We start from the raw sequence: 105,831 nt of genomic DNA on the forward strand, positions 1-105,831 counted from the left end.
TGTTTTGCCCAGGAGATTTAGATCCTTTGGGTATGCAACCATTTTCCAATGTGTGTCTGGAAGGCCACTTGTTTTTCTGATTTTAAATGGATGGGGAGCAGAGAGCAGAGAAAGAGGGAAAGAGGGAAAGGGTGTGAGTGGGAAGGACAGAGGGACATCACCATATGCTCTCAACGGGTTTATTTCTGTTTAAATGTGTCACTGAGTCTGACCCTCCTCACCACTAGAATAATATGAGAGGATTAAAAAGCGATTCCTGCCATGACAAGAGGCTTCTCCTGCTTATTATAATAATGACAGGTTACTCTTCTGCTGTGTCCTAAATGATGCACTACACACTACAAAGTACACTACTTCTGACCAAATGGAAACCCAGCAGATATGTGGAATCTGCATTGTGGGATTGTTGACGTGCTGTACCCTGCCTGCTGTTACCTACCTGGCTACCTGCCAAACTTTTTCGAATTTACTCGATATAAACTAATTGGTCAAAATTCTATTTTAGAGTTTTACCAACGCAATATTTATCTGTTGACCTCTTACCCAACTTTTCTACACCGGGACTCTTTTTGGACATAATTAACAGAACTACTCACCCCTGAAAACCCGAGGCTAAGTATCATTACAATGCCTTTTCACTGTAATTGTTGTAGCAACAACACGGAGGAGAATGTTCGTCTTAAGTTAAAGATAGCAGAGTTAGAGGCTCGGCTTCTGACGCAAATGCCAGGCAAGGATTATGCTAGTGTAGAAATAGAAAAATCTGCGTCAGTGCCACCAGGTAGAAACGATAGTTTTGTTAGCCCCCCGGCACAGCTCCTGCAGCCGGGCAATAACTTTCTCTTGGTCACTGGGAAGAAATGCCGTCGTCCAGTTAAACCTGAATCGTTGCTAAAACCAACTGAGACTTTGAACAGGTTTTCCCCACTGGAGTCGGAGTCAAGACCCGAGCCGTCTTCGGAGGGGAATGGTCGGCAGGCATGTTCTACCGGTGGACTTGAAAAACTGAAAACTTTAGTCATTGGCGATTCCATCACACGCAGTATTAGACTAAAGAATCAGCCGGCGATCGTACATTGTTTACCGGGGGGCAGAGCCACCGACGTAGCCGCAAATCTGGGGTTGGTGCTAGCGAAGTCTAAAACTGGCAAGTATAGAGAGTACAGAGATATTGTTATCCACGTTGGCACCAACGATGTTAGGATGAAACAGTCAGAGGTTACGAAGCAGAACATAGCATCAGCGTGTAAATTAGCTAGAAAGATGTGTCGGCATCGAGTAATTGTCTCTGGCCCCCTCCCAGCTAGGGGTGGTGACGAGCTCTACAGCAGACTTGCGCAACTCAATCGCTGGCTGAAAACGGAGTTCTGCCCGTCGCAGGAGGTAGAGTTTGTAGATAACTGGCCTTCTTTTTGGGACTCTCCCAGAAATAGGGCCAGGCCTGATCTGCTGAGGAGCGACGGACTCCATCCTAGCTGGAGTGGTGCTCTTCTTTTGTCTAGGAACATTGACAGGAGTCTCACTCCTATAGCTTTAACATGAGATAGGGTGCAGGTCAGGCTGCAGGCTGTTAGCCAGCCTGCTAGCATAGTGGAGTCTGTCAATAGCATAGCCAGAGTAGTTAGTACAGCTTTACCTATTGCCACTGTGACTCGTTCCAGGCTGAGAAAAGTTAAACAAGGTAGTGCTAACAAAAACAACCTTATTAAGATAAAGCCTTCCTCCACCTCGGTCAAAAATAAAAATAATTGTATCACTTCGCATCTCAAAATGGGACTCCTAAATATTAGATCTCTTGCTCCAAAGGCAGTTGCGGTAAATGAATTAATCTCTGATCATAAACTAGATGCTATTGGTTTATGTGAAACGTGGCTAAAGCCTAAAGAATTCACTGCCTTAAATGAGGCCTCTCCTCCTGGCTATACTAGTGATCATATCCCTCGTGCATCCCGAAAAGGAGGGGGTGTCGCAAATATTTATGACAGTAAATATAAACTTACTCTCAAACATATCACAGAGTTTCATTCTTTCGAAGTTTTACTCATGAAAGTTAACCAGGCCGATAAATCATTTTACATAGCTACTATTTATAGGCCCCCCGGGCCATACACATTGTTCCTCAATGAGTTTCCAGAATTCTTGTCTAACCTTGTAGTCATGGCAGATAGTATTCTAATTTTGGGCGATTTCAATATCCATATGGAAAACCCCCATGATCCTCTTCAAAAAGCCTTTCAAGCCATAATCGACTCAATGGGTTTCATCCAACATGTCTCAGGTCCAACACATTGCCACAATCATACCTTAGATTTAGTCCTGTCACGAGAAATAGATATTGTAGATCTAATAATTTACCCCCAAAATCCTGGATTATCGGATCACTGTCTTATTACATTTACCGTTAAAACAAGAAATTCACTTGCCCCCCAAACAATGAGTTTCAAAAGCCGTACTATAAATTCTCGGATTACAAATAAATTCCTTGATATTCTTACTAGTTCGCTCTTAAATGACAGAGTAAATAAATCTGTAAACGATCAAATCGAGGATCTAAACTCAATACTGCGAAATACATTAGACATAGTTGCACCACTAAAAACTAAAGAAATACGCAACAAGAAACTTGCTCCTTGGTACACCGACAATACTAGAGCACTTAAGCAAGCCTCCAGAAAATTGGAGCGAAAGTGGCGCTCCACCAAGTTGGAAGTATTTAGACTAGCCTGGATAGACAGTACAGTACAATACCGAAAATCACTCACGTCTGCTCGATCAGCTTATTTCTCCAACCTGATTGAGGCGAACAAAAACAATCCAAAATTTCTCTTTGATACAGTTGCAAAGTTAACAAAAAAGCAAAGCTTAGCATGTGAAGTGGGTCTTCACTTTAGTTGTAATGAATACATGAACTACTTTGATGAAAAGATCGTCACCATTAGAAAACAAATAACTGAATCCCTAAATAGTTATGGTCCTAAAAATCTCGGTTGTCCGGAAAATTTCCGGAGCCTCCCTGATCAGGTGTCAATGGGGACACTTGAGTTTTTTGATACCGTATCGCTCGACACATTTACAAAATTTGTAATGAGTTCTAAACCCACAAACTCTCAGCTAGACCCGATTCCTACAAAATTACTTAAGGAGTTATTTCCTGTGCTAGGTCAGCCAATGCTGAACATAATAAATTGCTCCCTTTCCTCCGGATGCGTACCAAACTCACTAAAAATTGCGGAAATTAAGCCTCTTCTAAAAAAATCTAATCTAGATCCCGACATATTAAACAATTATAGGCCAATATCGAACCTCCCGTTCCTCTCAAAAATCTTAGAAAAATGTGTTTCCCAACAACTGAATGCCTTCCTAAAGACAAAAAACATTTATGAAATATTCCAGTCTGGTTTTAGATCCCATCATAGTACTGAGACTGCACTCGTGAAGGTAACAAATGACCTTCTAATGGCCTCAGACAAAGGTTCCGCATCCGTCCTGTTGCTTCTTGATCTTAGTGCTGCTTTTGACACTATTGATCACTCCCTTCTCTTAGAGAGACTGGAAACCAATATTGGGCTACGTGGACATGTTCTAGCCTGGTTTAAATCTTATTTATCTGAAAGATATCAGTTCGTTAGTGTGGATGGCATATCCTCTGACAAGTCAAAGGTATGCTTTGGAGTTCCTCAAGGCTCGGTTCTGGGCCCATTACTTTTCTCACTATACATGCTCCCTCTGGGCGATGTAATCCGAAATCACAATATTAACTTTCACTGTTATGCTGATGACACACAGTTATATATTTCAATGAAGCATGGAGAAGCCCCTAAATTAGCTATTTTGGAAGCATGCGTTTCAGATATTAGGAAGTGGATGACAGAGAATTTCTTGCTCTTAAACTCAAATAAAACAGAAATGCTCCTTTTAGGACCCAAAAAACAAATAGCGTTGTTAGCAGATCTCACTGTGAACCTCGACGGCTGCATGGTCGTATCCCAAAAAACTGTAAAAAACCTTGGCGTTACCCTTGACCCTGACCTCTCCTTTGAAGAACATATAAAATATGTCTCAAGAGTTGCTTATTTTCATCTTCGAAACATCGCAAAAATTAGAAACTTCCTATCAAAAACTGATGCAGAAAAATTAATCCATGCTTTCGTTACTTCTAGATTAGATTACTGCAATGCTCTTATCTCTGGTTATCCAGACAAATTAATAAATAAACTTCAATTAGTGCTGCACACAGCTGCTAGAATCCTAACTAGAACAAAAAAATTTGAACACATTACTCCTGTCCTGGCATGCTTACATTGGCTGCCTGTTAGGGTTAGGGCTGATTTTAAGGTTTTACTCTTAACCTATAAATCAATACATGGACTTGCTCCTACTTACCTTGCTGAAATGATCCAGCCATATATACCTACACGTAACCTTAGATCGCAAGACGCAGGCCTTTTAATTGTACCTAGAATTTCTAAACAAACAATTGGCGGCAGGGCCTTTTCTCATAGAGCTCCACTCCTGTGGAATGATCTGCCAATTAAGGTTAGAAATGCAAACTCAGTGCAAACTTTCAAGTGTCTACTAAAAACTCATCTCTACAGCACGGTTTATAATTAGGTGTAGCCTGGCCCGGGGGCGTGAAGGTGACCAGTAGGCTTGATACTGTCCACCCTTGCTGTCTTGCCAGGTGGGCTCTCGTCGCCACTGGGATGCCCTCCCTCCAATGCCCTTCGGGGGAAGAGTCACTGGCTTGTTGTTGATTCTCTATTGCGCACTTGTGCAGTTGGGCTGTACGCTACTAGCAATACTCGGCCCTCATTCAGGGGGGTTGCGGTTGGTGGGTGTCCCTTTGGTTGATGCCTGGCAATGTGGTTGGATTGATTTCCTGCCTGTTGGGCCCTGTCCGGGGCCTCCCCCGGGTAGGGCCACAGTGTCACCGGACCCCCCCGTCTCAGTTTCCAAGGTGTTACGCTGCTATATTATTGTGCTGGGGGACATGAGGGATGTACTACTAACTTTTCTCAGTTTCCTCCAATTTTAAATTTTAGAAGGAGATGAGGTCCTGGTCCACACCTGCGGATTACCTGGTTTGGGGGGACCGTTGCTGTTCCTGTCCTTGTCCACCTGGTCATACTTCTGACCTAGTCTAAAATCAAATATACTCTGGATTTAGCCAAGAGAAATTTATTTATTATTCCAATTGGACTCTTAATATCTCACCCGGCACAGCCAGAAGAGGACTGGTCACCCCTCTGAGCCTGGGTCCTCTCTAGGTTTCTTCCTAAAATTCGACCTTCTTAGGGAGTTTTTCCTAGCCACTGAAATTCAACACTACTGTTGTTTGCTCCTTGGGGTTTAAGGCCGGGTGTCTCTGTAAAGCACTTTGTGACAACTGCTGTTGTAAAAAGCGCTTTATAAATAAATTTTGATTGATTGATTGATTGAATCCTCTGTATCTGCTTGAAGAGAGCTGTGATCAAGTCAACTAGATAAGCAAACTATAAGATGCTGAATGGGTGTGATGTAACAAGGACCTGGACCCGTCTCTAGGCCCCTCCGTCTCCAGGCCCCTCCGTCACCAGGCCCCTCCGTCTCCAGGCCCCTCCGTCTCCAGGCCCCTCCGTCTCTATGCCCCTCCCTCTCCAGGCCCCTCCGTCTCCAGGCCCCTCCGTCTCCAGGCCCCTCTGTCTCTATGCCCCACCATCTCCAGGCCCCTCCGTCTCCAGGCCCCTCCGTCTCCAGGCCCCTCTTTCTCTATGCCCCTCCGTCTCCAGGCCCCTCCATCTCCAGGTACCTCCGTCTCCAGGCCCCTCCTTCTCCAGGCCCCTCCGTCTCCAGGCCCCTCCGTCTCTATGTCCCTCCGACTCTAAGCCCCTCTGTCTCCAGGCCCCTTCGTCTCTATGTCCCTCCGACTCTAAGCCCCTCCGTCTCCCGGCCCCTCCGTCTCTAGGTCCCTCCATTTCTAGGCCCCTCCGTCTCCAGGCCCCTCCTTCTCTATGCCCCTCCGTCTCCAGGCCCCTCCATCTCCAGGCTCCTCCGTCTCCAGGCCCCTCCGTCTCTACGCCCCTCCGTCTCTATGTCCCTCCGACTCTAAGCCCCTCCGTCTCCAGGCCCATCCGTCTCTAGATCCCTCCATTTCTAGGCCCCTCCGTCTCCAGGCCCCTCCGTCTCCAGGCCCCTCCGTCTCTAGGTCTCTCCGTCTCCAGGCCCCTCCGTCTCTATGTCCCTCCGTCTCCAGGCCCCTCCGTCTCCAGGCCCCTCCGTCTCTATGTCTCTCCGTCTCCAGGCCCCTCCGTCTCTATGTCCCTCCGTCTCCAGGCCCCTCCGTCTCCAGGCCCCTCCGTCTCCAGGCCCCTCCGTCTCAATGTCCCACCGTCTCCAGGCCCCTCCGTCTCTATGTCCCTCCGTCTCCAGGCCCCTCCGTCTCTAGGTCCCTCCATTTCTAGGCCCCTCCAATTCTAGGTCCTGTTACTGTATCCTCCCTTCAGATGCGGCTCAAGCTGCAAGACAAGAAAACGGGGGGGACAAAATGGCGGTTAAGCTAAAATAAATTAGCTCACCCCATTGTCTGAACAAAATTATGAACCAAAGGCCCTAGAAAGCAGTAAAGCCTGTGGGCCAGAACAAAAACTGCTGACGAAATGTTGAAACTAGGTAGCCCTGAACAGAGAGAGGCCATTCTCTGGCTGTTTATAATCTAGAAGTGAGCGTGGGCTACTGACCTGGACCCCGATGCTTTAAAACCAGAGCTGGGCACCAAACCGTTAATCAGTTAATTGTTAATTAACAAAGTTAACATTTTCATTAATGATTTAAGAAGAAACTATATACAGCTCCAGAAAAAATTAAGAGACGACTGCACCTTCTTCTTTCCTTTCCAAAAAAGCGTTCAATTTGCAGTGGTCTCTTAATTTTAACCCTTCTTTTCCTCTCTCAAAACCTTCCCTTTTCAACTTTTTTGGAAAGGAAAGAAAAAGGTGCAGTGGTCTCATAATTTTTTCCGGAGCTGTATAAACAAGATCCTGAACTGGTATACAGGATTTGACAAAGGAGACCCTGAACTGTTGAGCAGCTGAAATCCTATATCAAGCAAGAATGGGAAAACATTTCATTTCACTTTCAAAAAAGTGATTGGCCTCTTCATTTGCCAAATGCTTACAAAATGTTGTTAAAAGAAATGGTGATGCAACACAGTGGCAAACATGGCCCTGAATCATCTTTTTTGAAACATGTTGCTGGCATCAAATTCAAAATGGGCAATTAAAAAAAAACATTTCTCAGTTTCAACATTTGATATGTTGTCTTTGTACTATTGTCAATTAAATACAAGGATACATTTTTTTTATAATTTATGCAGCATCCCAACTTTTTGGAAATGATGTTTTAATAAAAATGTACGTTAACGTTTATCACTAACTTCCATTACATATTAGATGATTTGACTGAACGGTTTGGTGATCAGATTAACGGTTAACAAAGTTAACTTTTTGATTGACAGTGCCCATGTTTGTTTATTGCACATTATATTCAGTAAATGGTGAATATAAATGGTTTAACCCAAATAACTATAGAGCCATCACTGTTAGTAATAATTTGGGAAAGGTTTTCTGTAGCATAATTATTTATGGAATCCAGGTCCTTTTAAGTGAAAACAGAAGATAAAAAAGAAATTGGATTCCTCACCCGAAAACCTTACAATTCCACAAAACAAAGAGATTAGAATCAGGAATCATTTATTTTAATACATTTTTGAACAAGACTCTATTGTAACAAAATGTATAGAAAGCGAAGGGGTCTGAATACTATTTTCAAATACACTGTACACACCCATCCTCAAACCAATTTTGGGGGGCGTAACACTCTCAGTGTCTGTTGAAGACATGACCAAATTTGTCATTACCAGAAACAGTTCCTGCTTCATCTAGTCAGATTCAATTAACTTTGATTCTACCAAGGACCCTTGATTTCTAGGAAGCCATGCTGGTATTTGTCACTCTGGAGGACCTGGCAAAAACAGAATGTGAAAAAGGCTTTTACCTAAACCATAAACAATGTTTGGATGAAGATGAATGTGGTACTAGAGATGATTTGGGTGAGCAAAGCTGGGGGTTTTTTGCATCTTGTGTGCAAAATCCCAGGCCAGTTCATTTTGAACCGGTTGATAATAGTCTGAGCTTGATAATTTATTTATATCTCTTAAAGTAGGACTACATCTGCTACACAATCAGAGCCTTTATTGACTGTATTTTTGCCAGTGCACCTCTCCAGAGTCAGTTCATTATTTCATCCCTTGCTGCTGCTAGATTCTGAATTGGACATGTTAGAAATGCTTCCGTTACAGTTGAGTAAGTTGAACATGTATTTGACATTGATCATTTAGCTATGAAATCATAGCCTGCATTTGATGTATTTTTTTGTCATTCAGTAAAATATTCATCCTTTGCTGCTTAAACAGACTTCCATTCTCTTATTTCTTTATCTGCTCTTGAATTGCTTTCTGCAGTAAAGGGAATAGAGGGTTCTGGACCATCGGGAAGTTGAGTCGTTGTTTACAGTTTCTGTATTTTGCTCATTATGTCAAAACTCTACACACAAGCAAATCAGACATAGCACTTGGAGATTAACAACTCATATCTATGCCAAAATGAAACACTGCTATCAAAACTTAACACTCCCTTTCTTGCAACAAAACCATATACGCAAGCACCATTTGAATTAGTCTTTCACATCACCAGCAACACACTGATGGGCTTTATATAAAACACTGCAGTCTTTGTGTTTAATTTTCTCAGACTCAGTCTTCTGTTAAACTCTGTAAAACTCAAACATTCTTACAGAAATAAAGAAAAATACAATCACAAATCATCAAATTTAGCAACAAAACAAAAGTAAAAAACCCCAAACAATTACTGGATAAATTGCTATTGAAAAAAAACAATATCAATTGTGTGGGTGTGTGGTGGGGGGCTGGGTGGGGGGCTGGGTGTGGGGCTGGATGGGGGGCTGGATGGGGGGCTGGGTGGGGGGCTGGGTGGGGGGCTGGATGGGGGGCTGGGTGGGGGGCTGGATGGGGGGCTGGGTGGGGGGTTGGATGGGGGGCTTATGGATCCCGCCTTCTGTTCAGATCTGGCCAGAAGACCTTGTCAACATCACAGGCGATGTCCTCGCGGGCCAGGCATCGGGGAAAACATCGCCTTGTGTGCTGCATCCCCCCTTGGATTGATCCCACCTCAGAGTCTCCACATGCCTCTTCCATTGCTTGCAGAACCGTCATGGCGGCGCGTGGTTGCCGATCATTTACTTTCCAACGCCACGCTGAAAATAATTCCATGGTTGCATTTAGAATGGGGCTGTAAGGGGGCAGGTATAAAAGTGTGTAGTTTCCACCAGCAGCCTGGTGGAAACTAACATTATCCAAGATGACAACAAACGTGGCCTGCTCTGGTCTGTCCTGCACCACTGCATGTAGTGCATCTAGAAATGCAATGATCTGTCCTGTATTGTAGGGACCTAGAGTGGCATGATGATGCAGGACTCCTTGGACACTAATTGCAGCATACAAGGTGATGTTTCCCCCACGCTGCCCAGGGACATTCACAACAGCCCTTTGTCCAACTATGTTACGGCCCTGACGCCTGGTTTTGGCCAAACTGAAACCTGTCTCATCCACGTAGATGAACTCATCTGGCAGTTCAGCTGAATCAAAATCCAGAACTGTCTGTAACAGATTAAAATATTGAATATTGAAAACACATACAGTAACTACAATATCTATATTTTCACACAGGTAGGGGCTGGGTTGGGTTAGTATAGATAAAAACTACAAGCTACAGGCAGGGCAGATGGCAGCATAAACCTTCATTCCCACATCACAATATATAGTATGTAAAGTAAAGTGACACATCCCAATATATAGTATGTAAAGTAAAGTGACACATCCCAATATATAGTATGTAAAGTAAAGTGACACATCCCAATATATAGTATGTAAAGTAAAGTGACACATCCCTCCACATAATCATGGCCCAGATCCTTGACCCTGACACTGTTCCTCTCAAATGACACCCGGTACAGCTGCTTCAGATGTTTCTGTAGGACGCGACTTAGAAATGCTGACCCTGTTGATATTGTTGAGTACATTTCTGTTTGAAATTATGCGTTGTTGCAACTCACAAAGTCGGACTGCATTATTTTCTCGCAGCATTTCAGTGATGGCAAGCTCTTGTTGTTGAGTGAAGAGCCATTCCCTTCCACCTTGAGGAGGTTGTCCAACCATTCTGTAGAAAATGCCACCACAAGATGTCATTGGTTAGGTTCTTTTTCACATACGGTATTTCAAACAGTTCACCGTACTGTAACATCAAAATTGTATTCACAGCACTACCCATGTTTGTATAGTACAGTTAGTACAGTAATACTGTAATATGATACAGAATCATGTGACACATTCAGTAGGTACAGTCTGAAGTAGAAACTTGGAGATATACCTGTTCTCCAGTTGGAATGTCCTTATTATCGATGCTACTGTGTAGCAAATGAGGTTAGGGTGGACTCTTTGCCCCGCCTCCCTCATGGACAGGCCATGATTTATCACATGGTCCAACAGAGTAGCCCTGATGTCACCTGATACACGTCTCCACACTTGTCCTCGTCTTTGTCCTCGTCCTCTTCCTCATCCGACTCTTCTCTCTCTTTGTCCTCCTCTTACTCTGACTCTCATTGCCTCCATGCTTGCAAAGTTCTCAAAATGACTTACCTGAGGCCTGTTTGTAGTGCTAAGGCTCAGACCGATTGGTGTTCTGTTTTCTGTGCAAGTGTTTTCAGGTGTGTATGTAAGTGCCTACAATTGCCAGATGAGTTTTGCATTTTGAACAGTTTTCCCAGTGATAACAGGTGATTTTGTTTTGTGAACAAATTGTCTAATGTCTAACGTGTGTAGTGTTTTGCAATAACTGTGTTGCAGAATTGCAAACAAAGTGCAAAGTTGACAAAGTGTTTAAACTATGGTTACACTGTGTTTAAGCTATGGTTACACTGTGTTTAAGCTATGGTTACACTGTGTTTAAGCTATGGTTACACTGTGTTTAAGATATGGTTACACTGTGTTTAAGCTATGGTTACACTGTGTTTAAGCTATGGTTACACTGTGTTTAAGCTATGATTACACTGTGTTTAAGATATGGTTACACTGTGTTTAAGCTATGGTTACACTGTGTTTAAGCTATGGTTACACTGTGTTTAAGATATGGTTACACTATGTTTAAGGTATGGTTACACTGTGTTTAAGCTATGGTTACACTGTGTTTAAGATATGGTTACACTATGTTTAAGGTATGGTTACACTGTGTTTAAGGTATGGTTACACTGTGTTTAAGGTATGCTACATGAAGTTTAGGTATTGAGGCTTTGGTCTAAGCATTCGGTTTTAGTGTGTAAGCAATGGGCAAAAACTGTAATATTTAGCAACAAGAAAAATATGAATGTTTACCTAAAAAGACATCTGTATACCTAAGTCAGGCATCCGTAGTGTATAAAACATGTTTCATGCCACCACCATTTCCTTTAAGTCAAACAAATAGAGGAACTGCCTGATCTTGTCTCTTGGGGCAACTAAATACTATTTGCATAGATCCGTGTTATTTATGTAATGGTTTATTTATATACACAGGGCTTGATCATAGCTGCCCTGTGACAAGGCAGTATTCTGTGAAGGGTTTACTTAATACAACAAGTGCCTCAACAAACGTTTGGTCTAGTACCTTGGTTTCCTTGAAGGAGGGGACAAGGTATGACACGAGATTGTACCTCTTCTAAACACCTGCACAGCCTTAAACCTAACTGCCTAATCACAAGCCCACCTGACTGCCCAGGAGATCAGGCGTTGCACGTGAGTTGTATGGAAGGCCTGAATGAATGAGGAGATCAGGCAGTGCACATGGGTTGTATAGATGGCCTGAATGAATGAGGAGATCAGGCAGTGCACGTGGGTTGTATAGATGGCCTGAATGAATGAGGAGATCAGGCAGTGCACGTGGGTTGTATAGATGGCCTGAATGAATGAGGAGATCAGGCAGTACATGTGGGTTGTATGGAAGGCCTGAATGAATGAGGAGGTCAGGTGGTGCACGTGGGTTGTATGGAAGGCCTGAATGAATGAGGAGACCAGGTGGTGCACGTGGGTTGTATAGATGGCCTGAATGAATGAGGAGATCAGGTGGTGCACGTGGGTTGTATGGAAGGCCTGAATGAATGAGGAGGTCAGGTGGTGCACGTGGTTTGTATGGAAGGCCTGAATGAATGAGGAGATCAGGCGGTGCACGTGGGTTGTATGGAAGGCCTGAATGAATGAGGAGGTCAGGCGGTGCACGTGGGTTGTATGGAAGGCCTGAATGAATGAGGAGGTCAGGCGGTGCATGTGGGTTGTATGGAAGGCCTGAATGAATGAGGAGGTCAGGCGGTGCACGTGGGTTGTATGGAAGGCCTGAATGAATGAGGAGATTCGGGGTTGACTGGTCAATCTGCGGGGAGAATTCGGCATGTGTCAACACCGTTGGCAGCTACTACTGTCAGTGGTCGCCCGGATTCACAACTTCAGTCAAGGCCTCTGTGTGGAGATACAGTGTCATATGAATTAACTTGACCAACTCAGATCTGGACAGTCTCTTGCTTCTGGCCAGACAAAACTGTTTGCTACTGGCCAACTCTGGAGGCGTCAGGAGGAACAGTACTGGAGAGGAGCTGTTGCAGGTAGGAGCCTCATCAGAGAGCAAGCACGCACAGACACACACACGCACACACACAAACACACACAGACGCACACAGATGCACGAACACACACAGCAACTATTGATTACCATTACAAAATCCCAAAAGCCTAACCATAATCTTAACCCGAACCTAAAAGCCCTAAACCTAATCCTAAATCCAAACTTAACCTTAACTGCTAACCCTAAGGCCTGACCCTAATCCTAACCTTGTCTGCATTCACACACTTCACTAAGTCCGTCTTGCCTCTGTCCCGCGTGGAGACCCTGGTCCACACCACGGATACAGTCCTGTCCAGTGGCCCCCACGGTACCACTGGAGAGTCCACTGGGTTCCTGACCGGGTTCTTGAGCACAGTGGAGAACGTCGTCAGACTGATTGGACCCCAGCTAAGTGACTACTCTACCAGGTTGGTATGGTTTAGTACACATGTCCAGTCAGCTTGAGATTATTATGCAATGTTTTTGGATTAAATGTTCTAAACAAGTGTGCTTAGATATTTGGATAGTGTTCAATTGATGTTAGTTATGGAACGTAGAATAGTGATTTGTTATTATTTAATAGTGATTTGTTATCATTTAATAGTGATGTATTTTTCATGATTTCAGAAGTTATATATTGTTTACTTTATAAAAAATGCAATACATAATCAAATGCAATCGCAGGTACTGTGATATAACTGGTACTGTGATACTGACTTTTGATACATTGGAAAGTGATAGGGGAAATAAAGCATATTGCGTTATAAATTTAGACTCAGAGGAGTTAGCTGACATCACAACAAGAGCAACAAGTCTTAAAAAGGTTTAAAGTAAAAAGGAAATAACTGTGTCTGCGAGAGACGGAAAGAACAGTACAGGAAATATTTCTGAGAAACAGTGAACTGAGAGTGTGTCCACCCACTCAATCAAACAGACTCCAACCTCTCCACAATGGCCAAGACCAGAGAGCTGTGGAAGGACATGTGGAATCTGAGCGTTAACAATTACAACATGAATGTACGTTTCATTGGAAGTGAAAACCCCAAGATTTCTCTCTCTTTCTCTCCCTCCCTCCCTATCTCTCTCTCTCCCACACGCACAAATACACACACACATACACACAACTACACACCCAAATGCTAGAATTGAGTCCAGGCACACCGACGCCAAGTTCCTGGTGCACAGGGAGATGACTCCACCCAGAGGACCAGTCAGCCTGACCACTGACAACGCACGACTGGATGCTAACTGGGAGACGGTGACTGGACATCATATCAGCCCAGCCTATCCAGGTGCCTTTTGCGTGTTTACTCACCAGTGAATGGTAATTGATAGTAGTTCGCAGGCCTTTCGCCGATCTATCTGGCAGATTGGTTATCCCAGTGGTTAGAACATCTGACCCGGAACCAAGAGGTTGCTAGGTTGAATACTTGAGGCAACAAACTGAAAGAGCGAGCCAGTTAACCCTAATGGCTTCCAGGGTGTTGCTTAAACTAAGAATGTTTGGTCAGGCATACTTAACTGGTGAAATATGGGGAGTTTTGGTATGGCTGTAGTGAGAGTCCATCAATTATTGAGACCAATAATGAAGGACCATTCCACCAAATTTCATCTGCATGTTCTTTATCTACAGCACTGTCTACTGGCATCTACACATTCACATCTGTGTGCTTACTGTTTTAAAGAAATGTCTTAAAATATCCAGTCTTGTGACATTACATAATGCCGACTCTGGTACGGTAATTAGCTTTCTGTCCTTTGCAGGGTTTGCATTTCTTGCGATAATCAGCTACAAGAATCTAACACTTTCAAGCACTGACAAGCACGTCCTTTCTAACGTGGTGACGGTAGCCGTTAGCAACCCCAACACAAATCACCTCATGTAGGCTGTCAACATCACCTTGACACACCTGGGGCACGGTGACTCCCACCACAAACACGCCTGTGTCTATTGGACAGAGGAGGATGGAGTGGCCTGGTCAAAACATGGTGGCAACACAGTCAGGTTAAACTCCTCCCACACACTGTGCACCTGTCAGCACCTCAGCAGCTCTGCTCTCATCAGGCAGATTCACCACAAGAAGGTAAATCTACTTACTGAAATTTCCAGTAAAAGTGGAAAAAAGGTGGAACCGCCTCCATATTTCGCCATTTTGGTTCCATGGGTCACATAACCCATTCCTTTTTTACCATAAATGTTTCAAAAAAGCACTGGTTATGGACGTTTGCAGTGATCAACCAGTTTTTCACCAGAAAAAAAGGACTTGTGAGTCCAGAGTCAATAAAAAGATTTGTTCAAAACAAACGAATAATTTAGCGAACTGCACATCACTATTGGTAACTAGCAACGATTAATTTGAGCCGGATCCAGCACCTCTCAGATCTTCCTTAGTTTTGTTGCGGCATCAACTTTTCACAGGTCCGGTCTGCTGCGCATGACTTGTCTTTTTCCATCACTGTGATCGCTTTGCACTGTAAACATTATACTAAAAGCAATCAAACTCCATGAAGTTGCCAATTCCTGCAGCTTCAGCACTGCCTGACTACTGATGGGCCTTATTCGTGTCAGTTTGCCAATCCATGTCTTTCGCGTGCCCCAGTGTGTTCCGGGACCTCCTGATTTACAAATAAAGCACTGGTGGTAACTAGCTATATATTTACACATATACAGCCATGGTTCAGTGTCCAGGCTATAATCATTGCAAATGAGTGAGTAATGGCAAATCATTTTACCGGTTTCCCAACTACAAAGCTAAGACACGCCAATGGATCAGACATAAGGTAAAAATCTAGGTACCTAGCTAAATGTACAGTAACATTATACAATCAGTACTAGCTACGAGAATGTAGCTACATACCTATCGTTAGCTACCAGGCTACTTACTGCTTGTGGCTGGCCATCCTCAAAACCACCGGACGAAATTAGCTGAATTAGCTACCACTTTGGTTAGCTCTGAAGCTAATAATAGCTAAGGCTTGTGGTTAGTGCAGTTTTTGAGCTCTTAGAAAAACTAAACTGAAGGTAAAACACAAATTACTCCATACAGAGGATGAAACATATCCAACTGATTGCCACTACTGACTGTGATGACTATAATGTCTCTGATGACTATGATGACGGTGATAACTATGATGACTGTGATGACTATAATGTCTCTGATGACTATGATGACGGTGATAACTATGATGACTGTGATGACTATAATGTCTCTGATGACTATGATGATTGTGATAACTATGATGACTGTGATGACTATAATGTCTCTGATGACTATGATGATTGTGATAACTATGATGACTGTGATGACTATAATGTCTCTGATGACTATGATGACGGTGATAACTATGATGACTGTGATGACTATAATGTCTCTGATGACTATGATGACGGTGATGACTATAATGTCTCTGATGACGGTGATAACTATGATGACTGTGATGATGGTGATAACTATGATGACTGTGATGATGGTGATAACTATGATGACTGTGATGACTATAATGTCTCTGATGACTATGATGACGGTGATGACTATAATGTCTCTGATGACGGTGATAACTATGATGACTGTGATGATGGTGATAACTATGATGACTGTGATGATGGTGATAACTATGATGACTGTGATGACTATAATGTCTCTGATGACGGTGATAACTATGATGACTGTGATGATGGTGATAACTATGATGACTGTGATGATGGTGATAACTATGATGACTGTGATGACTATAATGTCTCTGATGACTATGATGACAGTGATAACTATGATGATTGTGATGACTATAATGTCTCTGATGACAGTGATAACTATGATGACTGTGAAGATGGTGATAAATATGATGACTGTGATAAATATGATGACTCTGATGACTATGATGTTCTTGTTATTTTTTTGACAGAGTGAAGGACATCTGGGGATGGTGGTGTCGGTGTGTGTTTTGACGATAATGTGTGTTGCTGTATCACTCCTCAGCACCATGTGGTGCCGCTACATTAGCAACAAGCAAAATGAAAGACGCTTTTCAGTTCACTGACACATGGAATTGGTGTCTAGGTTTAAACAAACACATTTTGCAAAAAAAATGCATTTGGAAAAAGGCCAGGATAGATGAACTAATGTGTTCTTGTCAAAACTTGTTCATAGACAGCCTACAGGTGGAGGACACCAGTATTATTTCATAATTTGGAGGAGTGATCCCTTTTATGTGGAAACCTTTGTGTTTAGTTGTTGATATTTCATGCACACAGTGAAGCTGCCGAAAAATTTCTCTTGGCGCTGTACTACAGCACAGATACAGATACCACCTCAAATGCAGGGCCAGTATGGCTAACACTGGACCTAGCTCACTTGTCTTCATTGATACCATAACTGCTGACAACACTGCAGGGTGAATTCTAAATTGTTCATCCCCAATCTGAATCCATTTAAGTGTGCCTTTCACATGCTGAAGACTGAAGGGAAAACGGCCCCAAAACAACCAGGAAGTGAAGATGGCTGCAGTGCAGGCCTGGCAGAGATTGACTATGAGTCACAGACTCAGTCACTTATAAACATGACTGAACTTCATTTTACATAATTATAATCTTTCCATATTAAAAAGTGCATTGATTTCTAAATTGTTCTCTGATATTGCATGACAATACCTTGAAATGAAAGCTGACAGTTTGTCACTTTAACTCTGCTTGGTCTGCAGAAAAAGACAGTATTTCCTGAAGCATAAATATAAGAGCAAGGTTAATTTCTTGAAATGTCCATACATTAGCATATTATTTCTGTTCACTTTAGGTCTTCTTTATTATGAAAAATGCTAACATGCTAATAGCAAGGCCAACCCATTAAAATGATAACCCAAGTCTATAACATCACATAACAATCACATATCCCAAAACAAAGCATGCAATATACAGTGTACAGTAGCATCCATTTACTTTCACAGTCTTGTATGTCACATGTTTATTGATGGTAAAAGCAGTAGTAATAGGGGCAATGTGGGCTGGAAATGTTGGTCTGACTGTAGCATTCTGCCTAAAAGCGGTCATGAGGGCAGAAAGAGGTGAAGAACTTCTGGGGAACAGAATCTCCAGCCTTGCTGGAAATGGTGCATATCAGTCCTAGAAAAAATGCAGACTTTCTTACTCTCTCTCCCTCTCATTTTCTCTCTTATCAATATTTAGTCTTTTGCAATACTACATTACTCTTTTAGATGTTGTCCAAACCAAATCTTCTGTAATCCCCTTCTGTATATGACACATCAAAGCAAACTGTGTGTCATATATCTCCATGCTCTACTCTTTTCTTATGACAACCGTAATAAACAAGAAATCATGTTGGTGAATTCTCTCTATGAAACACAAATCACTAACAAAATGATCTCATCTGACCTTGATGATGCTTATGGGGTGCTTGAATATTGGCAGCTTTGTGCTTCTACATATATACAATATGCTGAAGCGATTCAGACTGTGACAGTTCCCACTCAGAATAACATGTTTGCCAAGGTTCCCAGTTCATTTGAATGTTTGGGGGGATTAGAAGGAGCTGGATTCTATAATCATCTTTTTAACTATGAAAATAAGTGGATAGGAATCATCCTGATTCATGTGTCGCTATCAGGATTACAGTATGTTAATTTTTTTAATCTCTATGTCGCCTATATCTACTGGGAAAATTATATTATGGTACTGAACCCAGTTCCAGACATTGGGTGCAATTGTTCATGACTATATGTTTGGGGGCTAGGGAAGTGTCTTGAGTGCTGCAGGGAATCATATGATGTTGTGCCAGATGTAGGAGGAGGTGGAGAAGGAGGAACAGCACTACCATCTGGCTGTTGTCCTCCTTAGCAAGGGGCCTCCCCATCACATAGTGTAGTGGCAGTGTTCAACCACTAGCAGGCCTAAAACTAGGAACAATCCTCGGAACTGAGCCTAAAACATTGACATTTGGTTTCTCCTAAAGATAGTTACAACCAGTTTTCTAGGCTACAATTTGCATTACAATTTGTTTATATTGTATAATACTTTTTATATTCAATCATTAGAAGTGTCCTGCTATCTCAGGGATGCTGTGGGCAGATAAGAGACATTCTGTGTAGAAACAAAATTTCTCGATCATATAGTGATGGGACCTTTATGACTGAATGACAACAACAACTTGTTAATGAAAGATGTAACCATGGCATTACTCTAGTTAGAAATCTCTTCTAGTCTATTGTTGTAATGTACAGGATACTACCGAAACACAATGTTTCCTTGAATGCTGAAAGAAAACAACATTATTTATCAGAAGGCTAACAAACATGTGGAGTCCAGTTCCTGTACATAGCATAGATTCTGTGGAATACTCATGTATATTGAAAGGAGTATGTTTTCAGTTAAATGTTAATAAGTAGTAAATGTAGGGTATTTACTGTGTTACTTTGGTGATTTATGATCCGGGTGGGCAGGGCTTCCAGATTGATTTGGCAGGTGGGGGGGTCATCCGTTTTGCTGGGTGGGACTTCCTGTATGACGTGTGTTAGGGCGGAACTTCTGGAATGACGTTTGCATGTCAGGTGACTGTAATTTATGAATACATTGTTGTGTCCATGTTTGATGTTTTACAACGACTGATGAGCAACCCAGTGTTATAACAGGTGCGATATGTTTGATGTTTTACAACGACTGATGAGCAACCCAGTGTTATAACAGGTGCGATATGTTTGATGTTTTACAATGACTGATGAGCAACCCAGTGTTATAACAGGTGCGATATGTTTGATGTTTAACAATGGGGTCTTACAATGGGGTTGTAGAATGTTAGATTCCCAGGCAATAAATAAGTGTTATAACAAGGGCAAGATGTTTGGTGTTTAACAAAAGGGCACCAGGGTTCAGCAATGCTATAACCCCCGCCGCATTTTATGTTCTGACAAGTGGTACAACAGATGTCCTACAACAAGTGGGTGTTAACCTTCCATGTTTAACAATGTGCGTGGAGCATGGTGTTTTTCCACAGGCACAGAATTACGCGTGAGAAATATGCTTTTTTGTGTAAGATATAGAGAAGGAGGCAGGACTAACGATTTTGGAGAGTTTCAGCCCATTTTTCATTTTAACAAGAGATGGGCCTTGAGATCAGCTCTGCCCATAGTAATGGTCCTTAAATAACCACTAGTACAAACTGCAGTACTACATGTCCCGCCCACCTGTCAAATCAATCTGGAAACCACGCCCACCAGTGTCATAAAGCACCAAAGTGACACAATATACCTTACATGTACTACTTTAATATGTTTAGTATGGGAATCATGGGTTTAGTATGGGGTATACCATGTGTCAGTTATTATTAATAAGAATTTGAGAAGTGTTGTTCCTGTTAAGAATTATTATAGAGAATGTCAAGTGAGGTTCCGGTCAACAGATTTAACACTAAGTCAAGTGTGGTTCCTGTCAATAGATTTAACAGTAAGTCGAGTGTGGTTCTTGTCAACAGATTTAACAGTAAGTTGAGTGTGGTTCCTGTTAAAAGATTTAACAGTAAGTCGAATATGGTTCCTGTTAATAGATTTAACAGTAAGTAGAGTGTGGTTCCTGTCAACAGATTTAACAGTAAGTTGAGTGTGGTTCCTGTAAACAGATTTAACAGTATGTTGAGTGTGGTTCCTGTCAACAGATTCAACAGTAATTCGAGTGTGGTTCCTGTCAACAAATTTAACAGTAATTCGAGTGTGGATCCTGTCAACAGATTTAACAATAATTCGAGTGTGGTTCCTGTCAACAGATTTAACAGTAATTCGAGTGTGGATCCTGTCAACAGATTTAACAGTAATTCGAGTGTGGTTCCTGTCAACAGATTTAACAGTAATTCGAGTGTGGATCCTGTCAACAGATTTAACAATAATTCGAGTGTGGTTCCTGTCAACAGATTTAACAGTAATTCGAGTGTGGATCCTGTCAACAGATTTAACAGTAATTCGAGTGTGGTTCCTGTCAACAGATTTAACAGTAATTCGAGTGTGGATCCTGTCAACAGATTTAACAGTAATTCGAGTGTGGATCCTGTCAACAGATTTAACAGTAATTCGAGTGTGGATCCTGTCAACAGATTTAACAGTAATTCGAGTGTGGTTCCTGTCAACAGATTTAACAGTAATTCGAGTGTGGATCCTGTCAACAGATTTAACAGTAATTCGAGTGTGGATCCTGTCAACAGATTTAACAGTAATTCGAGTGTGGATCCTGTCAACAGATTTAACAGTAATTCGAGTGTGGATCCTGTCAACAGATTTAACAGTAATTCGAGTGTGGATCCTGTCAACAGATTTAACAGTAATTCGAGTGTGGTTCCTGTCAATTTGTTTTAACAGTGAACCAGAGGAACTAGAGCCTGGCTGCCCAGTGCTGTAGGCTTCACAGGCCAGCCTGACACACACACTAAGTATACCGGTGACGAGTAACAAATGTACATGAATATACCCACACAGACACACACACACACACACACACACACACACACACAGGTGGCGGCTAACAAGTGCACATGTGCAAGGAAGAACAACCTACATCGAGGTTTTTTTCAGGTGCTTTGGTACAATTTACACAAGTATGTGATAATGTTTCACCACTCTTAGTACAAAAAACACAACAGAATATTTTCAAAACCCTAAGTACATTCAACATTGACTGAGTACAAAAAAACACCTGTTTCATATTGGTATGCGTTATGTTCATACACAGTACATGCATCACTTTTGATAAGATTTTCTTCTTGGTTGTTAAAATACCATTTACTATCACCATGCTCATTGTTCCCAGTTGATCATCACTCAAACATTTGGCGAATATACTGTATGTATTTTACACTGGTTTGCCTAATATGTTCAGATTGCAAAGTACAGAATCACCACCTTAAGGTCATAGATTTGTATGTGACCTTAGTGGGATTCAAACCCACAACCTTGGTGTTGGTAGTGTGAGCCACAAACGACCACTGCATTGCCTATGTACAATACAATACTGTCATAAACAGGATGTGATTGTCATCCATAAAAAGTAACAACTAGTAACTATATAACCAAATAAGCCGTGTGAACATTGGCAATGTCTTTCAACATGGAGCAGCATGGACAGCAAGGCAGGTGAATGAATCAGAGAGCCCCTGAACAGGATGAAAACTACAAACTGATAAGCTGGGAACCATCACAAGTACATCTTTGTTGATAAAGCAGGCTTTCTACCAGTCCAAAACATGACAGTGTTGGCGAAATATCTATGAGCAAATGTCCATGAGCCTGAACAAGGTGGGGGAAACATTCATGTGTGTTGCCATATCTGAAGATGGGGTGGTGGGACATAATACACTTCTTGGGCTTTACAATGCTGTGACTGCACACCTCAATGAGTTCCTCAGTTAAATGATGTGTTATTGTTAGGTTCCACCATTCAGAGGTGATTCGGGAATGGTTTTGTGCCTATCCCAGACCTGCCACATAATCTCCTTTTCATTATGGAGGTGGAATGTCTAGGAAAACCATTACACTCCTGCAGCTCATGGATGAGACATCACTGGTGACCAATGTCACAGAATTTATCCAAATTAGTGTACAGTGTGCTGAACATTGATATTTACTTTTATTTATTTATGATAGTATTTTTTACAATTGATTAGACAAAATAAACATAAGTAACTTTTTACAAGATGTCTACATTGATCACACATTTGATTATGAGATAGAAATGATGGAATGTATTTTCGGTGATGTACTGTTAGAGTTTTACCTAAGTGTCTTACTAACAGATTGTTACTTTACTGAAATAATTGCACTATGTTATGTTTTGATGACTTAATGAATGCACGTATTTAGTTTTATTTCACCCAAATCATGGTTGAATCACTAATCTTCTGGTGAAAGATGTTTACAAACCAAATGAAAGCAAAATCATTTGAAACATTGCACCAGACTATTGATAACGGTACCAAAGTGACTGGAATTTTTTTTAATATAGCCTGAGCCCAGATCTATCTGTGTTGTTTTGAATAGTGCCATGGTAAGTGAGGATCACCTATCTGCCCCACTCTGTGATCTACTACTAATCCTGCTCTGTGATCTACTACTAATCCTGCTCTGTGATCTATTAATAATTCTGTCAGTTCTGCTCAGTGTTTGCTTGGAAAGTCTGTTGTTTGAACAATGGAGCTGTCTTCTTGTCAGCTAATTTAGGAACGACATTTGCCTGCCTGACTGCTTGTGTAGTTAACACACTTTCTAACAGGAAGTACTATTAATAGGACAATTAAGCAGTGTGTGTGTGTGTGTGTTCACTGTATGTTAATTAAGCATAACGGTAATGAGTTGGATTAGTGCTAATTATGACAAGATTTGTTTTGGCATTTGGCTGAGAGGCAGTGGGGTGTTAAAGTGTACAGAACCAGTAGAGAGAAGCAGAGAGACTGGAAGGAGAGGATAGAGGGAGGAGGGTGGGAGGAGAGGATAGAGGGAGGAGGGTGGGAGGAGAGGGTGGAGGGAGGAGGGTGGGAGGAGAGGATAGAGGGAGGAGGGTGGGAGGAGAGGGTGGAGGGAGGAGGGTGGGAGGAGAGGATAGAGGGAGGAGGGTGGGAGGAGAGGATAGAGGGAGGAGGGTGGGAGGAGAGGGTGGAGGGAGGAGGGTGGGAGGAGAGGATAGAGGGAGGAGGGTGGGAGGAGAGGGTGGAGGGAGAAGGGTGGGAGGAGAGGATAGAGGGAGGAGGGTGGGAGGAGAGGATAGAGGGAGGAGGGTGGGAGGAGAGGGTGGAGGGAGAAGGGTGGGAGGAGAGGATAGAGGGAGGAGGGTGGGAGGAGAGGATAGAGGGAGGAGGGTGGGAGGAGAGGGTGGAGGGAGGAGGGTGGGAGGAGAGGGTGGAGGGAGGAGGGTGGGAGGAGAGGGTGGAGGGAGGAGGGTGGGAGGAGAGAGTGGAGGGAGGAGGGTGGAAGGAGAGGATAGAGGGAGGAGGGTGGGAGGAGAGGGTGGAGGGAGGAGGGTGGGAGGAGAGGATAGAGGGAGGAGGGAGGGAGGAGAGAGTGGAGGGAGGAGGGTGGGAGGAGAGAGTGGAAGGAGGAGGGTGGAAGGAGGAGGGTGGAGGGAGGAGGGTGGGAGGAGAGGGTGGAGGGTGGGAGGAGAGAGTGGAGGGAGGAGGGTGGAAGGAGAGGATAGAGGGAGGAGGGTGGGAGGAGAGGATAGAGGGAGGAGGGTGGAAGGAGAGGATAGAGGGAGGAGGGTGGGAGGAGAGGATAGAGGGAGGAGGGTGGAAGGAGAGGATAGAGGGAGGAGGGTGGGAGGAGAGGATAGAGGGAGGAGGGAGGGAGGAGAGGGTGGAGGGGAGAGATAGATGAAGGGAAAAAGACAGAGAGGAAGAGAGGGATAAGAGGAGTATATTAAAGCACCTGATAATCAGACAGACTAGAAGTCACTAGGGGGAGAGAATGAGGGAATGCTACAGTGGAATGTCATGGTCTGGAATGTCATGGTTAGGAATGTCAGTCACGGTTAGGAATGTCACGGTTTGGAATGTCACGGTCTGGAATGTCATGGTCAGGAATATCATGGTCTATAATGGCATGGTTAGGAATGTCGCGGTTTGGAATGTCACGGTTAGGAATGTCATGGTTTGGAATGTCACGGTTAGGAATGTCATGGTCTGGAATGTCATGGTTAGGAATGTCAGTCACGGTTAGGAATGTCACGGTTTGGAATGTCACGGTCTGGAATGTCACGGTCAGGAATGTCACGGTCTGGAATATCATGATTTGGAATATCATGGTTAGGAATGTCGTAGTTAGCTGATGTGTTATAGTCGTTCTACATAAGCCACATCCAGCAGGCAAGTTTGAAGCATTTTTTGCATCTTTAACCAGTGATATCCGTCTCTCAAGATTTCCTTTCAGCTCACCCTCCTTTTTGGTCTCACCCTCCCTCGCTCCCCTCAGAGGTAAGACCTTACAGAAAATCCTTAACCATAATTTATGTTATCCCCTAAAGCTTCTACCATGAACTCTTTCTCACACACACACACACAGAGAGATTGAGAGAGCGAAGAATATGACTGTTTATTTTCTGTTCAGCAAGGCTGAGACACAGTGTTGTTGAGGGCCTCCCTGTCAGGGATAACTGGCACTAAACCCTGGGTCCCGGGTTAAGAGGATCATCTAATCCAGCCTAATCCCAATCCAAAGACATACCATGTGAATTACATCCCAGAACGGTTTCGCTTACACAGATTAGGAAAACTGAGCTCGCTGGAATAAGAAGACACCTCTGTGTCTGAAAATGTTACTAGCGGCCAAATCCTTGCTTCCTCTGTCCTTGTTTTCTCAAGGACTCTCATAGTTTGAAGGGAGGGACTTCTAATCAGGAACCAGGGACAAAGCCAGAGATGCAGGAGAAACAAACAGAAACCTAAGATTTGGTTAGATTCTACTTTGAACACACCCTCTTCTTCATGTCCTTCAATATTACCTTGTGAGCTTTTCCAGTGATCACATGTCTGTTAAGCCTCTGGGGTCTGTTAGCAGGCAGAATCAGCCATTATTCACACCACCAGCATTCTGAGAAAGTGCTTACACTGAGGGTTCGGAATAACCCACTTCCATGAGGGCTGACGCCTGGACTAAGCTGTAGTGTATGCAATGTGCATGCACACACACACACACACACACACACACACACACACACACACACGCACACACACTCTGAAGCTAATCATAGCCTCTATTTCAGGTGTCCCCAATCAGTTTCTGATGTGGGCCAATAATTCCTGTGTGTAGAACTGACCAAAACAATCCTGTCAAACCTGTAATGCATTTGTCAATGATCGCAAGGGAATACCTCCCAACAGATTTCCCCAGCAGACGCATTTCTTCTGCAGCATTGCCTATTGGTAACCCTGATCTACATACCCTGATCATCGCTATGTAAATAATCAACAAAACGTATTTTATTATTACTGTCTGATTGCCAGCAAGGATGCACTTTTTCAGCATTTATATACAATCGGTGTACTGTGTGTGTGTGTGTGTGTGGGGGGGGGGGGTGTATATGTGTGTGTGTGTGTGTGGGGGGGGGGGTGTATATGTGTGTGTGTGTGTGGGGGGGGGTGTTTGGTTGTTGGGGTGTGAAAAATATGTTAAATATACTACTGGGTAGTGGGGCTAATGGATGTGATTTAAAAATTGAATAGGACATTTTCTAAGAGAGCACTGGTGCTCTGAATAAGAAAACCCCATGAAGCAGAAACGCTATGGGGTATAATAGCAGTGTACACACACACACACACACACACGTCTCGGTGGAATAGAGGGTCTTTAGTGCACTATTTTACCATTGAACCCTGGTATAAAGTAGTGCACTTTGAAAAATGCCATTTGGGACTTCACTCTAGTCCATTAAAGTGCCAGCAGAGATACTCTGTGAAGTGACGGTTCCAAAAGTGTTATTATGCTCTGAAAAGAAAGGTTCTAAAATGGTTATTGTGTTCTGAGAAAAAAGGGTCCCAAAGGGTTATGGCAAAAGAGTGATTACACCGATAAGGGTTCCAAACAGGTAATTACACTCTAAGAAGGTCCCAAAAGGATTAATATACTGTCAGAAAGGTTCCAAAAGGGCTATTACACTCACAGAAGAAAGGTTCCAAAAGGGTTATTACACTCACAGAAGAAAGGTTCCAAAAGGGTTATTACACTCACAGAAGAAAGGTTCCAAAAGGGTTATTACACTGTCAATCAATCAATCAATCAAATTTATTTATAAAGCCCTTTTTACAACAGCAGTTGTCACAAAGTGCTTTACAGAGATACCCAGCCTTAAACCCCAAGGAGCAAACAACAGTAGTGTTGAATTTCAGTGGCTAGGAAAAACTCCCTAAGAAGGTCAAATTTTAGGAAGAAACCTAGAGAGGACCCAGGCTCAGAGGGGTGACCAGTCCTCTTCTGGCTGTGGGTGAGATATTAAGAGTCCAATTGGAATAATAAATAAATTCTGTCAGAGAGTTCTTCTTCGAAACCTAATCTTATAACCCTAAATTTAGCAAGAAGTTGCTTCATGACAGCTTGCTGAAAGTTTGATGAAAGATAGGCTTACTATATATGGAACATTGATAGATGGAAATTGGGGCTCCAACACAAAGTGTTACACAAATGATTGTTAAAATCTTAGCAAAATTGGTTCCAAAGTGGTTATTGAGCGAAGCAGGTCCACGCAATATTTAAAAATGTTAGTTAAGGGTTAGGTTTAGGGTAACAGTTACAATAGGTATTAGTGTTAGAATTACTGTAAAGGGTTGGATGTTAGGTTTAATCAAATTTTTTGGGTCAGCCTGCCTCTCTCATTGTGTGTGTGTGTGTGTGTTTGGTTGTGTAACAGCCAGGGGAAAAAGCAGAAAAAGAGCAAGCAGAGATGTCAATGTCAAGATTCTGCTAACAACAGAAGAGTAGTCCTTGGAGTGATACATTGGGCTGAGCAACTTATTAACTGCGTGTGTTCTGAGCAGCATTTTTTGCAGTTTTTCCTGTCAGCAGTTTTGCCTGTCAGGGCAGCATGGCTCTCATGTGCCCTCTGGCCCTGGCGTGGGCCTTCATGTGCCCCCAGGCCCTGATGTGCGGCTTCATGTGCCCCCCCGGCCCTGACATGGCAGACACTCCTTTATGTGTCAGAGTGGGATGGGGAGCTAGCTACGGTTCACAGAGCAGAATGAGTGGATTAGCGATTAGCCTAGCTAGTTAGTGCACTGTGGAAACAGCAGCCATGCGTGGAAGACAGTTCTGATTAGAGGCTAATCGGAAGGAACAGGTCGTTACATTGGAGTGTGCTCTCTAGACAGAAAAGGAATCTGACAATGAGACACGACTTTCTTCCCCTTTCTATTTTTCTCAATCTCCCTCCCCTTCTCTCTCCTGTCTACAACGTTCTCACACGTTAGCTTGAGTATTCCCAGAAAAATATACCGTTCCCTCCAGAATGTTTGGCATCCTAGGTAAGGATATACACAAAAGGCCATTGAGAAAATGTCGCTGTAGTTAGTGTTAAATGGTGCCCTGTTTCCAGTTAAAGCTGCCATTCACTACAAGATCAAGGCGCATGTCTAACCAAGAAGGGGGAAATGAACCCCCCCACATATAATGAAAAAATGGGCCTAAATAAAATGTTCTGCATGACCTCCCGTCCTTCATTAAACTGCTCCTTATCTTCACCCCAATAAACAACACCCTCCAACCCCCTTCCCTGTGGCTTCCCCATTGCCTCCCCCCTCCCTGACCCAGTAGACTTGGGTTTGTTTGATCAGTGCAGCAAATTAAAGAGTTCCTCCATGATACAGTAAATACACAAACAAATGGAAAGGGGGGTGAGCTGGGTATCGACTAAACCCAGGGGACTGGGAGGCAAGGGGACCAGGACACCAGAAGGCAAGGGGACCATGGGACTAGAAGGCAAGGGGACCATGGGACCAGGAGGCAAGGGGACTATGGGACAAGGAGGCAAGGGGACTATGGGACAAGGAGGCAAGGGGACTATGGGACAAGGAGGCAAGGGGACTATGGGACAAGGAGGCAAGGGGACCATGGGACTAGAAGGCAAGGGGACGATGGGACCAGGCGGCAAGGGGACTATGGGACCAGGAGGCAAGGGGGCCATGGGACTAGAAGGCAAAGGGGCCATGGGACCAGGAGGCAAGGGGACATTGGGACCAGGAGGCAAGGAACAAGTAGGGCAAGAAATCCTGCAGAGGGAGGAGTGGAGCAGGACTGGGTCCTTAAGATTAATATAATGTACAACCACTCTTACCATAACATTCACACAGCCAAAGGAGAATGACTAATCTGACAGGATCATCTCTGAGCTCCACAGCAAAGACAGCATCAAATTTGATTTCCATGATTAAATGAAGGATACCTAACACATATTATCAAGAAAAGATGAGCCAAGAGATGAACCAAAAATTTGTGGGAGGGAATCTATGTTGTCATTGTACTGGATTTTAAATAGCACAGTTTTTAGGACAACATGGTTATTAACAGATGTATGGAAGATGAAACCAGAAAGGTCTAAAGGAATGTGAATACATTCTTTACTCTGTGATGAAATAGAAGACCATGCCGTTAGTGAATTATACAAAGAGTTTTTGTGGTGTCTAGGTTTCACTTTCCTAAAAATGGTTACATTGACTAATAGTGAAATGTGTTCTGGCCCATTTCCCAAAAATGCTAATTTAATGAAAAAGGTACTAACCCCTTCTCAGTAGCAATAACAAGAAATATACCCGATAATATGGTTCACGGTAGGGGGAAAGGGTGCCATTTATGAGTCAAGCCTGAATAATGACTCACTTCCTGGTAAATAAGGGACATAATAAAGACACTACAGCTTTCTGTCCTCTTTGGGCCAACTTGTTCCCTCCTTCCCATCTAGTTTATTCTGGCAATGGCCATACATTTAACGCATTTATCACATGATCGAACAGAGTTCTGGGAGAAATGGGGTGGAGGTGGAGAGAGGGAGAGGAAAAGAGGACAAGGGGAGTAAGAGACAGAAAAGAGAAGGGCAGAGAGGGAGAGGAAAAGAGGACAAGGGGAGTAAGAGACAGAAAAGAGAAGGGCAGAGAGGGAGAGGAAAAGAGGACAAGGGGAGTAAGAGACAGAAAAGAGAAGGGCAGAGAGGGAGAGGGAAAGAGTCTGGGGTTTAGTCGGATAAAGAGGGAGAAAATGCAAACGCTCTTCACAGGGAATAGAGACAGACTAAATTAAAGAGGGGGAACAAATGAGGTCTGCCATCCTGTCCTTTCCTCCTCTCTCCTCACCCCCTTCCCCAATCATCCTGTCCTTTCCTCCTCTCTCCTCACCCCCTTCCCCAATCATCTTGTCCTCTCCTCCTCTCTCCTCACCCCCTTCCCCAATCATCCTGTCCTCTCCTCCTCCCTCCTCACCCCCTTCCCCAATCATCCTGTCCTCTCCTCCTACCTCCTCACCCCCTTCCCCAATCATCCTGTCCTCTCCTCCTCCCTCCTCACCCCCTTCCCCAATCATCCTGTCCTCTCCTCCTCCCTCCTCACCCCCTTCCCCAATCATCCTGTCCTCTCCTCCTACCTCCTCACCCCCTTCCCCAATCATCCTGTCCTCTCCTCCTCTCTCCTCACCCCCTTCCCCAATCATCCTGTCCTCTCCTCCTACCTCCTCACCCCCTTCCCCAATCATCCTGTCCTCTCCTCCTCTCTCCTCACCCCCTTCCCCAATCATCCTGTTCTCTGTTTTCAGGACGACATACAACCCAGTCTTTGTTGCTTTCTGAATAGAGGTTAAATAACCCTTGAAATCAGACGCATTTGGCTTTCTGGGCGCGTGGTCAGACTACAAGGCTCTCCTCTAAATAACATCCTATTCCCTACTTAGAACACTCCGTTTGACCAAAGCCCTTGTAGCCATGGTCACTAGGGAAGAGGGTGGGCTGGAGCCCTGGGGTCGCAGTGTCTTTCACATGGTAATGTCAGTGTTTTGTAACCATGGTAACGTGAGTGTTTTGAAGTTGAGGATGAGTACCGAGGCAGGGTTAGACTAGCTCCAGAGGGATGAGTAAAGGGACAGGGTTAGACCAGCTCCAGAGGGATGAGTAAAGGGACAGGGTTAGACCAGCTCCAGAGGGATGAGTAAAGGGACAGGGTTAGACCAGCTCCAGAGGGATGAGTAAAGGGACAGGGTTAGACCAGCTCCAGAGGGATGAGTAAAGGGACAGAGTTAGACTAGCTCCAGAGGAATGAGTAAAGGGACAGGGTTAGACCAGCTCCAGAGGGATGAGTAAAGGGACAGAGTTAGACTAGCTCCAGAGGAATGAGTAAAGGGACAGGGTTAGACCAGCTCCAGAGGGATGAGTAAAGGGACAGGGTTAGACCAGCTCAAGAAGAATGAGTAAAGGGACAGGGTTAGACCAGCTCCAGAGGGATGAGTAAAGGGACAGGGTTAGACCAGCTCCAGAGGGATGAGTACAGGGACAGGGTTAGACCAGCTCCAGAAGGATGAGTAAAGGGACAGGGTTAGACCAGCTCCAGAGGGATGAGTAAAGGGACAGGGTTAGACCAGCTCCAGAGGGATGAGTAAAGGGACAGGGTTAGACCAGCTCTGGTGGGATGAGTATAGGGACAACTGATGAAACTGACAGAAAGATACTACATTCAGCCACACACACTCACACACAGAAGTGTCTAGACTCTTGTATATTCTCCTGACTGAGATAAGGAAAAAATAGACAAAGACCAAGAGATTGGAATGGAAGGACAGAGTGAGAGACAAACAGAGTGAAAGAGACTGTGTGAGATACAAAGAGTGAGGAGAGAAAAGAATGGAGGGAAATGCCTCAGGGTCATCACCACACAGGGGAGAGAGATCTAGCTACTAATGTCAGACAACCAAGGACAGTGTGTGTCAATGGAAACACCTCAGGGTCATCACCACACAGGGGAGAGAGATCTAGCTACTAATGTCAGACAACCAAGGACAGTGTGTGTCAATGGAAACACCTCAGGGTCATCACCACACAGGGGAGAGAGATCTAGCTACTAATGTCAGACAACCAAGGACAGTGTGTGTAAATGTAAACACCTCAGGGTCATCACCACACAGGGGAGAGAAATCTAGCTACTAATGTCAGACAACCAAGGACAGTGTGTGTAAATGTAAACACCTCAGGGTCATCACCACACAGGGGAGAGAGATCTAGCTACAAATGTCATACAACCAAGGACAGTGTGTGTAAATGGAAACGCCTCAGGGTCATCAAAACACAGGGGAGAGAGATCTAGCTACTAATGTCAGACAACCAAGGACAGTGTGTATCAATTTGTCAGTATGTTTGCCTGTTTTAGATCTGAAAACTTGTTAATAGTTAAAACAACCAGTGTTTCATTGTATAATGCAAATTGCAGCTTTCACACCCCCAGCTGTGTCTAAATCAAAGACTGTGTGAAAATATAATTATCATGTAAGCATAATGACCGTGATAAAATAATAAAACACTGCTTGTACTCTTCTTGATCTTCACATCAAAGAAACAGGACTCTTGTTAGCTGGTACCTTCTCAGCCTCATAGCTAAGTATCAGACAAACCTAATTAAAATAATCGTATTTAAAGTAACAAGTAATAATATTGAATTACCGTCGTGGAATTCATTATGTAGATGCTTGGAATGAACACAAAACTGTCCAACATACCAGAGTGTCCTGTGACCCTCCCCAAAGCGAAACACAGCAAACGAATCCTAAGTGTCACTGAGGGGACAGGCTTCCACTGCCAGACATCACACTTCAGGAGAATCAGATGTGTATAGTGTGTGTGTGTAGTGTGTGTGTCTGTGTGTATAGTGTGTGTGTGTAGTGTGTCCTGTTGATGACTGCTCTGCTCTGTTGATGTTTATCCTCAGTCAGTCAGTGGACTCCGGGAACTGCTGTCTGGTCCTGTTATCAGGGCTAAGCCTGGTTGGCTGCCTGGCTGGTTAGGGGTTTGGAGAGCAGAGGGCTTGTAGGAAGCAAACATAGAAACCTGGCCTTTGATTTCTGATTGCTAAACCTCCCATGGGAGAGGGAGACTGACGGAGAGAGACAGAGAGACGGAGACTGATTGATGGAGAGAGGGAGAGAACGAGAGATTGATGGAGAGAGGGAGAGAAAGAGAGGAGCGAAATATAGAGGACCACCCTCTAACCGTTTCCATGACAACATTTCACCCTCCTCCCCCATCCCTCCACAGGAACAGAAAACCTGGTGGTCTGTCTGTCTGTCTGTCTGTCTGTCTGTGATTTCACTAGAATGCACTCCAATTGTGGATTATAGCAGCACAGCCTCCAGCCAACAGTAAAGACATTACATGTGCCCCAGATACCATGATATTCTCTATTTAATACACTTTGTCTCACTAGGGCCCAGTCATATGCTATCCAAGTGCTGTTACCGCTTCACTCTAAAAAGAAAAGACATCCCCTGCAGTTTTGAGGTATGTCATATGAGTGGGGGAAGCCCTATGAGTTCCTTAAAGCAAAATGTCAAAAGGTATTGTGAAGAAGTATATATACTTGCTACGCAAAGAATTATATGAACAACCTACCCGCTATAAAATCTACAACAACAGGGCCTCCAAATTGTAAATCGAAGAACACTTTTAGACGGTTCTTGGAAAAACTTATAAGGATTCCCCCAGTTTCAGTGTGAAGAACCCCTCAAGGACCCTCCAAGAACACTTTCTTTTTTGAGCACAGGGCCTTGGGTAGATACATTCTGCATAGGGCCATTCCTAGGAATTACAAGGCAAAATGGATTTTAATGGATGTCACTGCTTTGCATTTAGCTGTGTCATTGTGAGACCAGAGTTCAAATCCTGTTCAAAGATTAGCCAAGAGGTCCACAATGAGGTACCACATCATTCAGAGACAGGGCCAGACTGAGGTATCTCACTATTCAGACAGGGCCAGACTGTTACCTCACCAAACAGGGTCAGACTGAGGTACCTCTCCATTCAGGGCCAGACTGAAGTACCTCACCATTCAGACAGGGCCAGACTGAAGTACCTCTCCATTCAGACAGGGCCAGACTGAAGTACCTCACCATTCAGACAGGGCCAAACTGAGGTTACACGGTACTTACAGCATATCAGCAAAATTGCAACAGACGATAATTCTGGCAAACACAGACACTTGTTCATTGGGGCAAACAGTAGCAAAACAATTTGCAACAGGCAATGAAAATGAGACTTATTGGGGGTGAGAGAAACGGGTGGAAGGAGTGGAGCAGAGTGTGTGTGTGTGTGTGGGGGGGGGGGGGGGTGTTAGTGACCTGGTATACCAAGTAACACTAAAAGCATCTGGTCCTTCATGCGCTTATTAACCTAAAATGGCAATATAAGGAGTATGCTGCCTCACACAATTGAACCTACTTTCTCTATCACACACACAATAGCGTGGGCAGCAGCTCATCTCAGGAAGAGAGAGACATCCTAACCACTTAAAGACAGAGGGTAGAAAGAACATGGGTTCCAAACAGAACCCTAGTAGTTATAGAAAGCACTGTTCAATAGTGTATTATATAGGGAATAGGGTGTAGCACCTCAGTTCATCTGAGATCTACATCTCAAAGCCCACTCGGAGCGGAGGGAGGAACTAGCAGGTTCTGTTATCCTTTAAGTGTGTGTTCCTGTTGAGTGGCCTTGGAGTAGCTCCTCTGTAGATGCTCCTGGCAATAATGGAGTTACTTCAGTGGAACGAAGTACGATGAGTTTAACCTGTTACTGTAGTGGGCGGAACAGTGGTTTTCCATACTCAAGTGAGACTATTGAAAAATGCTCAATGGTGGCTCAATAGTCCAGGTCGCTGGCCAACATCTTGTCAACATATAGCCAAATAATGTTTTTTGAAACAAGAAAAAATTAAATATTTATAACAAACCCACCCATTAATTTGTAGGCATCTAATGTAATTTCATTAATATATTACTAGGTATTTTAACAGACAACAAGGCAGTACTTCCTCTTGTTAACTAGGACATAAAGCAGAAAGAACTGCTGAAAAACGATATGCCTCATTAAAGAGAAAATAACCCCCCCACTGTACATAGGAAGGCCTGTTTGGTCAAACAATTATACAGATACATGATGTATGACCTAAAGTAAACCAAATTCACTTTTATGAAAAAAACCTTTATTGAAATATTGACAACTGTACAAACATGGTCAGTGCTGATGACAGAAAGCTTGCTACATATTGGTGGTGTGTTTGAACCCATCCAGTCCATGGGAAGTGACACGGACACCACTGATGACAGTGGAGACCTGCACAAAGAAGAGCAAACGAGTACCTTGCCAAACATGACAAGCCCCTTTACGGTGTTGTTTCATTGTAGAACAGCGGCCTACCCTCCATTAGGGAACTGACAGTGGTACACTAAGGGACCATCTCACAGACAAAAATAAAAGTCCAGGACCAAAAAATCTATTTCAGTGGAAAACAAGTGTGCTTGATTTTTTCCTCCAGAACTGTCCATAATCTGTGTCTGCGAAATTGGCTCAAACAGTCCGGAGAGAGAGAGAAAATAAATCCCTCTTAAGTTGATGATGTGAAGACAGCAGAACTAGCTGTGGTTCTTCAGACTGCAGAGCCGCGGTAACTGCGGCTGTGTTCAACCCCTTAATGGACATCTGTGACCCAGGTACTTTAAAAGCCCTTCCTTCCAAAGACGGATCTGATGAGGTGCTCTCCATGTACAGACACACCTCGGTCATCACATCTAGAATGATCTCTATCCACCCAGAAGCCCGATTTCTAATTAGCTATGGCCAGAGTTTTACAAAGATACACTACACTGAAATGTTACACTGAAATGTTAGTCACACAGGAGGTACTCTTTCCCAGATCGACTTACACAAGCCATTTGGGAGATGCGCCTTCCTGAAGCACATCAATAGATTTTTCACCTTGCTGGTATGGGGATCGGAAACCAGTGATCTTTTGGTTACTGGCCAAACTCTAGCTAGACTTCCCGTCTGTGTGACGAGACCTCCTCCACTTCTCCTCTGCCTGGCCAGACAGGACTCTCATACTGCTTCAATCCAAACAACATATTCAAGTTCTCATGTTCTTCTGTCCAGCAACAAAAATACTTGTTTTTCACCAGGTAGAAAAAGGTCCATGTTTGACTTCTGAAGTAACGCAGGCTGAAAATGAACACCAACAAAAAAAATGTGAAACATGAGAGAAATGATGACCCCCCCCAAAAAAGGAAAACAGAAGTAGAAAATCCTATTATAAAGAACTAACCTAATAACCATCGCCCAAGGGAGCAGAGATCCAAAAAGAGGAGACAGAGATAGCATTCACACTACCTCCCTAATGGCACCCCATTCCACCACAGGGCTCTGGTCAAAGTAGGGCCCTACATAAGGAATAGGGTGCCATTCCACCACAGGGCTCTGGTCAAAGTAGGGCCCTACATAAGGAATAGGGTGCCATTCCAAACACAGCCAGAAAGAGCAGAATTGGACGCAGTACCGAACATAAACCCATAAAATACATTTTATTTATTCCTCTTTAATGCACTCAGCCAGGCAGGTCCTCCCTCTGAACCGGACCGCAGTAATGTTTCACAGAACCGTGACTGGTTCTCCTCAAGTTCTCCGTTCCGCCGCAGTACAAAAGAACAAATAGAGAAAGAATAAATCCAGCTAACTGAAGAGAAATAAGCAATACACTATTCTCTCGTGGTCTTCGTGCCTGTGCAGAAACAGCCTCGGCTCAGTAAAATGTACAAGTCATTAATCATTACTGCAAGAGGGGGCGGAGCCAAAAGGTTCCAGTCTTGTTGTGCATCACAGCAACGTCCAGCTCCTCCCAGAACAGACCCCGCCCCTATCCTCCCAGTCCATGTTCTGCCCCAAGGCTGCCTACAAGCTGTCTGGGGGTCAGGCAGGGCAGCCAGGCAGTTGAGAAGGTCCTCCGGTGCCCCAGTGAGGACCTCCTGTCCTCCCCACTCCTGTACGTCCCGTCCATCTGTCTAGTAGATGACTTCGTAGACGGTGGCCTTCTTGTCTCCAGAGCCTGTCACGATGTACTTGTCATCTGCGGAGATGTCACAGCTCAGGACCGATGAGGACTCCTTTGACTGGTGTGGAAGACATATTCACTCGGTTAAGTTTGCAAGACATGTCATCCCCTACTGCCAGGACTCTAACTACGGCCCAACAACATCCAACCCACTGTCCCCCTAAACCTAACATCACCCCAAACCACTGTCACCCTAAACCACCATCACCCTAAACCTAACATCACCCCAAACCACTGTCACCCTAAACCTAACATCACCCCAAACCACTGTCACCCTAAACCACCATCACCCTAAACCTAACATCACCCCAAACCACTGTCACCCTAAACCACCATCACCCTAAACCTAACATCACCCCAAACCACTGTCCCACAAAACCACCTTCACCCTAAACCTAACATCACCCCAAACCACTGTCCCCCTAAACCACCATCACCCTAAACCTAACATCACCCCAAACCACTGTCCCCCTAAACCACCATCACCCTAAACCTAACATCACCCCAAACCACTGTCCCACAAAACCACCTTCACCCTAAACCTAACATTACCCCAAACCACTGTCCCACAAAACCACCTTCACCCTAAACCTAACATTACCCCAAACCACTGTCCCACAAAACCACCTTCACCCTAAACCTAACATCACCCCAAACCACTGTCCCCCTAAACCACCATCACCCTAAACCTAACATCACCCCAAACCACTGTCCCACAAAACCACCTTCACCCTAAACCTAACATTACCCCAAACCACTGTCCCCTTAAACCACCTTCACCCTAAACCTAACATCACCCCAAACCACTGTCCCACAAAACCACCTTCACCCTAAACCTAACATCACCCCAAACCACTGTCACCTTAAACCACCTTCACCCTAAACCTAACATCACCCCAAACCACTGTCACCCTAAACCACCATCACCCTAAACCTAACAGTACCCCAAACCACTGTCACCCTAAACCACCATCACCCTAAACCACCATCACCCTAAACCACCATCACCCCAAACCACTGTCACCCTAAACCACCATCACCCTAAACCTAACATCACCCCAAACCACTGTCCCACAAAACCACCTTCACCCTAAACCTAACATCACCCCAAACCACTGTCCCCCTAAACCACCTTCACCCTAAACCTAACATCACCCCAAACCACTGTCACCCTAAACCACCTTCACCCTGAACCTAACATCACCCCAAACCACTGTCACCCTAAACCACCTTCACCCTAAACCTAACATTACCCCAAACCACTGTCCCACAAAACCACCTTCACCCTAAACCTAACATCACCCCAAACCACTGTCCCCCTAAACCACCATCACCCTAAACCTAACATCACCCCAAACCACTGTCCCACAAAACCACCTTCACCCTAAACCTAACATTACCCCAAACCACTGTCCCCTTAAACCACCTTCACCCTAAACCTAACATCACCCCAAACCACTGTCCCACAAAACCACCTTCACCCTAAACCTAACATTACCCCAAACCACTGTCACCCTAAACCACCTTCACCCTAAACCTAACATCACCCCAAACCACTGTCACCCTAAACCACTTTCACCCTGAACCTAACATCACCCCAAACCACTGTCCCCTTAAACCACCTTCACCCTAAACCTAACATTACCCCAAACCACTGTCCCACAAAACTACCTTCACCGTAAACCTAACATTACCCCAAACCACTGTCCCCTTAAACCACCTTCACCCTAAACCTAACATTACCCCAAACCACTGTCCCACAAAACTACCTTCACCCTAAACCTAACATCACCCCAAACCACTGTCCCACAAAACCACCTTCACCCTAAACCTAACATTACCCCAAACCACTGTCCCCCTAAACCACCATCACCCTAAACCTAACATCACGCCAAACCACTGTCCCCCTAAACCACCGTCCCCCAAAACCTAACATAACCCCAAACCACTGTCCCCCTAAACCACCTTCACCCCAAACCTAACATCACCCCAAACCATAACATCTCCCCAAACCACTGTCCGCCTAAACCACTGTCATCCCAAACCTAACGTTGCCCCAAACCATAACATCACCCCTAAACCACCATCCAACTAAACCACCGTCTGCCTAAACCTAACATTACTCAAAACCACCTTCACCTCCCCAAACCTAACGCCGCCCCAAACCTAACGTCACCCCAACCCCCAAGACTGCAATGAATATTCAACACTAAACCCCCTGAGACTGCAGTCACTACTCAACAACACAAAACCCCCTGAGACTGCAGTCACTACTCAACAACACTAAACCACCTGAGACTGCAGTCACTACTCAACAACACAAAACCCCCTGAGACTGCAGTCACTACTCAACAACACAAAACCCCCTGAGACTGCAGTCACTACTCAACAACACTAAACCACCTGAGACTGCAGTCACTACTCAACAACACAAAACCCCCTGAGACTGCAGTCACTACTCAACAACACAAAACCCCCTGAGACTGCAGTCACTACTCAACAACACAAAACCCCCTGAGACTGCAGTCACTATTTAACAACACTAAACCACCTAAGACTGCAGTCACTACTCAACAACACTAAACCAACTGAGACTGCAGTCACTACTCAACAACACAAAACCCCCTGAGACTGCAGTCACTACTCAACAACACTAAACCCCCTGAGACTGCAGTCACTATTTAACAACACTAAACCACCTGAGACTGCAGTCACTACTCAACAACACTAAACCACCTGAGACTGCAGTCACTACTCAACAACACTAAACCACCTGAGACTGCAGTCACTACTCAACAACACTAAACCACCTGAGACTGCAGTCACTACTCAACAACACAAAACCCCCTGAGACTGCAGTCACTATTTAACAACACTAAACCCCCTGAGACTGCAGTCACTACTCAACAACACAAAACCCACTGAGACTGCAGTCACTACTCAACAACACTAAACCACCTGAGACTGCAGTCACTACTCAACAACACAAAACCCACTGAGACTGCAGTCACTACTCAACAACACTAAACCCCCTGAGACTGCAGTCACTATTTAATAACACTAAACCCCTGAGAGTGCAGTCACTATTTAACAACACTAAACCCCTGAGAGTGCAGTCACTACTCAACAACACAAAACCCACTGAGACTGCAGTCACTACTCAACAACACTAAACCACCTGAGACTGCAGTCACTACTCAACAACACAAAACCCACTGAGACTGCAGTCACTACTCAACAACACTAAACCCCCTGAGACTGCAGTCACTATTTAATAACACTAAACCCCTGAGAGTGCAGTCACTATTTAACAACACTAAACCCCTGAGAGTGCAGTCACTATACCTTTCCCCCCCTCTATCTAAACACACAGGAACCAGAGCGTGTATTGATCAGCTGTTGTACCTGGAATATACTGGCCCCATAAGGAGTCCTCCAAGCATTCAGCAGGTTATCCTTCCCCGTGGACACAAACCATTTACCTGGAAACCAGAGAGAGAGCGCGGTGGGGGTGGGGTTAGAGGAGGGGGATGAGGGAGAGAGAGAGAGAGAAGTGAGGGATAGATGGAAAGTGGATAGAGTCATGTCACCTGTTAAAGTAGGAAACAGACCCCATAAAAAACCTCAACCCTCACATCCAGAAGTTATGAAGGATCTGCCTGTGTGGGAACTACAGGTTGAAAGGTTCTCAATCCCTGGTGGTAGAAGCACTGGGCTAACCTTAGTCAGGGTGATTACGGTAGTGTGGTAGGAACACTGGGCTAACCTTAGTAAGGGTGATTACGGTAGTGTGGTAGAAGCACTGGGCTAACCTTAGTCAGGGTGATTACGGTAGTGTGGTAGGAACACTGGGCTAACCTTAGTCAGGGTGATTACGGTAGTGTGGTAGGAACACTGGGCTAACCTTAGTCAGGGTGATTACGGTAGTGTGGTAGGAACACTGGGCTAACCTTAGTCAGGGTGATTACGGTAGTGTGGTAGGAACACTGGGCTAACCTTAGTCAGGGTGATTACGGTAGTGTGGTAGGAACACTGGGCTAACCTTAGTCAGGGTGATTACGGTAGTGTGGTAGGAACACTGGGCTAACCTTAGTCAGGGTGATTACGGTAGTGTGGTAGAAGCACTGGGCTAACCTTAGTCAGGGTGATTACGATAGTGTGGTAGGAACACTGGGCTAACCTTAGTCAGGGTGATTACGGTAGTGTGGTAGGAACACTGGGCTAACCTTAGTCAGGGTGATTACGGTAGTGTGGTAGGAACACTGGGCTAACCTTAGTCAGGGTGATTACGATAGTGTGGTAGGAACACTGGGCTAACCTTAGTCAGGGTGATTACGGTAGTGTGGTAGGAACACTGGGCTAACCTTAGTCAGGGTGATTACGATAGTGTGGTAGGAACACTGGGCTAACCTTAGTCAGGGTGATTACGGTAGTGTGGTAGGAACACTGGGCTAACCTTAGTCAGGGTGATTACGGTAGTGTGCTAGGGTGTTCTTACCGCAGTTGGCAAACTTGAGAGAGAGCACACAGCTCTCGTGGAGGTGCAGCTGGTACTTGTCAGGTTTGGTGTGGTGGAGGACCTCTACATTACTACTCTCCATGCCAACGGCCAGCCACTCCCCTGTGGGACAGTAGCCTAGAGAGAAGATCTGGACACACATACAACATGTTTGAACCAGTTTGGCAATGCAGGACTGAGAAGTGCGCATGTACATGTGAAGGAGGAGGACTGTGTACCTGTGAGGTGAAGTCGTGTTGCTGTAGCTGCCGTCCCTCCCTCAGGTCCCAGGAGCGGACAGTGTTGTCCAGGCCTCCTGTCCACAACTTGGTCCCGTCATGGGAGATGTCTATGCAGCTGGCCCCATCAGTGTGACCCTGGAACTGCCTGAAGAAACAGATGAAAACAACATACAAATACGTCCTTAGAAACCACACTCCTACAACCCACCAGACACCAGAAAACCCACCAACATTACAGCCCTTCCCTTCTCCTCCTCCACCCGTATGTCCCTCTTCTGTTTTCCCTTCTCCTCCTCCACCCATATGTCCCTCTTCTGTTTTCCCTTCTCCTCCTCCACCCATATGTCCCTCTTCTGTTTTCCCTTCTCCTCCTCCACCCATATGTCCCTCTTCTGTTTTCCCTTCTCCTCCTCCACCCATATGTCCCTCTTCTGTTTTCCCTTCTCCTCCTCCACCCTTATGTCCCTCTTCTGTTTTCCCTTCACCTCCTCCACCCATATGTCCCTCTTCTGTTTTCCCTTCTCCTCCTCCACCCATATGTCCCTCTTGTTTTCCCTTCTCCTCCTCCACCCATATGTCCCTCTTCTGTTTTCCCTTCTCCTCCTCCACCCTTATGTCCCTCTTCTGTTTTCCCTTCTCCTCCTCCACCCGTATGCTCCGTTTCCGTTATCCTTTCTTCCCCTCTCCGGTCTCCCTTCTCACCTGACGAGGGTCTGGTTGTGGAGGTCCCAGACGGCGATGTTCCCGTCACTGCAGCAGGAGAAGCAGACCTTGGCGTCGGGGGAGATGGCCAAGGCATAGCAGGCCGGGGCGGAGGAGGTGAGCTCCGCCTTGATCCGAGGAGTCTGGGAGGCCAGGTCCCAGATAGTCAGCGTGCTGGCCTCCCCTCCTACTATCAGGGTACGGCCATCAGGAAGCAGTTTACAGGATCGGATGTAGTTATCCCTGTTCTGGTGGAAGGAGATCAAACCAAATCAAGCGTTATTTAAAGTGATGCTCATAAGTTTTAATACCCTGGCAGAAATGGGGAAATTCTGGCATTGATTTTTAAAATATTTTTTAAAAAATGTTTAAATGTATTTAAAGAAAGTGATCACATGAAGCCATTTATTATCACATAGTTGTTTGGCTCCTTTTTAAATCATAATGATAACAGAAATCACCCAAATGGCTCTGATGGAATGTTTACATAACCTAGAATGTTTGGCCTGGTTACAGACACACAAGGTGACACACACAGGTTAAAATGGCAATTAAAGGTAATGGAACTTTATAAAGATGGAAAAGGATATAAAAAGATATCCAAAGCCTTGCAAATGCCAATCAGTACTGTTCAATCACTCAAGAATTGTTTGGGATACAAAGAAAAACCCACAGATAACCTCAGGAGAAATACAGGCTGCTCTGGAAAATGATGGTGTGGTTGTTTCAAGGAGCACAATACGATGATACTTGAACAAAAAAGAGCCCTAAAGACAAGGGGGAATCTTGTGAATAATGATGACAAGATGAATGCAGCAGGTTATCAGAAAATACTGGCAGACATGGGACGCTCTTGGACTTTCCAGGACAACAATGATCCTAAGCAAAATGCCAAGTTGACCCTCCAGTGGTTACAGTAGAAAAAGGTGAAGGTTATGGAGTGGTCATCACAGTCTCCTGACCTTAATATCATTGAGCCACTCTGGGGAGAACTCAAACGTGCGGTTCATGCAAGATGACCAAAGACTTTGCATAACCTGGAGGCATTTTGCCAAGACGAATGGGCAGCTATACCACTTGCAAGAATTCAGGGCCTCATGGACAACTTTTACAAAACACTGCACGCTGTCATTGATGCTAAAGGGGGCAATACACTGTATTAAGAACTAAGGGTATGCAGACTTTTGAACGGGGGTCAGTTAATTTTTTTCTTTGTTGCCCTGTTTTGTTTTATGATTGTGACATTCTGTTATGACCTATGGTTGAATGTGAATCTCATAAGAAATAAAAGGCCTGTGTTTTGCCTGCTCACTCATGTTTTCTTTACAGATTGTACAGATATTTCTCCAAGGGTATGCACACTTCTGAGCACAACTGTTTAGACAGGGAGCAACGCAATGCTCTTTACAATAAGATGTATGAGGTAATCTACACTGGCTCAGGACGGTCACACAAAGGAGCTGGGAACACTGTTCTAGCCACACACACACACACACACACACACACACACATACATACACACACACACACACACACACACAGAGTTATAATTAAACATGAGTTAGTCGGAGTGGTGGCATTTCACTCTTTAACTGGTCAAACAGACAGACAGTAAGACAGACATGCAGTAAGACAAACAGGCAGACAGGCCCAAAAGCAGACAGACAGATAGAAGGGCTGACAAACAGGCACACAGACTGGCAGACAGACACAGACAGTCAGGCAGACAGGAGATTTTCAGTTAGAGGAGAGACAGCATCAGTACTGGGGGTCTGGCTGGTGTCCCTGTCAGAAGGCTGTTTTTCTTCCAGTGCTTAAGACAGAGAGCCGTGCCACTGGGCCAGGGGACTACCTTCACTAAGGGGACAGAGTCAATACAGGTTCTGGCCAGCTCATATCGTTCTACTGTTGATAGACATGGAGTCGATAAGGGTTCTGGCAGGCTCATATCTTTTTATTGTTGATTGGGACATAGTCAATATGGATTCTGGCCAGCCCATTTCTTTTTACTGCTGACAGGGAGAGTCAATACAGGTCCTGGCCAGCCCATATCTTTCTATTGTTGACAGGGACCACTTACAGTCGATGCAACTAAATCATGTTCCCAAACAAATCTGTATTACTGAATAGTCAATCAGTAACTACATTGGAAAGTAATACTATGGGCTTGCTTTAACTTTCAGTTATGTTGTAAATATTTGTTGTGGTTTTAGATTAAGTTTTCAGATGTATTATCATCATTAGGGATGCACCTATAAGAAAATTATAGGCTATTCTGAGCTAAGAAAAATCACAGATTGAAAAGGTTCAGCTGTGCCTGAAAGGAGGTTACCAAGGTAACAAAGACAACAGCACTTGTGGCAGTGTTGCCAAACTGGCCTATTATTAATGACAATGTGCCAAAAATAGGCTTGGGCAGGTTGATTTTCAGATAGGGTTGTATAGAAAAAATAGCCTTTGGGCGGGTTTGTTGTGGAGTCCACGGGTGATTTGCGGTATGATGTCTTACAGGCGTCTGTTTGCCACCACTCGCAAGCTGACTAGAATCAGACTATCCTGAGGTAATTTGACTAGAATCAGACTATCCTGAGGTAATTTGACTAGAATCAGACTATCCTGAGGTAATTTGACTAGATTCAGACTATCCTGAGGTAATTTGACTAGAATCAGACTATCCTGAGGTAATTTGACTAGAATCAGACTATCCTGAGGTAATTTGACTAGAATCAGACTATCCTGAGGTAATTTGACTAGAATCAGACTATCCTGAGGTAATTTGACTAGAATCAGACTATCCTGAGGTAATTTGACTAGAATCAGACTATCCTGAGGTAATTTGACTAGAATCAGACTATCCTGAGGTAATTTGACTAGAATCAGACTATCCTGAGGTAATTTGACTAGAATCAGACTATCCTGAGGTAATTTGACTAGAATCAGACTATCCTGAGGTAATTTGACTAGAATCAGACTATCCTGAGGTAATTTGACTAGAATCAGACTATCCTGAGGTAATTTGACTAGAATCAGACTATCCTGAGGTAATTTGACTAGAATCAGACTATCCTGAGGTAATTTGACTAGAATCAGACTGTCCTGAGGTAATTTGACCTTGCTAGCAGTTGCACTTCAAACTAACATTGAAAACCACCACGGGCGTGAACAAAACAATGGAAGAAAACAGAAACAATGGCTCTCGGTGAATTTGGGGGTAAAGTATCTTGCGGTAGAATCTTTCAACGATCCACTCCAGTAAGCTACGGTACTGCACATGTTGTTACTGTGTCTATCACTCTCCCCTAATGAAGACAGCACACACACTGAAGTTTCTCATGGTTCCAGTCTGTCATGGTTCCACTCTCCCCTAATGAAGACAGCACACACACTGAAGTTTCTCATGGTTCCAGTCTGTCATGGTTCCACTCTCCCCTAATGAAGACAGCACACACACTGAAGTTTCTCATGGTTCCAGTCTGTCATGGTTCCACTCTCCCCTAATGAAGACAGCACACACACTGAAGTTTCTCATGGTTCCAGTCTGTCATGGTTCCACTCTCCACTAATGAAGACAGCACACACACTGAAGTTTCTCATGGTTCCAGTCTGTCATGGTTCCACTCTCCCCTAATGAAGACAGCACACACACTGAAGTTTCTCATGGTTCCAGTCTGTCATGGTTCCACTCTCCCCTAATGAAGACAGCACACACACTGAAGTTTCTCATGGTTCCAGTCTGTCATGGTTCCACTCTCCCCTAATGAAGACAGCACACACACTGAAGTTTCTCATGGTTCCAGTCTGTCATGGTTCCACTCTCCCCTAATGAAGACAGCACACACACTGAGGTTTCTCATGGTTCCAGTCCACAGAGAGTGTGCTGGATTCCCTGTCTGGCTTGACTATGGTTTGAAAATAACAGCACCAGGAGTTCAATAACCTTAAGAACACTGTTATAACTAAACAGATTATCTGTATACAAAGAAAATGCTATTCAAGTGTCTAACAAAAAGTTAATGTCAAGATTCCTTTTTCTTGCTGTGTCAGCTATGGTTTTGCTATGACAGAGCACAACAGTATAAATGAATGAAGGAATGCAGTGGAAACGTTAGAAAAGCACAATCATTCTGAAATATCTGGCAGATTTATAGCAATCGGCCAAAAGAATATAATTTATTTTGGCTACAGTATGCTGATCTGATACCAACTGCTGGCAGATACAGTGGTGCATGCCTAATTATCAGTAATACTATTGGTTATACCAGACAGTCTAGTTGAGAGACAGGGTTCTTGCTGCCTGGCTGGCTGATGTCCCAGATCTTGACACAGCCCTTCCCTCCAGTGTAGACGTGTCTGGTGGGGTTGGAGATGGTGACGGCACACACCACCTCCCCGTGGCTCAGCGTGTTGATTTGGCGGGCATGTCGTGGGATCCCTGGACCAATCAGAGCATCTGGAGGGAATGGCACAGGCTGCATTTGGCCATCAGCACTGACGTGGAATGAGTAGGCCCTGAGAGAGACGGACAATTCAGTAATTCTGACCATGTAATTGACTGGTTGAAAACTGGAGAGCTTCATTCAGAACAGTACTATGTTGAGTGCTAGTGTCATTATGGTGACAACATGGTTATGGTGGTGAGTACTGGGATCGTTCTGGTAACAACTTGGCAATGGTGGTGAGTACTAATGTCATTATGGTGACAACATGGTTATGGTGGTGAGTAATGGGATCGTTCTGGTAACAACTTGGTAATGGTGGTGAGTACTAATGTCATTATGGTGACAACATGGTTATGGTGGTGAGTACTGGGATCGTTCTGGTAACAACTTGGTAATGGTGGTGAGTACTAATGTCATTATGGTGACAACATGGTTATGGTGGTGAGTACTGGGATCGTTCTGGTAACAACTTGGCAATGGTGGTGAGTACTAATGTCATTATGGTGACAACATGGTTATGGTGGTGAGTACTGGGATCGTTCTGGTAACAACTTGGTAATGGTGGTGAGTACTAATGTCATTATGGTGACAACATGGTTATGGTGGTGAGTACTAATGTCATTATGGTGACAACATGGTTATGGTGGTGAGTACTAATGTCATTATGGTGACAACATGGTTATGGTGGTGAGTACTTACGGCTTGCCTCCAGATATGGAGGAGAGACTTGCTGGTAGCCCTGGTCTCATGTGGGGGTGAGGATCAAAACCCTGCAAGACATTTACCCAGCGTTAACTCCCATGGACACAACACATTAACACAATGGGGATCTTCCATGGACCCAACACATTTACCCAGCGTTAACTCCCTCTGACACAACACATTTACCCAACTCACACAGACAACACATAAACACAACTTTAACTTCCACGGACATAATACATACACACAGTATTAGCAACACATTTAGACAGAGTTTACTTTCATAGACAACACATTAGTGTTAACCCCCACAGACAACACATTAATGTAGTGTTAACTCCCACAGACAACACAATCTAGTGTCAACCCCCACAGACAACACATTAATGTAGTGTTAACTCCCACAGACAACACATTAATGTAGTGTTAACTCCCACAGACAACACATTAATGTAGTGTTAACTCCCACAGACAACACATTAGTGTAGTGTTAACTCCCACAGACAACACATTAGTGTTAACCCCCACAGACAACACATTAATGTAGTGTCAACTCCCACAGACAACACAATCTAGTGTCAACCCCCACAGACAACACATTAATGTAGTGTTAACTCCCACAGACAACACAATCTAGTGTCAACCCCCACAGACAACACATTAATGTAGTGTTAACTCCCACAGACAACACAATCTAGTGTCAACCCCCACAGACAACACATTAGTGTAGTGTTAACTCCCACAGACAACACATTAGTGTAGTGTTAACTCCCACAGACAACACATTAGTGTTAACCCCCACAGACAACACATTAATGTAGTGTCAACTCCCACAGACAACACAATCTAGTGTCAACCCCCACAGACAACACATTAATGTAGTGTTAACTCCCACAGACAACACAATCTAGTGTCAACCCCCACAGACAACACATTAATGTAGTGTTAACCCCCACAGACAACACATTAATGTAGTGTCAACTCCCACAGACAACACATTAATGTAGTGTTAACTCTCACAGACAACACATTAATCTAGTGTCAACTCCCACAGACAACACAATCTAGTGTCAACCCCCACAGACAACACATTAATGTAGTGTTAACCCCCACAGACAACACATTAATGTAGTGTTAACTCCCACAGACAACACATTAATGTAGTGTTAACTCCCACAGACAACACATTAGTGTAGTGTTAACTCTCACAGACAACACATTAGTGTAGTGTTAACTCTCACAGACAACACATTAATGTAGTGTTAACTCCCAAAGACAACACATTAATGTAGTGTTAACTCCCACAGACAACACATTAGTGTAGTGTTAACTCTCACAGACAACACATTAGTGTAGTGTTAACTCTCACAGACAACACATTAGTGTAGTGTTAACTCTCACAGACAACACATTAGTGTAGTGTTAACTCTCACAGACAACACATTTACACAGAGTAAATCCCCATGGAAACAACACATTTACAGTTACCTCCCACAGACAACACATTTAGGTTGTGTTAACTCCCATGGTCCAGATAGCTATGACAAATAACCCTACCTACGTGAACATAATATACACACTGGTACAGACTCTTCAACAGTACACACAACGTTGTCTACCCAGCGGGGGTTAGCGGCAGGGTCTCACCATAATATACACACTGGTACAGACTCTTAGTACACACAACGTTGTCTACCCAGCGGGGGTTAGCGGCAGGGGCTCACCATAATATACACACTGGTACAGACTCTTAGTACACACAACGTTGTCTACCCAGCGGGGGTTAGCGGCAGGGTCTCACCATAATATACACACTGGTACAGACTCTTAGTACACACAACGTTGTCTACCCCGCGGGGGTTAGCGGCAGGGGCTCACCATAGCGGAGCGACCGTAGGCAGCGGCACTCATCTGAGGGGAGATATGTAACCCAGCGTAGACTCCAGGACTGGTCAGACCTCCGTTCATCTCATGGTGATGACCCATCATAGCAAAGGGAGGGTAGGAGCCAGCGATGGACAGGGGGGTCCGCAGGGCGGGGGCTGCTGGGGGGGGGCATTTCACATTTAATTGACAAATGAGAGAAGGAGAGAAAATAAAGGAGATGGAGCGAAAGAGAAAGGAGAAGTAGGGAGAGAAAACAAGCCAGAGAAACAGTAAGACTGGTAGAGAGAGAGGAATTACATTACAGATGAATGCAACTGGGCCAAGTCAGAGCAGAGAGAGAGCAGGCCATAGAAACATGCAGATTGGTGCCAGCCAAAGGCCTCGGTATCCAGAGAGGCCTGGTTCCGGTTCGACAAGCATGCACTTCCCCCAGGCCAATAAAGTATTTCAAATGTAAAAAACACAACGAATCAAGGAGAGAAAGAGAGACGTACAGAAATAAAGCCAGAGAGAGAGATGGAGAGAGACTAAGACAGAGAGAGAGATGGAGACTAAGACAGAGAGAGAGATGGAGAGAGACTAAGACAGAGAGAGCGATGGAGACTAAGACAGAGAGAGAGATGGAGAGAGACTAAGACAGAGAGAGAGACTAAGACAGAGAGAGAGATGGAGAGAGACTAAGACAGAGAGAGAGATGGAGAGAGACTAAGACAGAGAGAGAGATGGAGAGAGACTAAGACAGAGAGAGAGATGGAGAGAGACTAAGACAGAGAGAGAGATAGAGAGAGACTAAGACAGACTTATAGCCACATTCTGTCAGAACAGATGCCAGATATGCCCCGGGGGGGTCTACCTGTCTTGCCAGTCAAATGGATGAGAGGAGAACCACACTACGGAGGAGAACACGGAGCCTCATGAATACACCAGGACAGTGTCAATGAGGCCACAGAGGTAGAACGAGGGCTCTTGATTAGCATGGTGACACTGCTGTCAGAGAAGCCATTATTCCACAGACGAGCCTTCTTTCCACCTCTATGGGCCTAGCAACCGGGCGGCGGTACTGACCCAGTCCCTCCATTACGGGGGTCTTCCCCAGGATGGGCCTCAGCCCGGGAGTGCTGCTGGTTCCTGGGGTCGGGGCGTCACTACGGGGGGTGGGCGTGGTCGACTTCAGGCCTGGTGTGGACGACTTGTCATTCTGTACAGGTGAGAAACAGGCAGAGTGAGTTTGGAAAGAGAAGACAGAGATGTTGGGTGACAAGAACTCAGGAGTCTCTTTTCGGTGACTTCAGGAATGATTGTTTGTTAGATCCCTTTTCAATAAAAATTGCTATTAAAAGTTAGATCCCTTTTCAATAAAAATTGCAACAAAAGGGATCCTGCTAACCGCATCAGGCCCAGGATAAATATCATCCCCAATAGCTAGCTACCGACTGTTGATAAGATGCCCAATAATGACCTGCTGTCACCCATCTTGGCTAAGTCACTGTTGAAAAGAGATGGTCAATCTGGATGAGCCTTTCCTGGTTAAATAAAGATTAAATCAAATATAAAATTAAAGTTATATGTGCCAGCAAATATTGTGAGTTATTACAAAGCCAGCTGCCTTGTTCCTGTTGCTTCAATGTCTGCAGAATTGACTGTAGACTCGCGTGCAAGATGCTGTTTGGATAGCATCCCAGAGAAAACACTCGAATTTACAGACTGACGACGGTGAGTCTTCAATTTAGAGGCAGCTTCTTTGCGAAGATGAGCTTAACGGAACAAACAGGAACCAGTTAAGGAACTTGTTTTAGCTAGTTTTGTCGGCAATGCTAGCAATGCAATGTCCTTTGGAAGCAAGCGTGCCAACTCTTCGTTCTACAGATGCTGTCCCTACAGCTGACAACAGAAGAGTTCAGTTTTTACTTTTACCAATCCGGTAACATAAACAACCTAGACAGCCGTGTTTCATCTTAGTGAAACCGGATCCCTGACCCAGGTGAGCACTGTGCCACCTTATAGCCTGTGGAGCGAGGAAAAGATACCTCGGCATAAAGGTAACATTAAACCTCACCAGAATCACCACTACGTCTCTACTGAAAAAAACTAATCGGCTTTGTTGACGCGACATGCCTCTCGTATACCATCCAGGAAATAAAAGACAGCAAATGATTCAATGCACAGTCAAATTGGCAGGTTTTAGGCTTAGTATGAAAGGGGTATTACAGAGAGAGGGGAGACAGCTCTGGGGATAAAATGATAATATTGTGGATGGTCTCCTGTCTGGGGGGGCAGACGGATCAGCCAGCCTCTTTGGGTCTCCAACAGCAGCTCACCGTTTTCCAAAAAAAATCACTGTTTTATAGTTAAATATTTCTGCTCTGAAAGCAGATTAAGGTTGTGTCTCAAATGGCAGCCTATCCCCTATAAGCCTAAACTAGTGCCCTATATACTAGACTAGGGGGGCATTTGGGACAAAGATTATATCCGGGCAGAGAACGAGGGATTAATCTCTATTGTAGCTGTAAGAGGTTTTTCTGATTTTATAAATAGTAGTTTATAAGCTCTGAAGGGACAACGGGGCTTGTCACAACTAGATTGGATTACATTCAGTTTCTACTCAAATTGTCCGACTGGATCGTCTCTTCACTGGGATTCTCCTTGTCCTCCTCCCCGAGAATTCCTCTTCCTTCCCTTTTAGGTTTTAGAACGATCTCACACACACACACACACACACACACACACACACACACACACAGCGTTCTTACATGGAGTTCCTTGTTCTTGGACGAGGGCGTGCTGCCAGACGACGCTACTGAGGCAGGGCTGGCGGGTGTGTCCTTCTTTGGGGGGCGGGGCTTGTCGACGCCGTTCTCTGAGGGTGAGTGGGCGGGACTAGCCCGAGGGGTAGTCGGATCCTGGACAGAACCAGGAAAAGTAAACTAAGTAATTAAAGGTAACAGCAAATTAAGTGTAGAGAAAAGAGCAAATATCTCATACCTCATTGGACACGTCCACCACGAGATCATCGCTCTTGTCCCCATCACTGTCATAGCGACTCAGGCTGTCCTTCTCCACCTTGCGTTTCTTTGAGTCCAGACTGAAGTCTGAAGAGCTGCGGTGTTTCTCACTGGCTGTCCTCAAGCTGTCCGATGGGGAGACGGAGTTGTTCTGGAATAGAGAAATCAATAAACATGAGTTATATTTCAGAGATGAGGAATGAGGAAGCCTGGCAGTGGAAAGAGAAGAATGAAGAAAGGACCTATGAAAGTCAATTATGAAGTGGGAGAATAGCAACTGTGCGCATCAGTAAACAGGACATTGACAACCACTAAAACCTAAAGACCTTAGGTTAAATAATTGTATTTATTGTCAGCACTTTGTGATTGGACTGCATTATAACCGTCTAGCACAAATTTTTCCAATTCTTAAGGAGCATTGGCTCATTCTAAAATCCGATACATCTTACATTAATACCATATTTGTATAAATAAATAATTTTGTCCAAAATGTCAGAGAAAATTGTATAGTCCTAAGGTCTCAATATCTCAGCCAATCACAGACTTATCAGAAACCTTCCCACATTTCCTCGCAGAGATACACAGTTTAGTACATTTGGCTAAGAGGGATGGAAAGATCTAAAGCACAAAACCAATAAAAACAGGGATGAAGGACAGGGACAGATAGACAGTCAGACAGAGAGAAAGGGTAAATGAGGCAAAGACAGGGAGAGGAAAGGAGGGATGAGACAGTGGAAGAATAGAGGGGATCAAACAAATCCTTTAAGAAGGAAAAGTCCAAGTCTATTCTCTATGATGAGAACAGAGCCGGCGTAGTGTTAATCTGTGCAGCAGCAGCTTGATACCAACATCCCTAACCCCTCTGGATTAAACCCCGCCTCGGGGATTAGAGAACAAACCTCATCTCTCATTAATCATTTTATAGAAAGCAGATTAACATGCCAAAGCGTGAACAACAAGGGATTAACATGTTTCAAAAGACGGAAGAATTCTCACTTGGCTCCGCCTGGTCGGGAACATGCGTGCTCATGTCAAACTGCAGAGGAAGGGGAAGGAATTTGGCAGAACTCACCGTGCTCTCTGCTCATAGCACGTGGCGATGACAAGAAGACGATCAGCGACGATGAGCCATGAAAAGAAAAGCACCATTCAGTTAATGTATCAAAACAGAAGGACGGATTAGTCTGCAGGTCAATGAGAGGGCAGAACCCTTATTGGTTTGTGATTCATCGGTCCCACCAGACATCCAGCCAGTCAGGTCCTGACAATGTACCCGCTTCATTTACCCAGACTGCATTTCAGCATACAGTGGAATAATAAAGAAGAACTCATGCAGGAAAGATTGTGATGGAGGAAAAATACAGGTCCATATAAGGATATTCATTTTGATGTATAATATCAAAATGATCACATCATGTTCGATGTACAGGACCAGTCAAGTTTGGACACACCTACTCATTCAAGGGTATTTATTTGTTTACTATTTTCCAAATCGTAGAATAATAGTTAAGACATCAAAACTATGAACGGACACATATGGAATCCTGTTGTAACAAAAAAAAAAGTGTTAAAAACACCCAAATACATTTAGAATTGTAGATTCTTGAAAGTGGCCACGCTTTGTCTAAATGACAGCTGTGGACACGCTTTGCATTCCCTCAACCAGCTTTATGAGCATCACATCACGTTTGAGGTCATTTGCTGTATCTGCACCTAAACTCCAGTATTCTTCCTTCATACCCTTTTCTCCATTTTGTTTCAAAATGTAAGACAAAGTTCTAAATAGAAAGCCTCAGTTAGCTGGGGTTAGCTAGCAAGCTCAAGCTTCTCCACTATCACCCCATGAAACAATTGCTTTGCAAAGTTTGCAACTAGTAGTTGTGTAAAGTAATTCCAGACTGCAGATATTGTGGTTGTTGCTGAGGTCACTAGGCATAGCCCACACCTTGTTAGGACTGTTTGTTTTCTGGCATCGCCTCATTACATAGGCTCAGTGTCGCCAATACCAAATCCTCACAACACAAGAATCACAACACATAGTGCTTTGGCACCTAAATCTGGCAACAACATAATGGGAGGTCCGTGGTCATTCACAGCCATTACTGGGATAATTTTAGTACTACCTGGAGGCTAATTACATTTCTCAGATACTTTTTTTTTGCTTCTTCTAATATTTGATGTACACATTTATATTAAGGCTCATTGACTTCAGGCAGTTTAATAACTCCAGACCAAAACAATCCAGAGTAGGACCTCCTCCGGCTGCATCCCTCGGTAACCCTTGGTAACCCCCGGCTCACCTCTGGGCTCCAGGTCATGGTGGTTCTTCTCATCCTTAACGGGTAGATGAGCCTGGCTCCCCAGAGCCCCCAGGGCCAGCAGCCCAGACCCCGCCCCAGGGATGGGGGGCATGCCAGGGGGCTGGAGCCCTGAGGGGTGTGGCGGCATGAGGGGGGGCCCGCCGTGGGCCACGTGGGACAGATGCTGGGTCTGGAGCTGCTGCTGCAAAGGGGGACAGAGGGAGACAAGTGGGTCGGAGGGAATGGGGGGTGACACCAACCACAGCTGCGCCGTTAGCTCTGCCTCTTCATATGCACACAGGAGTGGAGCTGATCCCAGATCAGCAATTTTAAATAAGGCCCCTGGTCGGTTAAAGCACAGAGACGCCAGCCACTAAACAGGCGGATCAGTTAAAGCCTGTCTATTTAAGTGCAGGGCAGAAAGACATTAACACATTCACACGTCTATTACAGTCCGATTCAGAGACCAGGCTAGGGTGCCAAAATAAAACTGTTTTACCAGGCTATAGAGACATTAGACATTAACACGTTCACACATCTATTACTGGCCGGGTCAGAGAGTGGAACCTTCTCTGAGCGTTTTGACTTTAACACGGGTTTAGTGTCTCGATACTTGATACCATGGCCAACATTCCCTGAGAACCGTGCAGAGTGAGGTCACGGTCAGGGATTAGTCATTATTGACACGGTAATGGCTCATTTATTTCCTTTTGTTGCTACAAATCTCAGTGTCAGTGCAGCTACATGGTACAGATACACCGAATCGCCCCGGCTCTCATAGCTCACACTTAGCATTGCATGGATCCCAGCACTCAACCCCTAAGTCAATCTTTTTCTATACTTTCTAAAATGTTGGCAACAGATTGCTGTATTGCTCTCCACTGAGAGTACAGTAAGTCCTGTTTGCAGCAGCAAATGGCAGAGGACTTTTGTTATTGGCTAACGTTAGACAGCTAGCTAGCAGGCCAGTCCAAGGTAGTTTTGTCACAAATCACCATAAAAAACATGAATTCCAATTACATAGTGAGCACATTCCGAAGCAGACACATTCCAATAACCCAAAAACACACAACTGCACAGGATGAGGCGGGTGGATGAAGATAACATTAGCCAGCCTAAGATAGCGACAGTAGTGATAAGCTCAAAAGGTCCTCCTTCTTACATTTGACAACGGTACATTTTGGGTAGTTCAGAACACAAGTTAATGCTTATTTAGACACACCCCAAAAACACAACTATTTCTCGAGTTATCGGGAACCACATCTCCATACAACCAAGTCAGGACATCTCTGACCACAGTGACGTGTTCCTTTGGTCTTTGAGGTTAAGCAGTATGATTTATACAAACACACACAAAGCTGCCTGCTACATTTCCTCTGTGCATCTGGTAGTTCACCAGCCGTGACTCATCACCACTCCACTCAGAGAAACTCTGACAGAAGCCAGAGTCGGAGCCATGACTGTGCTGGGAGCTGCCGGGTTGCTCACACGTCTCATTGGCTGCAGGCCAAAAGGAAGGGTCCAATGTTAGCCCTCAGTCAACCCTCCAATACTCCTCCATATTCACTTGAGAGGCAGGCTGGAAAATTGATGGGTGTTTGTGTGTGTGTGTATATAACGGATGGGGGTTAAAAAGCACTCAATAGAAGAGTAATCAGTTTATAACAATGTTAAATAACACTTATGCCTCACCACCAATAAAGATCTCTACAATTTATTACAGCCGTCCACAAGCACTCTGAATAATTTAACTGCCATTATGGCAGTTCAGAGTCTCTACGTCCCAGGTCCATCACCATTTACGGCCCTTTTCTGAATGTTGAGCTTTTTTATGGCCAATCAAGAAAATACTACTTATTTCATGGTTAGAAGGCGTTTTTTCAGAAGTAGAGAGAGTCATGTGAATATTTAGTCTAAGTGGAGATGGGATTAAAGAAAAGAGATTTGTAGTCCTGGTATGGAAAATAAAGGGCAGTACTTAAAAAGGGGGTTTAGCCGATACTGTGCGAACATTGAATGTCGTGATTTCTCTGCAAAAAAGAAATGACCAAAAAAGACAACCTGAAAATAATGTTTTATGGAGCACAACAAAAAACATTTAGGCATCAGATAGTCACTGTTATTACAGAAATATATCATGATATCACGCTTTTGTCACCCAGACCCTCTTAGCTCACCTACTTAGCTCATATTTTATGGACTAACAAATAATATGAAAAGCATATTGAAAGCAATTAACAAAGAAATGTCACATATCAATGTTTTGGGATCTCTGAGGGGTGTAATGGTCTGAAGTCACTGCATTACAGTTGAGGGGTATAATGGTCTGAAGTCACTGCATCACAGTTGAGGGGTGTAATGGTCTGAAGTCACTGCATTACAGTTGAGGGGTATAATGGTCTGAAGTCACTGCATCGCAGTTGAGGGGTGTAATGGTCTGAAGTCACTGCATCGCATTTGAGGGGTGTAATGGTCTGAAGTCACTGCATCACAGTTGAGGGGTGTAATGGTCTGAGGTCACTGCATCACAGTTGAGGGGTGTAATGGTCTGAAGTCACTGCATCACAGTTAAGGGGTGTAATGGTCTGAAGTTACTGCATCACAGTTGAGGGGCGTAATGGTCTGAAGTCACTGCATCACAGTTGAGGGGTGTAATGGTCTGAAGTCACTGCATCACAGTTGAGGGGTGTAATGGTCTGAAGTCACTGCATCACAGTTGAGGGGTGTAATGGTCTGAAGTCACTGCATCACAGTTGAGGGGCGTAATGGTCTGAAGTTACTGCATCACAGTTGTGCCCAGCTGATCTATCAGCGGAACACTGACAAACCAGGGTCTCTAATATGGGCCATCCCAAAAGAGTAAAAACACCAATAATCAGTCAACAAATTGTAATACATTCAAACACTCATTGTTTCTTAAGATAATTACCAAGTACCATATTTTACAATTTGGCTAAAAAATATTTTTACCAATTGTCTATGGCAGCTGTACTTAACTCTTATACAACCAGGTCCGTAGACCTACTGGTTTTCTGTCCTGCCACATCATTAATATCACTCACCTGATGTACCAGGTGTAAATAAGTCCAATTAGTCAACTTAACTTATACAACCAGGTCTGGAGCCTACTGGTTTTCTGTTCAATTATGTCACTCACCTGATGTACCAGGTGTAATAAGTCCCTGATTAGATGGTTCGAAGGAAAACACTAATCTGAACTGGTTTTGAGGTACAGGGTTGAGATTGACGCGTCTATGGCTTTAACTTAAGTCCAAGTGAATAATAATCATATCTATTTTCACAGCATCATAAGACAGGGAGTCTGGGAGTCCCCCAGAACAGGACACATTATTATTTATGTGTCCATTACAAGGCTTTGTAGGGGGTGGTTCCATGCCTCTAGTGTGACACATTATCCATTAGAGCTGAGAATGATTGGTGTCACTGGGGATCTGAACTCACAACCTTCCCCTTCACTCAACCCCAAAGGGCTAGCAATCCAATTATAACATATGTATGTGTGTGAGAGTGTGTCCTCTCTGCTCAGGTCCTAGTGTTTAATGAGCCACTGATGCTAATTTGACTGATCAAACCACCACAACCCCCATTACAAAAACCCCATAATGAAGATGAGCACCATGAATAGATGAGACCTCTCTGAGGTGAAGCTCAAATCCAAACACATGGGAGGAAAGGATGTCGGGCGAGGAGGGGAGAGGGAAGAAGAGAGGGAGGGAGATGTAAAAAGGAAAGTGGAGAGAAAGAGGAGAGAAGAGAAAGGAGGAGAGAGTATTCGGTTGTCATAATGCTCTGAGCTCACCACACATGACTGACACTAACAAGGAAGGAAGTGAAGTTCTATGAAGTCATCCTGGTGGAGGATTTCTACGGGGTCAGAGGCGGGCCAGGTAGACAGACGGCAGACAAGACAACAGGCATGCACCAGTCGAATCAGTCAGCTTGCTAAACTTCTCTTTAAAGACCACAAAGAGACCTGCAGTCTGACCGTACCAAACTGAGACGTCGCTTCAGACACCTCCATCCAACAAGCTCCCATCACCAAGGCTGAATGACCTGACCAGAGAACATCTGGAGTGAAGGAACAGGACAGAACAGACCTCCACAATCCTTGGTATCACAGAGAGTGGGAGGGGTTATTTGTCTCTAATTTAATACTGGAATATTTTTCTGATACGTAGGCCTTGTTGCTGTGCGTAACCCAGCTGTTTCTGCCTCTCATGTGTAAATGATTACAACTCCCAAGCTTCTTGTTTGATTTAAAAGGCCTTTTCCTAGTTAGGCACTTCCAAATGTAGTACAGGCATCGAGCAGAATCCACGAAACAACAAGCCCTTCCAACTTTGTGTACAGCTCACTCACACAAATAAAGAAGGCAGGGATACAGGCAGGGATACAGGCAGGGATACAGGGAGGGATACAGACAGGGATACAGACAGGGATACAGGCAGGGATACAGGCAGGGATACAGGCAGGGATACAGGCAGGGATACAGGGAGGGATACAGGCAGGGATACAGGGAGGGATACAGGGAGGGATACAGGGATACAGGCAGGGATACAGGCAGGGATACAGGCAGGGATACAGGCAGGGATACAGGGAGGGATACAGGGAGGGATACAGGCAGGGATACAGGCAGGGATACAGGCAGGGATACAGGGAGGGATACAGGGAGGGATACAGGCAGGGATACAGGGAGGGATACAGGGAGGGATACAGGGAGGGATACAGGCAGGGATACAGGGAGGGATACAGGGAGGGATACAGGCAGGGATACAGGGAGGGATACAGGCAGGGATACAGGGAGGGATACAGGGAGGGATACAGGCAGGGATACAGGCAGGGATACAGGGAGGGATACAGGGAGGGATACAGGCAGGGATACAGGGAGGGATACAGGGAGGGATACAGGGAGGGATACAGGCAGGGATACAGGGAGGGATACAGGGAGGGATACAGGGAGGGATACAGGGAGGGATACAGGGAGGGATATAGGCAGGGATACAGGCAGGGATACAGGGAGGGATACAGGAAGGGATACAGGGAGGGATACAGGGAGGGATACAGGGAGGGATACAGGCAGGGATACAGGGAGGGATGAAAATGAAAACCTTTTATTGCCCCGTGGGGGGAATTTGTTTTACACTCATGGGAGCCTAACATAAACACAGCAAACATAGAACAACAATAAGACAAAAACTACTTAAAAGTCAATGATCAATGAAAACCCCCTAAAAACATCCAACAGCACTATGAACATGGAGGACACAGAGAACATGACATGTACAACAACAGTAAACACAGCAAAGGTAGAGACATTCAGTTATTAGTTCAACAACTTAAAAGAATCAATAAATAGATATATATTCAATATTACGCATATGAAATGTTCAAAAGCTTAAGGAATCAATAAAAATATATATTCAATAAATAAACACAATTAAAAGATATCTATGTGCCCATAGATGATCTGTTTAGTAATTGAATGCTCCTCGGCACAAATGATGATATATATCGTTTAGTTTTTATTTGGGGCATTCTAAATCTACGTCCGGAGGGGAGGATGGAAAATTCTGTGCAAAGTGGGTGCAATGGATCCTCCAGTATCCTCAGTGCCAATTTGAGGGTATACTGGCCAGTAAGATTTGTGATGCTTTTAACATCTGATCCAGTAATTTTCCTACCCATTTTTGTCACCTTGTCCAGCATGTTCCTGTTCTGGATAGAAAGACCTCCCCCCCAGCACTGAATGGCAAAAGTCACCACACTCTGAATGAAAGTCAAATAAAACAATGTCAGGGTACTAGTCTCTGCATTAAAACTGTGCAATTTCCTTAAAAAAAAGAGCCGTTGCTGTGCTTTTGAATATCTTGCAAGTGTGTTGGCTGACCAGGTGAGTTTATGGTCAATAATAGTACCCAAATACTTGTACTCCTCCACAATCTCAATAACTGTCTCTTGAATAGTAGGTGGTTGCAATGGAGGGGGCCTTTTCCTAAAGTCGATCACCATTTCTTTTGTTTTTGAAAAGTTTAAAATTAACGAGTTTTCACTACACCATTCATAAAAGTGGTCAACCTCAGTTCTGTAATCCTGTTCGTTATCGGTTAAAAACCCAACCAAGGCAGCATCGTCTGCAAACTTAATCAGTGAACATTTGGAATGATGGCTGACACAGACATTAGTATATAAAATAAATAACAAGGGTGATAAAACACATCCTTGTGGCACTCCTGTGTTGGTCATGATGATTTTTGATTGGCTATGACCCGCTCTCACAAATTGTAGTCTGCCTGTTAAAAAGTCCTGAATCCACTTTAACAGATTGAGGTTCACACCCATAAGTGTCAGCTTCTCTAATAACATGTGTGACTGAACAGTGTTAAAAGCTGAGGAAAAGTCTGCAAATAGGATGCGAACATAAGAGGCAGGCGTTTCAAGATGTTTATAAATTCCATTCAGGAGGGTTGTTACTGCATCTTCCACACCTCTTTTCTCTTTGTAGGCAAACTGTAATGTATCCATGTGTTCTTTGGTTTGTTTTTTGAGATGAGTTAAAATGATCCGCTCAAAGCATTTCATAGCAACTGAAGTGAGTGCTACTGGTCTAAAATCATTCAGTCCATCTGGTTTGTGTTTCTTAGGAAGTGGCACAATTTCTGCAGTTTTCCATATCTTTGGAACTTTGTGTGTGTCGAGTGATTTCTGATACAGCCCTCTGAACACCGGGCTCAGTTGTTCTTTGCAGCTCTTTAGGATGGTACCTTCCAGCCTGTCAGGGCCGGCAGCTTTCCGAGTCCTTACATGGGAGAAGATCCGCCCCACTTCCTCACAGCTTACCCTGATTGAGGCACTTGCTCTTCCTTCAAGGCTGATTGGATTAGCTGGCACGTCATTCTCCCATCTCGCAAAGTGTTCATTCAGCGCATTTGCTTGTTCGACTGTGTGCACCGTACTATTAGTGTGGTGGTTTTGACCTATGATAGTTTTTATGCCCCTCCATGCCATACGCAAATTATTTTCTTGAAGATGTTGTTCAATTTTATCTTTATATTGTCTTTTACCCTGTTTAATTTTCTTCTGTATTTCCTTCTGAAAAGGATACAGGGAGGGATACAGGCAGGGATACAGGCAGGGATACAGGCAGGGATACAGGGAGGGATACAGGCAGGGATACAGGGAGGGATACAGGGAGGGATACAGGGAGGGATACAGGGAGGGATACAGGCAGGGATACAGGCAGGGATACAGGCAGGGATACAGGCAGCGAGCGAGACGGGGGAGACGGAGAAAGGGCAGGAGGTTGTCATAACACTCTGAGCTCACCACACATGACTGACACTAACGAGGAAGGAAGTGAAGTTCTGTGAAGTCATCCTGGTGGAGGGGGTCAGAGGAGGGCCAGGTAGGCAGACGGCAGGCAGACGGCAGGCAGTTACAAGCTGATGCCTTGTGGAGATGAATCATATTACCAGCGTCATTCAGACCCTCCACGTCAGTGTTTCATAATCCTGGCCCTGGGGACTCGTAGGGGTGCGCGTTTCTTACCCCCTCCTCCCCCCGCACACGCACGCACGCCCAACCTCTCGACCCCTGACCTACGGGGTTCTGCAGTAGGCTGGCTCACAGCCGTTTCAGCCAATAACCATTAGCTAGATAACCTGATGAATAATCCTCCTCTTGTCTCGCTCACTAAAATCGTGCCCAGACATGTACGCAACAAGTAAGCTAGAGAGTAGTAGCCAGCTAAGTAGGTGGATAGCTAATAGGACCATGACTTGCAACAATAATGAACCCTCTTAAACTGGTCTTAACTGAGTAGATTTAATGACAGGATAGAGTCGGGTGGCTGGTCAGGTTATTGCTGGAATATTCGCATTTAGGCAACTAACCATTTGATTAACTGCGCGCATGTTAGAAAGCTACTAGCGAGGGTCCGCTGATCTGACCAGCAGCAAGTGTATATGTAAACTGTAGATAGTTGGATGAGATTCGTAATATGGAAATAACAATGTCCCTTAAAATAGAATCTGCTTGTATATTGCGTGCGTAATGTTCGCAAGAGCATTTTTGCATTGTCGCAAGATCATCGCTATTTATCTTGAGTCACATTTTGTAATGCTCTGAACTTGTCTGTTTTTTTTTTTAAACAGTAGACAACGAAGACAGCAGCAAGGCTCTCAAACTGATGAGTGGAGCCAACTACAGTTATAATCCAATGGCTTCAGACAGGTAAAGTAGCCAACTGGGTTACTTAAAATGTCTTCTCAGCAGCAGTAAGCAATGTGGTGTCTTGTTTTCAATCACATTTCCTGTTTTTTAAGTAAAAAGACTACTTAATAAAACATAATTTTCATTTCTATTTATTCTTAGGCATCAACATTTTCTAATTTCATTATACTGTATATCGGCTGTAAACATTGGCCATCAGCTCCAAAAAAAAAAATCCATATCATCCACCACTACAGTAAACCCAAACTGCCAACCCAAAAAGTCTTTACTGTACATATTTTCACTTAGAAGAGGACTAAAGGCGAATGCAACTCCATCAAGTTACCCAGTTCAACCTGTGGAGACAAGTCAGTTTGTAAGTAACGCTTCTGATTGTTCTGCTATAATACGCTAAATACACATTACCTCTGGATATTCTGGGCCAGAGTTGGGGATTAACGTGTTCGCCAAAGAACGTGTGGATTGATACATTTGTGAACAAAACTGACCAGTAAACACAGGAAGCATCCGTTTATATGAAATGAAAATTACATTGCGAAAATAAGGAATACCACACTGTCGTGTTCTTTGAGGTAAACAACACCACTTTGTTTGGCGTGTTTTAGACTAGTTATCCACTTGTAATGTAGCTTTGCGAAACGGGGACGAACCGTTTCCATTCATGACTTTTGGTCAATGCTAATAACGCTAATTACAGACTGGGACAGAGCGGAATAATGGATCGTCTTCAGGATTCTCTTTTGGTGAGTAGACTTTGAGAAAAATATGATTTTTCGACAAACTCTCTCTTTAAGTTCAATTCTAATTGTGTCCGTTTTAGATTCTTACAACCCCAACATCCCAGCAGCGGAGAGCCACGAGTCTCATCATACAATTGCCAAAATCTTTAGAGATGTTCAGTTTACTTATAACAGACCCAAAGCTTTCTACCTGCTGAATCTGATCATCTGAATCTTAATGCCTTGTTTACAAACGAGAGCTGAGCCTGTCGGCCAGGGAGGTTTTCAGGCCCCCCTCCAAACACACACAAACCCTCCGTATTGGTTTAACAGGGCTCTTGGGCTCATCCCTCGCCGGCTGTTGACCTGGATAGGACAGCAGTTAGTGGAGCTGCCAGGGGGATTCACATCATATAAACAACAACAGCAGCAGAATCAAGACTCCACTGAGGCTCCACTGAGGCTGGTGCGGTTGGCCTAATGAGGCTGCCACAGGAGTCCTGAGACAGCACTCACACTATTCAACCATCCTGTATAGCTATCTCTGATGGAGGGGGGGGGGCGTCAGGAGTAGTGTCCCCTCCTCAACTGTAACTGTCCACATTAAGTTGTCAGCAGAGGCACGGCTCGAATAGAAGTAGTATAGGGGGACAGTTCTCTGAGGGACACCTCCCCAACCCCTCTGAGAGTCACCTCCCCAACCCCTCTGAGAGTCACCTCCCCAAACCCCTCTGAGGGTCACCTCCCCAACCCTTCTGAGAGTCACCTCCCCAAACCCCTCTGAGGGTCACCTCCCCAACCCCCTTAGAGGGTCATCTCCCCAACCCCCTCTGAGGGTCACCTCCCCAAACCCCTCTGAGGGTCACCTCCCCAAACCCCTCTGAGGGTCACCTCCCCAAACCCCTCTGAGGGTCACCTCCCCAAACCCCTCTGAGGGTCACCTCCCCAACCCCCTTAGAGGGTCACCTCCCCAACCCCCTTAGAGGGTCATCTCCCCAACCCCCTCTGAGGGTCACCTCCCCAAACCCCTCTGAGGGTCACCTCCCCAAACCCCTCTGAGGGTCACCTCCCCAACCCCCTCTGAGGGTCACCTCCCCAAACCCCTCTGAGGGTCACCTCCCCAAACCCCTCAGAGGGTCACCTCCCCAAACCCCTCTGAGGGTCACCTCCCCAACCCCCTTAGAGGGTCACCTCCCCAAACCCCTCAGAGGGTCACCTCCCCAAACCCCTCTGAGGGTCACCTCCCCAACCCCCTTAGAGGGTCACCTCCCCAACCCCCTTAGAGGGTCACCTCCCCAACCCCCTTAGAGGGTCACCTCCCCAACCCCCTTAGAGGGTCATCTCCCCAAACCCCTCTGAGGGTCACCTCCCCAAACCCCTCTGAGGGTCACCTCCCCAACCCCCTTAGAGGGTCACCTCCCCAACCCCCTTAGAGGGTCACCTCCCCAACCCCCTTAGAGGGTCATCTCCCCAAACCCCTCTGAGGGTCACCTCCCCAAACCCCTCTGAGGGTCACCTCCCCAAACCCCTCTGAGGGTCACCTCCCCAACCTTGGGATGTCTGGGAAACCTGGATGCTCCAGTCACTGAAACATCCTCATTGGGATTATGAAGTATATTCAGAATCCTCAAACTCCATGATGATATATATAACAAAGACATACTGATAACTGAAACTAAACACACACACACAGGCTGCTGGCAGAGATATTGATAACTGAAACTAGGTGTCTGGCAGAGATATTGATAACTGAAACTAGGTGTCTGGCAGAGATATTGATAACTGAAACTAGGTGTCTGGCAGAGATATTGATAACTGAAACTAAACACACACATCAGATGTGCTACTGAGAACGTGCAAAACAAAGCTATTTGTAGGTGAGGAAGTGCTATACTTTATTATGTTATGAATATGGCTCCTCTTCAGGATAAGGAACGCAGAAAAACCTGAATGATCATTTAGAGAAGAAGTGGCGGCCCTGGTTGCAAATGGTCTCTCTAAAGCTTGGAAGTTGAGTATGAATAACTGAAAGGTTTTTGTTTCCAGCAGGAATCTCTGAATATAGAGGTACATCCAGTAGTTTATACTACAGCCAGTGGCGTGTCTAACAAGTCTGTGTGGGCAGGGCACGGACGGGACTTCAGAAAGATGCATCACAGTAATAACAACCATCACAACAGGAAAGAGAAGATCAAAGAGGCTAGCCACACACACACACACACATACACACACACACACACCACCCACACACCACCCACACACCACACACACACCACCCACACACCATGCCGCTAAGGACACCCGAGTTTGTAAACACACAAGTGATCCTTGAGAGGCGGCTAACAGCTACAGCTACCGGCGGTCTGCCTCCCTCGGCCGGCACCACAGCCCACAGCTCAGACACCGTAAACAACAACACCACCGGCACACAGTAATACACGGTCACATGTCCATGGCAGAGGCAAAACTACAGTGGAATGGGGATGAATTACAGTGTAGGAATCTGGATGAGTAGCTCAATGTGTCCACTATCTCATCAGTTTCATAAGCTGCAATGGCTAGAAACAGGTAGTTCAAAACATTACATGAATTACATTAACTTAGATCTGTGTCCAGGCACTCTGCTGTGTGTCGTGCCTCAGAACAGATCCATGGTATATTGACCATATACAAAACCCCCTCATGCCTCATTGTTTAAGTCATAAATGCCCCGTGGTCACTGCAGGTTTGCCCCTGGACAGAGTTAACTGAAATAATGTAGAAATAAAGGTTGTACACACGGTCAGTGGCAGATTGGGGAGTCCACGTACCCCGATGATGGCGTTGAGCTCCGTCATGGTAACCTGCTTGGCCCTTTCCACAGCCTGAGCCACCTGCTGCTGGTGCTAAACATGGATGACAGGCAGTCTGTTATGTGAAAGTCTGTAAACATCACAGGCCTTCAACTGCTATGTCACTCAAACACATTCAGTATGTGGGGGAGGGGCAGTCTGTTATGTGAAGGTCTGTAAACATCACAGGCCTTCAACTGCTATGTCACTCAAACACATTCTGAATGTGGGGGAGGGGCAGTCTGTTATGTGAAGGTCTGTAAACATCACAGGCCTTCAACTAATATGTCACTTAAACACATTCAGCTGACACTTAGACATGTATACATTATCGGAGGTGATGACTTCTAGATGACACAGATTGCTTTTGACAGTTTAAGTGTCATTGGGTTTACAATGGGCCACCTTTAACACTCCAGTTAAAAAGTAAAATGGGCACACCCAAGGTACACTCACCTCTTGTGACAGGAAAGGCATAATTTGAGCTAGAATCGCATTGAGTCGTTTGGCAATCTCTGTCTGCAAAAAAAAGGTGAGGAAAGTACAATTAAGACTGAGGTAATGTACTGGCAGCAGAATGAGTCCAGCCAGTACTCTAAGGTTCACAGCAATTATGTCAGTTACTGTCACGGCAGTTGACTCAGCAGCCTGTTGACACAGCATGACACTGACACAGCATGACACTGACAGATACTGACAACACTACAAACGGGGGGGGGGGGGGGCATAGTGGATGGATGAAGGAGTAGTAAGATAAGTAAGTTCCTGTGCAGCTTAAAGGTAAAATGAACCCAACAGACTAAACAATCACATTACTGCCCTGAGCTCAGACCCAGGCCATTAAACACCCCTCTGACCAAGTACAATGACCAACAGAGGTGAGGAACAATGTGTGAACAGGCGGAGACAGACAGGAGTGGAAGGAGGAGACAGAGAGGAGTGGAAGGAGGAGACCGGAGACCACGAGGGGAGGGAAGGCTGTATCTCTTGTGGTTCTACATGTCGCTGAGACCTCCCCGCTGAGGATAATTCACATCCATCCACCATGCATCCATTTAAAGCTTTGGCAGACGCCAAAGACTAAATGACCATTTCATGTTTCACGCTATGTTTGTGTGTTTTTGTGTGTGTGTGTGTTTGTGCGCGTGTGCGTTTGGGATAGCAAGGAAGGGAGAGCATATGGCTCATTGGGCCAAAGACTGTCTGTCTATTGGATCTTCGTCATCTTCGTGGTAACTCTACACCATGTCCCAAATGGTATCCTACTCCCAAGGACACAATATTGGGAACAGTGTACAATTTGGGACGGAACCAATGTTCCCACTGCTGATAGCAGCAGAACAGAGAGCTTTCAGCAGACACAGCAGGTCACTGTGTGTGTGTGTGTGTGTGTGTGTGTGTGTGCGCACACCAACAGAGCAGGTCCAGGGTGGACAAATTCACCTCAGAGTGCTCTTAACGCGCTGCTCGACAGATCTGAGTACCAGCCAGTAATTGTGTAGCGGACCTCTTAAGAGGCAAGGCTGTCATCTGCTTCAAGTGACCGCTGCCTCGTTTCAGAGCCACAAAGAAAAACCCTTCATCAACAGATTCTAGGAATAAATTAAGAATAACTAGGTGTCCCAGTAGGCCTAGTATGCAGTTGAGCATAATTCCCACTAAGCCTGGGCTCCATGTGGGGCCCTGGTTACCCCCTCCCCAGCTGTTATCGCAATGCCAAGACACATGGAGTCCCGCTGAGCAGGGAATGAAGTCCCAAGGTCCCTCAATGCCAGTGTTCCAGGGCCTTCTGACAAATCCTGTCAAATGTCTCAGGGCTATTGACTGGGCTTATCCCGCAAAACACAGATCACATTCTATTGACTGGGCTTATCCTGCAAAACACAGATCACATTCTATTGACTGGGCTTATCCTGCAAAACACAGATCACATTCTATTGACTGGGCTTATCCTGCAAAACACAGATCACATTCTATTGACTGGGCTTATCCTGCAAAACACAGATCACATTCTATTGACTGGGCTTATCCTGCAAAACACAGATCACATTCTATTGACTGGGCTTATCCTGCAAAACACAGATCACATTCTATTGACTGGGCTTATCCTGCAAAACACAATGATCACATTCTATTGACTGGGCTTATCCTGCAAAACACAATGATCACATTCTATTGACTGGGCTTATCACATACTGTGAGATCTAGTCAAATCTAACTTCTGTCATGTATAAGGGTATTTAACAGGGATATTCAACTGTAAACATGTCAGGTCTTCATCTCCTTCTGATTAGGGACTGGTTCAGACCAGGACACCAGTTGAAGAAACTCTACAGGGAAAAACCTGTTCGGTGTCTGGTGTGGCCACCAGATTTGATCACACAGCGTGAAATCTCCTTTGCCCAGAGGTAATCAGTGTATTGACTTTGGCCATGCTCAATGTTGGCAGGAGCTGGAACATCCGGGACATTTTCAGCTTCAGGAATGGACAGATCCTTGGGGAATGGACCGATCCTTGGGGAATGGACCGATCCTTGGGGAATGGACCGATCCTTGGGGAATGGACCGATCCTTGGGGAATGGAGCTGTGTAACATGACACCACGCTGGAACGTGGCATCAACCTGAAATGTGACATCACGCTGGAAAGTGACATGATGGCTAGCAACTGATCCAAGTGGCCTTAATCTGTCCTTTCTCCCTTTTTCCAACGCAGACTACAAAACCCAAGGAGAACCTATTCTGTTGAAGAACTAGGTTGGCATGGGCACAGAGATTTCCTGGGGACATCACACACCAACTGGTCTGGCTCTGACCAGTGCTAATGCCTCCAACCAGTGCTAATGTGTCTGCTGTTCAGAGAGCTAACCTCATCTCCTGCGGCCAAACCAATCTCTGCTCCCATGCGTGATAAATAAGACAGCGTCTGCCCGGGTCTGACAGTGGAGTACATTGTGTATGCTGCCGCTGTATTGGATGAAAAAACTGCTGAATCCCGAGCGTGATATGAGGTGATACGATTTGATGTGTGTGTGTGTCTGTGAGAAATCTCAAAAACACCTAGTACGATGTGATTTGAAATGATGTGAAGTGTGTGTGTGTTGAGAAATGATCGCGGCCTTGAGTTGAACTGAGCTCTCATGAATTCCACAGATGATGCAGCGCTGGCTGGGACAGCTCTCCTACGGGGTCGTCCCTTCCTGCCCTGCCTGGGGTCGTCCCTTCCTGCCCTGCCTGGGGTCGTCCCTTCCTGCCCTGACCGGGGTCGTCCCTTCCTGCCCTGACCGGGGTCGTCCCTTCCTGCCCTGACCGGGGTCATCCCTTCCTGCCCTGCCTGGGGTCATCCCTTCCTGCCCTGCCTGGGGTCGTCCCTTCCTGCCCTGCCTGGGGTCGTCCCTTCCTGTCCTGCCGTGGGGTCAGCCTTCCTGCCCTGGCCTGGGGTCGTCCCTTCCTGCCCTGACCGGGGGTCGTCCCTTCCTGCCCTGACCGGGTCGTCCTTCCTGTCCGCCTGGGTCGTCCCTTCCTGCCCTGACCGGGGTCGTCCCTTCCTGTCCTGCCTGGGGTCATCCCTTCCTGCCCTGACCGGGGTCGTCCCTTCCTGTCCTGCCTGGGGTCATCCCTTCCTGCCCTGACCGGGGTCGTCCCTTCCTGCCCTGCCCGGGGTCATCCCTTCCTGCCCTGCCCGGGGTCATCCCTTCCTGCCCTGACCGGGGTCATCCCTTCCTGTCCTGCCTGGGGTCATCCCTTCCTGCCCTGACCGGGGTCGTCCCTTCCTGTCCTGCCTGGGGTCGTCCCTTCCTGTCCTGCCTGGGGTCGTCCCTTCCTGTCCTGCCTGGGGTCATCCCTTCCTGTCCTGCCTGGGGTCATCCCTTCCTGTCCTGCCTGGGGTCATCCCTTCCTGCCCTGCCTGGGGTCGTCCCTTCCTGTCCTGCCCGGGGTCGTCCCTTCCTGTCCTGCCCGGGGTCGTCCCTTCCTGTCCTGCCCGGGGTCGTCCCTTCCTGTCCTGCCCAGAGTCATCTTCTCCCAACCTGCCCAAGGTCGTCTTCTCCGGGCCTGATAAACCATGATCAACCACCACTCCTCCGCCCCTGTCCCCCACCCAGTCCAGCCAGTGTGTGTGTGTGTGTGTGTGTGTGTGTGTGTGTGCTGTCACAGATGATGATGATGATGGGTACATACCTGTTTGTGCATCTCAATGTTCAGCCCATAGGACATCTCGTAGTACTGCGAAAGGAAAAAGTCTTGGTTTAGGATTTTGGTTAACAGAACTAACAGTTCATGTGCCACATTTCACCAAGACAACAAGATGTAATTTCCCAATCAGAAATGGACCCCTAATACCTCCACCCTAGTGGAGATGGGAAAGAAATGTGGTGATACATCCACCCTAGTGGAGATGGGAAAGAAATGTGGTGATACATCCACCCTAGTGGAGATGGGAAAGAAATGTGGTGATACCTCCACCCTAGTGGAGATGGGAAAGAAATGTGGTGATACATCCACCCTAGTGGAGATGGGAAAGAAATGTGGTGATACATCCACCCTAGTGGAGATGGGAAAGAAATGTGGTGATACCTCCACCCTAGTGGAGATGGGAAAGAAATGTGGTGATACCTCCACCCTAGTGGAGATGGGAAAGAAATGTGGTGATACATCCACCTGGGCATTCAAAAGGCTATGTATAAGATCCACAATATTACTTAAACCAATCAAACTAATATGTCCACAAGGGCATAGGGTGTAGGGCTGATGGGCCTAGATCATTATGGGACACATTCAGGAAAGGGAACGTTTAGCTGACTGTTGGTTTAATGGAGCCCACAACCTACTGTTTTATAATGAGGCCTTTTATAAAGGGGCCCACCACCCACTGGTTTATACAGGGGTCCACCACCCACTGGTTTATAATGGGACCCACAACCCTCTGGTTTATAATGGGGCCCACAACCTGCTGTTTTATAATGAGGCCTTTAAAAATGGGGCCCACAACCGGCTGTTTTATGATGAGGCCTTTTAAAATGGGACCCACAACCCGCTGGTTTATAATGGGGCCCAGAACCTACTGTTTTATAATGAGGCCTTTCATAATGGGACCTACAACCTGCTGGTTCATAAAGGGGCCCACAACCTGCTGGTTTATAATGGGGCTCACAACCTACTGTTTTATAATGAGGCCTTTTTTAATGGGACCCACAAACCACTGGTTTATAATGGACTGCAGCCTGCCATGATCTACCACGGCAGGGTAACTGCAGTAAAATACACTAATTAACACAAAACACCACAGGAAAAATAAGACACTGTTTTTCAAGGCTTTTATTTACAGAATTGATACCAGAAAACAATTTTTTTCTTGAGTAGCAGGATGCAAAGGCCAATCAGAATATAAAAATCTAACTACAATTGCATCCCTAATCACAAAGAATTAGGTGAATCACACACATCAGTCCCTAAGCATTGTATTACCATACTGTGGCGTCCCAGGTGTTAGCCAACCACAGAGTGGCATTGTCATTGTGGATCAGTTAGTGTGTGAGAAAATGCACCAGAGCAAACAAAATGGAGGATAGCGACCAATACTCTAGAATCTGCTGTACAGAGATCGTTCTATCCTGCTGACACAATGATGCAATCACAGGTTGTTATACTATAGAAGTGTATTCTGTTAACCTAAAGAAAACAGCTGAGGAGGGAAGCACCTGACCCAATCAGTGGGACATACTTCTGTGGAAGTTTATTCCGTTATCCTTATATACACAGCAGAGCAGGGATTGCCTGGCCCTAAACCAATAACAGCGCTGTGGGATTGGATCTAATCCAACACAGGGAGACTTGAGTTAAACACTAAGTTCACAGGAAGCATGTCAGAATGACAGGACAGCAGAGGGAGAGCAAGGAGAGGAAAGGAAAGGAGGAGGAGGGAAGAATGGAAGAGGGAGTAGACTAGATAGGAAGGCACGGAGTGCAGCACTGAGCATCTGCATTCAAACCAGTTTGATCTTAGTGTCCCTATTAAATGTGACAAGAAGGGTCCAAAGTCCAAACTGAAGTCACAATTTAAAATGTTTTAATGAACTCCATTGTAAAACGACATGCCTTGAAAACGAAACACTGACGTGAACAGGATGTTTTTTTGCAGCTTTCTGAAGGAGCAACAACAACACCCAGCTGTTCAATCTGAAGTCCTCACAATGACAGTGAAACATTACAAATCCACCCCTTATTTGCAGCTGTTGCATGAGAGAACAAAGTAAATCTCAGGTTTAGGGTCAAACTTAAGAGTTTTAAAGGAATCCCTTATTGTGTTGGTTATAAACCCTAGAATGGACAGGCCTACCGTAGTTACTCATCTCCATAATTAAAGGTGTGTAATCAGCAGGCATTTGTTTAGGGATAACATTTAATACCCGGATTCAACTTGAGTTATTGAAGTTAAGGTTAGTGTCACAGTTGAGTGAGAAAGTGGGTGTGGTTTATGTCCTACTTCATGCTGATTCATGCCTAGAAACAGAACTTGTTTACATTATGAGACTTAATGTAGTTTGCGAAACCCTTTGCATAACGTTCAAATTCAAACCGGCACATTCTAGACATACCACGCTAGATTGCAGCCTTGTAGCGGTTAATCGCAGGGTCACTTGCAAACTCCGGGTGCTCCATCAAAAACATAGCGCAGGCTACCCCGGAAGTTAGCATCTTGAGCTATAGATATCTGCAAGTTCACACAAAATAGTATTGCTTTTCAAGTCTTGATACATCACAGACAATCTAGTGTAATTTGAAGAATCCCATAGTACATTACTCATAACCACAAACCTGGGGGGGGATTTAAAGCCATTAAAAACAAATCAGCTACTCGGTCTCATTTACATAACAGGATTTTCAGACAGACCAAATAGGTCCACATGACAAAGGGTCCCTTTCATGCAATCATTTGCACGAGTGAGGCGTGAAATATTCCTGTCCCATTAAAATATGTAGCAACGCCATAGTGTCAAGGAACAGCGACACAAAGTTAAGGTCATCCCATGCGAAACGCCTATCCGAGATCTTTTCAAGGTCGAGGGTTGGAGCCACCTGGTTGATGATCCAGTCTGGGGAAAACGTCTACTTGGTGAGTCCAGTTACACCAGGGTCCTGTTGGTTTCTCTTCCATCGTCTCAGACAGAAAGCCTCTCGCTTCAATCTTGGTTGAAAAGCAATTTTGGAAAAAGCTAATGGACTGAATAATGCATTAACCTCATATAGACCTGTATACCTTGTGCCTGCCTGGAATGAAAGCCATTACTTACACACTAAGTAATGGAGTCACACACAAACACACACACGCGTGCGTGCGTTAGTGCGCACGTGCTTGACATGTTGGCCCTCTGATCTCTGTGGATTACGTTTCTCTCAGAGAAGCACAGTATCAAAGAAATGAAGCTGGGCCAACAGAAACATGTGTGCTCTTACAGACCTGCGGTCTTGAGGACACAGGAAGACAGACAGGAGATGAATGTGCGTGATCTTATGAACACAATCTCTAATAACTGATCTCAGACATTAGACGCTATAGGGTCGATGTGTGATCGTACAGGCATGTGATTCTATAAAGCAAGATCTTAGACGTGACAGGATCAGATGAACAGGACCACAGGCATGCGTTTGACCAAAGCAAACCCCATGAAACTGACAGGTGCACAGCGTATTACAGGCAGGTCATCAGGCAGAGGGCGATGTATAAAAACGGTCGGCATTCCTGGTTGGCTATCGTTTTGGCTTTGTTGGCTAGAGGATTTCCCAGACTGACAGTTGAATGAGGTTTGGTGGGAGTTTCAGTGACAACATGCTGCTGAACGGCTTCATGCCTTTTCAGAAAACAGATGAATCCAGAAGAATGGTAATGGGACCAACTCTGCACCACAATCAACAGAACACCAATTTCTGTAATTTCCTACACCAGTTAGGTCACTGAATGCCTCCAAATTAAGTGGATACTGGACCAATGCAAAACCAGGATGTACGTCAAGTTCTTGGGAAGTGGACAAAGGGCCTTGTTCACAAACATCCCAAAGAATCCCTGGAAGGGGTACCCAATTTGCCAGGGACCTACAGGCCTCAACCAGTTATGTCGATTTGGACACAAAAACCACTCGAGCAAAACAATGAAATGTTGTGCCTTCCATACCATTGATGTGTTAAGGTTTCGTATTCCCCCAGGTTTTTGCTCTCGAAAATAACGTAAATAGAAAAACCACCAAATAGGCCGTTGTGCAACATTTCTGTACCACACGTGATGGTCACGCTTTTGTTAAACAAACACCCACTGAACAACAAATAACGATAGGTTTCTGCTAGTTAGACAAAGGCTAGTTTATTAACATTTACTTTGTATGGGTTTTTTTTGGAAACAATTGTATCTATCAGTAGGCTTTTCATTAACAATCTGCTAAACACATTAGGCTTGAAGAGTACACAGACAGCTAAGCCTATAGCCTACTCAGAAAGTAGCAGGAAATATTCAAATCCCTGAGGATCCGTGATGATTTCTGATTACAAAAAAACCCAAAAATCGTCAGGTTTAACTCAAGCTTGCCAGCGGATATTCCGATTTTAAACGTAGTTTCCTCAATAAGACCAGAGATACTTGTGATCAATAGAGGCGGTAGAAGTCGTGTTTCTCAGCCGAAGCATTTAGGACGGTCAGCCAATGACTGGGCGTCCCCAGACGCATCTCGATCGGCGCCAACTAGTGGTTGGAGGACTTCCGTTCCAACGAGTTGTTTTCCCACAACAAGAATTGTCTATTTGGGTCGACTAACCAAAATAATGTACACTCCTTAATTATTCAGCGACAAAGCATTTTTGCAAGAACATCAAGGACCCTCAAAAGGCCAATGCCGCCAGGATACATTGAAGGCCGGCTCAGACCTGTACATAATATCAACCTACTATAACACAGTCTATAATCAACCACACACCAGTACAGAACCATCTGCAAACACAAACACACACTAAATACAGTAATCCACCCATCAACCACAAGTACAACACACACCCCCAAATCAACCACCGACAGGTAGATGAACACACAACACCCCTCCGCCCTGAGATGTTCACTCTACAAGCTGGGTAATTTGGACCCATAACGGAGCATGCACGCACGCGCACAATAATAGTCTTCTATTGAAATATGATCTCACCATGACATAGTGGCGCTGCATCTCCGTCTTCTCATTGGCCAGCTTGTCGTACTCCACCTTAAGACTTTAAACAGGGAGACAACATGTCAATTTACTGGCATTTCTTGGTATGCCTCCACAATGGCACCCTGTTCCCTCAGAGCCCTGTTGGCTCTGGTCAGAAGTAGGGCACTTCATAGGGAAAAGGGGGGCCATTTGGGCACACGGGGGCTCTTCGCTTTGCCTGACTCTTCAATAAATCCTCCACTCAGTCAGCCACATCTGAAACCACTTCAGCACAGCCTGCCAACCTGTTGTATCCCTCTACAATGCTGAAAAACATGCCGGAGACCCAATTCTATTCTAATTAGTTAATTACTATGGCACTGAACTCATTACAAACGTAGCCAATTCAAATCAGTGCAAGAGAGAAATGTATTTCACATGGCACTTCGTTACAAAGTAAATCTCAGGCGGTTTTAAAACAAAACACACAAATATTGAGGCATGTAAACGACTTAGGACAATGCAAAGTGATAGGTTAATGACAGAAGACAGCTAACACAGATAGGACAAGAAAGCATAGAGTCACAACTTCAGCATTAAATAAAGTCCCATGTTATTTGTTCACCTGTGATACTGGGCCTGTAGAAACTGAAACTCATCTTTGATCCTGTCGCAGGACTCGGCCACCGTGAACTTGAATCCAGGCTGACCCGGTTGACCGTGACCCGGAGCCTGAAGGGGGGGTGACAACATCCGATGAGAAGGGAAAGGGGTGAGGAGATGTGATGTACAAAGCACTGGCAATAAGTGCTCAGCATTCACATGTAGTTAATTCAACCGGCTGTGTTTCGGTCCATCGATCGGGCACAGCGTTGTAACCGACAATCTAAATTAGCTATGACAGGTCCATCTGTATCCACAGCTCCCGCTCTCCTGTTGCAATTCTCAAGTAGGGGACTATATCACCTCCTGCTGTAAGGGATTGGCCGGGAGCTAATATGAAATGCTCCTAGCTACCGCAGAAGCTCAGCCAACAGTAGCGCTCTGTTGAAAGGATTGAGGGAGTGGCTGAGATTTTACACCCAGTTTCAGACATGCAGCCCTTGTAGCGCTGAGCATAAACACCATCAGCTTCGCAGCGCCTCGTTTCGCACGGCCGGGTGAGCCGACCGAGCCAGAGGGGGTTGGTCTAAATATAAATCTCTACAAAGCTTATATCAGTATCAATATCAGCGAATTTGCAATTCATAACTGTTTTGGCAATTTTTCGCTCAAGCCAAAAAAAGGTAAAAGTAGTATATAAAGTCATTAAGAAAATATATTATTTTTCTCTAGTACTCACTAAGCAAAATAGCAGTCTCAAAGAGGCACTACTTACCGGATGTCTGCCCTGCGGATACATCTTGAAATGTATGCTTTGTTTATTTGTGGAAGAAGCGTGAGTTTCGGTCGCCCTGATGGAGAGGTTGATGAGTGCCTGGCGCGGCACTCACGTAGCTCCTTTCACAACAACAGCCTGTAGTGTCGGACAACACAAAGCCAGTGGTCGGATTAGTGAATGAGAAAACAACTCATTGTCAAAATCCTATGGTGCAAGAAAATCCTTGGTTGATGAGGCGATTAATCCTTTGGTTGAAGACACGAGAAAACAAACATTTTCAGCTTAGGCTTGTTAATAAAATCCAAACTGCAAAAACTGTCAGATGGAAAACTAATACATTGCTTAACACGCGCACATGATTCACATGATCGTTGTTAGATACTTAACGTTTCTCCACACTTTAACACCAGCGGCAGCGTGTCGGTTCTAAACACCGCGGGTCTGTAAATTCCACTTTCCCAGCTTGATTACAGCAGCGACGGCTTGTTAACACTATGGGAAAGTAGCCCATCTGACTATCCAGGCTAGTTTTCCCTGCCCCAGCCTAGCCACAATTGTTATTATGTGGCAACTGAATGGCAAGTGAAGCTAGCCATCTTCTTACGCTGTACACACTTCAGTAGTAATCATCCTACCTGCGTGTTTGAATACTCCGATTACTTAAAGTGCACGATTAGTTAACTGCAAAATTCCGTTCCTAAATCCCTTCAAACCGGTCGGGGTGGCAAGAATATTTTTGAGGAACACGGACCAAGACAGTCATCTTCTCCAGTCCCGTGCGCGTATCCAACGCCTCCAGAAGGACTAGCCTAGCAAGCTAGCTCAACGTATTTGGTCTGGTTCTAGCCAAACGGTCTCTACTTTCTTCTCCTCCACAAACCTCCGGGCTCTTGGTTTGAGCCTTTTGTTTGGAAAAAAAGATGGCTGCTTAATCCCAATGTATGTTCTCAAATATTTCTTCCGAATTTTAATTATTTAAAAGCGTAACATGGTACTCTTTCGACAACCTCACATTTCGCCGTAGTCCACGGACACAGCTACTACCTTCCCTATGCCACACACATGCACTCTACAGCACGAAGAAACGGTGGCGAAAGAGCCTATTTCTGTCCAATCAGGTTTAGTCTCGCAGATAACTGTTGTATCGGCCTATCGGAGAACGATTTCCCCACGTGGGGCCCCGGTTTCATTTGAGCGTTTGTTTTGTGCACCCTGTCTGTCGACCATCGTTTGGGTTGCCGGTTTAGAATTAATTTTGTCTTCGGTAAATAGCGCGCCACCTCGCAGGTTGAGCTGGGCTGGCCAGTCGAAAGATGAGAGGGAGACTCAAACGTCCAAAACAAAGCAGCCGCGTGGCAAAGAAAAGTCTACATCTGCTGTATTCAAATGTAATCCACATGGTTTTATTTTCTGTTTTATAATGAATTGCGCCCACTTGGTGTCCTATGAATCCCGTGACTAAATCGGTCACATATCTGAAGAGAATGAAGGAAAGGCAGTGGTAAAGGTTTTAAAGATAGATTTTAAAGATCAATTTGAAAAATATTGGGTCACGTGTGATTATCGGCCGCCGGGGCAGTTTAAAGGAAGGCTCCTAATAACTGTTGAAAGTCCTTTTTTTTTTTAAATCGCTTTGTCCTAAATTATTCCACAACAGTGCGCAGACTATAATATCAAGGGACAATACTTACTACACATAGACGACTGCTACACTGTGTGCTAGACAAGTTAACTCAAACCAACATTAAACAAAGGGGTTGAGTAGTGAACAAACTACCTCCGAAGTCGTAACATTTTCATATTTTTTTAGCCGACTGAATAAAGCACCCAGCAATTACAAAGGACATTTTAGTTGTTATACGTTAACTTTGGCTATTCTTTGAATGCTAAAGTCCGTGGTGTTTGATAAAACGTCAGAGAGCTACAGTTCGCCGGTGCTATCGCTGCTCAACCCAACTGGAGTAAGCTACATACATGAGCTAATTGATATCGCATATTACATAGGCCTACATAGAATGATGTTCTCCATACGTAGGTCTGCGCCTGCTTTGAATTATGTGCTTATATGCCGTTATGGTGTATTTCAGGTAATACATTTGAAATGGGAAGCATGTGAAAGAAAGACGAGTGATATTTGTTTCGTAGCTTCGTTTCCTGGATCATTTTCATTTTTTCTTTCCTAGCTCCAATAAATTATTAGGACAGTTCACAATTTTCTGAATCCAACAGTCGCATACGCATCATGGCCGCATTGTCTTATTATGACCATTGAACCATTCATGAATTCCTATTATATTATACAATTCCTGAATAAAAGTCTTCATTTATAAGCCCAAGAAAACGGATAAATAATGCATAGCCTAGGCCAATATTAGGTTTTTCCAAACTTGGTCGTAGGGCCTCCCAAGTGTACACGTTTTCGTTTTTGAGTTAGCAGTTAAGGCTGTATCAAAGAATTAACTCATCATCATCCTGGAGAGAAAAACAAAGTACGTTTACATATTCTTAAAAGTTTACGAACTAGCAAATACATTATTCATTTACATATACGTTATTCATATTTTATCAAGATTTAAATATAATAAATACATTAAAATGTCTAATTTGGCAAAGTTTGCAAGAAGTGCAAAAAAAAATATTTTCAAATGTATTTAGTATTGTTACATTTTGTAAATGTTAAGTATTTTCCCACTTGGGACATACTAGATCGTTGTATAATGCTGTTTACTAAACTGCACAGCATCTTAACAGCATAATAGATCAGGGTGCACATTTATCAACATCTGGATATTTACCGAGATCGAGCTTTAGGGAATAAAATGATTGTTCAGGGTCTGATCCGCGTGAACAACATCAGCCTCCCATGTCTGAGCTCGCGCTGAGCTCTACAGTGCAGCTCTGACCCACGTGGGATCCCGTTGCGGCTTTACAGCTCCTCGTCCAATGGCTGCGCAGCACTCCTATAAGCTGGCCTACCATTGGTCGGGGGATGTCGAGCCTGTCATTCAAGAGCTAGGCTGTCAATCAAGACCACGCGGGGTCAAACGCTGACAAATGCATGTGCTTCTTGGTCGGGACTCACTTCTGGCAATAGTGGGCTGGAATGGATGCTTAATTAGCTTAGAATGGCTTTCCTCTCTAGTTCAAACAATCTATTTTGTTACCACCGCGTGGTAACGAGAGCCTACATTAAACAAAGGAAAAAGCAGCATGCAAACACTTTGTAACAAGCAGTAGTGTCCTAGTGGTGTTTTTTTTGTTCACTGACAGCACACACAAGCCTGCATGAAAAACATCAATTTGCTGAATTAACATGACGGAATAATACTCTGTTAATATAGTTAAAACCTGAATATGATTAAGTGCCACTAACACTAAAACGAGCAACGGAATAATTAATAGGGGTGATAATTCCAGTTGGTGCATACCATGAGATCCAATATACAGTATTTTGAGTTGATAGGATACAATATGTATGGTACGTTCAATCTCCCTTCAAACTGTATATTAAAAGGGACATTTTTGGTATGGAGTCCTTCCAACCAAATTCACTAAACACCCTTCTGCATATTTCATGTGCAAACTGTCAAAATCATAAGGTTAATATCTCCCTGCAGATGACGGATGATCTGGTTTAGCAGATTTTTGTGGTGTGGCTCAGGACACCGTGAAATACAGTAGGATGTGAGAATGGCTTGAAATCCGGAGACCAGCAAGGGAAGTGGAATGTGTGTGTTCTAGTCTGAAGCCAGCGTCATCAACGAGCCAGTGAGGATTAGGTGTGATGTGTGTGCAGGACTATATTTCCGAGGTGCAGAGGGGAAAAAGTGCACTGGGAGAAACTCAAGTACTCACTCACCGGGGCCAACACTCTACTGAAAGGTATGGGACGCCTGCAGGAGATTAAAGGCAACCAAAGGGCCCAGCCCAGCCCCAGAGGGGTAGATCAGGGTCCCTCCCTGCACCTCCCAGCTCCACCTCCCAGACCAGCCCCAGGGTGGTAGTAGACCAGGGTCCCCCATCCACCATCCAGACCTTCCACCCACCCAGACCTCCACCATGTTTATTTACACAGAGACCCCATTTACGGAGTCCCACCCCTAGCTCCAACCATGACCCTAGCTCCAACCTCCACCTCCCAGCTTGACCCCCAGGCATAGTTCCAACCTCCACCACCTAGCACCAACCTCCACCCCTCACTTCCAACCTCCATCCCCCAGCTCTACCTCCACCCCTCAGCACCAACCTCCACCCCTCAGCACCAACCTCCACCCCATAGCTCTACCCCCCAGCTGATATTGGTGATGTATAGTCTATTTGCAGATGTCTGAGCATCAGATTTTATTCAGTCTCATCACTCAAAAGACTGCGGTCCAGTCCTTGACAGTAATAATTTGCCCTCAAGCAAAGGGTGTAGGTTTTCACAACAGTGGGCGTAGGGTTGTTGCTGCAGTATTCAGAATGTGTGGAGATCCCGATCGTCTGGCTCCACGAGCTAATTAGTGTTTCAGTGTTCCAGGTAATGAAGGACTAGGGTTCTTTCCCACTCTGGGCCGGTCATGACTCTTCAGGCCTTGTTCCCACTCTGGGCCGGTCCAGGCCCTGTTCTTGTCATGGGTGAGTTGATAATTTAATGGTGCATATTCCCCCACAATCATACACGGACAGACTGATAGAATAGGGATTATCTCACTCCCACATATTTTTTGTGTCCCTTTTTGTGTCATTATATATGACTGTGTAACGTATTGCGTATTGACACAACTACAACTTGGAAGTTTCCTCCATGTTCTAGCTTCAATCAATCAATCACATTTATTTATAAAGCCCTTATTTCATCAGCAGATGTCACAAAGTGCTTTTACAAAACACCTGGCCTTAAACCCCAAGGAGCAAACAACAGTAGTGTTGAATTTCAGTGGCTAGGAAAAACTCCCTATGAATGCCAAAACTGTAGGAAGAAACCTAGAGAGGACCCAGGCTCAGAGGGGTGACCAGTCCTCTTCTGGCTGTGCCAGGTCAACATATTATGATTACAATTGTAATAATTGTAAATGCGTGTGGGCTGAGTCCAGAGTCTATTTAAACTTAGTCCAGGTCAGAAGCATGACCAGATGGACAAGGAATGGGACAACACGAGGGAGGGGGAGGTGTCAGCACAGTGGCAGCTGTCAGGCATCGTCTTGATCTGCAACACAACCAGGAGGACTCTGGACAGGGACAGCAACAGGGAAAGGTGTTCTGACATATTTTAGAGGATTGGGTGCTTCCAACTTTGTGGCAATAGTTTGGGGAAGGCCCTTTCCTGTTCCAGCATGGCTGTTCCCCTGTGCACAAAACAAGGTTGATAAAGACATGGTTCGATGAGGTTGGTGACGAGGAAGTCAAGTGGTCTGCACAGGGCCCTGACCTCAACCCCACCGCACACCTTTGGGATGAACTGGAACGGCGATTGTGAGCCAGGAGACCTCACAAATGCTCTTTTGGCTGAATGGACTCCATATTAATGCCCATGGTTTTGGAATGGGTTGTCTAACAAGCTCATATTGGTGTGTTGGTCAGGTGTCCACATACAGTGGATATAAAAAGTCTACACACCCCTGTTAAAATGCCAGGTTTTTGTGATGTAAAAGAATGAGACAAAGATAAATCATGTCAGAACCTTTTCCACTTTTAATGTGACCTATAATGTGAACAATTCAATTGAAAACAAACTGAAATCTTCCAAGGGGAAAAATGAAAAATAAAAACCTTACAATAACATGGATGCATAAGTGTGCACACCCTCTTATAACTGGGGATGTGGCTGTGTTCAGAATTAACCAATCACATTCAAACTCATGTTAAATAGAAGTCAGTACACACCTGCCATCATTTAAAGTGACCCTGGTTAATCACAAATACATTTCAGCTGTTCTAGTAGGATTTTCCTGACTTTTTCTTAGTTGCATCTCAGAGCAAAAGCCATGGTCCACAGAGAGCTTCCAAAGCATCAGAGGGATCTAATTTTTGAAAGATATCAGTCAGGAGGAGGGTACAAAATAATTTCCAAAGCATTAGATATACCATGGAACACAGTGAAGACAGTCATCATCAAGTGGAGAAAATATGGCACAAAAGAGACATTACCAAGAACAGGATGTCCCTTCAAAATTTATTAAAAGACAAGAAGAAAACTGGTCAGGGAGGCTTCCAAGAGGCCTACAGAAACATTAAAGGAACTGCAGGAATTTCTGGCAAGTACTGGCTGTGTGCTACATGTGACAACAATATCCCGTATTCTTCATATGAATGGGCTATGAGGTAGGGTGGCAAGACGGAAGCCTCTTCTTACAAAGAAAAACATCCAAGCCTGACTGAAATTTGCAAAAACAAAAGCATGTGGGAAAGTGTGTTATGGTCTGATGAAACCAAGGTTGAACTTTTTGGCCATAATTCCAAAAGGTATGTTTGCGCCAAAACAACACTGCACATCACCCAAAGAACACCATAACCACAGTGAAGCATGGTGGTGGCAGCATCATGCTTTGGGGCTGTTTTTCTTAAGCTGGACCTTAGTTAGGGTTGAGGGAATTATGAACAGTTCCAAATACCAGGCAATTTTGGCAACAAAACCTTCAGGCGTCTATTAGAAATCTGAAAATGAAGAGGAGGTTCACCTTTCACCACGACAACAACCTAAAGCATACATCCAAATCCACAAAAGCATGGCTTCACCAGAAGAAGATTAACATTTTGGAATGGCTCAGCCAATGCACAGACCTGATTCCAATTGAACATCTGTGGAGTGATCTGAAGAGGGCTGTGCACAGGAGATGTCCTCGCAATCTGACATATTTGGAGCACTTTTGCAAAGAAGAGTGGGCAAATATTGCCACGTCAAGATGTGCCATGCCAATAGACTCCTACCCAAAAAGAGTGCTGTAATAAAATCAAAAGGTGCTGTGCACATATGCAACCAGGTTATTGAGTTTTTTATTTCTTGTTTTTCCCCCTCAAAGATTTCTGTTTCTTTTTCTATTGAATTGTTACATTAAAGGTGGAAAAAGTTCTGACATGATTTATCTTTGTCTCATTCTTTTACATCACAAGAACCTGGCATTTTAACAGGGGTGTGTAGACTTTTTATATCCACTGTACTTACAATTCACAACCAAATTCACATAGCCCACTGTTCATTACTAGTTCATGTCACTAGTTAAGGGGAAAATGTATACTGCAAAAACAAGGATATTAAAATGGATGTTATGATAAATGGAGAGTTTAGCGTCTAGTGTGAAATTACATGGAACAAATACAGGGTGAGGTGGTGCAGAATGGATGTAATGAATTTCTTTATTAGCTAAGCTAGATTGTTAGGTCAAAAATGAAATTACATCTAAATAGAGTAGCAGTGAAATGCTTAACAATTGTTTCTTGCATCTTTTTAAAATGGACAACATTTCTGAAGTCCTGGGTCCTTATGTCCTTTTTAGAGGACATATTATATTAACCAAATAAATATTTTAAAACCAAAAAGTGTATATGTTGTTGTAATAACTCTAAGCAATTCAAATATGTAATAAAAACAGAACTGAACTACATTTCCTCCCTGGGTCTGAGGATTACATTACCTAGTAATAATGCTAAGAACACTTCCATTCATAGCAAAGTCCAGGTTTGGGTTAAGTGACTTATTCAGTGTTATTTCCACCTTGCTGCCTCAGTGATTGGAACCAGTGACCTTTGTTCTCTGGACAACCCCTTGCGCCGGATGTCTAGGCTACCCTGGCATCCAAACGTTGAGTCCCTGTCAAAGGAGCAAGAAAGTGAAGTATAACACAGGCCACAACTCCCTAGAATACTATGTAAATATTTTGGATGCTTATTATATTTTGTAACGGGGAGAGACACAAGGAATGTACATAGAGTTCAGGGCCCAGGAGGGTGTTTTATTAACTGTAACAGGGTGTAACAGAGTGTGTTGAGGGTGTGTAGAGGGCACAAACTGATTTTTGTGGATTGTGTTCGCTGCACATATATTTTATAATTTCCATACGAATATACATATGCTTGCCTCATTGCTTAGACACATCTCATCGTTGTCGATCATTACGCCTTCATTGTTAACTTATGTTGTTTACTTACCCACGGCACCCATCTTCACACAGTAATGGCACATGTTCATTATGTTTCTGATTACACTGGGATTTATGTGTTGACAGTGCATCACTGGCTTACTGGGTCTTTCCAGCAGAAGATCTTGGTACTGGAAGAACTCTTTGCAGTTAGTTTTCCCAGCGCATAGTGTATTCTACACTATCTGGAGTTATCTGTCCTGTACAGAAATGGTTACTCATCAGACTAATCTTTGTTACCCAGAAGTGAAATATAAATTGTGAAACTATGTCATTTCCTGTTTTCTAGTTTTAACAGCTAACATACATGGCAACTTTTGTTCAATGCAAAGTAATCTCCCCCATGGGCAAATCTCTCCTGCAGATTTCACCTAAGTTTTCATGGGCTTAAAATATCTTCAAGATAAAGCCAATTATAATGTCAGAATCTAGATTAAATCATTTCTCATCAAGAATACAGGCTTGAAATCACAGCACCAGTTATTGCCTGTGCTCCATCCATTTGACTGATCTGACAAAAAAAGAAACTACTACTGTTTATAATAAAATTATTATTTGAGAGTGTATTGTGGTGGTTGAGTGGAGGAACCAGGCGCAGGCACCGAATGCAAAACATTAACAGATATAAAGTCAAGGGCTGAAGTATAACAGCAAAACGAAACTAAGCCTCATCAGCTACGTGCGACACACAGCGACAATAACCGACAGCTGTGGGAAGCTGAGGGGAAACATTCAAACACTGGTGGGATGATTGGGACCTGGTGTGCGTGATTATGGGAGCCAAGACAATGAATGAGTCCGGGTGAGTTCATGAAGGGACGGGAACCGGGAGTGCACGGCACAATGGCGCTACTCATCACTGTACCGTGACAGAGAGGCTGTTGCCATGAAACCTTTGGGCATATCACTGTCCACCGGAAATATTCAGACTGTGATCAATGTCAATGGGATGAGTATTTTTTATCTAACAGGAAAGATAAATTCACACATGAATAGTTTTTCACTGGCTGGACCACACTCAAACTGGGCCCTTGGCAGGAGCCTCAGTCAGGCAACAGGAGGGAGACAAAGTCACTTGGTAATTAGAATGAGTAATTCTATTTTACCAGCAGCCATTCACTAATCAGCAACCCCCTATTATCATAATGCTGTCTGCCTTCTAAATGTCGTCTTCAGCTGGACTGTAACTACATCAAAGTCCTTAACCACTTGGACCTCTGCATGCGTTTAGTGTTGTGTGTTTGTTGTTATTGTCTTCCTTGTTTTGGTCTGTATTCCTAATGCAGCTCCTCATGCATGGCAACTATACATCACAAGCACATCTCTTCTGGGGCCAGCTGGCTGCTAACATCCTGCCCAGTGACAACTCCCAGTGGCACCTCCCATGACTCCTCCAAGTGACACCTCCCATGACTCCACCCAGTGATAACTCCCAGTGAGACCTCCCATTACTCCTCCCTGTGACACCTTCCAGTGACACCACCCATGACTCCTCCCAGTGACACCTCCCTGTGACAACTCCCAGTGACACCTCCCAATGACACCTCCCAGTGACAACTCCCAGTGACACCTCCCAATGACACCTCCCTTGACTCCTCCCAGTGACAACTCTCAGTGACACCTCCCATGACTCCTCCCAGTGACACCTCCCATGACTCCTCCCAGTGATAACTCCCATTGACACCTCCCATGACTCCTCCCAGTAACAATTCCCAGTGAGAACTCCCATTACTCCTCCCAGTGACACCTTCCAGTGACACCTCCCAATGACACCTCCCTGTGACAACTCCGAGTGACAGCTCCTAGTGACACCACCCAGTGACAACTCCCACTGACACCTCCCATGACTCCTCCCACTGACAATTCACAGTGACACCTCCCATTACTCCTCCCAGTGACACCTCCCAGTGACAATTCCCAGTGAATAGGCCTCAATAGTGCAGCTTTACTGCAAGGACAATGTCGCTTGGGACCCCATATTAGGGTGGATTACCTACTGTAGTACCTGTGCTGCTGCCAGATAAGTGAAGCCCTAAATTTACTGCAAGCTGCAGTGGACATGCAGCCAGATGAACAGGCATCAGGATCTCATTTCCACTCCACATGGGGAGAGGAAGCCCAGTGCCTGGGCAGTGGAAGCCTAAGGATTATGTATGGTTTGCAAAAGCTTCCAGAAATTGTGTTGTTCAAAAGGACTGCATGATGAAGTGAGTTATGCACAGGCGCAGTTCACAGACTTTTCCTCACATAAATAGAACGCGCCATTATGGCCCAGTGGAATCTGGCTAGCAGGAGCATGGCCCCGCCCACCTCCTTTCCTAGGTTCTGCCCACTCAGCTTCTGTACCTCCCTTTGGCACCAACAGATCATGGACGATCTTGGTTTAGTTATATCAAACTTTATCTTGACCCTGTCCCTCTCAAACTCTTCACACAGTTTAATCAGAGTGAAAAGAGACACTTTATGAGAGATGCTCAAGAGGACCCTTGACTTGGCAAACCCACAGAGTCACATCGTCACTCCACTCTCAGCTGTGGGAATATTCTCCTCCCTGTGACACCACGCAGTGACACCACCCAATGACAATCAGCTGTCAGCTGTGGGAATATTCTCATCCCAGTGACAATCAACTGTTGGCTGTGGGAATGTACTCCTCCCAGTGACACCACGCAGTGACACCACCCAGTGACAATCAGCTGTCAGCTATGGGAATGTACTCCTCCCAGTGACAATCAGCTGTTGGCTGTGGGAATGTACTCCTCCCCGTGACACCTCCCAGTGACACCACCCAGTGACAATCAGCTGTCTGCTGTGGGAATGTACTCCCCCCAGTGACACCTCCCAGTGACACCACCCAGTGACAATCAGCTGTTGGCTGTGGGAATGTACTCCCCCCAGTGACACCTCCCAGTGACACCACCCAGTGACAATCAGCTGTTGGCTGTGGGAATGTACTCCTCCCAGTGACACCTCCCAGTGACACCACCCAGTGACACCTCCCAGTGACACCACCCAGTGACACCACCCAGTGACAATCAGCTGTCGGCTGTGGGAATGTACATAACAAGACCGCCGATTACAAATACCTGACAGTAGCAGTGCTGTATATTTAAATGCAAATACATTCTTCTGTATTATCTATTTAAATAATATATATACATACATACATCACATCTGTATATGTATATTTATCTTCATAAAATATATATATATACAGCTCTGGAAAACATTAATAGACCATTGCACCTTTTTCTTTCCAAAAATGTTGAAAAGGAATGTTTTGAGTGAGGAATTTTGTTTAATTTGCAGTGGTCTCTTAATTTTAACTCTTCTGCTCCTCAACCAAAACCTTCCTTTTCAACTGTTTTTATATATATAAATGAAGTAAAAACATTGATCAGAGTTACATTGCTTTATAAACAAAACGTTTTCGGTAACTACCAGACCAAAAGTCACCATAGGATTTCCTAATGAGACTTTATGTCATCCTAATGAGACCTTATGTCATCCTGATGAGACCATTGGATCATAAGCTTGTTTGATTGCGTGGAAGTATAGTGAAGTTCTCTCCATGTCAATGCTGTTGCCGCTGTAATCCAGTTTGGTAAGTGGTTGATAGGATTAAACCTCCTTAGGACAGCGCTTTCTAATTCAGTTACATGGTTCCTGATTACATCCACATGATATGGTAATAACCTCACATGACTTCTGGAGCCAACTTGGCTCGGATGAAATAGGACCGCTCTGACATGGGAACGCTCAGCACAGAAAACAATACCTCAGGAATATCATTGGACATTTGCAGTCATTGTACACATACAGCTATGTCCAGAGTGATGTTAGTACAACGGCATGGTTACAATAATGGATTGTGTTTTTTGTAAAAATGTGTGATGTAATCATTTCATGCACTTCGTGGATGTGATTCATTTATAATGACAAGCACACAAATGTATTAACTATTATGTGAGTGTACCGTCATCTGCCAGGCCATCGGGATTGGAAGATTTAGCTCATACACGTTTTAATTTCAGGTGTTATGTTGAGGCTGTGATTTCAGGTGTAATCTCAGGGCTGTAATTTAGGGTGTAATCTCAGGGCTGTGATTTCAGGTGTAATCTCAGGGCTGTGATTTCAGGTGTAATCTTAGGGCTGTGATTTCAGGGGTAATGTAACTCCAGTAACTCCTCCCACTCCTCCACACTGAACGGACTTCACACAAGTGCTGCTCCAGCTGATGAGTGACAGACAGCTTTCTCTCTCCTCTCTCTCTCTCTTTTGTTTCTCTTTCTGACACTTGGCCATGTCTCCCATCTTTAATTTTCTGTGGAAATGACTACCACTATTGCTCTGCAGGGAGAGCAATATTACATTCTGTTATGAAGTTGGGGAAAATGTATGCATGTCAATATACTGTAAATATACAGAGAGAGAGGACCAGTAGAATAAATTGTCAATAAATGTGGAGGGCAGATCATGGTATCTCCGATTAAACATGACTGTCCTGTTCCCAATATTCATGTGCCACACTTAGAACCCATTTTAATGTGCAAATCCAGGGACATAGGTTTGATTTAAAATGTGATGGGGATAACATTTCTTGCAAATGCCCATGGTTTTGGAATGGGATGTCCAAAAAACTCATATACAGCGGATATAAAACGTCTACACACCCCTGTGAAAATGCCAGGTTTATGTGATGTAATTTTTTTTTGACAAAGATAAATCCTGTCAGAACATTTTCCACCTTAGATTTGACCTATAATGTGAACAATTCAATTGAAAAACAAACTGAAATCTTTGAGGGGGAAAAATGTGAAATAAAAACCTTACAATAACCTGGTTGCATAAGTGTGCACACCCTCTTATAACTGGGGATGTGGCTGTGTTCAGAATTAACCAGTCTCATTCAAACTCATGTTAAATAGAAGTCATTACCCAGCTGTAATTTAAAGTGACTCTGATTAATCACAAATAAAGTTTAGCTGTTCTAGTAGGATTTTACTGACATCTTCTTGTTGCATCTCAGAGCAAAAGCCATGGTCCGCAGAGAGCTTCCAAAGCATCAGAGGGATCTCAATGTTGAAAGATATCAGTGAGGAGAAGGGTACAAAATAATTTTACATCACAAGAACCTGGCATTTCAACAGGGGTGTGTAGACTTTTTATTTCCACTATAGGTGTTTTGGCCACATGGTATATATGCACTGGTGGACACATCTCTTTGATTCTATTAGAATAAGCATGAAAAATACTACCTTCAGCCATTTCATTTAATATTAGTTAAGATATTGCCTGTGATGCATGCTGTTAGTGAAGACTTCTGTATTTTAATGTGTGTGGCTGATATAATGTGATCTATATATACATGTTGCCTGTACTGTACTTGAATTTCACAACCTCACCTCCCAAGCTCCACCACAACCATCTGGTATGACTACACGGGTCTACTCAACATCCTTCTGGTTCTGCTAATAAACATGAACATTTACAATATGGGCTACACAGTATAACAGAAATAACTTTGTTAACATTTTATAGACTACTGCTATGCAGGAACATTTCACCTCAGCTCCACGATTGACCTATTCTCCCTGGCTGTCTGATCCTGCTGTATGTTTTTATTTATGGTTACAGAATCTATCCACCTCCATACACTCTTATTTTTAGTGTAATTAATTTGCCAAAAAGGAGGAAAAAAAACACATGAAACAAAATGATAGCATTTTTTTCTTCAAATTTTCTATAGATACCGAGATAATATCGTTACGCTGAATTATTTTGGCCACGATAATCATGTAGTGAAAATCTGATATCGTGACAGCCCTAGTACAGAATATGACATGAACTGCTTGATCTACACTGACGCCTGCAAAACCTGATGGCAATGATGAATCTAAGATCCACATTAGCATAGGCTGAAATGTCAAATGCAGCTACATGTAACGTTAGCTAACTTGTCAAGAGATCAACTATTAAGCTAGTTAGTTCGCTAGTAATATCTTCTAACTTCTCATAGCTAGCAAGCTGCAGCACTCACTTTGTTTTGCATAGAAAAAACACCTGTATGTCTAACTTAAATCTCTTCTTGGCTGGTGTCATCTCAGTGCTAGCAGTGAGGTGAACATTGTGTTAATGTGTTAGATTGTTTGCCAGTTAGCGAACAAAACATTAGCTAGCAAGATAATATATATTTTGCATAAATATTGTTGTTTTAAAGTATTGTTTTTAATGCATCCCAACCAATGGCCTTTTGTTGCCTCTGTCCCAATATTTTTTGTAATGTGTTGCTGGCATTAAATTCAAAGTGGGCATATATTTTTCAAGAAACAATAAAATGTCTGTTTCAACATTTGATATGTTGCCTTTGTACAATTTTCTATTGAATATGGAGTTTAGATAATTTGCACATCATTGGATTCTGTTTTTAGTTACATTTTATGCAGCGTCCCAATTTTTTAGGAAACAGGGTTGTACATACAGACAATTATTCAGATGAAATATAATGCCCACACACAAACACTGCAGATGCCCAAAATAATGTTTTCCTCTAGAATGTCTGCTAAATATCTTCAACAGACTGTGAGCGGTTCAATATTTCTTAAAAAGACCCCGAAGAGAAAGGAAATGACAGCAAATTAAATCAACAAATGAACACAGCTGACTGGCTCCTATGAGAGGCTGCATAAATAGGCCTCTTATTTTCAGTCCAAATGAGGATAGAAATTGACTTGCTTCCTTTCTTAAATCTCATTATTAGCCGCTGCAGTGCGGTGCCCTCCAAAAGTCTCCTATAAACTGCCGGCAGGCATCAACAAAACCATTAACATAACCAGTATGTGAGTCCGAAATGACTCCCCTTCCTCATTGCAGAGTACTACTATAGACCAGGAGCCAAAGGGCTCTCATTAAAACTGATGTACTACCTAGGGGATAGGGTGGCATTTGTCATGCAGGCAGTGTTGGTACCGCCGGCAGCCATCTTTAAACAAATGGTCTATTTAGATTTTGGTTGCATCCCAAATCACAAACTACTTTCCAACGTAGCATACTGCTTCTTACCGGAGCTAGTGGGGCTCAAGGCTGTACTAGTTCACTATATTTGGGATGCAGCATTTAAATCAGATTAAAGTGCACTGCTTGATTCATTTAGGAGCTGTTCTGTTCAGAAAAAAACATCAGATTTTCACCTCCCTCTTCTCGCTCTCTCTCCCCCGTCTCTCTCCCCTGTCTCTCCCCCATCTCTCCCCCACCGTCTCTCTCCCCCACCGTCTCTTTCCCCCATCTCTCCCCCACCTCCTTCCCCCATCTCTCCCCCACCTCCCTCCCCCATCTCTCTCCCCCGTCTCTCTCCCCCGTCTCTCTCCCCCATCTCTCCCCCACTGTCTCTCTCCCCCATCTCTCCCCCACCGTCTCTCTCCCCCACCTCCCTCCCCCATCTCTCTCTCCTGTCTCTCTCTCCCCTGTCGCTCTCCCCCGTCTCTCTTCCATCTCCCTCCCCCGGTCTCTCTCCTCTCTCCCTCTCCCGTCTTTCTCTCCCAGTCTCTCTCTCCCAGTCTCCCTCCCCATCTCTGTCCCTGTCTCTCTCCCATCCCTCTCCCCTCTCTCTGCCATTCTGTCTCTCTCCCCCATCTCTCTCCCCATCTCTCTCCCCTGTCTCTCTCCTCTGTCTCTCTGCTCTGTCTTTTCATTCTGTCTCTTTCTCCCTCTGCTCTTAGTTATTCAGCAGATTGTGTTCCATCTTGATCCAGAAATCCCATAAATAATAAAGGATTACACACCAATCTCTGGAAGCGGCTGGATTGCCGGCAGCTTCAAACACACAGATAAATAATTGTGGACCATCTGTGCTCCAGATTGGTTAGAACGAGGGTAAACAAAGAGCACCATCTACCTGCTAGCTGATAGAGATCACTCTCTCCCTCTTTCCCAGCCTCTTTCTCAATCTATCTCTCTCAATCTCTCCATCTCTCTCTTCCCCTCCCCCCTCTCTCCATTTCTCTCCCTCTCTTCCTCTCTCCATCTCTCTCTCTGTCCCTCTGCTCCAGTCATGCTAAGCAGCAGCAAGGAACGGAAAGAAAGCACAGTCGTACTGCAGACCAGACTATCTTGATGTTGGCCCTTGCTTGTTTCTTTATCTCTGTTGCTTATTACAGAGAGAATGAAAGACATGTGGGGGCAAGCAACTCATGAACCTTCCATAACAAAGATCTCATCTACATGAACTTACAGAGCCCACTAAGCTGGGAGCCCCAGGAGAGCAACAAATCAATAAAATGATGGGATAACTAAAAAAGAACAATTGGACACAGTTGGAAAGATTAAAAGAAATACGAAGCAAATTACAATGCTACCTTGCCATAAATAAGGAGTACACAGTGGAAGAATAGTTGACCACTGTGACAACATTTTCTTTTAGAAGTACAACCTCAGTGAGCTTTGTCTTGCCATCAAAAGACACGGCCACAAGCTGACCAGGCTCTCGAGAGAAGACAGACTATATGTGAGGGAAACCGAGCTGCACATCCTAACCTTATGCCAAATGTATGACAACCTTAGAGACATATACAATGTGGAGAACAAATATTTGATACACTGCCGATTTTGCAGATTTTCCTACTTACAAAGCATGTAGAGGTCTGTCATTTTTATTATAGGTACACTTCAACTGTGAGTGACGGAATCTAAAACAAAAATCCAGAAAATCACATTGTATGATTTTTAAATAATTAATTTGCTCTCACAGACGTGTACGTTTTTCTTTAAGAAGCCCTCCTGTTCTCCACTCATTACCTGTATTAACTGCACCTGTTTGAACTCGTTAACTGTATAAAAGACACCTGTCCACACACTCAATCAAACAGACTCCAACCTCTCCACAATGGCCAAGACCAGAGAACTGTGTAAGGACATCAGGGATAAAATTGTAGACCTGCACAAGGCTGGGATGGGCTACAGGACAATAGGCAAGCAGCTTGGTGAGAAGGCAACAACTGTTGGCGCAATTATTAGAAAATGGAAGAAGTTCAAGATGACGGTCAATCTCCCTCGGTCTGGGGCTCCATGCAAGATCTCACCTCGTGGGGCATCAATGATCATGAGGAAGGTGAGGGATCAGCCCAGAACTACACGGCAAGACCTGGTCAATGACCTGAAGAGAGCTGGGACCACAGTCTCAAAGAAAACCATTAGTACAACACTACGCTGTCATGGATTAAAATCCTGCAGCGCACGTAAGGTCCCCTTGCTCAAGCCAGCGCATGTCCAGGCCTGTTTGAAGTTTGCCAATGACCATCTGGATGATCCAGAAGAGGAATGGGAGTCTGGTCATGTGGTCTGATGAGACAAAAATAGAGCTTTTTGGTCTAATCTCCACCCGGCGTGTTTGGAGGAAGACAAAGGATGAGTACAACCCCAAGAACACCATCCCAACCGTGAAGCATGGAGGTGGAAACATCATTCTTTGGGGATGCTTTTTTGCAAAGGGGACAGGACGACTGCACCGTATTGAGGGGAGGATGGATGGGGCCATGTATCGCAAGATCTTGGCCAACAACCTCCTTCCCTCAGTAAGAGCATTGAAGATGGGTCGTGGCTGGGTCTTCCAGCATGACAACGACCTGAAACACAAAGCCAGGGCAACTAAGGAGTGGCTCCGTAAGAAGCATCTCAAGGTCCTGGAGTGGTCTAGCCAGTCTCCAGACCTGAACCGAATAACATTTTTGTTTAAGATTCCGTCACTCACAGTTGAAGAATACCTATGATAAAAAATTACAGACTTCTACATGCTTTGAAAGTGGGAAAACCTGCAAAATCGGCAGTGTATCAAATACTTTTTCTTAAATCATACAGACCCACAAAGAATTTGAGACTAAATCAAACATTGTCAAACTCCTGTATCTGACAGAAATACCGCAATGTGGAATCACTGCAGCAAGATTTATGACAATTAGTGAAACATAAACATTATGCATCAATTTATTTGTTTACCCTTGTCCTGTTTATTCATAACGATTTGCATATTTCTGCAACACTGTACCTACAGAAGCTTATAATAAAACACTGAACATACCTTTTGTGTAATTTGTCCTTAGTCCTTAGTATTTTTGTTGTGATTTTACTTTTGTTTTCATTGTTGTTATTTATTATATGTTTATTTTTTCCCTCTTGCATTGGCACTGTAAAACAATGTTTTCTCTTTCCAATAAATCCTTTAAATTGAACAGTAGAGAAAGGAAAAGAGCGGTAGAGATGGACCGAAAAAATGTTGATGAGTGAATGCCTCTACACACATTGTTTTCATTTTAGTTTTGTTTTCATTGTTTTTATTTATGATAAATTTTTTCTCCACTTGCTTTGGCAATGTAAAGAATTGAGTCCCATGCTAACAAAGCCTTTAACATTTAAACAAAAAAAAAAATATTCCAGAGAGGAGAGAGAGTGGAAAGGTGGGGTGAGAGAGTGGTGGAGTGGTGGATTGGAAGAGACTGTTAGTCTGTGATGAAGTGACTGACAGAAGCCATTGTGAGGTCTGAGGGTTAAGCTGAGCAGAACTCCATGTGTGCCATACAGACCACAGATCTACTGCTGGAACCTGTAATCCAGCCCACCACCAAAACCACTGCCGTTACACTGCCTCCTCAGCAGACAAAACCACCAAACCCCCACTGATTGTTGATGTGACCCAGCCATTAAAAACGAGAATTTGGTCAAATATTGAAAAGAGACTATTCAAGTTTAATTGTGGCTCTGGTATCATGTAGTCCCCCTTATTGACCTCCAGATTGACCACCCATAGGACATGGGGAACCAGGAAGATAGAGCTCAGCCAGGGGTGTGTGTGTGTGTGTGTGTGTGTCTGTGTGTGTTTGTGTGTGTTTGTGTGTGTGTGTGTGTTTGTCTGTGTTTATGTATTTCTGTTCTGACTGTGGTAGCAGAGTCTAGCTAGCTAAATGAAACTCCAGCCGAGGTACGACTGTTGTATGGTGTTGTACTGACGTCTCTCTGTCTCTCTCTCTCTCTCGCTCTCTGTCTCAGTCTGTCTCTCTGACTCTCTTGCTCTCTCTGTCTTTCTCTCTCTTTGTCTCTCTTGCTCTATCTGTCTTGCTCTTTCTCTTTCTCTGTACCACTTTGTCGGTTTTTCTCTGTCAATTCAGTTCAGTGGCTATGTTGGCATGGCACACATGTTTACATTCCCAAAGCATTTTCCATGTGTACTGAACCTTGTGTACATACAAATGTTTCTTAGGGATAATGACATTTCTACGATTGTCAATATTGTCTACGAACAGTGTTGTACAAATGTGCTAATTTCAAGTAAAAAGTGAAAATGTTTAAACCGATTAATATTGGTTTTATTTACAATGTTGCCTGAGCAGCAATTGTTGCCCTTTTCTCATTGCAATAGGTTTCAAATCTTAAGTGATTGCGTTACCCCAAACAGATTTTGGAAAATGTGATTGTTGATTTGTTTTAAAAGCTGTGGTTCTATGTTATCTATCGGAAAATGTAAGACTTTTCTGTGGTCATACATTGGGCAGGAGATTACGAAGTGCAGCTCAGTTTCCACCTAACGTTGTGGGCAGTGTGCATTGTGCCTTCCTGCTTTTCCTGGTTGAGAGAATGTGGAAAATATTAAACTAAACAAATACCCGTGAATGAGTAGGTGTGTCCAAACCTTTGATGGGTACTGTATGTATATATCTACACTCACCTAAAGGATTATTAGGAACACCTGTTCAATTTCTCATGAATGCAATTATCTAATCAACCAATCACATGGCAAATGCATTTAGGGGTGTGGTCCTGGTCAAGACAATCTCCTGAACTCCAAACTGAATGTCAGAATGGGAAAGAAAGGTGATTTAAGCAATTTTGAGCGTGGCATGGTTGTTGGTGCCAGACGGGCCGGTCTGAGTATTTCACAATCTGCTCAGTTACTGGGATTTTCACGCACAACCATTTCTAGGGTTTACAAAGAATGGTGTGAAAAGGGAAAAACATCCAGTATGCGGCAGTCCTGTGGGTGAAAATGCCTTGTTGATGTTAGAGGTCAGAGGAGAATGGGCCGACTGATTCAAGCTGATAGAACAGCAACTTTGACTGAAATAACTACTCGTTACAACCGAGGTATGCAGCAAAGCATTTGTGAAGCCACAACACCCACAACCTTGAGGCGGATGGGCTACAACAGCAGAAGACCCCACCGGGTACCACTCATCAAACAGAGGCTACAATTTGCACGAGCTCACCAAAATTGGACAGTTGAAGACTGGAAGAATGTTGCCTGGTCTGATGAGTCTCAATTTCTGTTGAGACATTCAGATGGTAGAGTCAGAATTTGGCGTAAACAGAATGAGAACATGGATCCATCATGCCTTGTTACTACTGTGCAGGCTGGTGGTGGTGGTGTAATGGTGTGGGGGATGTTTTCTTGGCACACTTTAGGCCCCTTAGTGCCAATTGGGCATCGTTTAAATGCCATGGCCTACCTGAGCATTGTTTCTGACCATGTCCATCCCTTTATGACCACCATGTACCCATCCTCTGATGGCTACTTCCAGCAGAATAATGCACCATGTCACAAAGCTTGAATCATTTCAAATTGGTTTCTTGAACATGACAATGAGTTCACTGTACTCAAATGGCCCCCCTCAGTCACCAGATCTCAACCCAATAGAGCATCTTTGGGATGTGGTGGAACGGGAGCTTCGCGCCCTGGATGTGCATCCCACAAATCTCCATCAACTGCAAGATGCTATCCTATCAATATGGGCCAACATTTCTAAAGAATGCTTTCAGCACCTTGTTGAATCAATGCCACGTAGAATTCAGGCAGTTCTGAAGGCGAAAGGGGGTCAAACACAGTATTAGTATGGTGTTCCTAATAATCCTTTAGGTGAGTGTATATCTATCTATATACAGTTCAATCTGGAAATAATTGGACACTGACACAAGTTTTGTTATTTTGGCTGTTTACCAAAATATATTCAAGATGAACAACAGTTAAATAATAAATATGGGCTTAAAGTGCAGTCTCACAGCTTTAATTTGAGGGTATTCACATCCAAATTGGAGGAAGGGTTTAGGAATTACACCTCTTTAATATGTAGCCCACACTTTTTCAAGGGACCAAAGGTAATTGGACAATTTACTCAAAAGCTTTTTCATGGACAGGTGTGGTCTTTGCCTTCATTATTTCTTCATCAACTATGCAGGTAAAAGGTCTGGAGTTGATTCCAGGTGTGGCATTTGCATTTGGAAGCTTTTGCTGTGAACCTATAACAGGAGCAAAGGAAGCTTTCAATGCAAGTGAAACAGGCCATCCTTAGGCTGCAAAAACATTATCCATCAAAGAGATAGCAGGAACCTTAGGAGTGGCCAAATCAACAGTTTGGTACATTTTGAGAATGTGCTGGTGAGTTCTGCAAGACAAAAAGGCCTGGACGTCCACTGAAGACACCAGTGGTAAGATCCTTTCATCCTTTCCATGGTAAAGAAAAACCCCTTCATAACATCCAACCAAATGAACAACACTCTCCAGGAGGGAGGCATATTAGTATCCAAGTCAACCATAGAGCAAATATAGAGGGTTCACCACAAGGTGCAAACCATTCATAAGCCTCAAGAATAGAAAGCCCAGCTAGCCCTGCAATGGCCAAGTCAATCCCATGATCTCGACCTGATCAAGCATGCATTTCACTTACTGAAGACAAAACTTAAGACAGAAAGACCCATGAACATATAACAACTGAAGACAGCTGCAGTAAAGGCCTGGCAAATCATAACAAAGGAGGAAACCCAATATTTGGTGATGTCCATGAGTTCTAGACTTCAAGCAGTCATTGCCTGCGAAGGATTCTCAACAAAGTATTAAAAATTTACATTTTATGATTGTGTTCATTTGTCCAATTCCATTTGAGCCACTGAAATAAGAGGACTGTCTATGAAAATGGTTGGAATTCCTAAACGTTTCATATGATATTTTTGTTCTCGGTTATTTCATTTCCCATCCATTGTGTTGGCATCATCTGTATGCCAACACACTGGATTGGAAATGAAACAACCGAGATCCAATTGTAGTGTAGACTTTCAGCTTTAATTCAAGGGGTTGAAGAAAAATATCATATGAAACGTTTTATGAACCATGTGTCAATATCCATATATTTCCGGACATAACTGTATATAAAGATCTCCAGTTACTTCCAATAGTATAAGTAACTTCTCGTGTGGGCTGCTACTTTTCTCAAAATATAAATAAGTGGGGCTTCACCAGATTGGTAATGTTAGCTAACAGCTCCAGTGAGTCATTGTGTTAGCAAATTGGCTTGTCACAGTGACATCCAGATGGTGACCATACTACAAGTTATTTCTCCCTCATCAATGAAAATAAACATTACTTTCTTTTAGAAGTTATAATCAGTACTGTGCTGCGGCTGTTGCTAGCTTTCCTGCAGAAACTAGCAAGCTGGTAATGGCTCCTGTCTTGGATGACTTAGTGAACTGAATTCATTTGTTTTACTCTAACTCGCAGTCGTGCAACATACGTCTCGAAATAAAAGCACCAAGCTTGTCCACAAGTCTTCTGTCTGTCTCCCCACACCTTCTTCAACATCTAATTTCTCCATGGCAAAAGAGGCAGCTCAAACATCATTATTACTTCCCGGGAGCTGTCTGGGTGGTTCTCATCCTTCTCAACACGAAAACCATGATGTTGTTATCTGTAACAACAGTACATCCTCACAGTGAGGCCCAAGTTGAGGCCCAAGGTGAGGCCAAAATAATTTTTAATGTGAAACACAGGTTCCATATTGCTGAAATTCACAAAAATTCACAATTCTGGCCCTCCAGGACCCTCCTGACCCCTAGACCAGAAGTGTTTTGGCCCTCCAGGATCCTCCTGACCCCTAGACCAGAAGTGTTTTGGCCCTCCAGGACCCTCCTGACCCCTAGACCAGAAGTGTTTTGGCCCTCCAGGACCCTCCTGACCCCTAGACCAGAAGTGTTTTGGCCCTCCAGGATCCTCCTGACCCCTAGACCAGAAGTGTTTTGGCCCTCCAGGAACCTCCTAACCCCTAGACCAGAAGTGTTTTGGCCCTCCAGGACCCTCCTGACCCCTACACCAGACATGTTTTGGCCCTCCAGGACCCAGCTCTGTCCCCAGACCTTGTTGTATAAAAAACAGTTGCTGATCTTTCAACAGGCTTTGTCATGCCTGGATGGCATCTGTGATTGACCCAGAAATAAATGGAATCCTCATCGATTCATTCTGAAATAGAAAACAAAAGAATACATCCCAAATATTTTACATAAGGCCCATTCCATTTCATTCCTCCAGTAAAGAAAAACTGAGGCGATGTGGTAACGTCTTTTTTATTGCTAGCGTGAAGTTCATGTTGTGCAGTGACAGCTACCAATTAAGTTTAGCTCTACTGTCGCTAGGCCTTTATTTCCTCCTGATGTCATTATATAAGACCTGACAACACCGCTGCAAGCCTCAGGGGAAAGAGGGGTAAACATCCGCTGGCTCATCTCCTCTCTTTAATTTTTGCACGTCTCCCTTCCTCCCTCTCCATTCCCAATCCCTCTCTCTCTTCTCTCACCCTTGTCCACTCCTTCTCTCCACCTCTCTCTGTATCCATCTAACTCTCTCTTACTCCAGAGACCGTAAGCCTTGTCATGGCCACTTGGGTCCTGTGTAAGGAGTGTTTATCATTTAGTCTGACGGATGTGTAAGTAGTGTTTATGGTTTAGTCTGACAGATGTGTAAGTAGTGTTTATGGTTTAGTCTGACAGATGTGTAAGTGGTGTTTATGGTTTAGTCTGACAGATGTGTAAGTGGTGTTTATGGTTTAGTCTGACAGATCTGTAAGTAGTGTTTATGGTTTAGTCTGACAGATGTGTAAGTAGTGTTTATGGTTTAGTCTGACAGATGTGTAAGTAGTGTTTATGGTTTAGTCTGACAGATGTATAAGTAGTGTTTATGGTTTAGTCTGACAGATGTGTAAGTAGTGTTTATGGTTTAGTCTGACGGATGTGTAAGTAGTGTTTATGGTTTAGTCTGACAGATGTGTAAGTAGTGTTTATGGTTTAGTCTGACAGATGTGTAAGTAGTGTTTATGGTTTAGTCTGACGGATGTGTAAGTAGTGTTTATGGTTTAGTCTGACAGATGTGTAAGTAGTGTTTATGGTTTAGTCTGACAGATGTGTAAGTAGTGTTTATGGTTTAGTCTGACAGATGTGTAAGTAGTGTTTATGGTTTAGTCTGACAGATGTGTAAGTAGTGTTTATGGTTTAGTCTGACAGATGTGTAAGTAGTGTTTATGGTTTAGTCTGACAGATGTGTAAGTAGTGTTTATGGTTTAGTCTGACAGATGTGTAAGTAGTGTTTATGGTTTAGTCTGACAGATGTGTAAGTAGTGTTTATGGTTTAGTCTGACAGATGTGTAAGTAGTGTTTATGGTTTAGTCTGACAGATGTGTAAGTAGTGTTTATGGTTTAGTCTGACGGATGTGTAAGTAGTGTTTATGGTTTAGTCTGACGGATGTGTACGTAGTGTTTATGGTTTAGTCTGACAGATGTGTAAGTAGTGTTTATGGTTTAGTCTGACGGATGTGTAAGTAGTGTTTATGGTTTAGTCTGACAGATGTGTAAGTAGTGTTTATGGTTTAGTCTGACAGATGTGTAAGTAGTGTTTATGGTACAGTCTGACAGATCTGTCAGATTTGTATGAGCAAAATCAATTCACTCACACAAATGTATTTTGTATGAGCACGATTTCAGCAAAATGTTTTCAGACCCTGACTGATTTGTTGTAAAAGTTGTTAGTCTGAAGAGAAAACTCCCTAGAACAAGTTCCTGTCGGACCGTGTAAGCAGAGCCGACTAAGAAGTGCGAATGTCTCTGACTGACTGACTGTCTACCCCTTGTTAAATAGCGTAGTGGTTAGAGATGCAGACCTGCAACCAATAGGTCTGGCGTTCATCTCTCGTCAAAACACAACCTTCGGTAGCTGTGTTATAGTATTTCTAAAATAAACCTGTTTTATATTATATATAAACCATGGTTATATTGCAAATATTTCTGGAGGATTTTCGAAGGACGCATCCGTGCATGCTTTTTGGGGTCATTCATGCAAGATCAAAACCCCTTGGGCAGTAAAAGAGTTGAGATGCTATACCGAAATGGGGCAAACATACAGCACTGTGGAGCAGTGGTTAAAGACACAGGCACTCATGTGGGAAACATCTGTTCAAATCCAATATGGGCAACAAATGTTTTTAGACTACGCCTTTGCCTGACCCCTGACCCTTTGGATTGTCTACCTTCTCTGACATCCCGTGTTACCAACCATGTACCTGGACCATGATACCTCCTACATTACTACTACTACCACCACTACTAATAATACAACCAACATTACTACTACTACCACCACCACTACTAATAATACAACCAACATTACTACTACTACCACCACTACTAATAATAAAACCAACATTACTACTACTACTACCACCACTACTAATAATACAACCAACATTACTACTACTACCACCATTACTAATAATACAACCAACATTACTACTACTACAACCATTACTAATAATACAGCCAACATTACTACTACTACAACCATTACTAATAATACAGCCAACATTACTACTACTACCACCACTACTAATAATACAACCAACATTACTACTGTTACTACCACTACTATTAATTAATGATTATTGTTTCTAATGTTTTTGTGTACTGTATTATTTCTAATGTTCTTGTACTCTACTATTTTCAAATTTGTTTTTGAGGGATCAGGCCAGTAAACATGTCCATAACTTGTGTGTCCTGCTCACATGACTAATATAACTTTGAACACACACACACTCACACAAACATACACATGCACACACACACACACACACACACAGAGGTTTATCACACAGTAGAGTTGAGTCCAGGTCTGGCCACCACGCTGACCTCACTACTTCCCCTTTCCATCTGTGGGAAGGATGAGAGACAGAGGAAAGAGCGAGGGATGAAGACAGGAGACATGAAGAGGGAGAGAGGGAGAGAGGGAGAGCAGAGAGCAAAAAGAAAAAAGAATGAAAGAGAAGAGAAGAGGAGTATAAAACAGAGAACAATGGATGAAAGATAAACCCAGGAAGAGAAAGACAGGCCATGCCACCCATCAGAAAGAGAGAAATGCAAAAGGAAGTTGTTAGTCATTTTTAATGGACAGTAGCTATTGACCCATTCCCTCTTGGAAACCCATTTGTCTCAGAAATAAAACCAATAGGTGGCAAGATGAATAGATTCCTTTAGACCAGATCCGTTCTCTTCATCTGCACAGACAACCAGACAAACAGACAACCAGAGAAACAGACAACCAGAGAAACCACAGACAGAATGCCACATATCCTGCTGTTACAGGAAACTTTACCCATTTAAGGAAAAAAACATGTTTGGTTTCTCTATTGTAGTGAAAAACTACGGTTCATTATAAAATTTGAACATACACACACACGCACACATGCACTCAAACACACACCCACACAAACACAAACACACAAAGGCACACACGCACACACATGCACACACATGCACACAAACACACACACGCACACAAACACACACACGCACACAAACACATTTATTTTCAAAGTGTGTGTTTTTCCTACCGTGGTGAGCATCGTTTATTTTCTAAATTACGATGTTAAAGCCCTCACACACACACACACACACACACTTGCCCCTATAGGTACAGAGCACAACTCCTTCCGTCTTTAGTTTTAGGAAGTGATGAGTTTTCACAGAGTTTGCTGTTTTATTTAAAAACCTTGAACACACGCACAAGTACACACACACACATACGTAGTAGCAGACCGACACACACACTCGCATTGATTTAACTTTCAAAGTAAGGACTGGCTAAACCTCTAACCCTAACCTAACCTCACCCTCAATAACCAGTCTTATGCTTAAACCTAAACGTATCCTAACTCCTATATCTAAATGCATACATTTCACTCTGACCCAAATTCTAAATGAGGACAGGCCAAATGTTCTCCCTTCACAGGATTTTCATGTAGACAACTCACTGCGATAGTAGAACAGGAACACACACAAACACATCATTAGACTGGCATAGATTAGATCTTTCCCCTGTGCTGGTCGGTGGCAGTTTCCTTTTCAAACACCACTTCCTGCTTCCTGTTGAACCCGTGTTGTGGTTAAGCCTCTCTCTCTGACTGTCTCTGTGTGTGTGTGTGTGTGTGTATGTCTGTATGTGTGTGTGTGTGCTCTTCACTTTCTTTGGTTATCACTTCTTGGTGTCACAGTCAGTCACAGGAACTATATACTGGTTCCAAGTCGGCTGTACTGTTATGACTGCATGCTAGGATGTGTGTGTGTGTGTGTGTGTGTATTTGCAATGTGATCACACAGGGGAAGATAAACATTTACACACACACACATAAACATGTACCCATGAAGACTGGAAATGTAGTGCCCTCAAAAGACGATGTTCTCTACATACTAGCCCCTAACCTTAAATGCAAGACCCACTCTAACCCTAACCCCATAACCCAACCACTCAATTCTAACCTTTAACCCTAACCCCATAACCCTATCACCTAATTCTAACCTTTAACCCTAACCCCATAACCCAATCACATAATCCTAATCTTTAACCCTAACCCCATAACCCAATCACACAATCCTAACCTTTAACCCTAACCCCATAACCCAATCACACAATCCTAACCCTTAACCATAACCACCTAATCCAAACCCCCTCACCCTAATTGTAACCCAACATCTAAACCTAGTATAACCATAATTACTGTCACTAACCACCACCAACAATATTTTACCCTAGCCACACACAAAGCCACTGCCACACACACAAAGCCACTGCCACACACACAAAGCCACTGCCACACACACAAAGCCACTACCACACACACAAAGCCTCTGCCACACACACAAAGCCACTGCCACACACACAAAGCCACTGCCACACACACAAAGCCACTGCCACCCTAAACTAAATTTTATTCCAGTTTGTGAGTTTAAAGTCAGAGAGAAGCTGTGCTACAAAAGGCTGACAAAAGTGGTTTGTGGCCATGCTGTGTGTGTGTGTGTGTGAATGTGTGTGTGTGTGTGTGTGTGTGTGAATGTGTGTGTGTGTGTGTGTGTGTGTGTGTTTGTGAATGTGTTTGTGTGTGTGTGTGTGTGTGGGACTGTCTCTCTTTCCATGTATGTGTGTGTGTGACTGTGGGAGTGTCTCTCTATCTGTGTGTGTGTGTGTGTGTGTGTGTGCGTCTGTGTCTGCATGTGTCCATATGTATGTGTGTGTGGTGGGTATGTGGTGTGTATATGTGTGTGGGTATCTGTCTGTGTCCCTGCAAGTGTCCATGTTTGTGTGTGTGTGTGTGTCCATCTGTCTGACACTGTGTTTTTATGTCTGTGTGTGTATGTGTCTGTGTGTTTGTGTCTGTGTGTGTGTGTGTGTGTCAGGATGTTTCTTCACCACTGAAGCCATCACTGTAGCTGTGAGATAACGAAGGCCTTTAATTAAAAGCAGACATGTGGTCTGAACTGACTAGAGTGACGAATGTCTGTGTGTCTGTGTGTGTGTGTCAGTGTGTGTGTGTGTGTCAGTGTGTGTGTGTGTGTGTGTCTCTGTATGTGTCTCTGTATGTACGTAGGTTTGTGTTTTTCTATGTGCTACTTTGTGTGGGTGTCTGTCTGTATATCTTTCTGTGTGTGTGACTGTGTGTGTGTGTTTCTGTGTGTCTGTGTGTTTACACATCTTCCCTGCAACATTGTGCTTATACAGACACATCTCACTCATACTGCTGTATGTGTACACAACTCATGACACAGCACACACAACCTCTGTATGTGTACACAACTCATGACACAGCACACACAACCTCTGTATGTGTACACAACTCATGACACAGCACACACAAATTCTGTATGTGTACACAACTCATGACACAGCACACACAACTTCTGTATGTGTACACAACTCAAGACACAGCACACACAACCTCTGTATGTGTACACAACTCATGACACAGCACACACAACTTCTGTATGTGTACACAACTCATGACACAGCACACACAACTTCTGTATGTGTACACAACTCAAGACACAGCACACACAACCTCTGTATGTGTACACAACTCAAGACACAGCACACACAACCTCTGTATGTGTACACAACTCATGACACAGCACACACAAATTCTGTAT

At 44.3% G+C, this 105,831-nt stretch overlaps 1 protein-coding gene across 8 annotated transcripts; it reads right to left on the reverse strand.

The window, feature by feature from the left end:
- Nucleotides 1-34,415: 34,415 nt before the first annotated feature.
- Nucleotides 34,416-79,262, reverse strand: tle3a (TLE family member 3, transcriptional corepressor a). Of its 8 annotated transcripts, none has more exons than XM_029114949.2 (20): nucleotides 79,243-79,262; nucleotides 76,445-76,582; nucleotides 75,692-75,798; nucleotides 75,082-75,145; nucleotides 70,076-70,120; nucleotides 66,354-66,416; nucleotides 65,847-65,951; nucleotides 54,098-54,299; nucleotides 52,870-52,877; nucleotides 51,778-51,948; nucleotides 51,546-51,695; nucleotides 49,861-49,993; nucleotides 48,787-48,953; nucleotides 46,906-46,976; nucleotides 46,027-46,276; nucleotides 41,768-42,015; nucleotides 41,063-41,210; nucleotides 40,824-40,974; nucleotides 39,731-39,807; nucleotides 34,416-36,383 (listed from the first exon to the last, which is right to left on the reverse strand). In XM_029114949.2, the coding sequence occupies exons 2-20, from the start codon at nucleotides 76,466-76,468 to the stop codon at nucleotides 36,276-36,278; spliced, it is 2,292 nt and encodes a 763-aa protein (XP_028970782.2). In that variant the 5' UTR covers nucleotides 76,469-76,582; nucleotides 79,243-79,262; the 3' UTR covers nucleotides 34,416-36,275. The 8 variants fall into 8 exon arrangements, with proteins under 8 accessions (XP_028970782.2, XP_028970780.2, XP_028970786.2 ...); XM_029114947.2 differs by lacking the exon at nucleotides 79,243-79,262 and adding an exon at nucleotides 77,199-77,531; XM_029114953.2 differs by lacking the exon at nucleotides 79,243-79,262 and adding an exon at nucleotides 77,083-77,531 and having other exon boundaries at nucleotides 48,787-48,950; nucleotides 65,877-65,951.
- Between the last annotated feature and the right edge of the window lie 26,569 nt (nucleotides 79,263-105,831).

The sequence above is a fragment of the Esox lucius genome, chromosome 19 (assembly GCF_011004845.1).
Source record: "Esox lucius isolate fEsoLuc1 chromosome 19, fEsoLuc1.pri, whole genome shotgun sequence".
Classification (NCBI taxonomy): domain Eukaryota; kingdom Metazoa; phylum Chordata; class Actinopteri; order Esociformes; family Esocidae; genus Esox; species Esox lucius.

Coding starts and splice junctions, on each gene's coding strand:
- tle3a (XM_029114949.2), bottom strand. CDS start 76,468: ATGTATCCGCAGGGCAGACATCCG. Junction 65,952..66,353: donor TGCCTTTCCTGTCACAAGAG/GTGAGTGTACCT, acceptor ATCCATGTTTAG/CACCAGCAGCAGGTGGCTCA. Junction 46,977..48,786: donor CCTACGGTCGCTCCGCTATG/GTGAGCCCCTGC, acceptor AATGTCTTGCAG/GGTTTTGATCCTCACCCCCA.